Raw genomic sequence first — 137972 nt, 5'->3', positions numbered from 1 at the left:
GCTGATTGCATCTGGCAGACGGATCAGAGGCTACAAATGTTCATATGATGCCATTCCTGGAGTTTCTGCTGTAAACAGATATGGATGAAACCCATGCCAATCTGCTGTGCACTGTTAGGACAAGACCTACAATGGGGTGCTAAAGTGGGTGCTGTGATGAAGTTACTGCTGCAGGTATCTGCATTCCACAGAGGATTTTCTACATGAGGGCAACACAAGTGTCTTGTTTTTCAATCAGTTGCTCAGTTCACAGCCGTCGAGGCCCATAAAAATGGAGTGATTAAACTGACTGTGATTGTTCTGCAAGTAACTGCAGAGAAAGATACAGGCTCTTTGGGTGACAGCTCCAACTGCCAAATGAAGAAAACAGCTCTAAAACCCGAGTCAAACACAGTGACTGCTGATGTCTGATGATCGTCTGCTGGCTCATCGTGCTGCAAAGGAGATGTATGTTCATGCTTCATGTGCTCAAGAGCCCTGTTTTGATGCCTTCTCTCCTACCTCTCCAGCTGAGTTTCAGTGTGTTTCACTCTGTTTCTCTACCCACTTGAGTCGAGCTCGGGTGACTCCAACTGTCCAGTGGCAGCAGAGGGAGCAGTTAGTACACGGTCTGGCGGTGCCCTCACAGAAAGCCGGAGGCGGCCTCCTGGCACTGCAAAATGCTCTTGTGCTGCCAGGCTTGCAGCGGACTTGCTGAGAGGCAACACTTGCTAAGGTGCATCAATACCTTTTTCTGCTCTTGGTAGGGTTCAAATTGGGCAAGGGCAGGAATAAGCAGGTTGGAAGCAACAGCCTGTCACCTCCTTTCCCTGGCCACTACCACAAGGTCCCTGCTTGACAGTGGGAGCATGAGTGTTCTGGTACTGATGCTAGGGCTTGGAATACTTATTTGTCCCACCAAAATAATCAATCAGCAATGCTTTGCTCACAGGGAGAGACATGAACTGGAAGAAGATTATCCTGAATGCTTAGAACTTTAGGAAAACAACAAAACAACCACTGTAACTCAGTCTTTGTAAGGGAATGTTACTTAATCCTAGTTTTGTGTAGCATTCTGTCCTACAACAAGATGTACCTTTATGCAGCAAAGCTGAGCACGAACTAAATATAACTGACTTAACAATATTGGAGTGGAACTGCTCCGCTGTAGCTCTGCTCCCCACCATTCTAACTGAAGGCTGGTGTTGAAGGAAAACAAAGGGGTCTTGCCACAGGAACTGTATGGGGAGAGTATCACTGCATCTTTTAAGACAGGTTTACCTGCACAGAGTTTTATTTAGGGGGTCCACACATCCACTTAAGAGTTTCTATAGGGGAAAAACAGTGGAAAGTGAAGGAAGGGGGGAACTGCGCAGTGGCCAGCCAAGAAGTGAAGCAATAAGGTACCCAGAAGAGTGTTTTTCCAGCATCAGCAAGCAGTGAGGATGAGGAAGATTACTATAACTATCCTTGTTGGGCTTTTCCCCCTCTTAATTAACTCTGTGCCTGGCATTGGAACCCAGCTAAGCTTCCTCCTGGCTGCTCACAGAATTATAGAATTGTCAGAAGGAACCTCAAGGATCATCTAACTCCAACCCCCATGGGCAGGAGCACTTCTCACTAGATCAAGTTGCCCAGAGCCACATCCAGCCTGGCCTTAAAAACACCCAGGGATGGGACTTCCACCTGTTCCAGTGTCTCACCACCCTTATGCTGAACAACTTCTTCCAAACAGCTAGTCTAAATCTACCCTTGTCTATCTTAGATCCATTCTCCCTAGTTCTATCACTACTCAACACCCTAAAAGTCCCTCCCCAGCTTTCTTGCAGGCCCCTTTCAGATATTGGGAGGCCACAATAAGATCTCAGAGCCTTCTCCAAACTGAACAACCCCAACTCTCTCAGCCTGTCCTCACAGGAGAGGTACTCTCCACTCTGACCATCCTCATGGCCCTTCTCTGGACACATTCCAGCATGTCCATATCCTTCTTGTAATAATGGCTCCAGAACTGAACACAGTGGAGCCCCATGAGAGTGGTAGGGCCTCCCTCAACCTGCTGGCCTGCTTCTCTTGATGCAGTCCAGGATCTGGTTGACTTTCCAGGCTGCAAGTGAACACTGACAGCTCATATTGAGCTTCTCATCCATCAGCAGCCCCAAGTTCTTTTCTTCAGGGCTGCTCTCACTGCCAGCCTCTACTAGTGCCTTGTTCCTGCCTATGGTGCTGCTGGTGCTGACAGAAGCACATTAAGCAGTCACAGGTGGTGCAAGCTGTTCCCTTTGTGCATGCCTGTGGCTAGTAATGTTTATGAGATATTTGCATGAATATTACCTACCTTTCTGTTTGCTAGCTCTTGGTTTTCCCCTAATATAAACTGAAGCTACAAAACTGGTAGGAGATGCAGGGGGGGAAACAGAGGATTTTCAGACTTAGCAATTGCTTTCCATGAGAACTTACAATAACACTGACATTTGCAGATGGAAGACCATGAGGGTAGCAGCATACAGGAAACAGCATAGGAAGGAAAAAAGACTGATGCAGAAGCTCAGGTAGAAGGCTGCAGAGCACAGGTGAAAGCTAGACACATAAAAATACATAGAAGGCCCTTGTACACATATATGGGCAGCAATTGATGTGTCTGGCATTTGGCATATAGAGTTAAAAGAGAGTTCACAAAATCAAATCATGATTGTAAAACTGGACTTGGAAGCCTACACATTAGACCTTTGTAACCAGTGTGCCTGAAAAGTGCACACACTGTTAAGCTTAAGCTGTATGGTTAAGCTGTGTCTCTGTGCATGGAAGAAAAAGTGGGTTCTGTTACTTTTTTTTTTTTTTTTAATGTGAGCTGTAATTTTAAGCTTGCTTCTTTATTATGCTCTCACATTGACAGGAGCCACGTGGCATGAACATCAACTCTCAAAACATACCTTTTAATTAATGGTTAAAATTTTAGCAGGGTAGGGGATAACTACTATATCGTTAACTTCAGTTGCAATTTTTATCCAAATCATATGTATTGGGAGAATAAATAGCATAAAGCCAGTGTACAGAGTTCTAGGGGTTTTTTTCTCTAGAAATGTAATTCATTGTCCATAAAAAATACCTTGTCCAGAAGCATGTTGTCAGTTATTTCTTTATAAGCTCAGCGCTTGCTTTCTGCTAAACAATTAAACATGATACAGGGGAATTTTGTGATCCAGATTTTACTATAAAAGCAGAGTGCCTGAGGTCACATCTATATATATATTCACTGAAAGTTAGGCCTCCCAAACTCCTTAGTTTACAAGGCCAAAAATGGAGGGAATGAAAGAGTCATGTGGTTGCCTCACCCAAAAACAGGAGGAAACAAGCCCAGCTGGCTCACTTAGCTGTTTTCTTTGCCAGAAGAATAAATACTCCTGTTACAGTGACACAGTAAATAATGCCCCATCCTCCGTCATGTTTACCACCCTGACTGCTGTTATTTTATTTTCTGTGAAGAAAAGGAGAGCACCCAAAGTCATGACACACAAGACATTGTTTTCAGCCTGTTACAGATGGGCAAATGAACCAAGGGCTGGAAATGGTCCCAAGATTTCACGGCAGAACTGAAAAATCAGTCCCTGCAGCAGCCCAGCTGTTGTGGCAAATCTTTTTCTCCCCGTATTTCACTTTTTTTTGGGTGTGTGTGTGGCTGCAGTGTGAGCTCTGTTGAGACATCCTGAAAAAAAAAAACGCAGGTCAGCCCTCACAGATCAGTGCTAAGAGAGAAATGAGAATGAAAGTTCCTTGTGTCTGCTACAGCCTTCACACGTCCCTTGCAGAAAGCTACCCATTTTCTGAACCTAGGAGCTCACAGTGCAAGGGGGTGGAGAGCACGACTCAGTTACGTTGTAAAGCCACTTTCTGTGTTGTGAAGCACTTCAGGGACTAACAGGAGGCCACAGGCTATAGACCGAAGTGTTATGGTTTCTTAGACATAGAAACAGCCCATTGTCCTTATCCTGTATACAGAAATTACACACTGCAAGTTCTTACTAATGTCAGCCAAATCCCCATCCTATAATTAGCACATACTTAGGCTGCCAAGTCCCTTGCTTTCTTTCAAGTGGGTTTCTTGTTAAGCTGTTATTATGCATTTTTACCATACTCATTATTCAGCCTTTTGTTTAAACTGCTCTGTGTATTTCTGTCACACAACAGCTGACGCTCACCTGATGTTGCCACAGACACATCCTGTACCACCAAAAGCCAAGCTGTCTCCTCGATCATTATGGGTCTTATATGGGGAGCAGGTATGAAGTTCAAGAGGAAATACACAACTCTAGTCCTGTTCCTTTCTGCCTCAATTCTTTATGGCAGATAGCTGCTCTGGGGAAGCTGTACAATGTATGCAGTTCATCAAGGCTTTCTCTGACTCTTGTTTCTTATTTTCCAGATGATTTTTTTTCCCCTCCTCTGCAAGACCTTTACATTATTCATATAAAGCAGAAATAATTTTCAAGATTTTCAAGAAGCTCATTCTTTTAAGAGACATATTTACAGAAGCTCTGTCTCCCAAGCAAATACTGAAGAAGTCAGAAACTCTTCTGTACTTGCAACAGTTCTTATTCTGCCTAATTTACACACAGAGAACACCCTCAACCCAGTTTGCCCTTCCGTGAGAAAAAGCAACCTAAACTGCTTCATTTGTGTAGCAAAACTATAATGAGCACAGAAAATGAGACTTCTAGGACTCTCTGAAGCCATGTCAGACAATAGGAGCCTGGAAAGTAAAACAAATTAAAGTCCACAGATATTTCACACAGAGCAACAACTCTGAAAATGCATAGACTGCATTCTCAAGGGTATTTCAGACCCCCGGGGAAGTAGCACGAGATTTTCAAAAGCATTTCTGGAGTTTATCCTCATATGGCTTTTTCTGCGTTATTACTTATTGATAGCTGTAATGGAGTAACAAATCTAACAAAGGAAGGACCAGAAGGAAGTTATTCCTGCTCTGATACGCTTGGATGTGGATGTGAAGCAGCCTTGTGAGCCCTGTGATGACAAGATTTGTCTGCAGTGTTTCCTACAGCGTCATGCACATGTGAAGGAAAGGTGGCTGCCAAACACGACAGTGAGGTCTCAATGAGGAGGAAATTAACAGGTTGTTAGCTGCAGCAGACGGAGCAAGGAGGAAAAAAAAATGAGCTGAGCTTTGGATCTCTCTGTAGGCTTTCATAAGCCGTTGCCATTTCATTGATATACACTACTCACTTTGAGTGAAGGTAGGCATTGTTAAAATTGAGCCACCAAAAACTTCGGTTGGTTATTTGGGTGGGGTTTTTTTTTGAGTTGATGGTTAACTGCAATGCTAACAAATCCAATCACTGCATGTCAAGTGTCCTTTAGTGCTGATACTTGTTTCCACATGTTACTTCAGGATGTCCAAAGGAAAATGGGAGTGTCCACATGTACCACGGGCTGGGTTGTGATCTCTCTGGGAAGGGCATTAGTCTGCTGTTAATCAGTGATTACTGGAGAAAGACAAGACCTTTGTACTCCATTGTGATGGCTGAATCCCTGTTCCTCAGACTGTTTCCCAAATAGAAGGCATCTCCTCAGACTGTCTCCCAAGTAGAAGTCAGCGTGGGACAAGCTCAGGACACTCTCTGAATGATCATCCTTTTAAATTCAGCCTGGTTTTTCGCACAGGACAAGAAAGAGTTGTGTTTGAGTGCTTGAATAAGTGTGCCTTGCCCCACTCAGGCAGAGCAATACTTGCAATACACTGCTTGTGGCTGGAGTGGAAGGATGTTTTCCTCAAGCTTCCCTGTTCAAATTAGGCTCCTTGTGAGTTTGTGTCCTCTGTCGCTGAACCAAAGGGAGCACGCTTTAGATTTCTGTGCCCTGTTTTCTGACCTGTGGAGTAGGGACGTGGGGGCAGTGTTAACAGCAGCATTTCAGGTGCTGAATTACTGTCAAGCAGAGTGCAACCAGATGCTGTGGTGAAGGAATGGCAAGCAGAAGAACCATGATATACCAAAAGCTAATTTGTTCTGAAGTCATCTTCATAAGTGACATAAATCTTGCAGCAACATGCAGTGACCCCACAAGTAATTTTTGGACTGGCAGGTAAGTGAAGGATAAATTAACTGGCAGTGGTTTACTTTGAACTAGTGTGTGTATTTAGTTACAGATGCTCTAGGAATATGGATATGATGTTTCACAGACTCTGCTTTTAAGAGCTTTCACAACATAAAGAGAAGGTATGAGGGTGTGAGGGATAAGTTGCCTGGTTGCTTTTCTTCTTTAAGGATCACTCTCAAGCAAAGCAATCATGTTGTGATTCTGCTCTGCCCATGCCTTGCTCAATTAACCTTTCAAGCACAAAATTTCCATTTATTCTCCTGTAGGCAGCCTAAAACAAACCAACAAACCAAACAAACAAAAAATCCAAGCAACAAACAACCAAACTCAACAGATGAACATCTTTCTCAGAGCTATATTCTGTTTCCTTTATTAGCAGTTTCCCAAGGAAATTCCCAACAGCAGCATCCCTATTCTGTGCTTTCCTCTCTGACAGTGCCAGATAGCTGGTGTCCACACTGGTGCTCTCAGCCCTCTTGATGGTTTTCATTCCAGTTCTGCATATGCCAGTGCAGCTCTGCTAAACCAGCACTGAAAGCATAGGGACACAAAGCCCTCTGCACAGGTCATGAAGGAAGGACTCTACTTTCTTAAACCCCAGCACTGCAGGGCAGTATCACAAAACCTCACCTCCACCCTTCACAACCGTTGTCTGCAAGTCAGACAACCAGTTCTATAGTTAGGGAGGACACTGCCACCCACTGTGCTGTGCTTGATATCCAGTCATCATGGCTGGATGTCTGGAAGCTGCGCCTGCCCCACTTCTCACTCTACCCTTCCACAGCCTTGATATCACACCAAAGAACCTAGCCCTTGTCCAAACCATTAATGCTGACTTACAGGCACCTGTCTCTCATCAAGCTCTTTTATCTAGAGATGTGTCTGATCAGAGACTGAATGGGTCACCTTGTGTTTAGTGCTCTGAGAGGGGGCTGTAGGAGGGGTCCAGACTGACACATGGATGTTTGAGCCATGGCTACATGGCTCCCCAGATTTTCTGTGCTCATGTATGTGAGCTGGAAGCAGTCTCTGTGAAGATCCACCTGTCTGCCTCCATGCTGGAAGGCTGCCTAAAACAGAGTTGCCTCACAGTGGTACAGACAAGGCAGTGTGGGACACCACAAAGTTCTGACAGGCATTGCAGTTCATATTGGACCTTCTGAGACTTCCCAAATATTACTCTCTCCATACTCCAGCTGACTGGTGGGATTGAATCTTGCTTGAGTCACAGCAAATGGAATCAGTGGTTGGACTTTGTCTTGGTCTTGGACTTGGTCTTTATCAACCAAACTGATTCTCTGAAAGGAAGTCTAAAAAGGAAGACTTCTCTTCTAACTCACACTGCTGTCTCAAGGGGCTGCACTTTCCAGCAAGGAATTTTTCCTGACTCCAAAGTGGTTCTAGGTTAATGTCTTGCACTGCAGGAGCTCATTAGATGAGCACATGTTCCTCTGAGGAGCAGAGCACTGAAAGACAGCAAAGTCCTGTTGTGATGAGATGTTGATTCGTGGTCTCATTTGGCTGGTGCTAGCCGTGATCAGCAGGCCTTGGAGAAGACACGCCAATGGAAACCCATGATGAAGTGATCCAAAAGCCTGGTATGGCAGTGGCCTGATTCTGTCCCTCTTCCTGTGATGTAGCCACATGTGGTCAAAAGCATAACTCTTGGCAGTTCCTGTCTTTCAGTCTCATTCCAGCTGCTCTTGTAATAGGTCCTTAGCATAGGGCAAATATTCTGCTAAAACCTGAAGTATTTTCTGATGGCCTTTGTCTCCCTCTAGACTGTATAGCACCTGCAAGAGCATCTTCCTGCTGGAAGAACTGAGAGAATTCTCAGAGGTAATGTTTGCCTTTGTGTCTCATCTGGCAAAGCTTCTAGCACACGATCAGGCTCACCTTGATGGGGACTGACTGAGAGTCTATGTATGTGCTGGCACACCTTGTTCAACTGAGCAGGAGCAAACAAGCCTGGCTGGGGCACAGACTGTAGGGATGTGACTCATTCGTTGCTTCCTTACTGCCTGGGTCAAATGCAGGGCAGAGCTGGGCATCAGAAACAAACCTTTCAGTGTGATTCCCAGCTCACCCACCTGCACAAATGGGAAACAGGCCCTCGTCCATGTCACTGATGTAAGTTGGTATCCACCTCTTCTCACAGAGGACCTTTCTGGGAAGAGCCAAGCTCTGTTCCACTACTGCTTGAATGCTGTAGGGATACTGGGGAAGTTGAGCAGGTTTATGATGAAACCATGGGGTCACTGGGTGCCCGTGTTCTCCATGAGGTGGTATCACCTGTGCTTTGATGTAGCTGTAACTTGCCATGACTGCTGGGACTCTTTTCAAGCACATAGGCAGGTGTTTCTAAAGAGGAGGGCAGCAAGTCCCTTTGCTCCTGTTTGGCAGATGGTGTATCCTTTTTCACAACCTACTGGCCCACTGTGGAAGACCAGGTTCTTGTAGACCCTGAGATGCTTCTGCCTTTACCCATTCTTTTTAGCCTACTGGTGGCACTGGAATAGCAGGTAATCCATCAGGCTGCCCTGTAGTTCAGGAGAGGAGAGCATGAGTTTCCACTGAGCACCATGAGCAGCAGTTTTCCTGGCACTGGCACCTGGAGTAAACAAATTCCTCCTTGTCTCACAGCCTGTCAGGGCTGATCAATGGTCATAACACAGACAGGTAAACAGAAGTTAGTGACCAAGGTCACAGAAGAAAGTCTGTGTCAGGTGTGGGATGAGGATGTAACACATATTCTTCTTCAGCCTGCTGCATTAATGACGGGACCCTACTGCCTCATTGGAGCATGAAGACCATCTATGAAGAGGTGCTTAGCACCTCTGGCAGATGTGCATGCCAACAGTCAGAGCTCTGTCTTGAAGCATTTTGTGCTAGGTGAGGAATAGGAAGAAAAATGACCTGGAATAACACCATCTCACCATGGCAGTTCCTCAACTGCACAGAGGCCAGCACAGTCCCATCAAGTCAGCATTAGCATTTCTCTGTCCCAGAAAAACCCTTGCTTTCACAGGAACACCAGTGCACACTGCTTGCTGCCTCTCCAGTGCAGGTCCTAATACAGACAGTGAGCTAATATGAGTTCACTTGAAATTGCAGTTCCGTGCTAAAGTGCTAATAACATTGCTGGACTAGCTAAGCTGGCAGTGTGTATGATAGGAACCAGAAGCCTCTGATGCAATTACAGCCCTGCATACAAGGCTGTGACACTAATAGAGTGCAACAGCCAAGCAACCACCTCAGAGGTCAGAGAAGCATTTTGAAACCCTCTTTGTAATTAGTGTCCTGGGGATGCTCCTAACAATGAAGAAGTGAAGAAAGAGTAGAAGAGGTGGAGGGAGAAGGTGAGAAGAGAGCAGGTTTTGAGGGTTGTTGTATTGCCACAGATGAGCGTGGGGGAAAAAGAGAACAGCAAACAAAATGCATAGCAGAGATGGGAGAAAAGGAGGAGGGATCAGAAACAAGAATGAAGAAGCCATGTAAGTAAGACAGGTAAAGTCTTTCAGACTGTTGTTTGTGGGCTGCTTCCAAGTACTCTGCAGAGTTGGCTGCAGAAGCAAGGGCATGTTTGATTCAGTAGCCAACACAGAAGTTACGGCCAACAGAGTCTATTCCTCTGCTGCAGAAAGGAGGCAAACAATTTGAAGACAAGCAGTGAAGAGTGAGCCTCTTACGTTGTCTGCCTGCACATGATGCACCTGGTTTTAAGGTCCCCAGAGATGCAGACTGTCTAGAAAGCATATCTCGTCTCCGGGAGTTCCTTGTGGACATCACTGTCAAAATGTAACTATTTGATGCGGAGAAAATAGCTCAGCAGCCCCACCTTGGAGGCAAACAGACCACTGATTTGAGCCGTACAACCCATGCAGCCTCTGCATGGGACGTGCGCTTGGAGGCTCCGGTTCTGCTGCAGGGGCATATATCTGACAAGCAACACATCTGTTAAAGCCTAACAGGACTCAGCAGAGTCCAGGAAGGTGGTGGTCTTGTCCTTGATTGTGCTAGTGCTTTGACTTCAGATCCTCAAGTCAAAAGCAAGATGTGGAAGCAGTGTGCCACATGTTCAATCATTATGGATGGAGGCAGTCTCTCTATTTACTCCCCGGAGTAATTACTTCTTCTGTTTAGAGTTCTCCATCTTTAGGAGTCTAACACTGTTCCCTTAAATATCTCTGCTGAGTTGCAGTAATGTGACAGTGACGTGACAGTGACATCTTACTGAAAACAAACAAGAGCACAAGAGATGGCAGTCTTCCCCAGGCGAGGTTAATGCTGCTACCAAATCCCCCTGCTGCATTAAGAGGCAAACCCAGAAAGAGCATTACTGCTGGCACAAACATGCTTCCAGATTGCCTCCATTATACTCTTGCATAAGCATTGTTGCCATCGTAGCTAGCAGCATGTGTTAGCCCATTCAAGTTTTGCAAATGTTGGCAGAAGGAAGATGAGGAAAGGAAACCTCTGGGGCATGAAGCAGCCGGTTTGGAAGACTGATATTCTCCCAGCAGCAGCCAGGCCTGTTTCCTTCTAGCAGTGATGCAACAAGGTGGAGAAAGAAAGAAAAAGCCCATCCATGGGATGCAGAGATATGCAGAGTTTGCTTTGGCACGTGTCTCACTTGCTGGGGGGAGAACCAGCACCCAGAGATAAATGCTTACAAGCATATGGTAAGCCTTTCTGCAAAAGAACCCCTCCGATATGAGTAATGTTCTGCTGAGATCTGTAGCTGCAGACAAATCAAGGAAGTTGCCGTTTTCACGACAGGCAAATTGCAGGTTTTATTGCCCTATATGCAAACGTGGGAAGGGTGCATATGCATATATCCCGCATGAAATTAATAAACACCTGGTGCTGTGTATCTGTGATCTCATGCAGAAAAGTAAAGTTAACAGTTAAGTGGTGCCTCTGTGCCTGCACCAAATAACTGAGCCTCAGTCGTGGGGACGCAGCCTTTCTAATTCACGTGGCGTAAGTCAACAGATCTCCATCAGAACTCCTACAATGACACTACCTTGTGTCAGCAGAGAGCGGGGTCCTCAGCAGCAGTGCGACAAGGACGGGTTTGGGAATATTTGTGCCCTTGGCTCTCCCGAACTGAGTTCTCAAGGTACGCCTTCCTACCGGTTGCAGAGCAGGCACGGCGGCTCCATTTGCCTGTTTTCACGCAGCGCTGCGTGGCCATTACCAACCCTCGCAAGGCTTTTTAGCTGCCTTGTGCCCAACGAGCCTGCGCTGACGCCCCGCGCTCGGCTAGCTCTCGATGGCACCCGCGCTTCCCGCGGCTCTGCACCCCAGGTCCCCAAGACTGGCGTCCTGCGGGGGGCGGCGGGGCCGATGCGGGGGGCGGCGAGTGTGCCATTGCACACTTCCTGCGGTCTGTGCGACCGGCGCCGGTTTCCGGTGGCTGACAGGAGCCGGAGCCCGCCGCTGCCTCCCCCGGCGCGGAGCAGCGTCGCGCAGGGCAGCGCACACACACACTGCGGGGGGGGCGGAGGAGGAGGAGGGACCTGTGCAGCCCCCCCGCTCCCCAGCCCCCGAGCACTATCACAGTACACCCACCCCCCCCCTCCCCCCCCCCCCCCCCCCCGTGCGATACAGGCGATATCGCACAGCCTCCCTCCCCGCGCTCCTACCGACAGGCACCTGCAGGTACGTGACCCGCCGGGATGCACCGTGGGGGTGCGTGTGTGAGGGTGCGCCTTCGCGAGTGTCCGTGTGTGTGCCTGTGTATGTGTGCGTGTGCTGGTGCGTGCTCGTGTGCGTGTGTGTGTTTGCGTGTGCATCCAGCGCTGCCCGCCGCGGGGGCGGCCGATATTCCCCGTATCTCTTTGTGCGCAGCGAAGGGCTCCGGGAGACTTGCTCCCCCCCCCCCCCCCCGCCCCGACCTTTCCGAGGAACAGTGTGCGGGGGCAGGGGTACGTGTGCCTCCACCGTGCTGCTCGGGAGATGTCGGTGCAGCGTGAGATGTAGGGGGAGGGCAGAAGTGTCTGACGGGTGTCGGGGTTAAGCATAACACAGGGAGAGGAGTGATCCCCCTTTTCCCCCCTGTCCCTCCCCACCCCCCCCACCCCCCTCCGGCGTTGCATCCTCGTAGAGGAAAGCAACCCAGCGACCCTTATTGCACTCTCCTCGCCCACCCGAAGCGGTTTGGGGACACCGGTGGTCTGACGGCTGCACCGAGCTCGGGGTGGCGACGGAGGGACAGTACCTGGCAGTGTGGTTTGGGCCCTCGAGGGGTTCTGGTGTCCCCTGCCCCCGGCGTCTCCCAGAGGAGGGCAAGGAAGCGTCAGGGAAGCTCTTGCCGCCCGCCCGAGCAGACGGTGGGGTGCACGCTGGGGACGGCAGCCTGCCTCGCAAACTTGGCTTGTCACCGAGACGAGGCAAGGGCAATAAGGGAAGCCAGAAAACTGAAACAAGCTCGGAGTAGATGGTTAAGTGTACAGGAAAAGAGTGAAAGCGGTGGGGAGATGTTTAGAAAATCCACGATTTAATTCTGGCTGTCAGAAACAAAGCCATGCCAGCCAGAGGAGTAACTGTGACACATACATTAATACTCACCTTCCACCTACCGTGTTAATGGTTATAAATATATCTCTTGAACACAGCTGGTTATTCAGTAGTACTGGCTGTAGAGTACGGCTGTTTCCATGCCAGTGAATGAAGGTCTGTCGTAGAGACAAAGCAGTATACACCGGGTAAAAATGAAATCCTCCGTATATGGCTGGCTTTCAACATTTGAATTGTTAATCAGTGAAGTTTGCTTCTGCCTGCCTGCTCCACCATTCCCTCACTGTCCTTTATGAGAAATGCAGCCTCTGCAAGTGGTGCTAAAACAGAGACAGATGCTGTGAACTGCCTGGGATAGTAATGGTTTTCCTCTGAAATTGTAGATTTGAAGTGAAATGGGACTGGGCCTTTAGTGTGCTTGTTAACACCGAGTGAGAATTTGCATAAATTAAATTATTACATTCCTGTGCTGTGTTCTGGACAGTAGATTTTCAGGTCAGGAGCTAGGCTTGTTTTTCTTTGCTGGTGGTTTTCCCCCCCACACACCTCTTCAAACGGCGTAACCCTAAAAGGTCTTTTCAGGTCAGGAGTGGCCAGTTCCTGTTTCCCCTCCCCTGCTGATGCTTCTATTCCTCTCCATATAATTTGGAGCTCAGACCCGACAGGGCTTACTCATGTGGTGCTGTAATTAACCTAATAACCCTGACCAGCGCCATGCTGGGGCTGCGTGCATGCTCCACAGCACATGTGCGTCGGTTCAGGCTGCTTCCAACTGACTGGCATTACCAGCATTACCAGAAGGTGGGTAAAAACACCTTGTCAGTCGGATCTGCCAGTTGTCCCAGGCTAATTTTTTCAAACTTCATTTCAGCCGTGGCTAAACCTGCCTACTTCTTGAGCCATGCAAAAGTCGAAGTCAGCAGTGCTGAGCCTGTGCTGAGCCTGGCATTCGACCTGGCTAAGTGATACCCATAGTGCCTCCTCCCACTCCTCTGCCTGTGGCTTTCAGCAAAAAGCTTTTTTCCAACCTTCTGCTCAAGTTTATCAGCTTTTTGAAATCCATTTAAGGTAAACTAACAAACCAACTTGATAATTTTAAAACCTTGCACCCAAGAGAGTAACAGAGAAGTAGGAACTGGCAAAAAGGACACCGTGTAATAGTAAATGTTCACAGTAGATGGACTTACATGCAGGGTAAAGCTTGATGTGCGTTAAAGAGATAGGCAGTGAGTTGCTCCTGGTGTTGCCAGTAACTCATCTCTGGAGTGTAACACAGTTTTTCTTAATATTCCACTAAAATAACTATTTCCAGGAGGCAACTTAAAAGTTGTGGGAAACCTCTAGCAGCTGAGATACTTCTCTAAGCCATTGTTAGCAAGCTGGCATTTTGGTGTGCTCTTTAAGCAAGTCCATATTGGATCTGCTCCAGTGGTGATGCATCTGTTCACTGGTAGCCTGTATGACACCAGGAAGCTTCCTGATGCTGAACTTATGAAGGTTTCAAGATGCACATGTATGCAATGATAATGGGTTTATAGTCACTGAGTTCCCAAAGCAGTAGCAGTTTTCTGTGTTAGCAATTCACAGCTGGCAGTCACCAAGTCTACCCTTGTTACATGGCCACAAAACCTTGCCTTGGTGCCACTTTGGCATGTCCACAAACTCCAGATCAATAAAGACTTTCAGAAGTTTCAGAAGAGACATCTTTTGGTATTTTCAGTCTCCTCTGTGCTTCCCTCACTTGTCAGTTATAAAACAAAGGGCCAGAAGGGGTCTGAAGGTCTTTAATATGGGCAGACCTGTGATCTCGGCCTTGGCTCTTGCTTCTGTGTTGCTTCTACTTTACCACATCTGCACTCTGAGAGCAGTAGCCCAGCCATGCACATCTCACAGAGGTGGTGTGAAAATCGACTACTGTTTTGTAAGGCACCTCACAGAGGCTTATATGGCAGTTAGTCTCCAGGATTGTTACACATCTGGTAATTCAAGTGTAACTAGCTGAGCATAAGGCTCTGCTGTCAAAGGCTACTGCTACACACACCTTTCTGGGAAGTAAAATGGGATGAGATGAAGGTTGGTGACTTAAAGTGGTGCAAAACTTTTTTGCAGCTTTTCTGGCTCCCTTTCTGTGAAAAATGTTCAAAGTGGAGTGTTAGTTTGAGTCAAATGTTTCCATGATGGATCTGCATAGTAGCTTGAAGGTGCTCAAAAGATTTAACTTACTATTGGCAATGAAGAAGCTCGTAGAGCACAACTGCTTCATCTTTGGTTACTTGACCTTACCTCTGATTTGCTGATTTATGAACTTTATTTCCTGGTGGGGTTAGTGAATTATTTTGCAAGAACAGAAATTATAGCATGCCAGCCCTCTCTGGTATCTATGGTAACACTGTTTAGATTTTCTAATGAGACCCTTGGTTGGCCACTGATTGTCTGCATTTTTCTAGTCTGGTAATTCTGGACACTGAAGTAAAGAAAAGATCTTGTTTATACGACTGTGCAAACTCAATCAGTCAAAATGGAAACAGAAGTAAAACCATAAATGCCTTCAGCGTGGTGAGAATGTAATTTAACCTCAGTTGGCTGAGGATGGTATATAAACAGGTAACTCTCAGTCTTGTGTTTTCTTTTGAGTGCAGTGAAAGGTATCCATCCAGCCTAGTTTGGGCTTTCTGTACCTGTTTTATGTCTGACCAATATAAGTTGGGGGGAGGGGAAGTAAGTTACTTGCATTATCTGGAGGCTGTTTTCAATTACAGGTGTTTTGCACATTTTCTGGGCTGCCAGAAATCACACTACTGGAGAGTTCCTTCATGTTGCTGCTTTCCCTATTCTTTATCTCCTCGTTAGCAATAGGCAGGATCTGCAAACTTTGTTCACTTAACTCATGTTAGCTCAGAGCCATCACATGAATCCCGTTAGACCCAGGCATCTTAGGGTTTTAGTCTTGTGAAAAGTTGCAGGAACAAAAGTTTTCCTGTAAGTGCAAAATCACAGGATTAGATTCACAATATTCACAGAGTGGTCACTGCGACCTTCTGCAAGTTTTTATTTCCACTGCAAGAGCCCAAAGTAATTATTTCCTAAACACAGTCACTGTAGTGAAAATCTTTGAAATATGCAGTTTATAAGGAGTACCTGAGATAACTGAAAGATATAAGGACAGGAAAGAGATGCTTCTCCCTTTTCCCCCTCCAACTTCACTTATTAGTTTTCCCATGCTTTCTTGCATGGTCTGCCCTATTATTTTAATCTGTGATCTTAAGTCTTTGGTTAGTGTGGACTTTAAGACAAAAACCTTCCAAAAGGTTTTTATTAAAACAGGGACATGAACATAGAGCAGGGGGCAAACATCCAAGTACATGTGTTGCTTAGCTTTGGCAATTGGACTAGATGAGAAGTAGTTTTGTTTTCTTGAATCATCAGTGCTGTAGTGTATTCAGTCCCTTCACCTATGAACAGCTGCATCTTAATGAAAGAAATAAGCAAGAAAGGAATCTGTTACATAGTTACCTTCTTTTTATTCGAAATACGTCTCAAGCTGGCTGCAACTGAATTTAGTAACTTCAGATTTCAGAGGTTGTCCTGTCACAAGTTCAGGCTGGAGAAAAGAAAAACCACTCACAGCCTAGTAGTTTACATTGAAATTCTCTCTGTGCCCTGCCAGAAGCAGCGTCCTAATGGCCTGTGGTACTTAACTGCGCATCATCTCATCCTGCCTTAGCGACTGCTGATGGGTGTGACAAACAGAATCAAACTAAGGGGGACAAGTGGCGGAGTAGCAATCCATCTTAAAGGGAGAGCTCCGGTGGAGAGCTGTGAAATGGCTAACAGCCAGACTTCAGGTTGCATCCAGGCTCCTGATGGCTGTCACCTTTGGATTTAGAGGCAGCAGCGTTTTGAAGCAATGTTTTATCCTGTGTGGAGGTGCAGTTAGATGCTGGCTCTGCTGCCACTGTCAAGTGCTGTCTCCGAATTCCTGCATACCCACCCCCTACAACTCCCCTTCCCTGTTAGTTTCTGGTATGTTTCTGCTTCTGATGGACCTAGTCGTTTATTCTGTGGGTGTAAATTTCCACACGGTCAAGGGCCGTGGTTTACAAGCTGTTTTGGGGGTTTACTTACTCAGTTTTCCCAGTAGTGACCCAAAATAACTGTAAAGATGTATTGCATGTAATTATGGCTCCTACACAAATCATAGTAAATGTATGCTGTTTATATATGTATATATATGCACACACACATTTAATACTTGTCCTACATATAGATACTTAATTTTGAAATTTTATTGTATATTCTGGATTATTCTTATGTTAATGTGGTATTATGCATTACTATTTCTTCTTAGTCTATTTTTACTCCTATTCTACTGTACTCTACTGTCAGGTGAGAGTAGGTACATAGGTTCCACAAAGAAGGTATCTGATGTATGGGAGCCGTGGTTCAGGTGGGATCTATTCTCCTCTCAGTCCTACCCAAGTATTATAGTGGAAGGAGTGATGAGGCTCCCTCCATATTGCTCCAGAGCAGAACTCGAGGCTGGAAGGAGTCACAAAGATGTACAAGAACAAAATTTGGCTTCAAAATCATCTCAGCAGGTCTGAGATCTGGGCAGGAGATGACAACGTATGACATGTAAAATGTAGGGTTCATCACTCCATGGCAGAGCAATCATAGAATCAATCAGATTGGAAGAGACCTCCAAGATCATCCAGTCCAACCTAGCACCCAGCCCTAGCCAATCAACTAGACCATGGCACTAAGTGCCTCATCCAGTCTTTTCTTGAAGACCCCCAGGGATGATGCCTCCACCACCTTCCTGGGCAGCCCATTCCAATGGGAAATCACTCTCTCTGTGAAGAACTTCCTCCTAATATCCAGCCTATACCTACCCTGGCACAACTTGAGACTGTGTCCCCTTGTTCTATTGCTGGTTGTCTGGGAGAAGAGGCCACCCCCCACCTGGCTGCAATGCCCCTTCAGGTAGTTGTAGACAGTAATAAGATCACCCCTGAGCCTCCTCTTCTCCAGGCTAAACACCCCCAGCTCCCTCAACCTCTCCTCATAGGGTTTGTGCTCCAGGCCCCTCACCAGCTTTGTTGCCCTTCTCTGGACACGTTTCAGCACCTCAACATCCTTCTTGAATTGAGGGGCCCAGAACTGGACACAGGACTCAAGGTGTGGTCTGACCAGTGCTGAGTACAGGGGAAGAATAACCTCCCTTGTCCTACTGGCCACACTGTTCCTGATGCAGGCCAGGATGCCATTGGCTCTCTTGGCCACCTGGGCACACTGCTGCCTCATCTTCAGCTTACTATCTATCAGTACCCCCAGGTCCCTTTCCTCCTGACTGCGCTCCAGCCACTCAGTCCCCAGCCTATAGCGCTGCCTGGGGTTGTTGTGGCCAAAGTGCAGAACCCTGCACTTGGCCTTAAATCACTGTGGTAGGATTGGGGAAATGCTGAAATTAGAAACTCACATTCTTCTTTTTTTGGTCAAAATTGTCTTAGGAGGAAAGATAAAAAAAAAGTGATTAAAAAATCTCTGCAAAGGGGATGGAAATAACTTTGCACCATGGCCAAGGCAGATGAGACAGGAAACAGTAATTTTCAACAGGAGGGAAGGGCAAGGCTAGGCATCAAACCATGCTCTCCAAGAAAGAGGCTGACGAAGCTCCAGGATAACCTGCAAGGATGATGCCGTGGGAATTCCTCACAACAAGGTTAAATTAATTTGTGACAGCAGGAAGAGAAGAACTGTGAGTCTGCTTAATGAGGAGCCCTGATTTTTAGTGATGTGTCTTTCATGGTTAAACCCATTTGTAGCAAGTTTTTCTCTAGTGGACGTTTCACAACAGCGCTGAAGAAAGACAATCAGAAACTTTTTGTTTGGTTGTTCATGTTTTTTTGTTTGTTTGTTTGTTTGTTTGTTTTTTGTTAGGAAGCAGGGATGAAGAGAAAAGGCAGCTGTCTGAAGTTATAAATGACTGCAGAGCACATCCTTCCAACACAGAGCAGCATGACCTGGTGTGGTGTGTTAATAGATACATGGAGGGATGTTGATTACAGAATCACGGAATGTTAGGGACCTTGAATGTTAGGGACCAGAATGGAAGGGACCTCCAAAGATCATGCAGTCCAGCCCCCCCTGCCAGAGCAGGATCACCTATCCCAGGTCAAACAGAAATGCATCCAGGTGGGTCTTAAATATCTCCAGGGAGGGAGACTCCACAGCCCCCATGAGAAGTCTGGTCCAGTGTTCTGTCTCTCTCACGGTGAAAAGATTTTTCCTAATGTTTACATGAAACTTCCTATAGCTCAACTTCCACCCATTGCCCCTTGTCCTGTCATTTGGCATCACTGAGCAGAGCCTGGCTCCATCCTCCTGGCACTCACCTTTTACGTATTTATTAACGCTAATGAGGTCACCCTTCTGCCTCTGCTCCAAGCTAAAGAGCTCCAGATCCCTCTTCCTCTCCTTGTGGATGAAGAGGAAAATGCCATCTTGAAACAAAAACACTTTTCAGTTGGAATATATCTTCATCTTTGCTCTTATCAGGGTACTGGTATCTCTCTAGAGCTAATCCTGGTGCAGGAAAGCGCTTGAAGTTAGAAACCTCCTTCCTTTTTTGAACAGCACCCCAGTATAGTACTTACATCTTCAGGCCACAGTCAAGTGCTTCTGTGCAGTTGTGCATAGCAAGTTTCCAGAATGATGGCCTAAATTATGGAGATATTAGCTTTTGGTATGTGCTTGGTGTTTACTTTCCTGTTTGTCTCTTCTCCTTATACCTGAAGCCACAGTCCATAGCTTTGGCACTTTGGTGTCTCTGCAGTCTGAGTGTGGAAGGAAGAGCATGGAACATAAACCCTACGAGGAGAGGCTGGGGGAGCTGGGGGTGTTTAGCCTGGAGAAGAGAAGGCTCAGGGATGACCTCATTGCTGTCTACAACTACCTGAAGGGACATTGTAGCCAGGTGGGAGTTGGCCTCTTCTCCCAGACAACCAGCAACAGAACAAGGGGACACAGTCTCAAGTTGTGCCGGCGAAAGTCTAGGCTGGATGTTAGGACGAAGTTGTTGGCAGAGAGAGTGATTGGCATTGGAATGGGCTGCCCAGGGAGGTGGTGGAGGCACTGTCCCTGGAGGTGTTCAAGAAAAGCCTGGCTGAGGCACTTGGTGCCATGATCTAGTTGACTGTCTAGGACAGGGTGCTAGGTTGGACTGGATGATCTTGGAGGTCTCTTCCAACCTGGTCAATTCTATGATTCTATGATTCTATGTTCTCTGCTGAGTATTCTTCTGAAGCTGTAGAGAAAACCCTCACTGCCCTGTGGTAGTTTGCAAAATCCACTGCAACACACCGTAAGGAGACAGAATGTTTTAGCTGGTAATTCTCCAAATGTCACAGCTTGGAATTTGCAAAATATTGCAAGGTGGAAAAAAAATTAATAAGCTATTCTCAAAACGTGGAAGCTGACAACGTTTTCCTAATCTGTGCAGTTTTCATCCTTGTTAAGACAGTTTTGCACAGAAGGTAACAATATACTCGTTCAGTAGAACATCTTCTATCCTTCATCCATGTGGATTGATCTCTTAGAGCAGTCCATAGTCATGCGAGATCATTCTGTCTACACTGTGAGCTTAGAGAACTGCTCAGAATTTTGTTGTAACTGGAAACTTTATATAGAGGCTTGTTTTCTTGTGTTTCACCAGGAAAGTGAGTATTTCCTGTCTGACATTTACATTTCATACTGTCTTATTTTTAGCTCTGTTAGGAGCAAAAATAATTTCTGGCCTTTTTTTTTTCCTTCCCCCTCCTCCCTTTTTTTTTAATAGTTTTCTTTCCTTTATTTTTTTCTTCCTTTCCTACTCCTATTTATTTTCTTTTCTAGTTCAAGCATACTTTAACCTCATCTGTGGCTGCAAAGTCAAGGGTGCCTTTTGAAAACCTGAGCCCTTACTCACAGTCTCAGCATTACAGTTTTTTGGCCCAAGAGGCAAACTTATTGTGCAACTGGTAAATTACAATTGAAGCTGTTCCATAAAGTGCTCTCTGTAGCCTGTGCCAGATGTGTGAATCCTAGCAGAGTTAGCAGACTTGATGAGTGATGATGACTTAATTTTAAACCAATTAGGTTTAACATTTCCTTCTCTGATTTCCAGAAATACAGAGAACTGGTGCAGAACTACACATAACTGGTGTGGAACGAAACCAGTTAAAAAGAAGTATTCTCTTTGTAACAAATGAATGACCATTACATAGAGTCATAGAATCATCTGGATTGGAAAGGACCTCCAAAATTCATCTATCACAGTATCACAGTATTATCAGGGTTGGAAGAGACCTCACAGATCATCAAGTCCAACCCTTTACCACAATTCTCAAGGCTAGACCATGGCACCAAGTGCCACGTCCAACCTTGCCTTGAACTGCCCCAGGGATGGCGACTCCACCACCTCCCCAGGCAGCCCATTCCAGTGTCCAATGACTCTCTCAGTGAAGAGCTTTCTCCTCACCTCCAGCCTAAATTTCCCCTGGTGTAGTTTGAGGCTGTGTCCTCCTGTTCTGGTGCTGGCCACCTGAGAGAAGAGAGCAACCTCCTCCTGGCCACAACCACCCCTCAGGTAGTTGTAGACAGCAATAAGGTCTCCCCTGAGCCTCCTCTTCTCCAGGCTAAACAATCCCAGCTCCCTCAGCCTCTCCTCCTAGGGCTTGTGCTCAAGGCCTCTCACCAGCCTCGTCACCCTTCTCTGGACACGCTCAAGCATCTCAATGTCCTTCTTAAATTGAGGGGCCCAGAACTGAACACAGTACTCAAGGTGTGGTCTAACCAGTGCAGAGTACAGGGGCAGAATGACCTCCCTGCTCCTGCTGACCACACCATTCCTGATGCAGGCCAGGATGCCACTGGCTCTCTTGGCCACCTGGGCACACTGCTGGCTCATGTTCAGGCAGGTTTCAATCAGCACCCCCAGATCCCTCTCTGTTTGGCTGCTCTCCAGCCCCTCCAACCCCAGCCTGTATCTCTGCATGGGGTTGTTGTGGCCAAAGTGCAGCACCCTGCACTTGGAGCTATTGAACCCCATCCCATTGGACTCTGACTCCATGCCCTCATCCAGATCATCTATGAAGATGTTAAAGAGGATGGGGCCCAGCACAGATCCCTGAGGGACACCACTAGTGACAGCTGCCAGCTGGATGTGGCACCATTCACCACCACTCTCTGGGTCCGGCCTTCCAGCCAGTTCCTAACCCAGCACAGAGTGCTGCCATCCAAGCCATGGGCTGACAGCTTAGCCAGCAGTTTGCTGTGGGGGACAGTGTCAAAGGCCTTGCTGAAGTCCAGATAGACCACATCCACAGGCCTCCCCACATCCACCAAGCGGGTCACCTGATCATAGAAGGAGATCAGGTTGGAGAGACAGGATCTGCCCTTCCTAAACCCATGTTGGCTGGACCTGAGCCCTTCGCCATCCCTCAGGTGTGCTCTTATCACCCCCATGATAACCTGCTCCATCAGTTTCCCTGGCACTGAGGTCAGGCTGATGGGTCTGTAGTTCCCAGGTTCCTCCATCCGACCCTTCTTGTGGATGAGGATCACGTTGGCCATTTTCCTGTCTCCTGGGACCTCTCCGGTGAGCCAGGACTGCTGGAAAATGATGGAGAGCAGCTTGGCCAGCTCATCTGCCAGCTCTCTCAGCACCCTGGGATGGATCCCATCTGGTCCCATGGACTTGTGGGTGTCCAGGTGGCTCAGCAGGTCCTGAACTAATTCCTCATGAATTTCCAGGGGAACACACCACTCCCCGACCCCATCCACCAGTTCAAGAGGCCACTTGCCTCCTCCTCCTTCCTTACTGTTGAAAACTGAGGTGAAGAAGGCATTCAGGACCTCAGCCTTTTCCTTGTCATCAGTTATAGTGTTCCCCTCCTGGTCCAGTAAGCAGTGGAGGCTCTTCTTGCCCTTCTTTTTAGCACTGATAAATTTATAAAAGTGCTTTTTGTTATCTTTCACGGAAGTGGCAGCCTAAGTTCTAGCTGGGCCTTAGCCTCTCTAATTTTTCTCCTACATAATCTGGCTACCTCCTTAAACACGTCTAGTCCAACCCCTTTTGAAATAAGCAGAGGCATCCTCAACTGGAGCAGGTTGCCCAGAACCCCCTTCAAGCCTCACCGTGAATATCTCCAGGGATGGGCTGCCAACCACCAAACTGTTCCAGTTTTACCTTCATGGTAAAGAGCCTGTTCCTAACGTCCAACATAAATCTGTAATTTGAAGCCATTGCCCCTCGTCCTATCACTGCAGGCCTTTGTAAACAGTTTCTCTCTATCCTTCTTGCAGGCCCCCCCATTCGGGTACTGGAAGGTTGTTATTAGGTCTCCTTAGAGCCTTCTCCAGGCTGAACAACACCAGCTGCCTTAGCCTGTCTTTGTAGCAAAGGTGTTCCAACTCCCTGATAATTTTCGTGGCCCTCCTCTGTATGCACTCCATCAGGTCCACCAGTAGGCTGATAATTTCCAAATCTTCTAGACTTCAAGTTAAATTTCAATGTAGACTCTTCTTACAAGTTTAAAACCTGTGCCCCCAAGTCAAGACATGCAAAAACCTCTCATCTAAGTTGCTCACATTCAAGACCTCTTTCAGTTGAATCCTGTTTTCTGCACACAGCTTCGCTTCCTAGCAGAGTGTAGCTATGAACCCCATGAATGGCATATTTTTGCTGAACTCAGTGTTATGAATTAAACAAGCAATGTAGGACTCCATCCAGTTTTTCTGACCTGGTGCCTGGCATCAGCCTAAAAATCAGCCTGAGGGCTGGATGTTTGCTCAAGAGACAGTGTGATTTGATTGAAATACAGGTGACTGATGAAGATATTTCACTCAAGGAGGACTGGGTCAGGTATTTCAATTTTACAAATTTGTTTTAATTTAAGAGAGAGAAGGTCTTTATTATGGTGATGAGTAAAGAAAGGTAGAAAATTATGTATGCAAGATATATATATCCACAACATGTAGAATTGTTTTTCACCTTTGTCGTCTTACCCTAAATAGTCCAAGGGCGTAGTCCTATCCAATATTAGCCATTGTGGTGCTATCCATCAAAACACACCCTGGAAGCAGAAGCACTAGTGAATTAATACTTTGAAAGTTTAGTTGATAATTAAGTTCTGTGCATTTTTTCCTGTTTGTTTTTTTTTTCCTTTTCCCTCAAATTGTCTCTGAATTTGTTTCCCCTTCAGCTAGCTTTTTTTTGTCTGAGATAATCTATTCCAAAATAATGAGTCTGATTTCAGTATGGAAATGCACAGCAGCTCTTCTTAATAATGCATTCACGTGTATAATTTATTTTTTAAGGCTGTCTGGCAGAGGAAAAAACTGTAATTTTGAATTTACAGTTTATTTTGGACTGCAGGAGAATACATTATACTGAGCATCACAAAATAAGTCATGTTTTGGAATACTGGAATACTACTGGAATACAGCTTCAGGCAATTTATGTGGAGGGTGGTTATTTACTCGTCCCTTTATGTGCAAGAAACATTCCATGCTTTGATTGAGCTCTCTTCAATATGATGCATCTGCTTTAATGCACTATGTTTGCTGTATGCATTTGAACAGTCTCGTAATGATGGTCAAAATTTGTTTTGGTCTAGCCAGGAGTGGAGGAGAAAAAAGCAGTTGGAGCTGTATAGCAAAGATTAGCACTATTAAACATTGCAGTTTAGTTGTGTGTGTGTGTTTGTGAATGTGTGTGTGTGACATTCAATACCTTCCTGTTGGACAGCTAACTATGTAAAGCTTAAGTGACCTCTTTCGGGTTGGGCATTGTGATGGTTTGGGTGTTCCCCCCCCTCCATCCCCCCCTTTTAGAAATCACCCAGACTAGACTCAGCTGGCTCTGGAAATATGAATGAAGCTTATTATTTACAGCTAGCACAATATACAAGCAGTTATTTACAGTATATACAGTTATAGACAGAAATATACAAGGTAAAAGGTAATACAGAAACACAACTCCCCTCCCACAAACCTGAGTCCCCGGGAGGGGCTCTCAACCACCCCTGCACCTTCCCCCCCCTACCCCTCTCAACCTTACCCCAGACCCAAGGAAGAATGGAAGTTTGGCCAGGGGGTTAGGAAGCAAAGTGGGTTAGCCCAAAATGGAGGGTGAGGTTAGAGAGTAAGATGCAGCTCAGCCATCAGCCCCAGTGAGAGTGGTTATCTATGTTTTTATTTCTTGTTCCTATACATCTCAGCAAGCCTGTGAGTGAAGTAGACATCACCACTGTTTTCCTTTCACAGCCTGTAATCTAATTCCTCTCACCAAAACATTCTAGCCTGCTTCAAACTAGCACAGACATCTCTAAAACTATCTTCACCTCTGCTGACCTAGATACTGATTAAACTGTTCATCTGTGTTTGATTAGCTTAGTTTGCAGACCATTTAACTGGTGCAGAAGTATTTGCGTGGGATAACTCTGTGACGATTAAGATGGGGGAAGTAAAAGCCCAGAATCCCTTCAGCAAGTTTTATGAAGCAAAGAGGAGTGACTCCAGCATATGTATGTATTTTGGAATCTTAGGGCTCAATGTCTTCTCTTGTGAAGAAGCCCCTCTTGCTCCTTTGGTGGAAAGGGGTGATTTCCCTCAATGTACCAGTTCCCCTCGTGGCAGAACCCTGCCAGTGGTGCCCTGTCCCTGGCTGTAAGATTAACATAGGGCATGAGGAGTTTGATTTTTAACAAGGTAAGAGCAGAGCCAATTGTTCCGTGTTGTACTTCATTAGTACTAGAGCCACTGATAGTAGGGCACTAGGTCACTACCACTGTCCTGGCACGATCAGAAAGCAGGAAGTCTAATCATCTAGACATCAGCTGCTCGGTATGTCTCCTTGGCTGCTTCCACCTGTGAATTTCACTATGTTGTGTGGTGTTGGAAGGCGAGTTTTGCTGTTTCCACTGGCATAGCTGGTGTAAATTCATGTTACTACCTTCATAATGCTACCCAGCCTTTCCATCAAATGCCCGTTTTTCCAGCACTGCCACTGAGGAGCGATCTTCATTGGCATGTCCCATGCCAGCCTCTCTCTTTTTTTACTTTTTCTCCCCCCCCCCTCCCCCCCCTCCCCCTCTCCCCCTTATGTCTTTTTCTGGCTTTCTGGGGAAATTGGGATGATCTGTGCCAATTCCTTTCCTACCCATCACGAGGGACTTAATTGTGCCTCTCAGTGAGAATCATAGAATCATAGAATCAACCAGGTTGGAAGAGACCTCCAAGATCATCCAGTCCAACCTATCACCCTGCCCTATCCAATCAACTAGACCATGGCACTAAGTGCCTCATCCAGTCTTTTCTTGAAGACCCCCAGGGATGGTGCCTCCACCACCTCCCTGGGCAGCCCATTCCAATGGGAAATCACTCTCTCTGTGAAGAACTTCTTCCTAATATCCAGCCTATACCTACCCTGGCACAACTTGAGACTGTGTCCCCTTGTTCTATTGCTGGTTACCTGGGAGAAGAGGCCACCCCCCACCTGGCTACAATGCCCTTTCGAAAAGCATCTGCATGTTGTTTCTGAGACTCCTATGCAGCTTTGCCCTGGTCCCCACAGGTGTTATTATCAGGGTTTTGAGACTGGGTTGGCAAGTCAGTAGGAAGGCATGAAGGATGCACCTGGTTGCCTTGGCAGTAGCATACAAATCTCCCTATCAGCCTTTCTATGCCATCTTCCTATGGCAGCCTTTGGTAGCTTTGGGGAGGGCATTCAGTGAGGACATCCTGGCTGTGCAGAGGTACCAGGGATTTTGCGTGGGTTAATCTACCATTCCTCTGGATTTTCTGTGGGTCGTTCATTCTGCACAGTTAGAAGCTTCAGTGAGTTGCTTGCAGTCTTGCTTGGGAATTTTGTCCCAGTGTGCTAGTTTGAAGCAGGCTAGAATGTTTTGGTGAGAAGAACTAGATCATAGGCTGTGAAAGGAAAACAATGGTGATGTCTACTCCCCTCAGAGTCTTGCTGAACAAGAAGAAAGAAAACATTAGGTAACACTCTTGCCATTTTGTCTCCCACTCTGCCTTGGGCTTCGGACTGAACTGCATCTCTCTAACACACCCTCCACTCACCTTTGCTTCTTAGCCTCTTGGCCGAACCTCTATTCTTCCTTGGGACTGGGGTAAGGTTGAGAGGGGCAGGGGGAAGGTGCAGGGGTGGTTGAGAGCCCCTCCTGGGGACTCAGGTTTCTGGGAGGGGAGTTGTGGTTTTTGTATTACTTTTACCTTGTATATTTCTGTCTATAACTGTATATATATTGTAAATATCTGCTTGTACATTGTGCTAGCTGTAAATAAATAGCTTCATTTATATTCCCAGAGCTGGCTGAGTCTAGTTGGGTATTTCTAAAGTGTGGGGGGGCGGGGTACACCCAAACCATCACACCCAGGAAGTGTCCTTCAGGGTCTGGGTTAAGCAGAGGTTTGCAGCACTGTCAGGTGTAAAAGCCTCCTGCCAGCTGGAGAGCTGGACTCAAACCTTCGTGACAAAGGCTAGAACCCTCTGTCAGAAAGGTCTTCAACACGTGGTGACAAGGTTCACTGTTCCCATAGTGTACTGCTTTTATGTGAATTAAAACCTATTCTCTAAGGCACGAGGGACCTTTTTGGAGCTTTATTGAAGGTCAAGTAAATTAAATTGTATAGGTAATTTTCATCCTAATCCACCTTTCCTCTTTAGTTAATGTCTACGTTGAAAGACTCTCACAACCATCAGGAGGTAAAGCAGTTTTCCCCTCAGTGCAAGTGTGATCCTTTCTTGTTGTGTTTAAGTGCTACAGAACTTTTGGTTATGCTGTGCTTGTGCAACATAACTTTCTCCAAAATAATATAAGGCATTTAGAAGGTTGTTAAGGTAAAAAATCTGCTGATAGAATGTGCTGTTTGAGAAACAATGTTTTTGTTGTGTGAGTTGGATTGGATTTACTGTTCGATTGGGTTTTATTTCTGGTTTCAGAGGACTGACAAAAGAAAATGGCATTACCATTTTTCACATGGTTTGACCCATTAGATTGTTTGGCAAAAAGTATTTGAGTAGGCAGCAAATTGAATTGGTTTTAAATTTTCAAGACACTTAAGATAGAAAACAGAGAAGACAGCACTAGATAAACATGCTGCATGTATAATAATATTACTGCCAAGGAAATTTAATTCAGTCTTCAGTGATGGGTTTGGGCAGATGTGTTGCACTCAGCTAGAGATAAGGTAATGCCTGCAGTGCAGTCTCAAGGAAGCAGAAAGAGAATGAAACTGATATTTTGCCTTAGTTGTGTATTATTTATTGTATCTGATACGAGCCTAGAGCTGACACCTGAACCTAACTGCCATCTGCCTGGTATCAGATACCATGTCTGCATATGGAAAGAGGCAGGGAGGTGCTGTCTGGACTTTCTGTGCAAGAGTTACCTCAGAAGAGCTTTCCTTTTGTAAACAATTACTTTTCTAGTCATTTTCCTGGTCATATTTTTCTTCACCAAGTCTGATTTGGATTAGTTGTTGTCTGTACTTGTGTGCAATGGTCATGGTATTTTTGTCTCAAGTCAGTGAGAAACAGCAGTTACTATCAGCTGTTTTAAGAAATCAGCTCTGGCTGAGGGAACTGGAGTTTAACCTGGAGAGAGGGAGGTTGAGGTGAGATGTCCTCACTTTCTAAAACACCTTGAAAGGATATTGGAGCCAGGTGAGGATCAGTCTCTTCTGAGGAGCAAGTCACAGGACAACAGTAAGAGGCCTCAAGTTGCATCAGGGGAGGTTTGGTTTGGACATGAGGAAAAATTTCTTCTCAAGTAGGGTTGTTGAAGCCTGGAGCAGGATGCTCAGGGCAGTATTGGGAGTCCCCATCCCAGTCCCTGGAGGGATTTTAAAGCTTTGTAGATGTGGTGCCGAGGAACTTAGTTTAGTGGTGACGTGACAGTGCTGGGTTAACAGTTGGACTTGATCATGGAGGTGTTTTCCAACCATAACTCTTCTGTGAGGGTAGGAGACTGCAGAAAGAAAGTTTTGGAATAGTTCAGCGTCAGAGTGTACCATGAAAGAGAACAGTTTTAGGTTTTCTAAATATTTTTGAGTGCTCTGAAGAGATAGATGTTGGTGATCTCCTTAGACAGCTAAGGAGAGAAGGAAGAAAACAATGCAAAACATGCAAGGATGTTTCCAGCCATTCAAGTAGGAAATAAACTGATCGAAGGAAACCTCCTGGTGCACCATGTAACCTGGTGATTATGCACCTTGGTGCTGTTTAGGTGGGAGATGAGGTGAGACTGTTAATCTTGAGTTTGCCTCTAAAGCTGCACAACTCAGGACCGGTGCTTCCAGAAGGAGCTTGCCATGTTTTAGTACAAATCTCTCAAGGGAAAACCGAGTTTTGAATCCACAGTTCCCTCCAAAATGACATGGTCAGCAGTGGTCTGCTCTCCATCCATCTGCCCCTGAAGACGGGAAGCAGGACCACACAGGCTGTCTGCAGTGCACTACCATGTGCAGTACAGAAATATGCCTCCCAATTTACAGGAGAAACCGAGTCAGAGAGACGTCTTGCTTCTAAAGGGTGTTATGTGCAGAGACCACGGGGTTCCTAACTGCACTCCAAGAGGAGAATCACTTCTGTGGTGAAGAGCTGAGACTGCCTTGCTCTTCCTAGAAGTACTGGCAGCATTCAGGAAGTTGTTTTCCTTCCTGTGTGCAAAGGGATAAGCTCCAGAGTGTGGAAGAGGAATGTTGTGGTGTTGAGCTCAAGTTGTGCGATCCTGCTCTGTGGGTCAGCCCCAGAGTTTGGAAAGGTTTGTATTTGAGCAGACCACCTTTCCCCAGGAGGAATGCAAAGACAAAAGATCTGTATCTGTATTTTTTTTGTCCCAGATAGCTGGGTTTTCAGCTATCCCGGTAGTGTCATGTTTATAATTAAGGGAATACAGAGGAATGGAGACCACAGGTCTGGCAGTCTAACAGAGTGACACAAAATGGGGAGAATAATCTTTATCCTCCCACCTGTACCACTGAGAACACCTGTGTCCTTCTCTGAAGTCATGTGAAAATTACTTCTTTTGATAGCAAAATGTGTGCAAGAGGCTTGCTCAGCTACAGAGGTGGGCAAAAATAGTGAGCAATGGGTTTTGGTCAATGCATTCCACAGCTGTAGAGTGTCATTTACTGCAGTTCTGATGAAATCTCCACTTCTCCAGGTGGAAGGGTGCAGAAAGAAAGGTGGTGCAGGATTTGTGATATTAATGAATGCCTGAGCCACCACAATTGGCTTCCAGGCTATGCCTAAGGTCAGGGTTCATGCTCTTAAGCTGTGTTGTGAAGGACATATGCAGTAAGAGGAATAAAAGAGAGGGAACATTAGTGAACAGTTGCAAAAGAACCTGCACCTGGATAGCACCAGGTCCTGGCATTTGATCAGCCTTGGCTCTCTGTTCAGCAAGATCTGAAGTGCAGTAGAATCACAGAACATTATGGCTTGGAGGGGACCTTGAAAGATCATTTACTCCAACCCCTCTCCCAGAGCAGGATCACCTAGAGTAGGTCACACAAGAATGCACCCAGGTGGGTTTTGGAGTTTCCAGAGGAGACTCTGCAATAGATTGGACTGGATGATCTTGGAGGTCTCTTCCAACCTGGTTGATTCTATGATTCTCTCTGGGCACCCTGTTCCAGTAAAATACCCTTTGCACCCAGAAAGGGCTGATGTGACAGGTTTTTTTTGGTAAGAGGTGGGAACAATATTCAGCACTGTCTTCTAGGAGCTGATACCTTAGCCAGTGATACCTTGAGGGAAAGGGGAATACAACTAGGCAGCAAAAACAAACAATCAAAAACATACGGGCAATGGCAGGGGTATTTGATGCTGCCTGCTCCTCATCATAGAATCATAGAATCAACCAGGTTGGAAGAGACCTCCAAGATCATCCAGTCCAACCTAGCACCCAGCCCTATCCAGTCAACTAGACCATGGCACCAAGTGCCTCATCCAGGCTTTTCTTGAGCACCTCCAGGGACAGTGACACCAGCACCTCCCTGGGCAGCCCATTCCAATGCCAATCACTCTCTCTGGCAAGAACTCCCTCCTAACATCCAACCTATACTTCCCCCAGCACAGCTTTTCATAACTTTAACTGCTGGTATCACAGATATTGTACATTGCTGGCATCAAAATTATTCCATAGGTATCAGAAGTGGGTTGCTGGTTTCTCAAAGTGTGAAGGGAATGACACCAAAACAGGGAGCTGTGAATGATAGCACTCTAGCTGAGCCTAGCATTAGATGTTTCCTGGCTGTGGCTGTGGTTTGGCTTTGCACCGTGTTCCAGTGATAAGCAGGCACTGCCAGCTTAGCAGGGAGGTAGCCTCTGGTGATTGGCTGAACCGTCTCCGTGCACTGGGGGGGCAGTGGGAGAAGGGGTTTCTTCTCCATGTCTAGTATCTTCAAAGGCTTGGCTCATGTATGAATCCTAGTCACTGGCACAGAACCACTGCTGCCTGCCGAATGATGTGTTTGTCTCACTTACTGCTCTCTTTTATTCTGTTCTGCCTTTCTTGCACTCTCCACTGGTTTGGACTCCAAATCTGAACAAGCAGGAGCTCTACCTTTTATTTTTGAAAATGGCTAGCTACCAAATACAGTGTGCTTAGTGATGAAATGTTTGCCTTGCACAGCTGTGCTGCAGAGAGAGAGAAATCCTTGACTTCACTTTCTTCATTATCTTTCAGAGTTTTACAGCCAGGAGTTTTAATTTCTTGTCTTTTTGCTTTTGGCAGATTTATTCTTGTGCTGTGCAGCTATTCTAAACACAAACCTTTCAAAATGCTCCATGTGGGTTTATTTTTGTTCATAGCTGTTTTAGAAGTATTCCTAGGCCCTTTTGTTCCAGTCTGGCATAGAGTAAGTAGGTTAAATTTCCCCTGTCATCCCTGAATGTTTTCTTTGGTTTGCTTCATTAAACATCACTGTAGTGTAATGTTGGAGGAGCTCAAAATGAAACCTGATTTCAGCAAAGGTGGCACCACCTCCAAGGGCCAAACTGAAGACCATACTTGATGTTTTTAACTGATTTATAAGCACTGACATGAAAGGTGTTTGAAGGGGAAACAGAAATGTCAGGTTTATCTCCTGCAGCTGCTGGGGTTTGTGATGCTGGCAATGAGCAGCTTGCCCTTTGCAAATATAAATTGGGATGCTCATACTTCTTAGATGTCCTGTCGTGTTTCCTAAAGCCTTTGAGTGCTGTTGAGAGCAGTTGTTTTCATGGAGCTTGGCTGCTGTAGCTTGGTTACAAAGGGGCATGGTTACAGAAGTAACACTCGTGCAACATTTCTGCACTGGTGTTTTCACCATATCAAAACTTAGGTTTGGAAAGATGATTGCAGAGAGATCAGTTTGTCTATGTTGTAGATGACGAAAAAAAAAGTACATCTGTTCTGCAAGACTAAGTTGTGTTCATTTGCTGGGTGCAGCAACATGTATTTTTCTAATCACCACAGGGAAGTGTGGGCCAGAAACTGCTTCCAGCCTTTTGTTCAGCCAGGGGACAGGGGCATGTTGTACCCACTCAGGACAGAGAGTGAAATGTGCCCTTCCACCTGGCACACCTGCAAACTCCCCATAAATGGAGATGCTTTGCTAAGGGCTGCTTAGCAGCATTGTTTTCAGCTTTGTGCATGCAATGAAGCTCTGTCTGGAGGTGCCAGATTGTTCTGACCATTCAACATAATCTCAGTAGACAGATGCTGGTGAAACCTTAGACTGAACTGGCAGCATCAGTGGGGTTAGGAAACTGAATGTAGCAGGGACACTTACTTTTTCCTTCACTTCAGTGGTAATATTCCCTGTGCACTCCCACCTCTTTTGGTGCCAGTGTGTGGCTTTTGCTTGCAGTTAGGAAGTGGGATGGGGAGATGATACAGTCTTCTCTGCCCTTTGGATTTGGTAGATGTTTTTTCCCACTTTCATGCAGCACTGGTTCTTGAGATGTTTGCAGCTAAGTTGAAATGCTGTTAGTGCACAGCAGAGGTGAAAATCACCTCAGCACTGAGATCTGAGTGATTTCCCATTGGAATGGGCTGCCCAGGGAGGTGGTGGAGGCACCATCCCTGGGGGTCTTCAAGAAAAGACTGGATGAGGCACTTAGTGCCATGGTCTAGTTGATTGGCTAGGGCTGGGTGCTAGGTTGGACTGGATGATCTTGGAGGTCTCTCCCAACCTGGTTGATTCTATGATTCTATGATGTAAGTCAGGGAGGAATTGTCCCTTTGGCTTATTTCTCATTTTTCTCCAGTGCTGAGGATGGACATTGTAATTCACAGCAGGGAGAAAGGACATCTTACCTTGTCAAAGTCAGAGCAAGAGCTGAGAGAGTTACCAACAATATCACTGCTGAGTTTGGTGGTAATAATTTTCACTGCTTCCCTCACCATCCATCTCTCATTGGTTATGGTTTACAGCAGGAAGAAGCCAGCCATGTTTGCAGATACCTAAAGAGTGGTGTGAGGCATTAGCACCAGACAATACAGAATTTTTTTCTTTCTTTTGGACTCACCATAATAGTAAGTAAACAGCATCTCTGACTGGAGCAGCTGGGATTGTTTAGCCTGGAGAGGAGGAGGCTCAGGGGAGACCTTACTGCTGTCTACAACTACCTGAAGGGTGGTTGTGGCCAGGAGGAGGTTGCTCTCTTCTCTCAGGTGGCCAGCACCAGAACGAGAGGACACAGCCTCAGGCTGCGCCAGGGGAAATTTAGGCTCGAGGTGAGGAGAAAGTTCTTCACTGACAGAGTCATTGGACACTGGAATGGGCTGCCCGGGGAGGTGGTGGAGTCGCCATCCCTGGGGCTGTTCAAGGCAGGATTGGACGTGGCACTTGGTGCCATGGTCTAGCCTTGAGAATTGTGGTAAAGGGTTGGACTTGATGATCTGTGAGGTCTCTTCCAACCTTGGTGATACTGTGATACTGTGAAGCTGTCCAAGCACATTGCCAAAGAAGTCCTTCTGGAAAAATGTCAACAGAAATTCAAGAAAGCTGCTCAGGGCAGTTCAGTACACATAGCCCTTCGATTAATGTCAGCATGTTCCTTTTCACCTTTTCCCCTTTTTTGTTTGGTTGTTGTTTGTTTGTCTTTTAAAAATTATTTTTAAAGGAGAGTTTGCATTGTTCCTCAGTGTAATTCCAAAACAGCCCTTCTGGGTTCTGTGTTAAACCCCCAAACAGCTCATCTGTTGAGTCTCCACAAACAGGTTCTGTGTGAGAGACCCACCTGGCTTTAAGTTCAAATACACTCCATCACACAGCTGGATGAATGGGTCTTTAATGTATGTGTGTCCTCAAAGAAAATGTTTACCAAAATTACATTAGTAACTGCATGTTAGATTCTAGCTCTGTGTTGCTTATATTGTGATCCTTAGTTGTTCTTGGTGTGTTTGCCAGCATTTGTTATTAATTGCTGGTAGAGTCATAGAGTCATTTAGGCTAGGGAAGACTTCTAATATCATTGAGTCCAACCATTAGCCCAACGCTACTAAGTCTACTGCTAAATCATGTCCCATAGTACCATACCTACATGTCTTGTAAATATTTCCAGGGATGATGATTCCACTACATCCCTGGGCAACTTGTTTGTCCAGTGCTTGACAACCCTTTCAGTGAAGAATTTTTTTTTTGTGTCCAGGATAAACCTCCCCTGGTACAACTTAAGGCTATTTCCTGTAGCTCTGTCGCTTGCTACTTGGGAGAAGAGACCAACGTCTACCTCACTACAGCCTCCTCTCAAAGAGTTGTAGAAAATTATAAAGTCTTCCCTCAGACCCCTTTTCTTCAGACTAAACAACCCTCAGGCATTCCTTGTAGGACTTGTCCTCTAGACCTTCCGTAAGCTCTGTCACCCTTCTCTGAATCAGCTGCAGCACCTCAGTGTCTTTCTTGTAAGGAGTCCAAAACTGAACATGCTATTTGAAGTGTGGTCTTACCAATGCTGAATACAGGGAGACTGTCACCTCTTAAATCTGATTGTAGTCTGGCACTATTTCTAATACAGGCCAGGATGCTGTTGGCCTTTTTGATCACCTGAGCTCACTGCTGGCTCATGTTCAGCTGGCTGTCAGCCAGCATCTCCAGGTTCTTTTCTACCGTGCTGATTTCCAGCCACTCAGATCCTAGCCTGCAGTGTTGCATGGGGTTGTCATGACCCAAGTGCAGAACCTGGCACTTGGCCTTGTTGAAGCTCACACAATGGGCTTTGACCCATCAATCCAGCCTGCCCAAGTCCCTCTGGAGGGCCTTTCTTCCCTGAATCAGTTCAGCACTTCCACCCAACTTGCTGTCATCAACAAGCTAACTGAGATTGCATTCGATCCCTTCATCCAGACGATAGGTTATCCAGATCTGGAGAGGATTAAATCAAATTAGATTTTGATATTAATGTCCTTGGAGCAACGAGGCCAGTCCCAGTCGCAGCTTGAGGCCATTCTCTCTTCTTGTATCACTAATTACCTCTGGGAAGAGACCAGCACCAACCTCGGCACAACATCCTTTCAAGTACCTGTAGACAGCAATGAGATCTGCAGCTACTGGAGTAGGGATGCACCCACTTCCAATTTATGTGTGCCATGATGAACTATTTTTATTTGTTCTGCCAAACTTTTGTCAGTGTAAGCAGCATGTTGTTCTGAACTCCAGTTCTCCAAGGGCCACATTTCTGGTTTTGAATCTCCAAGAGGAAGTGTGAGAGTTCTTGAGACTCTTGAGAGTCCTTCGTGGTAGATGGAGCTCTTCATCCAAAGTCTTCTTTTGTGTGACAGCCAACAGTGGCTCTTTATGTAAAACATTAATACTCTGAGCTTTCTCTCTGCTTCTTAGTCATGCACCATCCCTAAATCTCCGTATTGTGCATGCAAAATCTTGCAATGATGCTAACAAGAACCGTTTGAGAACTTAAATTTAGCTCTTCTGGACAAAGCTGTGGAACATTTTATTTAGTTTGGAAATGTGTCACAGAGTCGTAGGGGTTGAAAAGGACCTCTGGCAGCTCCCCCTGCTAGAGCAGCCTCACCTAAAGAAGGTTGCACAGGAACACATCCAGGTGGGTTTGGAATCTCTTCAGGGATGGAGACTCCACCGCTTTTCTGGGCAGCCTTCAATCCTTCAATTAAAGAAGTTCCTCCTCACCTTTAGATGGAATTTATGTTCAGCTTGCAGTCTAAAGCTTTGACAGTTTGGGGTTTTTTTAGGCATTAAGCTCAGATTTTATAGCTGTTTACATGACTGCAGAAACCTCTGAAAATCCTGCTCAGTACTTGTGCATCCTTTTGATCACTTAAATACCTCTAAGAACTGAGGCTTAGTTTGAATGAGCCAGCCAAGGGCAAAGGAACCTTTTCCATATACATACATTTAAGCCTTTGCAGCTTGGGTCCTGCTGAGCTCAGACCTGCAGGCTTTGTCCCTGAGATCTGAATGTTGTGCTGTGGCTTGCTCCTTGCTTTCTTCATCGAGAACTACAGCAGGTCAGGCTGCTTATGTGCTTGCCACCGACTCCTCACCTCTATGTAGGTACAGCACTGTGAGGCTTTGATCTCTTTGGATACTTTCAGTGAACCCATCTCAGCAATCTCAAAATGTAATCTGTTATAAACCTTGGTTTAAATTTCACAGACTAATAGAATGACAGACTTAGAGTAATCTGAATTGATCAGTTATATTATTTTGAGAGAGACAGATAAAAATCGGTGAGACCAGGGACAAGTGGAGTTCCTTAGGGATCTGTACTGGGTCCAGTGCTGCTTAACGTGTTTGTCAGTGATGAGAACAATGGCATTGAGTGCTCCTGCAACAAGAAATTATGAACTTATCTTTAACAGCTTAATGACTTGATGTCCAGGTGACAGGTGGAGTTCCTTGGGGCTCTCTTCCATTTCCAGTGCTGTTTAACATCTTTGTCAGCAATGTGAGCAGTGGCATTGAGTGCATGCTCAGCAAATCTGCCAACAACACCAATCTGTGTGATACACTGGACTCACTTGAGGGCAGGGATGTCATCCAGAAGCATCTTGACAGGCTTGAGAAATGGGCCACTACCAGTTCATGAGGTTCAACAAGTCCAAATGCAAGATCCTGCATCTGGGTTGGGCCATTCCCAGGCACAAATACAGGATGAGTGCAGACTGGCTTGACAGTAGCTCTGATGAAACTTGGGGGTGTATTGACTGATGAGAAGCTCAACATGAGGGAGCACGGCCCTCATGCAGCCCAGAAGGTAAATCATACCTTGGTCTGCATCAAGAGGTATGTAGCCAGCAGGTCAAAAGAGGCAACTCTTTCCCTTTACTCTGCTTTTGTGGGACCCAACCTTGAATACTGTTTTGGTGTCCCAATCCTAAGAAAGACACAGAGCTGTTGAAGTGAGTCCAGAGGACCACAAAGATGATCCAAGGACTGGAACACCTCTTCTGTGAGGACAGGCTGAGAGATCTGCAGGTATTCAGCCTAAAGAAGAGAAGACTCCAGGGAGACTTTATAGCTGCATTCCAATACCTGAAGGAATCCTATAGAAAGGCTGGAGAAGGACTTTTCATAAGGGCGTCTTGTGACAGGACAAGAGGAAATGGTTTTAACCTGAGAGAGTCTAGGTTTACACTGGATCTTAGAAAGAAATTCTTCAGGATTAGGGTGGTGGGATCCTGGAATAGACTGCCCAGGGATGTTGTGGCTGACTCCTCTCTGGGGTTATTCAACACCAGATTGGATGAGGTCTTGAGCAACTGTGTCTGATTGAGAGGTGTTCCTGCCCATGGCAGGGAGATTGGAGTAGATGAGCTCTGAGGTCCCTTCCAACCTAAGCCATTCTATGAAATGTTTCCAGAGATCACAGTATCACAGTATCACCAAGGTTGGAAAACACCTCATAGATCATCAAGTCCCACCCTTTACCACAGAGCTCAAGGCTAGACCATGGCACCAAGTGCCACGTCCAATCCTGCCTTGAACAGCTCCAGGGACGGCGACTCCACCACCTCCCCGGGCAGCCCATTCCAGTGCCCAATGACTCTCTCAGTGAAGAACTTTCTCCTCACCTCGAGCCTAAATTTCCCCTGGTGCAGCCTGAGGCTGTGTCCTCTCGTTCTGGTGCTGGCCACCTGAGAGAAGAGAGCAACCTCCCCCTGGCCACAACCACCCCTCAGGTAGTTGTAGACAGCAATAAGGTCACCCCTGAGCCTCCTCTTCTCCAGGCTAAACAATCCCAGCTCCCTCAGCCTCTCCTTGTAGGGCTGTGCTCAAGGCCTCTCACCAGCCTCGTCGCCCTTCTCTGGACACACTCAAGCATCTCAATGTCCTTCCTAAACTGGGGGGCCCAGAACTGAACACAGTACTCAAGGTGTGGTCTAACCAGTGCAGAGTACAGGGGCAGAATGACCTCCCTGCTCCTGCTGACCACACCATTCCTGATGCAGGCCAGGATGCCACTGGCTCTCTTGGCCACCTGGGCACACTGCTGGCTCATGTTCAGGCGGGTATCAATCAGCACCCCCAGATCCCTCTCTGTCTGGCTGCTCTCCAGCCACTCCGACCCCAGCCTGTATCTCTGCTTGGGGTTGTTGTGGCCAAAGTGCAGCACCCTTCACTTGGAGCTATTGAACCCCATCCCATTGGACTCTGCCCATCTGTCCAGGCGGTCAAGGTCCCGCTGCAGAGCCCTTCTGCCCTCCAACCCAGCCACATCTGCCCCCAGCTTAGTGTCATCTGCAAACTTGCTGATGACTGACTCGATGCCCTCATCCAGATCATCTATGAAGATGTTAAAGAGGATGGGGCCCAGCACAGATCCGTGAGAGACACCACTAGTGACTGGCCGCCAGCTGGATGTGGCACCATTCACCACCACTCTCTGGGTCCAGCCCTCCAGCCTGTTCCTAACCCAGCACAGAGTGTTGCCATCCAAGCCATGGGCTGACAGCTTAGCCAGCAGTTTGCTGTGGGGGACAGTGTCAAAGGCCTTGCTGAAGTCCAGATAGACCACATCCACAGGCCTCCCCACATCCACCAAGTGGGTCACCTGATCATAGAAGGAGATCAGGTTGGAGAGGCAGGATCTGCCCTTCCTAAATCCATGTTGGCTTGACCTGAGCCCTTGGCCATCCCTCAGGTGCGCAGTTATTGCCCCCAAGATAACCTGCTCCATCAGTTTCCCTGGCACTGAGGTCAGGCTGACAGGTCTGTAGTTCCCAGGTTCCTCCATCCGACCCTTCTTGTGGATGGGGACCACGTTGGCCATTTTCCAGTCTCCTGGGACCTCTCTGCTGATCCAGAACTGCTGGAAAATGATGGAGAGCAGCTTGGCCAGCTCAGCTGCCAATGAGATGATTTAAAAAAAAAAAAAAAAAAAAAAAAAAGGCACATAGGTGGGTGGAGCATTTCTAATCTTTTGCTCTAAGGGGTGTTGACTTCAGTATGTTGTTGCTCAGTATTTCTGACTAGGTTACATTTGAGTGCAAATCCTTACTGGCGCATCTCTGGAGCAGTTTTCATATTACTGTTTTTCCTACACCACTTAGGAGGAAGTTCTTCACAGAGAGAGTGATTGGCATTGGAATGGGCTGCCCAGGGAGGTGATGGAGTCTCTATCCCTGGAGGTGTTCAAGAAAAGACTGGATGAGGGACTTAGTGCCATGGTCCAGTTGACTGGCTAGGGCTGGGTGGTAGTTTGGACTGGATGATCTTGGAGGTCTCTTCCAACCAGGTTGATTCTATAATTCTATGATAGTGCACCGTAGCAGTAAAACACTGCTGAAGTGATAAAGTCAAAATTGAGGCAATAGTAGGCCAAAATATATAAAACAAATTCATTTTCCCCTGACATCCTTATTCTGATTATCAATTAAAAAAAAAAAAAACAAAACAAACAAAAAAAAACACCCACAAAAAAAAACCAAACCCAAACCACCGAGATCATGCCCCACATTTGGAAAAGCACCAAAATTAATGTCCTGGGTTAGGGTGGATCCCTCCCCTGGGAGAATAAACTCACCACAACACAGATTTTTTTTTTTTTGGAAAGTCAGGGAAAGCTGAAATTGTATTTTCCTATAGTGTAATTATAACAGTATAAAGAGAGATAAACTACTAGAGAAGAAAAAAAAATGTAGTAACCTTAAAGGAGATAGGGGAGGGGTCAAGTGGCAGCGAAGCAGCAAAAGCAGCAGCAGGCAAAACAGCAGCCAGGAAGATAGCAGGCAGGCACTGCTCAAGCAGCAGAAGCCAGCAAAGGGGGAGAACAAGCTGTGCTTCTAGGCATAAAGCTCTTGAGCAGCCAGGCAGAGAGGGACCTGGCGGTACTGGTAGAGAGTAGCTGAAGATGAGGCAGCAGTGTGCCCAGGTGGGCAGGAGAGCCAATGGCATCTTGGCCGGCATCAAGGAACAGTGTGGCCAGTAGGACAAGGGAGGTTCTTCTGCCCCTGTACTCAGCTCTGTTCAGGCCACACCTTGAGTACTGTGTCCGGTGAAGGGCCTGGAACACAAAACCTATGAGGAGAGGCTGAGGGAGCTGGGGTTGTTTAGCCTGGAGAAGAGGAGGCTCAGGGCTGACCTCATTGCTGTCTACAACTACCAGAAGGGAGGCTGTAGCCAGGTGGGGGTTGGGCTCTTCTCCCAGGCAAGCAGCACCAGAACAAGGGGACACAGTCTCAAGTTGTGCTGTGGGAGGTATAGGCTGGATGTTAGGAGGAAGTTGTTGGCAGAGAGAGTGATTGGCATTGGAATGGGCTGCCCAGGGAGGTGGTGGAGTGGCCGTGCCTGGAGGTGTTGAAGAAAAGCCTGGCTGAGGCACTTGGTGCCATGGTCTAGTTGAGTGGATAGGGCTGGGTGCTAGTTTGGATTGAATGATCTTGGAGGTCTCATCCAACCTGATTGATTCTACGTTGAAGTTTTGCCTTGGAACTTTATTAGGGACTCAGCTGCTTGGGATGTTGTGAACAATTGGATACAAGCTTGTTAGTCTTCGTGTTTCTTGTATTTTTCTTCCATCTCTCTTTTTCTTCAAACTCTCTTTTTTCTTCTAACTCTTTCCTTCACATTTTGGGTTTTTTTTTTTTTTTGTTGTTGTTTGGTTGGTTTTGGTAGTTTTTAAAAAGTAATTGCAGGGCAAAATTTCAACCTGACACCAATGGCTTAGTGATAAGGATAATGGTTAATACTAAGAAAAGCACACAACAACAGTTTCAGAATGCTTTCCTTGCTAAGAATTAAGTCTTTGGGAAATCATTCAACATGGAAAACCATCTCTGTGGTTAACAAAAAATAAAAGAAAAAAAAAGAAACAGGAAGAAAAAAGAAAGAAATGAAAACTGAAATTATTACATCCTAGTATGGAAAGTGAAGGGCTGAGTTGCTGTGATTGTTCTAATTTTCCACAGGAGAAAAAACAACCTCTGTTTTGTGTAGGTGGTCGATGGTGTAGTTTCATTTGCACTATTTAGTCAAGTAACATGTGTTTTCAGTAGTGCCATAGATGCATTTTTACCATTTCCTTTAGTTTAGGAAAGCCCTGAAGTGAGAGAACTCCTACAAATGAAAATACCAACTGAACCTGGTGCAGTAAAGCCTTCCGCTGGCATAACCTGCTTGAATTAGCTTGTGAGGAATAGCATGGAACAGTTTATCTGGGCTGGGATTGAAGGCTTTGATTTTCCACTGAGAAGATGGAAGGGTTTGGTCTTCATAATTTGTGTCCAAGTCAGCGTTGATATTCCTGTTTTCGTTTTAGTAAATTATGTGCAGGCTTTCTCTTAATACAATTTCTAGGAAGACAAAAAACCAAGGAAAGCATCTTGCCTTCAGGCTGTGTGTGCTTCATTCTTCACATTGTAATTCTAAAATTAGAGAGGGTACACACACACACTGCTGTAAACTCAGGAAATCATATATTTTAAAGGTTTTATGAACATGTGTTGCCATTTCTCCTTTAAATAATGTGAACTGCAAGCTGAAGCAAATGCTGGCATCTTTGCTATGGTGTGGTTTTATCACAGTATCACAGTATCATCAGGGTTGGAAGAGACCTCACAGATCATCGAGTCCAACCCTTTACCACAGAGCTCAAGGCTAGACCATGGCACCAAGTGCCACGTCCAACCTTGCCTTGAACAGCCCCAGGGACGGCGACTCCACCACCTCCCCGGGCAGCCCATTCCAGTGCCCAATGACTCTCTCAGTGAAGAACTTTCTCCTCACCTCAAGTCTAAATTTCCCCTGGCACAGCCTGAGGCTGTGTCCTCTCGTTCTGGTGCTGGCCACCTGAGAGAAGAGAGCAACCTCTCCCTGGCCACAACCACCCCTCAGGTAGTTGTAGACAGCAATAAGGTCACCCCTGAGCCTCCTCTTCTCCAGGCTAAACAATCCCAGCTCCCTCAGCCTTTCCTCGTAGGGCTGTGCTCAAGGCCTCTCACCAGCCTTGTTGCCCTTCTCTGGACACACTCAAGCATCTCAATGTCCCTCCTAAACTGGGGGGCCCAGAACTGAACACAGTACTCAAGGTGTGGTCTAACCAGTGCAGAGTACAGGGGCAGAATGACCTCCCTGCTCCTGCTGACCACACCATTCCTGATGCAGGCCAGGATGCCACTGGCTCTCTTGGCCACCTGGGCACACTGCTGGCTCATGTTCAGATATTCAGATCATCCTGAGAAAGGATGGGAAGAAAGATATGGTTTTGAAACAGATTTGAATAAACAACACAAAATAACCAAGCCATGATGCTTAAACTTTGTGGTACCTAAGTAAGAGCTGGACTTTTTCCCAAACACTCCTCACTTTAAAATCTTATTGCTGATTTACCTTTCAGAAATGATATATCAGAAAATGTAGGTCCTTCTTTTACAATACCCTTTGCTGAATGCAGAGTGAGTGAAATATGTGAGATGGCCAAGACTGACTTGAGGCTACAATAAGACTCCCTTCAATGTTTTACTAATCGTAAAGCACAGACATCTTCTCCATACTTCACTCTCCATAATGTGACTGAGCTGTCACATTGTTTGCATGGGATAGGGGTATACATAGGTGTTACCATCATAGAATCAACCAGGTTGGAAGAGACCTCCAAGATCATCCAGTCCAACCTATCCCCCAGCCCTAGCTAATCAACTAGACCATGGCACTAAGTGCCTCATCCAGGCTTTTCTTGAACACCTCCAGGAACAGTGCCTCCACCACCTCCCTGGGCAGCCCATTCCAATGCCAATCACTCTCACTGGCAACAACTTCCTCCTAACATCCAGCCTAGACTTTCCCCCGGCACAACTTGAGACTGTGTCCCCTTGTTCTATTGGTGGTTGCCTGGAAGAAGAGGCCAACCCCCACCTGGCTACAATGTCCCTTCAGGTAGTTGTAGACAGCAATGAGGTCACCCCCTGAGCCTTCTCTTCTCCAGGCTAAACAACCCCAGCTCCCTCAGCCTCTCCTCAGAGGGTTTGTGTTCATGTTTATGCTGACCTTGTTATTGACAATTGCAGTGACAAGGCTCATGAAGGCACTGTTTCAGCAGAGCTTCTTTACAGAGAGAGCGGTGAGACACTAGAACAGACTGCCCAGGGAGGTTATGTATGCTCCTTCCCTTGAAATGTTCAAGACCCGGTTGGATGCAGCCTTGAGCAGCCTGGTCTAGTGGAAGATGTCCCTGCTCACAGCAGGGTCTTTGAACTTGCTGGTCTTTAAGGTAGCTTCTTACCCCAACCATTCTGTGATTCTATGCTTCTGCCAAGATGTTGGCTGGAAGCAGAGTTTCCTGACACTCTCATTTCTGCCTCCTTACCTGAGCAGCTTTTATGTCAGAGGCTCTGCATCAAGTGCTAGGGGTGTCTGAGAGTTCCTGTTTGGTTACTGCAAGACCCAATTCTGATAAAAACAGGGATATGTTGTATTTGCTCTGGAAAGCTGTATTGCTCTTGTCACACACTCCACCCCACTTCATTCCACCCTCCCCCCATAGTTTGCTCTCAAGTTGCCAGCTCCTGTGTGAAGCACAGCTTGCAGTCATTAAAAGATGCTTCTAAGAGATCATGAATTGACAGAAATGGAGCAAGAGATATTATTCTTGTTTCCTGGAGGCGTGACTCCCTTACTACCCCTGTTCTGAGAGCTACAGAGGTGGCTTTGGGCTCTCATGAGCAGTTGGAAATTCCTGTGTAAAATCTAAGTCTGGGCTAGAAACCAAAGAGCTCCAAAAAGGCTGTCTTACAGAGCTGTAACACATCTCTTCAGCTGCTGGAGCACAGCCTGTGTATTTGCACATGACCTGCAAATCTCTGGGAAGAGCAGGTACTGCTATATGTGGGATTACCCACTCATGCTGAATTCCTCAGAAAATGTTTATTGGAACCAGAGCATGGTGAATCACTTGTCCTGCTGGTTTTTCTTCTGACTTGTTTGTTTGTTTGAAGGGGGGGGGTTCTAGTTTTTTTTTTTTAATTAAATTTTGCTAGGCAAAATTTGAGCTCAAAGCAAGAGAGTCTGGTTTACTATAGGCTTCAAAGCACTGGTGGCTTAGTTTAAAATGTCATCTCTCAAGTAATACAATAATTACATGAGTGTAGAGGCATATTTGAATCAGTTCTAGCTCTCCAAAGAAGAAAGATCAAAATTCTTCCATCCAGGGAAGTGGCAGCATCAACATTATTCCTTAGTAAAATAGGATTTCTCCATATTTCTTACAAAAGAAATCTTTGGGCTGGGTTCATTGACCACTGATCTCAGTGGAGTCTTCATGTCACTGGATTAAGCTCTCATAGGTGAATCTGATGGTGAATGGTTTGGCTGCTTCACAACACCTCTCTGTTTCTGTGCAGCAGTGATCCCCTACCTATATTCATGGAATGAGCGACAATGCAGTGATAAAAATGTCAGAAACATTAATTTTGACTTTGCTGTAGGAAGATAGTTCATGAAAATGACATAGGATGTTCAAAGGTGTGAAAAAGTTAATTGTCAGACCCATTACAACCTCCAAGACAAGTAAGTAGAGCTAACTGAAAAGAAGTGGTAGTTGCACAGCTTTCCATGGGCATATATCCATCATGGATTTTGCCCTAATCCTTCTTCTTGATACATCTCTACTACTGCTGCTAGTGGAGAAAACCATGAGTGCAACTGAAAATGCTTACCCTCTCTGCACTTTTGCTCTGGGGAATTTTCCATGACAGTAGAAACAAATGCTGGATTGAACAGTGAATAAATCATTGCTTGTTGTAGGATGATTAGACCATTTATGTTTTTAAAAAGCAAAGTTTGAGCTGGTCCAATGGGTGTATTTTTATTTTTAAAGTTCTAGTTTGTATAGTAGCATTCTTAACACGTATAGGTATTGGATCATACATGTATTTGGTCATTTTTGGCCACTGCAGCAGACAGCATTCTGAAATGTAAATCTGGTAGTAGTCTGAATAAAGCTGAGGCTGCAGTGGGTTCCTCCTAGCTGCAGGAGAAGTCTGATGCTTTAGCAGTTCAGCAATGAAGGATTTGGTTTGTGGATTCAGTTCAAGGACATTTAAAACTGTTTGTGTCTTCCCTCTGTCAAACCTCTGCCACTTCTGCAAGCATATCTAAAATCGTTATGTGGGAGTAATCACCTGAAAACTGGTTGGTGGCGTGGTGAGACTTCAAAGTTTGTTCATTTCCACTGCTTTTCCCTCTCAGACATGGAACTTAAGGTGCAGCTAAAAATAAATCCACATATGCACACTGAGCATGCACACAGCTGTGTGCTTCTGGTGTTACATATGCACGTAAAAAACCAAGCCCCAAACATTTTTGCAAGGAGGTGCTTACCCATTTAATTCTGACAGTGAGCTGCAACTTGAACTAGAGTGCTGAGGCAGAAGTATTTAGTGTGAAGAGATGAGACGGGCAAGCTAGATTTCACTGATGATGCAAGCAGCTACAAATACTGCCCAGCATTGCATATTGGTAAGGTGAAACATCAAATCTGAAAGCACCTCACAGAGTGTAAGTAGAGGGGGAAATTATATCCGTGTTAGGTGGCAGTTAGCTTCAGCCTATGTCACTAATGTGGGGGCACACAACAGTCGTCAGATAGATTGTCTAACAGTCTGTAAGTCTTAGAAGTGGCAGTGCTAAATCTTGTTTTCATTCGTTCAGCCTGAAGACACGGTTTCAAAACAGGGCAGAGAGTCCATCTTGTCTCTCAGGTCTTCACAGCAGACCACAGTGGGAAGTGTCTGCGTTAAGCAGAGGGAATGTTTGAAAGTTTCAGCACTTGCTAGATACTGAACTAAACAAGCAGGATTTCTCCATCTTCTGTGTTTACACTGTTCAAGCGCTGTCAACTGCGTTTACATGATACAGTGCTTTCAAAATCCTAAAATCTTTCCTGGGTTCAGATGTATACTGTTAGTTTCTCAGCAGTGTGTGTGAGCATTTTACAGGATTGCCTTAGTCCTACAAAGCTTCTGGGAAGAACATGGCAGGACATGTCCCTCATGGGATATGCAGGGGAGATGCAAGGTTAAAAAAAGGAAGTGTGGCATTGTCGAGTGCTTTGATTTCTGTAGAGCTAGAGCTGCTCAGAAACTTTGCAGATAGCATTCATTAACTGTATAAAGCTTACTTTCCTTTTAATGTATTCCCTGGAAAGAAGTCCTGTGTGTTTATGTACTGTTCCCTGATGATCCTGCTTCCTGCAAATGAGGACAGCCAAGTCAGACCTGTATTCCTGCGAATGGAAGCCCAGTGATGGGAAACACCAGCACAGGGAATGGCTTAGTAGAGGAATCATGATAAGGAATTAACTTGTCTGAGCAGTTATCAAGACTCACAGTGAGCTGGGGAGGAATGGAATGAGATACAGGTCAGTCTGAGGAAGCTTAAATTGAGACTTTGACATCTGTATGAGAAGAGACGTTCTTGAGTGACAAGGTCCTACTCAGATGTCACAGATTTTCAGCACCATCTGTTCTCCCTTTTCAGCTGTTTCTCCTTGATGCTCTTTTGGTCCCACTATGACCCTTCAGCCATGCTGTGCAGGGGCAAGGCTCACACACCTCCTTTTTTAGTGGGTGCTGAGGGAAAACTACAAAAATAGAAGCAGTGGTGCTTGCAGCATTACATTTGGATTGAGTCCCCAAAGCGTTCCTCAGTCCAATATTCTGTCAGTGGATTTGGGAAGCTCTTCATTTTGTGGTATTTTTTCTGAGTGAGAAGTCAGGGAAACCCCCAAACAGTTGCCCAGCCAAATCGTTTTTCTTTTCCCAGCCAGCTGAGTGAGTTTCACCAGCAATCAGGTTTTGCTGCTTTCCTCAGGCTTGCCGTGATGACGGCTGTAGTTGAAGGCATGCCACACTTGGCAAGGAGAGAGCATCTTTTCTGACAACTAACCATCAGCTGAGGAGGAGCTGTGGTCTCACAGAGCAAGTGTGACAGCCAACTGTGAGGTTTTTATGGATGGAGAACAGCACCACTTTCCCAGAAAGATATGAGACTTTTTTTTTCTTCCTACTTCCTCCTGCTCTCTCATTTTGGGAAAGAATTTTTAGTGTTGCTCATTGGTGACAGAAATAATGTGGAAGAAACTCTGTCCTGCTTATTCAATAGTAGAGCTTCTACTGTCTTTGGGAGGCCCAGGACAAAAGTATAGAAACTCTGAGACACAAAATGGTTTGAGATAAGTGACCAAATCATAAAAACTTGGGATGAGCCTAAAATTGTGGAAGTGGAAAAATAGCATGAAGGCTGTGTTTTGTTCCTGATGTGAATCTTGGTTTATTTCTAAATCAATTCTTCTTACAGAGCTGAAGACATGAACAAATAGTGTAAGCTCACATAATTTGGAAATAGTACATGATTTTGTTAGGGTGAGAGGTTTATTTTTCCCTTGAAGATACCAGCTGGAGACTGTACAAAAGTCAGAAGAAAACAGTGACAGAGAAGCATAGCCACAGGAATTATTCTCTAATTTAAGGATACATGACATTGCCAAACTGTCTCACAGGCTTGCAGAACTTGCCAGAATTTGTGAGCCTTTCCTCTGTAATTTATACCCTTTTGTTTCCTGGAGAGATATTCAATTAAAAACACTTTTTTCTATCTAAAAGGAACCATGTGCAGTTTCTGTCCGGGATGGAGATCTGCCCCTTTGCCCCATGTTAATGTTTTAGATCTAGCTGATTCATACTCTGCCTATAAAATGTCATTATTTCCTATGCCTTCTTCCTATCTTTCTCCTGTTGTTTCATTGTTTTTCTTTCAAGCAAAAAGTAAATAAAATAATATTTGACTTGGCATATCAGTTTTGTACTCCTTGAGTCTAAAATTAGAGAAAATGCACTGATGTATTGCCAACCCTTCCAGTTTCTGGTCTGTTTGGAATGAGTGGCAGGCCTTTGGCAAATTGATGAAAACCTTAGCAATATCAGTGAAGAAATCAAGATCCTGGGGGCAAAGAGGCTGACTGTGAACCCCACTGTTAGCTGCAGTCCCCATGTAGGAGATAGAGAAGGTAGTTTAACAGTAGCATTATTTGGGGTGCTCTCTGGAATGGATGGAGCCTCTTGCATTTGGAGGGTGCTGTCTGAAGGAGGCAGTAGCTCCTGCTGTATCTGCTTCAGGCTCTTACTTTGAGAAGGAGAAATAATGCTTTCAGTCTCAAACTAATGGCTAGCAGGGTCTCTGAGACCACAGCAGGACTTTGTGGGACCTCAGTACTTCTCTGCATTCTCTGACAAATGGGCACTTGGATTCCTCCAGCTGCTGACTTCAGTCCTTTGCAACGTTGAGCATTTGGCTTAAGAACTGCTAGTGAGAAAAGAAGCTCTTTGGCTAAAAAGTTGCATGAGATAGACATAGAATCATAGAATCAACCAGGTTGGAAGAGACCTCCAAGATCATCCAGTCCAAACTATCACCCAGCTCTATCCAGTCAACTGGACCATGGCACCAAGTGCCTTATCCAGTCTTTTCTTGAACACCTCCAGGGACAGTGACTCCACCACCTCCCTGGGCAGCCCATTCCAATGCCAATCACTCTCTCTGGCAAGAACTTCCTCCTAACATCCAGCCTAGACTTCCCTCCGGCACAACTTGAGACTGTGTCCCCTTGTTCTATTGGTGGTTGCCTGGAAGAAGAGACCAACCCCCACCTGGCTACAGCCTCCCTTCAGGTAGTTGTAGACAGCAATGAGGTCACCCCTGAGCCTCCTCTTCTCCAGACTAAACACTCCCAGCTCCCTCAGCCTCTCCTCATAGGGTTTGTGTTCCAGGCCCTTCACCAGCCTTGTTGTCCTTCTCTGGACATGTTCCAGCACCTCAACATCTCTCTAGAATTGAGGAGCCCAGAACTGGACACAGGACTCAAGGTGTGGCCTGACCAGTGCTGAGTACAGGGGAAGAATAACCTCCCTTGTCCTACTGGCCACACTGTTCCTGATGCAGGCCAGGATGCCACTGGCTCTCTTGTCCACCTGGACACACTGCTGGCTCATCTTCAGCCTACTATCTATCAGGTCCCTTTCCTCCTGGCTGCTTTCCAGCCACTCAGTCCCCAGCCTGTAGTGCTGCTTGGGGTTGTTGTGACCAAAGTGCAGAACCCTGCACTTGGCCTTGTTCAGTCTCATCCCATTGGCCTCTGCCCACCTATCCAGCCTGTCCAGGTCCCTCTGCAGGGACTTAACACCATGATGACCAAACTTCAATTCACAGTGCTCTCAGTAGGAACACAAAAGTCCTTCGAAATGAAGCAATGCCCTCCTTCAGATGTAACAGCTCAGCGAGTTCCAGGGAAGAGAGGCTGGAAACAAACAGGAGTTGAAACCTTCTGAGCATCTTTTGTTATGTGAGAAAGCAGAGCCCAACACAAAAAGATGTTGAACCTACGAATCTAGAAGCTAGTAAAACATTGCTTCTCCTTAAAGACACCTAAAGGTCAGATTTCAGCTGTTGTAAGATTGGTTCGAAATCTGTGCTGTGTAAAATGATTCAGTTTAGATTGTTGTACGCCTCCCTTTTAGTGTTTTAGGATTCCAATTTTAGTGTTTTATACAGCTATGAGATAAGAAGATTACTTTTTATTACTAACACAAGTAATTTTTTGCAGAGTAGTCTTACTTTAGAATCTTTGGCTTCTAGGAAAATTGTCGTGAGATTATGTCCCAAGAGTTGTTCTGGGTAGCCAAGGCTGTGCTGTTCCTTTGAACAAAAATCAGCATGGGAGTCCCTGGAATGCTAATAAACACTAGTGGTAATTGAATTTCAAACATACACATGTGTGATGCAAGTTAGTCTACACTGACTTGTCTGACCTTACCCTGAGAGGGAAATCCGTTGTTAACTGCCTGTGAGAGGGCAGAATCCTGAGTTTCCTTCATTATAACAAAATTCACCCATTACTCTCTCTGAGCTTTAAGTTTACCCAGTGCATGTTCCAGTGTGCAGAGACACTGCTGTGGACACTCAATTCGCACTGCACACCTCTGCTTCATTACATTTTGTTGTATTCACTGCACGCTCACCTACACTACCTCCTTTCTGGGTGAGCTGTATCACAGATTTGTTCTCAAGAATTTCCCATGGGGTCCTAACAGAGATTCTTCTGCAACACTCTCATGTGCAAGAAAACAAAGGAAGGAAGGTATATGAAGTACCTAAGTACCACTGCCATCTGTTCATTCAGGTCATGATGGCCACAGCACCCAGCTACTCTTGATCTTGAAACTTTCCTGTCAGGTCTTCTTGTCTGGGTCATAATGAAGGACCTGTTCCTACTGCTATGTATAAAATTAGTGACAATTTTGTATGTGTGAAACCAGCTAAGCCAAGTCACATGCTACACTATGGAAGAGGGATGCTATCTAGAGATTGCTGTTTTTCATTACCCTTTGTTTGCCAAGTAGATCTCCTATGGCAAAACCCTGGTTCTGGATACAGAAAATATTCTGCTTTACCAAATTAAGTGGTGTTCCAGTTAGTGCATCAAAGGATCTGGAGGAGTGGTTTTGCAGCAGTAATGCCCTCTGGCATAAGCATGTGCTCTGTACACAGAACACGTTAGGCACCACAGCAACATGTTGTAAATGAGATCATAAAACCTAAACAAGCCATAAAAATCAGATTCTTAATTTAAAGTCCAGATAGCTCAGTGAATTTCCAACACCCAGATGTGCTTCATCCTGAATTAGATATTGCTGGGCTCTGAACCACAGAAAAGTGTTAAGGCTTCACTATATGTAAAGCAGCTGAGCCACTAGTGATATTCACACTGAAGCTATAGTGTGTTCCTGTGTTTCTGCCAGCCACTGTATGATTTCAGAGTATACATGTTAGCAGGTTATTATTAAGCATGAGTCACCTTATCAAATCCTGGTAGTCTGAATGAAGGACTTCTGCAATCTTTAAAATGTGATTTAGCAAGTAAGACCAGATTGTCAGCTAGCAGAGTACTGTCTGACTGAGCAGACAAGGTGCCTCTTCAGGAAACTGAGTAGGTAATGATGATTTACTGCGTTTTCTACAGGATGAGTCCCTCCTTGCCAACATGCTATTGTCAACTTCTGCTGCAGCTGGCAAACTGAAGGCATATTGCTTCTGCACAGCTGATGTCTCGCACAATCTGGACTGTGGCAGCTGACCCGATCTCATTTCCCTATAAGGAAAATGGTTCTTCAGCCAAACTCAGCTTTCTGGTTTTTTTTTTCAAGATACATCTCAGGTCGTGCAGCAACTGAGCAGCTCCATGCTTTCCGCTGGGTTTGGGCTGATGTAGCTCTGACTATAGCCCTGACTAAAACTCTCCTTTCTCCTGTTCATTTTGCAGATTGTCCTCTTTGTCTCATGTGAGTATGGTTTTACTCTTCTCATCTTTCTTCTGAGGCAGAGTGCACTGTAAGTCACAGAAGTGTCAGGGTTGGAAAAGACTTAAAAGATCATCCACTTCCAACCCCCCTGCCATGGACAGGGTAACATCACATTAGACCACATTGCTCAGAGCCTGGCCTTAAAAACTTCCAGGGATGGGGCTTCCTCCACCTCCCTGAGCAACTTGTTCCAGTATCCCACCACTCTGACAGGGAAGACCTTCTACTTAACTTCCAATCACAATCTACCCACTTCTAGTTTTCCTCCATTCACCCTAGTCCTATCACTATCTGACATCTTAAGAAATCCCTCACCAGCTTTCTTGTATGCCCCCTTCAGATACTGGAAGGCCTTCTTGGTCTTTTGGGAGCCTTCTATTCTCCAGACTGAATAACCCCAGCTCTCTCAGTCTATCTCCATATCTTAGAATATAGTGGTCAGCAGAGATGTGGATGTCATGGGGGTTTCATCCTCTGTCAGGACTGACAGTTTGTCTTTGAAGGATTTAGAACAAATAACTAAGTACAACAAGGTTTTAGATGTTCAAAGGCTGTATATGGAAAGGGGAGCCTTCTCCAGTGCTTAAAAGCTCACAAGGTGGGAACTTAGTGCACTTGCTACACTGCACAGAGGCAGAGGTCATGCAAAGAACTTTATGTTGCTGGTGATGCTGTGAGATCTGTATGGTTGCTGGGGTTTCATGTGGGCAGTAATAGAAGCTGGAATTTGAGTTATTGTTCTAGTTGTTCTCTGTGCATGCGCTCTGGCTGGAGCTACTGTGAAAACAGGCTTGAATCTTACACTAGTTTAGCTCTTGTTTCCTAACGATCTGCATCTTCCTGTTCATCCTTTGTCCAGGACTTCTCTCGACATCATGCTTAATTTTTAAGATCACAGAATCACAGGGTATTAGGGGTTGGAAGGGACCCGAGGAGGTCATCTAGTCCAGAGCAGGACAATAATATCTAACACAGACCACAGAGAAACACATCCAGACAGGCCTTGAAAGCCTCCAGAGAAGGAAAAGATGTTGAAATATAGTTAGAAGTTTGTTGAGTGTCTAGAAATTCCTATGCTGACTCCATTCCTGACCACACCAGTGAGGCACAGCGCCTGGCTGGGGAGGAGGGACTCATAATGAGGCTCAGGGCAGTAGTTGTCCGTTCAGCTCCTGACAAGTACTGCCCTGGGCACTGGACAATTTTGGTTTGCACAGGCCACCTGGTGAACAAGGCTGGTGAGCCGGGGTACTCAGCCTGCAAAACCAGTGAAACACAGCCTCCTCTCCTCCCTTGGCGCAGACCAAGTGGTGGTGATCTGCAGCTAACTGGCAGGTGGTTTTGAAGAGTGTAGTGAGTTGAAATAACTCCCCAGATAAAAATACCAGACCAGCTCAGATGGCTTGGAAGCAAAAGAAGCTATATATTTACAGCAAGCTAAAATTTACAAGTATATAATACAATGCATATATACAGAAGTATATTTACAAATATCACAGAATCATAGAGTGTCAGGGGCTGGAAGGGACCTTGAAAGATCATCTGGTCCAATCTCCCTGCCAGAGCAGGATCACCTATACCACATCACACAGGAACGTGTCCAGACAGGTTTTTAGTATCTCCAGAGAGTGAGACTCCACAACCCGCCCTGGGCAGCCTGTTACAATTTAGAAATAACACAAGAACCCTCACAGGGATCCCCCTGAATTGTTCCTCAGCCTCCCTGGATGAAACCCAGAAGGGACTAACAGCCACCTTCTGCTGCTCCCCGCAAGGGAGAAAACTGAGAAGGCTGCAACTGTTACTTACTCAGCCAAGGTTAGTGCAGAAATCAGCCAGTGCAGAAGAGTTAAGGAGCAGTTGAAGCAGGAGACAGAAAGGTAAAGCAGGAGAATAGTTTATACAGCAGATTATATACTAGTCCAGCAAACAAATAATGCAGGTTCATCTTATTGTTGTTCTGCATCCAATGAAATTCTTCATTTAAAAATTCGAATGAAACTAGAGTGTTAACTCTAAAACTGCCACAAAGAGTGAGTGAGTGGGCAGGTAATAACTTGTGTTGATTTTAGGGAAAGCATTCTCCAGAGGCAGTTAGCCACCTCGTAGCACACGACACCGTTCGTTCATCTTCTCAAAATGCTTGTGTAGGAGAGAGCAGTGAGTAAAATGAATGCTGCATTTCAGCTGGGAAAAATGTAAAGGGCTGTTCTGCCTTTGTGAAAATGTGAGTAAGATGAGAATGTCAGGAGCTACAAGCACTGCAAGCCACTTTTACAAAGCACGGGAGGGAGAAGGTTAGGGAGAGCCTCCAAACTGTCCTGAAGAAAGTAGCTGAAGTCTACTTCTACTTGTCTGAGAAAGTCACCAAAGGTCGACTGACAGTGCTGAAGTTTCTTTAATGAGAAAGTTCCATTTAGGTGATTCGTAATTTAAAATATGTGTTTCCCAAATCGAAATTCTATGGAGATGTGATCCCCTGTTTGAAAAAGTGACCTCTGGCAGATAACAGCTGGTGAGGCAGCAGATGTGGGTATTGTTAGAGGAATATAAATGCATGCTTAATCTCTGTTAGTTTAACTGTGCAGTAACCTCAAAACATTCTCAGCCCAGCCTGTGCCCCACAACCATGATTTATTTTTTTAAGTTGTTTGAGCTGTTTTCTTACTGATCTTCTCCAGCACCTCGACCTGTATTTTCAATGGTAAGACAACAGCCTGAAGAAAGAGACACTGTAGAGTTCTGTATTAATAATAATGACCCTGGCTGAGGGCTTTGTGTTGGGGTCCGCTTTTGAAGTGCTGACTTTCTTCCAGCCCCCTAGAGTCTATGTTACCTGGACCTGTTGAAGTCAAATAAAGCTCCACAGTTGAGTCTGATCTATTTCAGCCATGGTCTTTGAGGATCTTTACAGCAGAGGTTAATCATTTCCCACCTCAGAAACAGACTACTGAGGGTTTTGGTAGCTTAATAGTGGGATCTATGTGAAAACTTAATCTCAGTGAGTTCATTGCTCTGGGATATTTGATTATCTCATTTAATTGTGAAAGCCCAAAATCTTGTATTTACCATAGTTAAGTAATAAAATGCCTACATAACAGCAAAATGAGTGTTGTCTGCAGCTTAAATCTGGACGTGCATGAAATACAGAACATTGTAAGCAAAAGAAAAGTTAAAATGTAATTATTATCAGCAAATCCTCCTGTGAACAACTTACAACAGTAGCAGGTGATCTAGAGCCAGTATGAGAGGCACCCGTAAACCTCAACAGCACTGCTCAGACTGCTCTGAAACCTGCACCCATGCTGACAATGGCCCAGGAGCCCCATTTTGGCTCAGGCTGGGTGTCTTAATTTGGTGCCCAACGCCTGGGTCTGGGACTGCCCCAGCTGCCTTGGCACCCAGCCCTAGCAGTGTCTTGATATTCATAAAACAGTGACCAAGCCCCATGCCATTAATTCTAGACATACCTTATAGGTATACTTATATACCATCAGAAGCTTGCTATATTTGGATACCAGATACATTGGTAAATGACTCAGGTAAAAGAGAGCTACAGTCTAAGGAGTTACCTGTGAGCAATTTCAGTATTTTACTTTGAGTTCTAGTGCAGTTTCTTGCTCTTGTTTACTGCATAGTTAATCACGTTAATTTTTTTCTTCCTTCTTTTTCTCTCTATCACTTAAACTGGTGAAGCATCTTCTGCGTCACGTTTCATTGTCTTTGATGGTTCTTACTGTAAGCTACTTCATTGCCTGTCTAGAAAAATGACTTTTTTAAATTCAAAAATTATTTATAAAATCTGAGTTCAAAAACAGAAATCATGGATAGCTCCAAATACCTTTTTCCTCCAAACAAACAAACAAAAAAAAAAAAACATGTTCTGGTTTTAGATTTGATCTTTCTCATTGACAGTGACTCCAAACACTTATGGAAATTGAAAAAAAAAATTAAAAAATTGAAATGTACTTGCAATATACCAAGTTTTAATGCATGTCTTTTGATTTTTAGTATTGAACAGGATCAGATTTGATTAAACAAAAAAAACCCACAACACTAAATTTGCATGTTTGTGTTGCAAACTAGAGCATGGATGAGGCACTTAGTGCCATGATCTAGTTGACTGGATAGGGCTGGGTGCTAGGTTGGACTGGATGATCTTGGAGGTCTCTTCCAACCTGGTTGATTCTATGATTTCTATGATAAAAGAAATGCAGATCAGAGAAACAACTGCAAAATCTCCTAGAAAGTCCTGAGACTGAAGCTCTGAGGAGTTGAGGGCTTGCAGTCTTGTGTGAGATGAGACATTTCCTGGAAAGTAGCTGTGCAATGTGAGCAGGAAGCAGGAAAAGATTAACATGTTCAAGTTTTGTACTTTTTATGTGTGACCTGAGATACCGTAGAATTCATAGCTTTGGCCCAGGGGTTTGTACTCTATGCTGCAAATTTCTGACAAGTTCTGATGAAAGTGGCAAGTGTTTTGTCTTGGTTTACGTCTGGCAAAATAGACAATATGATTAGAATCATAGAATCATAGAATCAACCAGGCTGGAAGAGACCTCCAAGATCATCCAGTCCAACCTAGCACCCAGCCCTAGCCAATCAACTAGACCATGGCACTAAGTGCCTCATCCAGTCTTTTCTTGAAGACCCCCAGGGACGGTGCCTCCACCACCTCCCTGGGCAGCCCATTCCAATGGGAAATCACTCTCTCTGTGAAGAACTTCTTCCTAATATCCAGCCTATACCTACCCTGGCACAACTTGAGACTGTGTCCCCTTGTTCTATTGCTGGTTGCCTGGGAGAAGAGGCCACCCCCCACCTGGCTACAATGCCCCTTCAGGTAGTTGTAGACAGTAATAAGATCACCCCTGAGCCTCCTCTTCTCCAGGCTAAACAGGCCCAGCTCCCTCAACCTCTCCTCATAGAATTTGTGCTCCAGGCCCCTCACCAGCTTTGTTGCCCTTCTCTGGACATGTTCCAGCACCTCAACATCTTTCTTGAATTGAGGGGCGAAAGGGTAACTCTCAGAGTTTGACAAAGGGTATGACTTAAAACCTGCAAGTCTTTTAAGCTTCTCATAAGCCTTTGGAATGCTGATGACAGTCAGTATAGTTCAGGAAAGGATGAACTTCTGTGTTTGGGTTTTTTAATCTGGAAAACTAAAGGTTCATAGGGTGTTAGGGGTTGGAAGGGACCCAAAGAGATCATCAAGTCTAACCCATCCTGCCAGTGCAGGACCATATCATCTATCTTAGGTCACAGAGGAGCACATCCAGACAGGCCATGAAAGTCTCCAGAGAAGGAGACTCCACAACCTTCCTGGGGAGCCCATTCCAGTACTCTGTGACCCATACAATAAAGAAGTTCCCTCTTTTGTTGAGGTGGAACGTCCTGTGCTACAGCTTGCCTCTGTTGCTCTGTTGCTGAGGGGGATTCTCAGTACCTACGCCTATTTGGCAGAGGAGAGAAATTAATTGGGGCGATGTAATTTTATATAAAAATATATATTTATTAAATTCAATATTCTGAACTCTTGCCACCCCCAACCATTGTATATTAAAATTCAGCTCAGTACATGGTTATGAAAACAATTTAAGATAAAATATGTACAGGGAATTTGTTAATCAACTAGCAAACATTCAAACTATAAACAGAGAGAGGAGTTTTCCCCGTGGCTTAATGCCACTTGGGGTCATATGCTGTTTGCCCAGCAGAGCGGGCTGAAACTCTGCTCTATGGCAGAGACAACAGATATTTACAGAGGTATCAAAGCTTTTACTCACAACTCTTATCAATTATTAATCACCCTCTGGGGCTGCGTCACAGCCTATGTCTAATGTCCAGACTTCAGGGGATCTCTACCCGTGGACTCTGAGGCTGGAATCCTCCTGGCTTGAGGGGAAAGGATAAATCTTCCCAGCTTCTGAGGAAATAGGTTTCTGACCGTTTCTCCTGGCAAAGAGGCGATCTCTGCCTTTGGTGCTGCTGGCTTCTTCTGGATGCTGTGTCCAGGGATTCTCAGCTGGCAGGATTTCAGGAGGAGAAAATCGTGCTGTCTCTGCACAGTTGTCGTGGCTTGCAGGCCGTGTGTGTGTGCAGACAATCTGGAATCTGCTTCCTGGGCATCTCAGCAGCAGTGGCTTTTACCAGGCAATGATAGGCAGCTGGCATGCAAAGTGTGCGCGGCTGCTGGGAGTCTGAGCTCCGTAGGTAAAGGCAATGCAGGATCTGATCCTGATAGCACCGTGGTGTGCAGATGTGCACAGCTGGCTGGAGGCTATAGGCTCCTTATGTGTATATATATATATATATATATATATATATGTACAGGCTTATATGAGCTCTGCAAGAAAGGTACACAGGCAGGTAAGCTGCAGTTTGGTCAAAGCATGAGGGTCTGAGCCTCTGAGCATCAGAGCTATACAATGGCACCCAAGTGGCTGAGCTATGCAAGCGAGTCTGAGCAGCAGGGAGCTGCAGTGGGGTCCGAGCTGAGCAAGGTCTGAGCCGTGCAGGTGAGTCAGAGCTGAGCTGAGTGCTGCAATGGGGTCCAAGCTGAGCAAGGTCTGAGCACGTTGTTTACCTGTGCACCCCTATTTATTGAATGTGGGCCGAGATTAATGGTCCCTTTGGCCCCTAGAATGACCAATCAGGTTGGCAGTCTGCCAAACCTTACCATAATAGGCAGAAGGCTCTTGCCTGGACTTTCCCCAAATATGGGGATCACACGGGTTTACCCCAGGGAGACACGAGCTGGCTGTGTGGGGGCTTACACCACCTGTTTACAACCAGGGGTCCTGGCAGATAAACATGTCCAGGCAAGGCATAAACAAGCCTCTTTTCGGACCTACAGGCCCTCCACGACATGCTCATTGTCCTATGACAAGTGAGAAGAGCCTGTGCCCCCCCTTCTGACACCCAGCCCTCAGATGCTTGTAAACATTGTGGCCTTTTGATGCTCGTCACAGCCAGTTGTAAAGGAGATACCTGCTGCAATGGGGAACGTGGATAAGTGATGTACAGTGTCACAAAGTTTCATCAGTTGCAGTGGGAGTGTCTTGAGTTGATCCGTAGCTGCTGCCCTGTCTGTTCCAGGTGAGTTGTAAGCTTTAAGATCTATTTAATTTTAGTTTCCTGTGTGTGGTGACACAACCACCGTATTTTAGGCCACGTTTTGTCAGAGATTTAAGCATCAAGTTCTACTGCTGCTGGCACTGAACTAGCCTGTTCAGAAAGGTGTTTTATTTCAGTTGTGTACGGTGGGAAGATTCCTTCCTTTGGGTTTAAAGGAAGGTGTTTGGCATGCAGGTTGAGGAATGAGAGTGCTTAAAAGCGGGCACTGTTTTGAGAAATGTCATTGGAGCACATAAGATGAGGGTGAAATGGGTTTAGCTGAGCATATGAATGTTTCACTTGCCCGTGCAAACGAGGTCTTGGTTTGGGAGTGATGAAGAGCAGGGTTCTGCTCTCTGTTTGCAGGTGAGCAGCAAGCATGAGCTCAGCAACGCGCAGCTGTGAGTGCCAGGACCCTGCCATCTGAACAGCGTCTTCAGCTGACTTCCCAGTGGTGAGGCACCCTTGATTGATCCTGTACCATGGAGGACTGCCTTCACACCTCCTCTGAGAACCTCTCCAAGCTGGTGAGCTGGGCCCACAGCCACGGGACCATCTGCAGCCTCATTCCTAACCTCAAGCACCTACTCTCAGAGGGGACCCACGGCAACCTGACAGCCATGTGGGGCTGTAGTGCCGGCCATGCTTACCACTGGCCCCTGGCTGCCACTTGCCGGGCTGGCTCCCAGGAGCGCGTCTGCTTCCAGGACAGCCGCAGCTTCAACTCGGACAGCCCCAGCATGCTGGGGGTGCCCTCAGAGGCGCAGGCCAGCCCACTGGAACGCTACCCAAACAGGACAGGGAAGGCCAAGCTGGATTGCACCCGCACTCGTGACTCCTGTGACTTCTCCTACTGCAGTGAGCCATCTGAGCTGGGTGAACCCGTGGAGGAGTATGAGGATGAGGCCACCCTCTTTGACATGGTCTGTGAGTCCTCTGTCACTGATGAGGACAGTGACTTTGAGCCACATCTGCACCGGGCCCCCCCTGGCCCCCGCAAGCGTCCGACTGCTGGCCTGCCCAACACTGCCCAGGCTCAGCCCGCTGACGAGGGTGGTGGTGAGGTGCTCCTCAAGAAGATCAAGCAGGAGCTCCCTGAGGACTACTATATAGTGGCCAATGCTGAGCTGACGGCTGGCGCTGATGGGCCAGCCCTGGCCCTGACACAGATGTCCAAGCCCAAACCGCAGGTGCAGGCAGGGCCCTCCTCCCTGGGACCTGCCAGAGCCCTGCCCCAGCCCACCGTGGGCCCTGACCCTGATCCACAACACCTCTCTGCCTCCCCCCCGGGCCCTCTCCGTCTAGCCACGCAGAGGCCACCCCGGGGTCCCTTGGCATCCCCAGCACGGGGGCCAGGCGGGGCTCCGGTGGCTGCCCTGCAGGTGCCGGCCACTAGTTCCAACACCACTGCCCCCACTGGGAAACCCATCAGCATTCCCCTGTCAGCCCTGCAGCTGCCTGGCCAGGAGGAGCCACCGAACACTGAGGAGACCCTCCCACCCACCCCACAGTTGGCACCGGGTGGCGAGGTGGCCAGCTCACCCTCAGTGAGCACCGAGCCTGAGGTCAGCTCCAGCCAGCAGCAGCCCCATGCTGCACCTGCCACCACCCCTGAAGCAGCGGCGCAGTTGATGCCAGGTAGGATGCTGGGAGGGAGCTTTTTGGGGGTGGCCCCCCAGGCATGGCACAGTTAGAGGGTGGCCGAGAAGGGGTGCCACTTTGCACAAGGGCGCGTTGATTCTACAGGCTTTTATGTTGGTACATAGAGAAACTGTCCCTGCTTGGAATGGGGTTTGAAAAAGCTCAACTGAGCAATGCCAGGCACAACACCTGTGAGAAAATGTACTGCTGCCACAGGGACAGCACTCGTTTAAAGCAGGCTTATAGCTTATTTTGGGTACAGTTGTGTCATGGGAGAAGGTATGAAGCCACGTTGCTGTGTGCAGAGGGTGGGGAGGACATGAAACTTGGCTATGCACTCTTTTGACGAAACGTAAAGTTGATCTGATCCAGGGGAGCCTAGACTTGGGGGCTGGGTGTTGCCTTCATCCTGTCAGAAGAGCAGTGCTTGATTTGGGGAAGCAAAGGAGGACACAAGGAAAATATTTAAGTTGGAGCAGCCTGCAGAGACAAGAAGGTTGGCCACAGCCTTAACCATGAAACTGATAACACTTAACCTTTAATCTAGGAGAAAAAAAATCCCTATTGTCAGTGGAAATTCTCATAGTCCTTGTTCTTCATCGTTTTCATCTCTTGCCAGTGTCAAAGTGTCAGGAATTGACACAAACAGATCAGTGTTACAGGATAAAGCTCATGTTAAAACAGCGTATATCTGCTGAATAATTATCCCTTGTGCAGAATAACTCCCTGTTGGCTGTAGATCTTCTAGAAGGGAAGAAATTTGTTTCTTGAATAGTTGCCAGCTCCCACTGGACCTGAGTCCAGACAGTGCTGGTTTTACTCTTCCAGCTATCAAGAGGTGCCATCATGGTGGAATGTGAAGGCAGGAGCAAGTTCTCCATCCCTTACTGGATCAGCCCAAGAGTCAGAGCAGAGACTAACAGTGGAGAGGAGAAAAACCTGCCTGGGTGAAATCCCTGTGGCAGCTACACTAAAAACAGTGATTTTAACAGTCTGGGTGATACTTTAACCTGAGCACTCTAAAATCTGATTGAATGGTAGTCAGTCTATTAACTGGGAAGAGTTTGCAGATCTTACCAAATAAGACAATGGCCAAAGTTCAATACCCAGTTTTGCTAAGTAATACCCCAATAAGCATTAGGAATAAAGAAAGGCAAGGTAGTATAGCATTGCAAATTCTTCTTTGCTACCCGTTTCTGTGTGCCTGCATCAAAGGTGTTACTTTTCCATGGTCCTGTCTGTAACGTCCCTCATGAAAATTCCATTACAAAACTCTCTCTACTTTAGAACTGACTGATCAGCTAAATGTGAGAGATAGAGGATGACTGATATCAATCTGAATTGGGTGGTGAAGATATTTTGCATTCCTGTTTATAGCATATCATGGCTGTATATGCTGGAGCCAGTTTTGACCAACATCCCTCTGCACCTTGCCCAACCCCAAGCTTGCAAGGTGGGACAGTGGAATTCAAATGTAGGCAGAATATGTGTGTTCTCTTGGAGAGTACAGTGCAGAGGCACAAAAATTATTAAGGAAGTTGAACATCTTACAAGGAGAGACTGAGGGAGCTGGGAGTCTTCAGCTTTGAGAAGAGGAGACTGAGAGGTGCCCTCATTAATGTAAATATGCAAAGGGTGAGTGCCAGGAGGATGGAACCAGGCTCTCCTCAGTGATGCCCAGTGACAGGACAAAGGGCAGTGGGTGGAACTTGAGGCATAGGAGGTTCCATGTGAACCTGAGGAGGAATTTTTTCACTGAGAGGGTGACAGAGCACTGGAACAGGCTGCCCATAGAGGTTGTGGAGTCTCCTTCTCTGGAGATATTAAAGAACTGTCTGAATGTGTTCCAGTGTGATCTGCTCTAGGTGATCCTGCTCTGTTAGAGGGGCTGGGCCAGATGATCTTTTCTACCTTGTCTCCTACAAAATGTTGCTTAATTTTAAAATAATGTGTGAAACCTTGCTACTGATCCCTCTGGGCCCCTCAACTCAAGAGAGATGTTGCAGTGCTGGAGCGTGTCCAGAGAAGGGCAACAAGGCTGGTGAAGGGCCTGGAACACAAACCCTGTGAGGAGTGACTGAGGGAGCTGGGGTTGTTTAGCCTGGAGAAGAGGAGGCTCAGGGGTGACCTCATTGCTGTCTACAACTACCTGAACGGAGGCTGTAGCCAGGAAGGGTTGGTCTCTTCTTCCAGGCAATCATCAATAGAACAAGGGGACACAGTCTCAAGTTGTGCCAGGGGAGGTCTAGGCTGGATGTTAGGAGGAAGTTCTTCACAGAGAGAGTAATTTGCCATTGGAATGGGCTGCCCAGGGAGGTGCTGGTGTCACCATCCCTGGAGGTGCTCAAGAAAAGCCTGGATGAGGCACTTGGTGCCATGATCTAGTTGACTGGCTAGGGCTGGATGATCTTGGAGGCCTCTTCCAACCTGGTTGATTCTAAGTGAACTGGTTGCATGTTTAAAAGGTCTTTGCAGGACTAAGGCCCAAAATTATAAAGTTATCATTAAAGGATGCTATGTGCAAGAAATACTACTTGAGTGTTAAGTCACTTATCTTTGCATTTATATCAGTCACAGCTGATAGTTTCCATGCATAGTAATCTAGCAGGTCACAAAAGATTGGGTGAGATTCTCCAGGTCCAACATGTTGATGATAATATGTTAGGTTAGGCCAGTTTAAGGTGCCTAAACTGCTTTTGGACTAATTTCCCTTTCAAGCTTCCACACCTCCCCTCCCTTTTTTACTTAATTAACCTGCGGCAACTGAATGTGCAAGCAGGGGCATTACAAAGGTATTTTTATCTTAGAAATCAAATGGTACCTCAATGAAGACTCAACAAGATCAGATTCTGGTTTCTGCTGGATTTGGGTCTCTAGTGATCAGCTTAGCCTGGTGACTTGGGCAAGGATCTCTTTCTAGTCCTGTGTTCCCATGATAGGAAGGTGCAAGCAGGGTTACAGCCTTTCACGACTGGCACCTAATGTGGGTTGACTCTCAATCTGCTCTCAAGTGTGGATGTCCATGTTGGCTTCAGATGTTCCTATAATGTCTCTATCAGAACATGACCATTATAAAATGGCAATGCATCTGGAGGTTTTCTGATCATAGAATTGTCAGGGCTGTGAGGGACCTCAAAGACCATGTAATTCCAATCCCCTTGCCATGGGCAGGGAAACCTCACACTAGATCAGGCTACTTAAAGTCCTGTCCAGCCTGGCCTTAAAGACCTCCAGGGATGGGGCTTCAACCATCTCCCTGGGCAATCTATTCCAATGTCTTACCACCCTCATGGTTGAAGAACGTCTTCCTAACATTCAATCCAAATCTACCCACTTCTAGTTTTGCTCCATTCTCTCTAGTCCTATCACTACCTGACATCCTAGAAAGTCCCTCACCAGCTTTTCTGTAGGTTCCCTTCAGATACTGGAAGGCCACAATAAGGTCTTCTTGGAGCCTTCACTTCTCCAGACTGAACAGCCCCAACTCTTTCAGGATGTCCTCATAGGAGAGGTGCTCCAGCCCTTTGATCATCCTTAGGGTCCTTCTCTGGAAACATTCCAGCACATCCATATCTTTCTTGTAGTAGGGTTCCAGAACTGGACACAGCACTCATACTGATGTTGATGTACAACGTTTAGGTAGACTCTTTTGAAGTGTTACTCTGCAATCAAAAGAATTAGGTCCTCTCCCTTCCTAACTACCCCTCTCTCTGCAGTTGTGTGCCTTTAAATTCAATGGAATCTGACATCCTTGTATGACCATGGATTAGGAGCTGTTAGATGCACATCAAAATGTTACAACACTTAACCCCTTGTGAACTGCAGCTTTGGCTAGTTTTAGCACAAACTCTGTAATCGCAGTTTGAGATACAGAGGAAAAAGGGCTCAGCTAGCACATTCCAAAGAAGTGAAGTACAAACACAAAAAAAATTGTACCTTGTTAGTTTGTTTTGGGTTTTTCTTTCTGTTTGTTTGTTTGCTTGTTTGTTTTTTTTTAATATGTAAAGCATCAGCCATGCATACACAAAGGACAAATTAATCCCTGCTGCTATTCTTTCAAGTCCAGTGGGACTGTGCCAAGAATAAATGTAAGGCAAATAATCCTGGAAAAAGAAAATCACAAAGCTTTATTTAAGTTTTTCCAAGAACACTGTAATAGTTCCTGGTTGGTGTCTGTAATTTATGTACAAAAATAGATGAATTTTGGCTAAAGTGACCGTTGAAGCATGCTTCCAGAGGGATGCTGACTGTGGTCAAGCAAACAGTTAAACATATGTAGGGTCAGCCAACCTCTTCCTCTTTGTGTTGGACCACAGGCTTCTGAGTCCACTGGTGACTCTCCAGATCCCATAATTCTTGATATAGTAGTTGAATTAAAAATAGTAAGTGGTGAAATATGTGATTTTAAAAAGTACTTTTTTTCTTAAATAAGTTGCAAGGGACTGGCTTGTTTAGAACAGTGAAATTAGATCATTATCGTTTTAATTATCAGAAAAAGGAAGCTGCTTAGTTGATTAGCCACCTCCTGCACTGCCACTGCCTTCTGATCTTAAGGCATGGATTTCTGAGCCTGCCTCTTCCCCTCTTAATTTTCTGTGTCCAAATGCTGTTAAGTAATAAACTAATGTTTTGAGGCCTATGTCCTATTAATTCTACCAGTGAGACTAGTATCTTTACGGCATTGTAAGACAGTTTTTTTTTACCAGCAGGACAGCATTATGAACAGGACAAACTCAGCTGTGGCAGAGTAGTCATCTGTTTGCTTTTTTCATCTGGATGTGCAGCATGGCAATCACATTTTTTTTTTGAGTAATGAAACTGTAGTACTAATAGTTCTAATGCAAGGGTAGGTGTTAGAAGAAGCATTTGTCAAGTTCTTACGTCTTGCAGGAGAATGTTGAAATGAAGACTCATCGATTATTACAACTTCTTTGAGATTTTCACTGTACTTAAGAACTGTATTTATCATAATTTCAGGATTCTGCATGTATTTTCTTCAGTGGAAATTCCTTCCAGACAAGAAGGCCTGTGCCAGCCTCTTTGCAGCCTTGAAGACCAGCAGTGGGCTTGTCATGTAGAAGGAGATCTTCTTGCTGTTGTAAATATTAATTATCAAAGCAGCTGTGCACCAGGCTGCTGAATTTTTTTATGCCAGCACTTGTCTCACCTGTTTACCATGGACCTCCTGGTCCATGGAACTACCTGCAGCACGAAGAGATATCCTGGCAGCAACATTATTGGATATATTTACCTCCATTTTGAAGGAAGGTAGTCATGAGTATTCATGCTGAAAGTAGGTTGCTGTATGAGATTTTTGAAGATGGGCTTTGAGTTATATCCCAGTTGTGCAGGCCTATCAGTGCTCTGTAGCAGTTAACAACTGGTAGGTGCCATGAAGTTTGTGGAAGCAGTTTGCAGCTAGAAGGGAGTTAAATCCAAACCTTAGAAAGATTTGTTGTTGCCAGGCCCCACCAGATTTTAAGGATTAAGTCTGTAAAGCATGCCAAGTTCAGGTGGCAAACAGTTGGGAATATTTTCTGGACTTCAGAATAGAGAAACTGCATCACTGAGAGTTACTAATTAAAATATATGTTTTCTGTTCAAAGTATCAGGAATTTACGTAATGCAAACATTGTTAAGTAAGGTGATGTATCTTACTGAAAGAGAAATAGCCCACTTTAGTAAGCAGTTGTGTTCTGAAGTGTCACTGGAGTGTCATTTCAGACCCCGTTACCCAGACAGAACAGAAATCATTTTGCAAGGCCAGCATGATCTGGGAGCTGTGTTCTCCCTTTCACTGAAGGTGTCTTAAACAGACTGCTGCTCTGTGCACAGTTCTGTGATTTTTGATACTGGCACATAAAGCAAGAAAGTAAGGCCTCTGCTAGTACCAGCTGTCCTGTAGATATGTGGAAACATCAAAGGAAACTGGATGAATCTGTGCTGATCTGTGCTGTTTTTACCAAGTAGAAGATTATTTAACACGGTGGTTTTGATCAGAGATGAGTTTAGTTTGTGTATTTTGTCCAGAGGGGGGACACCAGTGTGATGGTTTGGGTGTTCCCCACCCCCCCACACTTTAGAAATCACCCAGACTAGACCCAGCCAGCTCTGGGAATATAAATGAAGCTATTTATTTACAGCTAGCACAAAATACAAGCAGATATTTACAATATATACAGTTATATACAGAAATATACAAGGTAAAAGGTAATACAGAAACACAACTCCCCTCCCAGAAACCTGAGTCCCCAGGAGGGGCTCTCAGCTACCCCTGCACCTTCCCCCTGCCCCTCTCAACCTTACCCCAGTCCCAAGGAAGAATGGAGGTTCGGCCAAGAGGCTAAGAAGCGAAGGTGAGTGGAGGGTGTGTTAGAGAGATGCAGTTCGGTCCGAAGCCCAAGGCAGAGTGGGAGACAAAATGGCGAGAGTGATATCTGATGTTTTCCTTTCTTCTTCAGCACGCCTGTGAGGGGAGTAGACATCACCATGGTTTTCCTTTCACAGCCTATGATCTAGTTCTTCTCACCAAAACATTCTAGCCTGCTTCAAACTAGCACAACCAGAATGCTCAGAAGGCTGGAAGAGCTGCCAATAGAGTGGCTATGAGAACTGGGTTTGTTCAGCTTTGAGAAGAGAAGGTTTAGGTGAGATCTTATTACAACATACCAGTACATAATGGGTGGCTACCAGGATGATGAAGACTCCTCTTTTATGAGAGGGCATATGGAAAAGATAAGGGGTTAACAGATACAATTTAATCCTGGGGAGATTCCAACTGGTATCCAAAAGAATATTTTTCACAATGAGAACAGTTAGACATTGGAATCACCTTGCAAGAGAAGTATTGGATTCCTCTACATTGGTCACTTTTAAGACTCAGCCTGACAGGCTGCTGGCCCATCTCATTTAAAATGCACTATCACCTAGAGAGGTTGGACCAGATGATCCTTAGTCTCCCTGACTTAGTTGTGGCAATTAATGAGACAGGAATTATAAAATATGTAGTTATTTTATTTCCAAAAAGCCCCACCCACAAACTACTTACAAACTAGCTAAATTTGGTTTCTACTTTGGTTGGGAATGTCTTCACAGGGATGCTTATGGGCTATTAAGCAATTTAGGAGAATCAGAAATTAGGGAATGTTTAGCCACAAACAAGCTTTGCCCCATGTAGGCAAATAGGCAGCCTGGAGCCCTGGGGAAAGTCTGTTCTACTCATGGTGGTGGAGTAGAATTCAGAGGTAGTCCCTAGCTCCTTCACAGCAGTGTTGGAACTGCTCAGTGTCTTGATAGCTGTTGAGAGGCTTCTAGATCAATCCAGGCTCTAGCAGGGTGCTGGGAAAGAGGCAGACGATCTCTGACCTGATCCGGGTTCCTCTTGGCATGGACGTTTGCATAGGTGCAGGCAGGATCTCTTGCAGATGTGCAGAGAGCACCATGTCAGTGGCAGTTCTCACCATGTCATGAGGCACTTAATGCCTTCTCCTGGTAAACTTGAGACACTTTAGTTTCCAGATAGTTCAAGCCCAAAACATCAGGGCTAAGCTGGTCTGAAGCATGAGGCAGTGCAGAGCATGTCCAAGCCGAGAGCAGCGAGGCCGAGTACATTGTCTGAGCAGAGCAGAATGTAGAGCAGAGGTGCACGCACTGAGGCAGAGCAGTGAGGCAGAGGCAGCACAGCTGCTTGCTACTTAGCTCAATTTAGATTATTTGCCCGAATGGTTTCTTTGGTCAGAGAGATTCACCAATCAGAATGGCATTTGCAAAACTGACCATACTGGGTGAAACCAGGGCTTGCTCACCCTTATTAGGGCAAGACACTAACAGGTACCTAAACACCTGTGGGTACCTGTTTATCACTTTGTGAGGGGACATAATGGCCCAAGCCTTTGTTTCCTCCCACCCTCACTTCCTCCATCAGCAGAAGGGTGGCACAAGCCAGGATATATTATAGGCCTATTAGCCTTCCACAACAGTCCCTTCCAACCCAGCATTCTGTGAATTTTGGAGCTACTTTCATCTTATGATTTGTGAGTCTCTACGTAATTAGGGACAGAGAGGCAGGGCAGGATCAGGTTGGGATCTGCACAGGAATTACAGCACAGCGGCCAAGAGAGGCCCTGTTACGGAGGGGGGTTCTCAGTACCTACGCCTATTTGGTGAAGGGGAGAAATTAATTGAGGCAATAGAATTTTATATAAAAGTATAGATTTATTAAATTCAATATTCGGAACTCTTGCCACCCCCAACCACTGTATATTAATATTAAAGGTCGGTACATGGTTATGAAAACAATCTAGGATAAAATATGTACAGGGATTTGTCAATTAAGTAGCAAACATTCAAACTATAAACAGAGAGAGGAGTTTTCCCCATGGCTTAATGCTGCTTGGGGTCATATGCTGTTTGCCCAGTAGAGCAGGCTGAAACTCTTTCTGCTCTATGGCAGAGACAACAGATATTTACAGAGGTATCAAAGCTTTTACTCACAACTCTTATTAATTATTAATCACCCTCTGGGGCTGCGTCGCAGCCTATGTCTAATGTCCAGACTTCAGAGGATCTCTACCCGTGGACTTGGAGGCTGGAATCCTCCTGGCTTGAGGGGAAAGGATAAATCTTCCCAGCTTCTGGGGAAATAGGTTTCTGACCTTTTCTCCTGGTGAAGAGGCGATCTCTGCCTGTGGTGCTGCTGGCTTCTTCTGGATGCTATGTCCAGGGATTCTCAGCTGGCAGGATTTCAGGAGGAGAAAATCGTGCTGTCTCTGCACAGTTGTCGTGGCTTGCAGGCCGTGTGTGTGTGCAGACAATCCGGAATCTGCTTCCTGGGCATCTCAGCAGCAGTGGCTTTTGCCAGGCAATGATAGGCAGCAGGCATGCAAAGTGTGCGCGGCTGCTGGGAGTCTGAGCTCCGTAGGTAAAGGCAGTGCAGGATCTGATCCTGATAGCATCGTGGTGTGCAGATGTGCACAGCTGGCTGGAGGCTATAGGCTCCTCATATATATATATATATATGTACAGGCTTAAATGAGCTCTGCAAGAAAGGTATGCAGGCATCAAAGCATGAGGGTCTGAGCCTCTGAGCATCGGAGCTATGCAATGGCATCTGAGTGTGGGGGTCTGAGCAGCTGAGTGCTGCATGTGAGTCAGAGCTGTGCAAGCGAGTCTGAGCTGAGCACGTTGTTTACCTGTGCACCCCTATTTATTGAATGTGGGCTGAGATTAATGGCTCCTTTGGCCACTAGAATGACCAATCAGGTTGGCAGTCTGCCAAACCTTACCATAATAGGCAGAAGCTGCTTGCCTGGACTTTCCCAAATATGGGGATCACATGGACTTACCCCCAGGGAGATATGAGCTGGCTGTTGGGGGCTTACACAACCTGTTTATAACCAGGGGTCCTGGCAGAAAAACATGTCCAGGCAAGGCAAGGTGCAAATAAGCCTCTCTTTGGGCCTACAGGCCCTCCACGACAGGCACTGACCCTGAAAAGTCGTCATGCATGCACTTTACTTTTCCCTGTTGGATACGGTGCTGGAACAGAAAGGCAATACAGGACTTGGCATTTTTGCTTTTGGGATGAGACTGGTACTGAAGTTAGTATCTACAGAAGAAATATTTCACATGTGTGTTCAAGGTCTAAGCTTTGAGTAGCAGCAGTAAAGCTTTTCACCTGCCTGTACAATGAGTACATGTCATTTTTGCATAAGCTGTTCTGTGAAGCCTGCAGACTTTTCACTTTCCCCATTTTTCTCACACCTAAATTATTTCTCTCTCAGTGAGTCTTGCTCTCTCATATCGTCTTCTTTTTGTGCTTTCAGTGAACCTAAAATCTAGAACGTCATCCATGAAGCAGCTAAGTTAAAAAATCTGAGCATTATTTTTTGATCTAAGCAAATAACAGTTTTGAGTATAGATATTCTTGTTTGAATTTGTCCAGGGGAAAAAAAAAAAGAGAAAAATATTTTTTATGCCTGGCACAGCACAGATCAGTGTTTGCTAAAACATCCAGATCCTGGAAGCACTGAAACATGCTGGAATCCCTACCTCTTCAGTAAAGTATGCTTAAATGAAGCACATGCCCATGCTGTTTGTAGGAAGAAGGCTATTAAGTAAGACCTTTGAGAGACATTGAAATGCCTACTTTCTCTGATGAACCTTCTTGGTGGGGCACTCCACAGACTTGATCACACAAAAGCTGCCATAAATAATATGGATAGTGGCCTCTGTGGCAGAGCTGTATTTACATTTCCCAGATGAGTCTGCCTTTGTCTGAAGCCAAGCAGTGCTGCCCTGAACTGGTAGGGTACTGCTGGTCACACAAGCATTGTGCTAGAGGCATTAGTTCCCAGGTTCTGGCTGCCACTGAATCCTGTCCCTGGCAGGAGGCAGCAGTAAATCTTCCTGTGTGCACGCTTGTAAGAAGTGGTGCTGTGGACTTTGCTGAGTCTGATTAAAGATTTACATTATGTGTTTAATTATACATTGCAATTATACAATGCAGCAAGTGTATTGGCTGCATCTTGCTTCTGAGATATACCCATCAATTCCATTAATTGTAATTAAACAGTAAGTGTACCTGCAGACAGTGAACACTGAATGTGTTTGTGGTGGTTTAACACCAGCCAGCAGTGAGGCAGCACTCACTCCCCCTAACAGCCCAGCTGGGGTAGGAATGAGAAACAGGAGAAAAATGCAACCCCCTGTGGACTGAGATAAGGAGAGCTTAATAAAACACACAAAGATAGAAAAAAACCAGCAGTAGCAACAACAAAACTAATGGATTAATATGTAAAATGAGTGATGTGCAACACAACTGCCCCCCACTTGGAACCAGACACTCGTTGGTGACCCAGCTGAGCTCTGCATACTTCACCCAACAAACTCTTCTATCAGGCGTGATACCACTGTGGTGTCAGATATCTCACTGGCTGGTTTAGTTGGCTATCCTGGCTGTGGGCCCTCCCAGCTTCTTGGGAAAATTAACCCTATCCTACACAAACCCAAACTGTTCCCCTTAAACTCAGAATATCTCTGTACTGGCAGTGACACTGTGGTCTGTTACTCCCTTTCATTAACTAGGTCTTCATCATGAAAACATTACTTGAAACCATACAACTATGAATAATACTCAATTACTTGCTTGCTGATTTGTCCTTGGGGGAACAACAACTTCACTAACAACAAAAAAAACAGAACTAAAAAAGCTGACCTTCTGTTTTGTGCGGAGAAGGAAAAAAACTTACTCTGTGGTATTCTGACCTGAGTCTCATCGCTCCAGTGCAAAAGGTGAATATGCTATGTTAATGAATTGTATCAAGCGTGGCATTGCAGTACCCTAAGACTGAGCTTGTGAGAGATAAGTACATTCATCTCCAATCTTTGAATAGCTTGCATCAATTTTCTATTTACACTCACCTTCCTCTTAACTGGGCCGAGTGTGTGTGCAGACAATCCAGAATTGGCTGGATGGCAGAGCCCAGAGAGTGGTGGTGAATGGTGCCACATCCAGTTGGCAGCCAGTCACTAGTGGTGCTCCCCAAGGATCAGTGCTGGGCCCAGTCTTGTTCAATATCTTTATTGATGATCTGGACGAGGGGATTGAGTCCAGCATCTCTAAGTCTGCAGATGACACCAAGCTAGGAGCAGATGTTGACCTTTTGGAAGGTAGGAGAGCCCTGCAGAGGGACCTGGACAGGCTGGATGGGTGGGCAGAGGCCAATGGGATGAGATTGAACAAGGCCAAGTGCAGGGTTCTGCACTTTGGTCACAACAACCCCAAGCAGCACTACAGGCTGGGGACTGAGTGGCTGGAAAGCAGCCAGGAGGAAAGGGATGGGGGTACTGATAGATAGTAGCTGAAGATGAGCCAGCAGTGTGCCCAGGTGGGCAGCAGAGCCAATGGCATCCTGGCCTGCATCAGGAACAGTGTGGCCAGTAGGACAAGGGAGGTTATTCTTCCCCTGTACTCAGCACTGGTGAGGCCACACCTTGAGCCCTGTGTCCAGTTCTGAGCCCCTCAATTCAAGAGAGATGTTGAGGTGCTGGAACGTGTCCAGAGAAGGGCAACAGAGCTGGTGAAAGGCCTGGAACACAAATCCTATGAGGAGAGGCTGAGGGAGCTGGGGTTGTTTAGCCTGGAGAAGAGGAGGCTCAGGGCTGACCTCATTGCTGTCTACAACTACCCGAAGGGAGGCTGTAGCCAGGTGGGGGTTGGTCTCTTCTCACAGCCAACCAGCAACAGAACAAGGGGACACAGTCTCAAGTTGTGCCGGGGAAAGCATAGGCTGGCTGTTAGGAGGAAGTTCTTGCCAGAGAGAGTGATTGACATTGGAATGGGCTGCCCAGGGAGGTGGTGGAGGCACCGTCCCTGAAGGTGTTCAAGCAAAGCCTGGCTGAGACACTTAGTGCCATGGTCTAGTTGACTGGCTAGGGCTGGGTGCTAGGTTGGACTGGATGATCTTGGAGGTCTCTTCCAACCTGGTTGATTCTGTGATTCTATGATTCTATGATTCTATTTGCCTAATCTCTGCTTTACTTCTGTGACTGGTCAAGGATAGCAGTGTAAGCAAGCTACAGATGCATGGATGGTTTGGTATGAGAATCATGTAATTTTGTCCAAAACTTGGACCACTTTTCCCATTGTGATGAGCTCTGCCCTTCAGGCGTGTGGATGTGCTGTGTAACAGGGATGTTTTTTCTGTCACTGACTTACAAAATATACAGCACTAGCTGTTTCTTGGGACTTGCACTCTCTCATTGTCTGTACATCAGAGCAAACTTAGTGCCATGGTCTAGTTGACTGGCTAGGGCTGGGGGATAGGTTGGACTGGATGATCTTGGAGGTCTTTTCTATGATTCTGTGATTCTAACAGGCAGGAAATCTTGGTGTTGCGGCACAGCTTTCACGCTTGTATATATATACTTTTTCCCCCTTCTCTGTATAAAGAAGGGTCTTTTTGCTGTGCTTTCACTCAATTTCAGATAGCCCTCAGAAAACTTAAGAGTCTGACAAATAACTTGCCTCATTTACCATTCACTTGTGCAGTTGTTACATTAATCACAGTTTATTGTGCTAGAGCATAATAAAATAGCCTTATATGTGTATCATCCATCCATAATTATATCCATTAAACTACACTCCATGTCATCCCTTACATATATCAGTTGATGTCAGATTTGTTGTGTACTCATTTAGTAGCAGAGGACATAATTGTTCGTATCTAGTATAGAAAACCAAGTTATTTTTATGGAAATAACAATACAATCTTGACAGGAAAATTTTGACATCATAATTACAGAAGAGAAGCAATGAATATTCTGAGCAGTGAGGAGATGTGTGTGTCTGTGTCTGTGTCTGTGTCTGTGTATGCATAGCTAGAAAAAAATTCTAAGTCTTCCATTTATTTTGAGACTTCACTTATAAGCAGATCTGCAAAACCACAGAATCACAGAATTAACCAGGTTGGAAAAGACTTTCAAAATCATGAATTCCAACCTATCACCTAACACCATCTAATCAACTAAACCATGGCACTAATTGTCACATCCAGTCTCCTCTTAAACACCTCCAGGGATGGTGACTCCACCACCTTCCCAGGCAGGGCATTCCAAGTTGCAGCACAAAAGGTTGCACCTCAACATAAGAGGGAACTTCTTTACTGTAAGGGTCACAGAGTGGGCTTCCCAAGGAGGTTGTAGAGTCTCCTTCTCTGGAGACTTTCAAGGCCTGTCTGGATGTGTTCCTGATTAGGTTGTGTGGTCCTCTTCTGGCAGGGGGGGTGTGCTCGTTAGAGACTAGCTAGAATGTTTTGGTGAGAAGAACTAGATTACAGGCTGTGAAAGGAAAACAAGGCTGATGTCTACCTCGCTCATAGGCTTGCTGAGATGTATAGGAACAAGAATCAAAACATAGATAGGGCACTACTTCTGCTGGGGAGCTCCAAGCTGCATTTCTCTCTCTAGCCTCTCTGCCATTTCTGTGACTAGTCCACTTTGCTTCCTAACCCCCTGGCCGAACCTCTATTCTTCCTTGGGACTGGGGCAAGGTTGAGGCGGGGACTGGGCAGGTGGAGAAGGTGAAAGGGTGGTTATGAGCTCCTCCTGGGGACTCAGGTTTCTGGGAGGGTGTTGATGTATATACTGTGAATAATGTCTGCTTGCATATTCTGCTAAGCTGTAAATAATAAGCTTCATTCAATTTCCAGAGCTGGCTGAGTGTCTAGGCTGGGTGATTGTTGGGGGCAGGTAACAACCAAACCACTACAGGGGGTTAGACTTGATGATCTCTTTGGGTGCCTTCCTTCCAACCCCTAACATCCTGTGATCCTATGATCCTCTTTTCCAGGCTGAACAGTCACAGCTCCCTAAGCCTCTTCTCGTAGGGCTGTGCTCTAAGCCACAACAACCCCATGCAGTGCTACAGCTGGGGACAGAGTGGATGGAGAGCAGCTAGGCAGAGAGGGACCTGGAGGTACTAGTTCATGCCTCACCAGCCTTGTTGCCCTTGTCTGGACACATTCAAACATCTCAACATTTTTCTTAAATTGAGAGGCCCAGAACTGGACACAGTACTCAAGGTGTGACCTGACCAGTGCTAAGTACAGAGGAAGAATGACTTCCCTGATCCTGCTGGTCACACCATTGCTGATACTGGCCAGGATACCATTGGCCTTCTTGACCACCTGGGCACACTACTGGCTCACTTGCAGTCAGCGTGAACAAGTACACCCAAGTCCTTCTCTGCCTGGCTGCTCTCCAGCCACTCTGTCCACAGCCTGTAGCACTGCATGGGGTTGTTGTGACCAAAGTGCGGAACCTGGCACTTGGACTTGTTAAAACTCATGGCATTGGCCTGTGCCCGTCTATCCAGCCTGTCCAGGTCCATCTGCAGAGCCCTTCTGCCCTCTGACAGATTGACACATGCTTCCAGATTGGTGTCATCTGCAAACTTACTCATGATAGACTCAATCCCCTCATCTATATCACCAATGAAGATATTAAACAGGACTGGACTCATCACTGATCCCTGAGGCACACCACTAGTGACTGGCTGCCAACTGGATGTGGCTTCATTCACCACCACTCTCTGGGCCCAGCCCTCCAGCCACTTCTGACCCAGCATGGAGTGCCCCTGTCCAAGCCAAGGGCTGCCAGCTTGGCCAGGAGTTTGCTGTGGCAGACAGTGTCAAAGGCCTTGCTGAAGTCCAGGTAGACTACATCTACAGCCTCCCCCACATCCACCAGGTGGGTCACCTGGTCATAAAAAGAGATCAGGTTGGTCAGGCAGGACCTGCCCCTCCTAAATCTGTGCTGGCTGGGCCTGATCCCTTGGTCATCCTATAAGTGCCCTGTGATTGCACTCAGGATGATCTGCTCCATAACCTTGCCTGGCACTGAGGTCAGGCTGACTGGCCTGTCATTTCCCGGGTCCTCTTTCAAACCCTTCTTGTGGATGGGCATGACATTGGCCAGTTTCCAGTCTTCAGGGACCTATCCAGTGAGCCAGGACTGTTCATAGGATGTTAGGGGTTGGAAGGGACCCAAAGAGTTTGTCGAGTCCAACCGCCCTGTTGATAAATAATGGAGAGCAGCTTGGCCAGCTCATCTGCTAGCACTCTCATCACCCTAGAGTGGATCCCATCTTGTCTATGGACTTTTGAGGATCCAAGAGGGTCAACAGGTCCCTAACTGCTTCCTCCTGGATTACAGGGGAGGGTGTCTTCTGTTCCCTGACTCCATCTACCAGCTCAGGAAGCCAGTTGTCCTGAGGACAACCTGTCTTACTATTGAAAATTGAGTCAAAGAAGGTGTAATGTGGCTAAATATCTATTCAAGTAAACTCTGATAAAGTAAGTTTAAACATCTGTCTGTTCAAGGACAGAAATAAATGAGTTATGCCATCACCAACAACCTATGTTGTGATGGATGTATTTTTCTCATCTCTTCATCTCCTCCTCTCTGTGCAGAATTTCCAGCTGCTTCTGTGCCTCCTGGGACTTCTTGTCCTGGTAAATGCCTGGACATGCTGGAACAAAATGCATTCTCTTCGGTCAGGCAGAGTATGGGAGCAGCTTGCCCAGCAGAGTATCTAAACACCTTAGGTTTGTTGCCTTTCAGAAAGTTAGGATGTGTTCATGTCTCTGCCTTCTGCCCAGCTGTTGAATGTTCTCCACCCTTGTAAGACCTTTTAATCTTTGAACTTCCAGTTCTTCCTAAGATGGTGAGAGTTGTTTGCAAAAGTTAAAATGAAGTTCAAAACCATCATTTTTTCTGGAGTGTTAGGAAGTGATGGCTCTCAGCATGGGTTCAAAACAGAAAAGCAGGCTAAAAAGTCCACTTTAAGGCTTGCACTTCATCTTCTCTGGAGAATTGTGTCAAGAGCTGTTCCTTAAATTCTGCCCTCTGACACAGAGAAGACAGAGGAAATATGTATGATAAAAGTGCACACTGAAACTACTTAGGCAAGGTTGTAAACTGTTTGTGCCCTTCACAGCTTGGCTCACTCATACTGGAGAATATCACAGTATCACAGTATCATCAGGGTTGGAAGAGACCTCACAGATCATCAAGTCCAACCCTTTACCACAGAGCTCAAGGCTAGACCATGGCACCAATAAAGCGCTTTGAAAGGTAAAAGCAGATTGATCTGGTTGGGCAAAATCACGAACAGAGAATTTCAGAAATAAAACTACAGGGTCCCCAACAAAACAGAGTACTTTGCTAAATTAAAGATGGAGATGAGACAAAAAGTACCAAAATGAATTTCTTTGGGACACATGTGCTACAATCTGTGTTATCAGAAGTCAATGGCAGAAGCTCCCAGCATTGTTACACCTGCAGCAGATAGTTCAGCCAAAACAGAAAGGGGCACCTTTTAATTCACTGCCACTGGCACTGTAATAAAACAGAGGGAGAAATGTCTGCAGTCAGTATATCAGCTAAGTGCTGTCAGCCCATGCAGAGAGCTCCATAGCATGATTTATTATGTTAATTACAGTCATGTGGGCCTCATGCTCTTAAGCCTGAAACTGCTCACATTCTCAGCATGATTTAAGAATATGCTTTGGCCGAGACTTAAAGTGCAGCTTATTATGATTAATGTAATAAAATCTTTGTTACATACTCCTCTTCTTTGTTTCAGTGCTTGTTGACCCAGTTAGACTGTCTCATTCTGAAATGGTGATATAAATTAGATTTCAGATGATGAGGATCCTCATCTGTTTTTAATTTCACTCCAGAGCTGATTTTTTTTTCTCACATCCCTTTGTTCTGATTCTCCCGTCTCTCCCCCTCATCTTCTGTTTCACTCTCATGTTTTCCAACTCTGTTCCTTGGCTGCTGTCTGAAGTGAATAAAAAGCAGGCAAACTTCATAGCCCTGGCTCATCCCTTCAAGACCTCTTGCATTGTTTTCTCAACTGTGCTTATTAAAGTGAGTTCTTAAATTCAGTGACATTAAAACTGGTGATAGGCCATAGCTGGGAACATGATAAGCCTCTGATGATGTGTGGTGGCATGTAAAGAGAAGACTAGGCTGTAAGGGGATACATAATTGTGGCCTGTTTCTCATTCTACACAGAGATTGCAACTGCAGGCAGGCACCAGATTTTCCAAGATGCCATATATGTTTGTACCTATGATATTGTGCAAACCAGCCCACTAGTTAAATTGCTGGCTGGGAAATCAATGCTTACACATGTTTACACATGTAACTCTACCTTTCTCTGTATGACTAAGAAGAAAAACTGCAGAAAAATGTGGTTTGTTTGTTTTCTTACATAAGAAATGGGGAGTTGCCGTGAGAATTAGTATTTTCCCCTATTGCTTCATTAATTTTTAAATGATAAGCTTAATTCAACAAAAAAGTATTTCTCTTTACTGGTTTTTTCTCTCCTCATTCATCGAGACTTAGGCTGGAGAGTTGGACAGGGAGGAAAGGAATGAAGTTCAAGATGGCTAAGTGTAGAGTCTTGCACCAGGGAAGGAACAACTCCAGGGATCAGCATAGGCTGGGGACTGACCTACTGGAGACCAGTGAAGGCAAAAAGGACATGGGGGTCCTGGTGGATGGAAGGTTGACCATGGGCAAGCAATGTGCTCTTGTGGCCAAGAAGGCCAATGCCATTATGGGGTGTATTAGAAGGGCTACGTAACAATAGGTTACCATAGACTACCACAGATTACCAGAGGTTGAGAGAGATTCTTCTTCCCCTCTACTCTGCTCTGGTGAGGCCACATCTGGAATATTGTCTACAGTTCTGGACCTCTCAATTCAAGAAGAACAGGGAACTGCTTGAAAGAATAAAGTGCAGAGCCACAAAAATGGCAAAGAGGGTGGAACATACTCCTTATGAGGAGAGATTGGGGGAGCTGGGGGTCTTTAGGTTTGAGAAGAGGAGACTGAGAGGTGACCTCATTAATGTTTATAAATATGCAAAGAGTGAGTGCCAAAGGGATGGCAGAGTCCAATGGGATGACGTTCAGTAGCTCCAAGTGCAGGGTGCTGCACTTTGGCCACAACAACCCCATGCAGAAATACAAGCTGGAGTCGGAGTGGCTGGAGAGCAGCCAAACAGAGAGGGATCTGGGGGTGCTGATTGATACCCGCCTGAACATGAGCCAGCAGTGTGCCCAGGTGGCCAAGAGAGCCAGTGGCATCCTGGCCTGCATCAGGAATGGTGTGGTCAGCAGGAGCAGGAAGGTCATTCTGCCCCTGTACTCTGCACTGGTTAGACCACACCTTGAGTACTGTGTTCAGTTCTGGGCCCCCCAGTTTAGGAAGGACATTGAGATGCTTGAGCGTGTCCAGAGAAGGGCGACGAGGCTGGTGAGAGGCCTTGAGCACAGCCCTACGAGGAAAGGCTGAGGGAGCTGGGGTTGTTTAGCCTGGAGAAGAGGAGGCTCAGGGGTGACCTTATTGCTGTCTACAACTACCTGAGGGGTGGTTGTGGCCAGGAGGAGGTTGCTCTCTTCTCTCAGGTGGCCAGCACCAGAACAAGAGGACACAGCCTCAGGCTACGCCAGGAGAGATTTAGGCTCTAGGTGAGGAGAAAGTTCTTCCCTGAGAGAGTCATTGGACACTGGAATGGGCTGCCCGGGGAGGTGGTGGAGTCGCCGTCCCTGGGACTGTTCAAGGCAAGGTTGGATGTGGCACTTGGTGCCATGGTCTAGCCTTGAGCTCTGTGGTAAAGGGTTGGACTTGATGATCTGTGAGGTCTCTTCCAACCCTGATGATACTGTGATACTGTGATGGAGTCAGGCTCTGGCCAGTGATGTCCAATGAGAGAACAAGGGGCAATGGGTGGAAGCTGAGGCATAGGAAGTTCCATGTAAGCATGAGGAAGAACTTTTTTTCACTGTGTGAATGACAGAACACTGGAACAGGCTGCCCGGGGGGGGCTTGCGGAGTCTTCCTGTCTGGATGCATTTCAGTTTGGTCTGGTAGAGGTGACCCTGCTCTGGCAGGGCATTGGACTGGATGGTTTTTTGAGGTCCCTTTCAGCCCCTGACAATGTGTGGTTCTGTGGTTTTATTTTTGTTTCTTGTTTGTTTGTTTTTTTCTTAGAAGTTTATATGAGTAATCGTACACATGTTACCCATTTGTGCCCTTCTTCCACCTTCTAAATATATAATTACTTAGACAGTTTGATGTCTACATTTCTATATAAACACATACTTCCATACAAGCACCTCAATCCAGAATGCACTTAAAGTGAATTTTGATGAATTGGAAACTTATCTGGGAGAGAAACAGTCTGCTGAAGTTATGTCTGTGCCACTTTCTGGAGTGGTGCCAAGTCAGCCAAGTCCTCTTGGAAAATGAGGGCACCGTTTCTCCCATGGATCATCCAGCTTCCACTTCTCAGAGTAGGTTACAGAATTCCTAATACAGTCCTTTAATTCCTTCTGCCACAGGTCATGAGGTAAATAACATTCTTTGAGAGGGCAACATTTCACTGAATTGCTAAGAAGTCCTGGTTAAAAGATAATTCCATTTTCACGAGTAAGATATTTAACTTGAGGAAAATCATTAGCAAAAGATGTCTCTTGCCTTTAAACTGTCAAGCCTTAATCTGTGGACGGCACAAGTCTCTTGTCTTTAGCATCAAACTTTGATTTTTCTAAGTCATAAATTGCTTGGAAATTAATATATGTCTGAATAAACAGATGGATGTGCAACATAAAGCTGATAGTTGCTTCACATTCTGGGTGGTGCTTTGCCACTTACTAATTCCAACAGCACTCTGGTTTCACCAGTCTGCCTGAGTCTTTTAACCTGATCTCTGAAAGAGGAGCGATTGTGTATTAGAAGTGAACATATTTAAAGGAGGTTTAGCCAGATATTTTGAAGGGAAAGGATTTCCCCATTTTAAGAAAAAGAAGCTTTCTGATGTTTTTAATTTTGCAGTTGTGCTAGGTTGAAGCTAGCTAGAATGTTTTGGTGAGAAGAACTAGACTACAGGCTGTGAAAGGAAAACAGTGATGATGTCTACTTCGCTCATAGGCTTGCTGAGATGTGTAGGAACAGGAAATAAAAACATAGATAACCACTCTCACTGGGGCTGCTGACTGAGCTGCATCTTGCTCTCTAACTTCACCCTCCATTTTGGACTAACCCACTTTGCTTCCTAACCCCCTGGCCAAACCTCCATTCTTCCTTGGGACTGGGGTGAAGTTGAGAGGGGCAGGGGGAAGGTGCAGGGGTGGTTGAGAGCACCTCCTGGGGACTCAGGGTTCTGGTAGGGGAGTTGTGTTTCTGTGTTACCTTTTTACCTTGTGTATTGCTGTATATAACTGTATATACTGTAAATATCTGCTTGTATCACAGTATCATCAGGGTTGGAAGAGACCTCACAGATCATCAAGTCCAACCCTTTACCACAGAGCTCAAGGCTAGACCATGGCACCAAGTGCCACGTCCAGCCCCAGGGACAGCGACTCCACCACCTCCCCGGGCAGCCCATTCCAGTGTCCATATATTGTGCCAGCTGTAAATACAAGCTTCATTCATATTCCCAGAGTCAGCTGAGTCTAGTCTGGGTGATTTCTAGAAGTGTGTGTGTGTGGGGGGGTAACACCCAAACCATCACAGCAGTATAGAAATTTCCAATCATGGCTTTTATATCCTCCATCCTTGTGAAGAGTTGGGTCCCTGAACCTCAGCCAATTATATCAGTGTCCAAAAAAGTTGCTTTCATAGATCTTCTGTAAAGGTAACAGCTTGTATGGAAATGAGAGATGAGACAGGGGAGATAGACCTGGAGCTGGCTCCAAGCTTGGGTGGAATCCAGGTGACTGATTAGGAGAGTGCATCTAAACTGGAGACTCCTGTTCACCTGTGGGCTGAGTGCATGTTGTCTGGGCAACACCAAAGCACCAGATACATGTCTTTCTCCAGTGATCTTGCAAGATACCTAGTGCTTCTGCTGTTCTCTATGCATGTGCCTTGGGGTACAGCTGTGATGTGCTGCAGTGCTGAGCAAGCCTAGAAGAGCTGGGATTGGTATATTTGTTCCTCTGCTGGTTTGAGGCTAATTGGAATATTTTAATGAGAGAAATGAGATCAGTGGCTGTGAAAAAAAAATAGTGATGATGTCTGCATCATTCATTGGTTTGCTGAGAGGGATAAAAAGCCAAAATACAAACCATTTTCCCTACTCATTTCTCCTTTGGTCTGATCTTCTATCTCTCCTCTAATTTTGGCTAACAACTAACACTTAAGCTTTGCTTTTTTTTTGTATTCATGTCTGAGATAGAGAGGGAGAAAGAGCAGGGGGTAGCTTCGTGCCCTTCAGGGCAGTTTCCTTTGTCCAGAAGGGAGTTTGGACTTCTATATGATTTCTAACTTGTAAATAATAGTAAATAATTGAATTGTAAATAATTTCCAATTTATATATAATTGTAAATACTTTAAAATGTATTGTGTATATATGCCTGTAAAGTTTGCCATGCTGTAAATATACCAAGCTATCTGAGCTGGTCTGGTAAATTTCAAATAAGGTGTGTGGGGAAAGTTCCAAACCCACGTCAGTTCTTAACAAATGAAGGGGGATCTGGGTAAACATGAACTGAGTAACCCTACCCTTACAGGGTACAGAGGAGATGCATCCTGTTTTGTAGTTCACACCAGTGCATCACAGAACTCATCTCCAAAAGGAGATGAGAAGCTTTGCAGTCTCATATCCGAGAAGTAACCACTGCAAGTGTTCACTGGAAGAAGTGAAATGTGAGGTAAAAACTAGCGTGCAACCTTTCTCTTCCACTAGACCTGGCAAAACCAAAACTGGACAAATAGATGAAATGGAGAGCATACTTTTTTGTTTGATAAAACTCATTTTTAGAATCTTCTTGTTGAAATAATCTCAGATGTTACATACATTCAGGTGAAGGAGGAAGGGAGCCTTGTACAAATGGAAGTCCCTAGAGCACTGCTGTAAAGTGATTGCTCATATCCACTGTGTCAAAGGTTGATCCAGTCAATCATAACAGGACATGAATTCTTAATCCTTGGTCATAGCTACACATTTTCTGTCACCTGAGGATCACATAGTAGTCCCATTAATATAGATGTGAATTTTATTGTTGGCATTGCCAGCAGCCAAATTGCACCTTGTATCTTTTCAGGCTGCTGTGAGAAAGTAGTGAAAGTGAGCACAGACTGGTGCTAGCACTAGTGCCTGAGTAAGCATCTATTTAGCAGACCATTCCATACCTTGCAAAAGATGTACGGGTTAATAAAGTATATTTTAGTGACTCTCACTTCACTGAAGTGAGATAGCAATACATAAATATTCCTGTGCTCATTTGCTTGCAACCTTTGTCCTTCCTTCTGTGACAGAATCTGAAGTGTTTTAATTTTAGAACTATAAAATATTTCACTTACTGTTGTGGAGGCAGGGAATTAATGTGGCCGAGTCAGGAATTTTTATACAAAATTAGAGTTGTTTTATTTTCCCAAAACCCACCCCCAAAACTATATATACAAAGATTAATTTAGTTTGATTAACAGATTCAGTTGCTTGAGAATATCTACAGGGATGCCATCGATAATCTGACTATTTTGGAAATCAGAAGTTGGAGAAGGCTTTAGCTATTAATTAATAGTTACAAAGGGTGTCAATGGGTGAAGCAGTCCTTGAAGCTCTTTCTGTATCCGGGCCAGGCGAGAAAGGGGGGAGAACTCTCAGGCAGGCATGAAGGTTCAGGCAGTAATGAACTCCAAGGTGGGAACCCCCAAAGGCAGGAAGCCCCCAATATTTATACCCTCTTGAGACAAAGAGCAAAGTTACCACTTCCTTAGGTGCAAAAAGGCACAGCCAATCCTAGCCCGATTCCAGCGTGGGCACTGCATGGGACACTCCTTGTGCGGGCAGGACCCCTTTGCTCACCCCCTTCACACCTGCAGGGCAGGCGAGGGTGGGGGGGGAACCAGGCGGCTTTCCCTCTCCCATTTCAAGCGACTGAGGGAGAGCAATTTAGGGGTATACAGGACTCCAGGACACTGACAAGTTTGTTGGAGGAGGTTAACTGAATGGAAGCATAATTTGGTTTTGCCAGAAAACAGAAAGTCTTTCATAACTGGATTTTAATTCACAAATTTTCATCATACTACAGATTTTACACGCTAATGAGAATCTTCCCTGAAGATGTTAAACTACATAGAGTTTGACTGAATGTAGTGAAGCAGGAAACTTTTAACTTTTAATCAGTGACATCAGATAGATATGGCAGGAATTCAAGAAGAAGTGCAGGAGCATTTTCTTCTACTTTAGTATTCTGCAGCTAACAAGTTAATTCTTTGATCTTGCAGAGCTCAGAAGCTGTTAGATGTCAAAACCTGATGGAAGTCCCCAGGCTGTCAGTGGGTTTTTCCCTCTCTTTTATGCTTGACTCACTGGGCCCAAGCTTAGATAAGTATGATTATTATGGCACAGAAAGTGCAGTTAATTTGGCCTTAGGACTTCCTAAATAAATTGTTGTTGTTGGATATGAAATAATTACATTTAGAACTATGCATTTCTGGCTTAAGGCTTTGACTGCTGCATGTGTGTAGGATTTGCCTCAAGGAAGTTGGTCTGTACCGGAATAAGTGCCAAAAATATAATTCTCTGAGTGTTTTGCTCTGCCTGTCTCTTAATCTCAGGGTGTTTCTGCAAATGCTTAGAGACATGTCTGCCAGGAAGACATTCTGCTCTATCTCTCACCCCCTGTCTTCGATTATTCCTGTGACAGCAATCAAAACTGGCTGTCAGCTTTCTAAGTTTTGCGTGCAGAAAGCAGACTGATGGGGATGCCATGGTACTTTGCTGGCGTTCACCTGCTCCTGACAGGGAAGCTGTAGCACTGCTTCCAGGAGGGCATTTTTATCAGAGGGTCTTCCAGCCTTTGATCTCGTAACTTGAGTATACCACTCTTGTGCAACAGCATCGGCGCTGCCTGGTGCAGTTGTTGACTTGAGGATGGAATTTGTCTGCCATGAACTGTTAGTGGGCTGCCTTGTTGCTTTTCCATAAACACAGAGCAGGAGGAAGAGCCAGCCTGCAAAGTGCTGGAGGGAGAGCACTTAAGGTGTGCAGGTCCATGGTGCCTCATGTGTGGTTAAATAGGCTTTCTCACTCAATGAAAGCATTTTGGTGCAGGCAGGTTTGTACAGAAGTGCTATCCCAGTCAGTGCACAAACTGGGCACAGAAGGCTTTGGCCAGTGATGTGATTACCACCAACCCCCCAGCACCTTTTAATGCACTTCTGACATCTCACAGCCTACCTTAAGCAGACCTTAAGACCTTTTGCACTAATAGCTCAGGTACACAACTCCCACTAATAATACATTAACAATTTACATCTGTCTGTCATGAAAGCAAGTACCTTTTCCCCCCACCATACATAATTACAGAGGTTGTGTCCCTTCCAGGGAGTCTGAGCATATGCATGAGTGTGAGCTGAAATGAAACCAACCCTGAGCTTGATAACTCCACTGATAATGTAGTCTTGGCTGCATTAAGATCAAATAATTAAAAGATCAAAAGACAGCTGTTGCTCTGTGGGAGGGATCAACTCATGGTTGCAGGCTAGCTTGGGATGTGCAGCTCCCACTAGGTTGTCTGTTTAATCTCTGTAGGTCCCTTTATCTGTGACTACATTTGAACTGGAACATCTAAAAGGTTTGGCACTTTTCCAGACTCTTAATTGGCAGTTTACCCTGGATCCCACTGGAGGGTGGGTTTGCTGGGCCTTGCTGCCATGACCTGGCTTTTTTATTTTTGGAAATGGAACTCTAGTAAGGGATCAGATAGGAAACAGAAGGACTCCAACCAGTTCTTTTGTGCAGTGATGCATCTAAGGGGGCAGGACCTCAGGAAATGCATCTTTGAGTCTTTGGATTTTATGTTTCTGCTCCTAGTCTGTAAAAGAGGTATAGTGGCAGTACCGACTCTGAAGTTTGTGTTATGGCAGGGGAAGGGCATTATAGATAACTTGGCTTGGTCAGTCAGTGACAACAGCTCTTGATTGGGTGTCTCTAACAGTTTTACCAGCAGGCAGAAATTAGACTGTAATATGAGATCATATGACTTCTTAGAACCTAACATACGCCTGCAGAGGACTACAAGACAGGTTCAAACTTATGTTTCCCACTTCTCCACTCACCTGTCCTTCAGAAATTTACAGTTATGGGCCTTCCTGGTAACAAAGATGTTCTTTTGTATTGATGAGTGCTTCTTGATTTTTTTTCCCATTTCTGTGCTTTTACCCAGTTTTAGAACCCCATGTACACTGAAGAGCTGATGGTATTTGGGGCAATGGAGGCACAAGAGTAAACAGGTTTGGGTTTGCAGTAGTCAAGGAACTAATGTACATCCCTACCTGTGTTTTTTGAGTAGTTTTCAGTAGAACCACAGAAAATCTAAAAAAAAAAAAAAAAAAAAAAAAACAACTAAAACAACCAAACTTTGACCTGAAGAACTTTTAGTCTCCACTCAGCAAGATACAGTGCAATGAAACCAAGCAAACGTCTGGGAACTGTTAGATTGAGAACACTTCAGTCTGAGGCCACAGTGTTCACTTTCAGTACACATGCCCAGAGATGAAGTCTTGTTCTTCAATAGTTCTCCCAGCTTGACAGATCTTTACTATGACATGTACATTTTCAGAAATTGGTTGTGATGACACTTGAGGTGCCTTTTAGTCATAGTGATTGAATTACTTTCATGTAGCCTCTCTTTATCTGCCATTGTGAGTCAATTTTTAAGGAATAAAATGATGTGACATCAGCCTAATCTTCTCCAGCAAGGTCACAAGGCCATATGGCTAAAGCAGAAGCAATCAGTGCCAGATACCCAGACTGTTGAGATCTTGGATTCTGTTTCTGCTTAGTGCCTGCAGGTAAAGTAGAGATGTGTAGAGTAGAGAGGCTTGTTTTAAGTATTTCACAAAGGCCATTTTCAGGCTGCACACAGTGAAAAATATTTATGGTCTCCTTGCTCTGACAAAGATTATATGGAAAGGATGCAAGGTGCATCTGGTCTTGGGTACTGTTTCACTGGTGATCCAAATGGCATAATTGTACTGAGTCTGGCTGCCATGGAGTCAACTTTCTTCATAGCCACCCATTCCCATCTGTATGTGGGGTATGTGGGGTATGTGGGATATGTGTCTAACACAGTGTTAAATAGACACCAGTGTTTTGCCTGTTGACAAGCCAGGCTTGCTCAGTGTCAAGGTTTTCTCTTTTTCCCACTGTGTCCCACCAGCAGCTAGGTCTAGGATAGGCTAGAGGCTAGGAGGAGACACTATACAAGGAGCTAATTCAGACTGTGACATAAAGCTCAGCAATAAAATCAAAGGGACTGCTTTTCTGGGGAAGTGGGCATTGCTTAGAGACTAACTGGGCTGTTTATGAGAGGTGCTGAGTAAATGCATGTGTATCACTTGTTGGCTGAGTTTCTTTTTGCTCTTTCCTTCAGTTATTAAACAGTCTTTTTCCTGACTTGTAGCTTTTCTCACGTTTGCTCTTCCTATTATCGTCACTATCCTTTGGGAATGGGGAGTAAGCGAATGTGTGTGAGGTGCTTAGGTGCTGGCCTCTGTCAGCCACCACAAAAATAGAGAGGAAGATTACAGAATTAGGGGAGAGCACAAAGTTTGGCAGTATTGAAGGCATGCGTGGATACAGTTTATTTCAACTTGGTAGCTGGAAATGGGCGATTGGATTTGATGATGGGAGGTTGGACTTGATGATCTCTGGCGGTCCCTTCCAACCTCTAAAGTTTTGTGATTCTGTGATATGGCTTCTTTCAGCACTATGAAATCTCCTTAGTTAAAAGTAAGATTTTAATGACAAGGAATTTTGTCTCTCTCCTCAGCTATCCTAGGCTATAAAGAGGTGTCTTGATTAAGTTAGGCCCAGCTGCATTTTCTGCTTTTGCTGTGGGCGAAGAGCAGTGGCATAGCTGTCATCTGATGACTTTGGCTCTCTTGGACTCTGTTCATTTGGTCTCACTGCTTCCCTGCATTTTGTCCCATGCTATCAGATACCCCTGATGCTTGAGCCGTCTTGTAGGAAGAGAGTAATACACTACTACTGCAGGCTGGATTCACAGTCTGGACTGACATAGCTGTTCTGATGTGGTTGGATGAGAAGCTGGTCCATTATAGAATCATAGAATCATAGAATCAACCAGGTTGGAAGAGACCTCCAAGATCATCCACTCCAACCTATCACCCAGCCCTAACCAATCAACTAGACCATGGCACTAAGTGCCTCATCCAGTCTTTTCTTGAAGACCCCCAGGGACGGTGCCTCCACCACCTCCCTGGGCAGCCCATTCCAATGCCAATCACTCTCTCTGCCAACAACTTCCTCCTAACATCCAGCCTAGACTTCCCTCCAGCACAACTTGAGACTGTGTCCCCTTGTTCTGATGCTGGTTGTCTGGGAGAAGAGACCAACCCCCACCTGGCTACAACCTCCTTTCAGGTAGTTGTAGACAGCAATGAGGTCAGCCCTGAGCCTCCTCTTCCCCAGGCTAAACAACCCCAGCTCCCTCAGCCTCTCCTCATAGGGTTTGTGTTCCAGGCCCCTCACCAGCTTTCTTGCCCTTCTCTGGACATGTTCCAGCACCTCAACATCTCTCTTGAATTGAGGGGCCCAGAACTGGACACAGGAGTCAAGGTGTGGCCTGACCAGTGCTGAGTACAGGGGCAGAATAACCTCCCTTGTCCCACTGGCCACACTGTTGCTGATACAGGCCAGGATGCCATTGGCTCTCTTGGCCACCTGGGCACACTGCTGCCTCATCTTCAGCCTACTATCTACCAGTACCCCCAGGTCCCTTTCCTCCTGACTGCTCTCCAGCCGCTCAGTCCCCATCCTATAGCGCTGCTTGGGGTTGTTGTGGCCAAAGTGCAGAACCCTGCACTTGGCCTTGTTAAATCTCATCCCATTGGCCTCTGCCCACCCATGCAGCCTGTCCAGGTCCCTCTGCAGGGCTCTCCTACCTTCCAACAGATCAACACCTTCTCCTAGCTTGGTGTCATCTGCAAACTTACTGATGCTGGACTCAATCCCCTCATCCAGATCATCAATAAAGATATTGAACAGGACTGGGCCCAGCACTGATCCTTGGGGCACACCACTAGTGACTGGCTGCCAATTGGATGTGGCACCATTCACCACCACTCTCTGAGCTCTGCCATCCAGCCAGTTCTTGACCCAGCACAGAGTGAATCTGTCCAAACCATGAGCTGCCAGCTTGGCTAGGAGGTTCTTGTGGCAGACAGTGTCAAAGGCTTTGCTGAAGTCCAAGTAGACTACATCCACAGCCTGCCCCACATTCACCAGGCGGGTAACCTGATCATAAAAGGAGATCAGGTTGGTGAGACAGGACCTGCCCTTCCTAAACCCATGCTGGCTGGGCCTGATCCCTTGGCCATCCTGTAGGTGCTTTGTGATGGCACCCAAGATGACCTGTTGCATGACCTTGCCTGGCACTGAGGTCAGGCTCACAGGTCTGTAGTTTTCTGGCTCCTCCTTACGACCCTTCTTGTGAATGGGTATCACATTGGCCAGCTTCCACTCTTCAGGGACCTCTCCAGTGAGCCAGGACTGCTGATAAATGATGGATTTCCCACCTGCTCTGTGGAGTAACACACCACAGCAGTGCAGGAATGCAGTATTTCTAGGGTACAGTTTCAGAAACTCTTGCAACTTCAGGGTATCTTTAATTCATCATGGGTTTTATAGCTGCTAGCTGAAGATATAGCAGTTTCCTTTCCAGATTAAGGAAAGATGCCATAATGTAAATGACTGACTGGGTGCCACTGCTGTATTGTGACAGGCTGTCCTCTAGGAGGTAGTGATTGATGACGTGTATAAAACCAAACCATTATATGTGCTGTTTATATTGAAACAGTACTTAAAATGTGGGCTGTCTGTCAAAGCACTGATTACTTGCACAGTGCTATCATAAGAGGTGATAGGTATAGTGAACAAAGTACCAGAATAAATGTTTATTTCAGGGCCTCGAACAGCATTATGTCTTTATTGCAGCCTATGCCTAGCTGTATAACAGGATCTGTCCTGTACGTTCTCTAAAGCATGGAACTTCACTACAGGTGACCTTTTCTTTTTCCCCTTGAGCATAGTTCAATCAAACTTCAGTGCTCGGTGGCAGCACTTTTCAATGATGTGGAAGTCTCCAAAGGCCTGTAGACCCTTCCACTTCTCTGTGCTTTGCAGAGAGTTTGAGGACTCCTCTCAGCAGGTTTCATGGAGTGCTGTGACTGTAGTAGATGCCTCACAGAGAAGACATGAGCCCTGGTGCAGTGGGATATGAGATTTAATAAGGCCAAGTGCAGGGTTCTGCACTTTGGTCACAACAACCCCAAGCAGCCCTACAGGCTGGGGACCGAGTGGCTGGAAAGCAGCCAGGAAGAAAGGGTCCTGGGGGTACTGATAGATAGTAGGATAAAGATGAGGCAGCAGTGTGCCCAGGTGGCCAAGAGAGCCAATGGCATCCTGGCCTGTATCAGGAACAGTGTGGCCAGTAGGACAAGGGAGGTTATTCTGCCCCTGTACTCAGCACTGGTGAGGCCACACCTTGAGTGCTGTGTCCAGTTCTGGGCCACTCAATTCCAGAGAGATGTTGAGGTGCTGGAACATGTCCAGAGAAGGGCAACAAAGCTGGTGAGGGGCCTGGAGCACAAACACTATGAGGAGAGGCTGAGGGAGCTGTGGGTGTTTAGCCTGGAGAAGAGGAGGCTCAGGGCTGACCTCATTGCTGTCTACAACTACCTGAAAGGAGGTTGTAGCCAGGTGGGGGTTGGTCTCTTCTCCCAGGCAACCAACCACAGAACAAGGGGACACAGTCTCAAGTTGTGCCGAGGGGAAGTCTAGGCTGGATGTTAGGAGGAAGTTGTTGGCAGAGAGAGTGATTGGCATTGGAATGGGCTGCTCAGGGAGGTGGTGGAGGCACCGTCCCTGGAGGTGTTCAAGAAAAGCCTGGCTGAGGCACTTAGTGCCATGGTCTAGTTGACTGGCTAGAGCTGGGTGCTAGGTTGGACTGGATGATCTTGGAGGTCTCTTCCAACCTGCTTGATTCTATGATTCTATGATTCTAGCCTGCTGGCAAGACCTGCAGCCAATTGCTTGCCATGCCTCTGTCTGCAGCTGTGGTGTGGAGGTGGTGGGATGAACACTTTGGAGTTACTTTGTAGGTAGGTAGAATGGGAAGCTGCCCAGCTGCGAACTGATGTTTCTGCACGGCTTGAAACACTACAGGTGGGCTTGTGGGACAGAGCGGGCATGAGGGGCAAGTGTCTGAGCACTGCTGCAAAACATGAGTGTGCTACTTGGCCTGACAGTGAGTTTGGCCTAGATAACAGAGAGGCAGTGGGAACTTTACCTGATCTAGTACCCATTTGTGGTGTTTATGTTGGATGGGAAATACCTGGTGAGTGCTACTCTGGCACTACTGAAAGGACACTGAGACTTAGGGGGTTTGCAATGAGACAGAACAAAAAAGAGCTCATGTTTTTCATATCTTCTGGTTGTTATTCAGTTGCAGAGAATAGTCAAATTCTTGAACTTCTCCTTTGGATTTGCTGCTCATTTTCATAAAGCCTTTTAAGGTTTGTCACATTCAAAATGACAGTTCCACCTATGTGCTTGTAAGCTGCTTTCTTGTACATACAGATCATCTGCATATGCCAAGAAAACAGTCCTTAAGCACACACATCACTTAGGAGTAAAAGCTTTTCCATTTTATGCTTACCTAACTGAAATCTCCTGGGATTGTTTAGCCTGGAGAAGAGGAGGCTCAGGGGAGACCTTATTGCTGTCTACAACTACCTGAGGGGTGGTTGTAGCCAGGAGGAGGTTGCTCTCTTCTCTCAGGTGGCCAGCACCAGAACAAGAGGACACAGCCTCAGGCCAGGGGAAATTTAGGCTGGAGGTGAGGAGAAAGTTCTTCACTGAGAGAGTCATTGGACACTGGAATGGGCTGCCCGGGGAGGTGGTGGAGTCGCCGTCCCTGGGGCTGTTGAAGGCAAGGTTGGACGTGGCACTTGGTGCCATGGTCTAGCCTTGAGCTCTGTGGTGAAGGGTTGGACTTGATCTGTGAGGTCTCTTCCAACCTTGGTGATACTGTGATACTGTGAAATCAGTTGTCAGTAACAGCAGTAACAGTTGTACCATCTGAATCTGTAGTTTGCTATGTCACTGCTTGTGAGAACCTTTGAGTATAACCTTACAAAGCAACAAAGCAACACAAGTTTGTTCACAGAATTTGATTTTTCTGCAAAACTAAAAGAAATGGGCATGATTGTACTGTCAAGGCACAGCCTGGTGATGTAGAGAGAGACTGTATGATCATGGTTTTCTTCCATATCTTCTCATACTTCTTATTCTTACACATTTGTAAATTGACCATTGTTTTGTCCTCTCCTTTGGTAGGATGTGCTACATTGTATTGCACAGTCTTGCCTTTTCTTACTTAGCACTTTAAATATGTGTGTGATTAAAGATAACTTTTACTCTCACAAACCTGATTTAGGTATTATTTTAGTTTCTTTAGGTTAGTTACCTTTTTTGTAAGAAAAAAAAAAAAAAAGAACCAGGACAACCTCTGGTTTCACAAATGGAGCAATTCAGAATGGGTTTATTACTGCAACTGGACCCTGCACACAGCATTGAGATCCACAGAAAATCCTTCTACCTTGTTTAGCTTATCTCTAAACCCTGTTGTCACACTGCCTTCCACAAATTTCTATGCCCTAAACTACACCCCCAGTATCTTGAGAAGCTGATTTTGGGTTTGTGCCATGTTTCAGTAGACCATTTGTGAAACTCAAGTAAGTTGGCTTTCCAGTCATGTGGCAGGTATGCAATGATGTTTTCCAGTGCTCTTTGTAAAACTGATTTTTATTTTCTTTCCCCTTTTATTTTTTTAAGGATATTTGTTTTGCACAAATTCTCTGCTTATGCTCTCTTTTGTCTTTCCCTTTTCTCCTCCTTCCAGACCAGGATGAGAGAGCAGCAGAGCTTAGCAGGGAGCAGAATGAGAAGACCATTCGCAGCACACAGACAGCTCTCCGCAATTTTAGAGAGTTCCTCATCTCCAAGTACCCCTCTGAGACCCGGGAGATCTATGTCATCCCTTGCAAAGAGCTTGATGCCTACCTTGCTTCCTTCTTTGTGGATGCCAGACAAAAAGATGGCTCTGAATATGAGCCAAACAGTCTGGCCAACTATCAGTGCGGGCTGGAGCGGTATCTGAAAGAGCACAGGTACGGATACAGTATTACAAGGGATAAGGAGTTCAAGAGGTCCCAGGAAGCTCTAAAGCAAAAGCAGATCGAGCTGAGGTGTAAAGGAAAAGGAAACAAGCCACACAAATCCATGAAGCTCACCTTTGCTGACGAGCTTATCCTGCGCAAAAGAGGCTTACTGAGCCGGTACAATCCTGAAGGACTGCTGAACCTTGTCTGGCTGAACAACACGAAGGCGTTTGGACACTGCACAGGTTTCCATGGGTCCACCCTCAAGTGGGGAGACATTCGGCTGCGCATGACAGAGACTGGTCTGGAGTACCTGGAATGGATGGGGCCGGACAACGGAGACGTCAACGCCAAGAGCAAGCGAGGCGGGACGGATTCGCGGGTGTACGCCACCCAGCACTCCCCACAGACCTGCCCTGTGCAGGACTACAAGGAGTACGCACAGCGGCGGCCTCCTGCCATGCGCTACGAGGACGCGCCCTTTTACCTCTCCATCAAACCTGTCGTCAACTTGGCCGCACTGCACTGGTACAACTGCCAAGCCCTGGGGAAAAACAAGCTTGCCAAGATGGTAAAGACCATGTGCGAGAAGGGCAACATCCCCGGACGGAAGACCAACTTCAGCGTCTACCAGAGCTGCAGCACCCTCTCAGAAGCGCAGAGCAACCAGCTGGTGCTGATCTGCAATAACTTGAGCCAGCAGGCGGCTCAGTCCATGGCAAGCCACTCCAATACTGGAAACTTCATTGTGTCAGCATCCTATGACTCTTCCTCTGACACAGCTTGAAGGAGAGATACCACCTGAAAACTTCCTTTCTTTTCTGTTTTGTTTTTTTTTTTCTGTCTCAAGCGTTGAATTTGTGCCCAATAATACACGTCAGCTGTGATTGTACACTATTCCCCCTCAGCCCTCTCTTCAGTGTTAATTCACTTTATAAAAATATATAAATATATAATATATTTTTCTTTTTACAAATAAGTCAATAGAAATAGTTTAGTATTACTTACAATAGTATTTATAGTGCTAATACAAAAAAAAAAAAAAAGAAAGGTACTTACTTATGGGTTATAATATAAATGCAGACTTTAAAAGGACAGAAATGGTTCTCAGGCAGCTCAAGATGGACTGAAAATACCATTATTTTTTTTTAACGTGCACACATCAGTGAGTGTAAATCCCCAGGGAGGCTTACATAGCAATTCTGTTTTAAGGCATTTTTTCAGCTTCCTTGTGACCTCCTAGAATGGGGGAGACAAAATTATCACTGGCTGCTGCTTCTTACCTACTGGCTCATTCTTGATCAGCAAGAAATAAGAGACACATCAATGTAAGTTCATGTAACCATTTGCATTTTTTGTCTGTCTTGTGTTTGGTTTGGGTTTTTGTTTTGTTTTAGTTGTTTGTTTTTTTTAATTTGCTTTGGTTTTGTGGGGCTTTTTTTTTTGTTTGTTTTTTGTTTCCTGAGGCTCATTTCTGCTAAATTGGAAAAATATCCTGAAGTCAGCTAAAGGCTATTTTTAGCTTTTGAGTTTTGTTGATTATTTTCTGTGATCAAAATTATATGAGTCCTTAGGCTGAAAAGTATTGTTTTCAATAATATGCAAAAGTATAATGCAAAAGCACTGTCACACACATGATTTTAACTCCTTAAGCACAGGTTGTTAGTATTTTGTCACTGTGTATACCTAATGTAAAGTTTACTGATTTAGAGCCACTCTTTAGTATTCTGGAGGATGCAACAGTGCAGAAAACTCTACAATCTTATCTCAGAGTGTGCAAAGGGAAAAAAAAGAAGCATAGAATCATAGAATCAACCAGATTGGAAGAGACCTCCAAGATCATCCAGTCCAACCTAGCACCCAGCCCTAGCCAGTCAACTAGACCATGGCACCAAGTGCCTCAGCCAGGCTTTTCTTGAACACCCCCAGGGATAGTGACTCCACCACTGCTGTAGGCAGCCTATAGTAGCATCAGTTATAAATTAAGCCATAATTTGAAATCCACAAAAAAATAGCACAGAGAGTGTGATGTTAATTCATATTTACTACAGAAAATGAAAAGCTGGGTAGTTTTAAATGCTGGAAAACAAATTTTAGTCAGCTGCACATAATCTGTTCCTATCTCAGGCAGCAGAAAATGTGCACGTGAATGAATGAATGAAGGCAGAACTTGGTCCCTAAAGCCTTGAAATTAATACTGTGTGCTACTGTTTCATCTTTTGACTTTGCAGTGTGGTTGTTCTTCTCTAAGTACAGGGAACACATGAACAAATTCAGTATTTCAGTGCATGATTGCAATTCTTGACCTTTAAAATTACATATGGTACTTATTAAGTAATTCAGCTTAGTTTATGTTCCGTGAAGATAATCTGAAGGCCACGATGAGGCTTTAGACAAGTCTGCTTGTGTGACCTAATGCCCGCTGAAGTCTATGAAAGAGCAAGCCTTAGCTGACTTTCTATGAGTGTTGGATCAAACTATTACTGGGGGAGCTTTTTTTGTTTTGTTTTAGCTGGTTTGGGATTTTTTTTTTTATTGTTGTGTTTCTTTATGCTTGTTTGTGGTTTATTCCTTCACATTCCTGCATTATCCTTTTTTCTTTTTTTTTTTTAGATCTGCGACTGTGCAGTGACTTTTATCATCACTAATTTCAAAGAAAGGGTGAAACAAAGGTAGCAGACAGAAATAAAAATAACCCACTTGGTGCCATTTAAAACATGTTTTCTATGTTGCTAGGATGGAATGTTCCTGTATGGGAGGGAGGTGGCAGAATGCCTGCACCTCATTTAAGCCTTATTGAAGGTCTATTTTGGGGATAGGTAGGTAGCAGGTGTGCCACTGGAAGGTCTAAGAGCAGAGATTTCCACCTTAATAAACATCTACCCTCCCACAAACCTTCCTGTGGGTGATACCAACTGGCTCTGATCATTTGTGTTCCACATATAGCAAGGCTGGTACAAAGGGTCTTACAGGCTGTGGCACTGTAACTACCAAATCTGCAGCCTCTGAGTTACTAACTGCTGTCTCTTAGGGCTGTAAGGTAGGCAGCGGATTGATGAGCACTGGTGGTCATTCCTACTGCAGAGCTGTGCCCCTAGAACTTCATTGTGCAGCTTGAGACCAATGCATGACAATGCTGAGGTGATCATGAGCTATGTCCATGACTTTCATTTGCACTACGCAAACACAACTTTTGGGTAAAGGAGGAAGAAGTACAAAAAGACTTTGGGTGGTGTCAGCAGGGCAGCTGTCCTGCTTCTGGAGGCCATCCATCTGGTTACTGTTTGCCCAGCCCTGCCCTTTCATGGCAGCCATTTTACTGTAATACAGTTTAAAGCAGTCTTTCAAAGCCCATGCTGCTTTCTATGGGATTCCTTTGCCGTGGTGTTAGCATGTGCTGCAGTGCAGGGAGTCCTATGACAAGTAATTGCCTAGGAGTGCTCAGTCGTGGAGCTTTCCTTGGGGGGAAGTCTTTTGTCTCTGTTTCTCCCCAACTGGCATTCATCTCAGTGCTTCCCAGTAGCAGCTATTGCAGGATCTGACCTGCTTCCCCACCTTGCCTTTCCTGTGCTGCAACACAAGGCTGGGTATGAGCTGGCTTTTTTGGGGCAGCATATCTCTGCTTCCTGCCTCTCCTTCCGTGCCCAACCACCTCCCTTTAATGGGAAGAGCTGCCTTCAGCTTGTAGGGGATGGAAACCACCACAAGTTGTAGTTGCTTTGTGTCTCTGCTCAAGCCCACAAAGCAGAAAAACAGACCTTATAAGCAGGTTGGTTCTGACACTACTATCAGGTTCAGAGTATGGCAATGGTTCACATCTTCTGTGGGCATGCCCTAGGCACGCTGCTTCAGAGTTGACTGGTTTGTGTGGCCTATTTAGTGTGGTAATTCCACAATTATTCTTCTCTCTAGATGTGGACGTGCTGTGCTGCAAACAGCTCTTGAAAGTGCTGCTTCGTATTAGTGCTCTAATTCAGTCCCTATGCAGACCTTGGCTCCACTGGCAGGAGACAAAATGCACAGAAGAAAGAAGATAGGCATTCTTGGGTTTTGAGCTGAGAGGTCATAAAAAAACATTTCCCATGACATACTGAGCTGTCATTTGCCACAGTATTAGCATGCCAGTGTCAAGCCATTGCACTTGATGAGTCAATATTTCTAATACCCTTGGCTTAGCAGGGCATATCTACCCCTTTTGCTTGCCTGCTTTGGAGATAAACCGTGGAGGATGTGTGCCTGCTTTCATAGCCTTTGCGCTACAAGGGTGAGTTTCTTTTCTTTATAACATCTCTAGTAGCTCCATCTTCCAGTTGGTGTCATGGAGGCTGCTTGGCCAGAATATGAAATAATTGAACACATATGGCCAGAATATGATACCCAAGTGGTATCATAACCCCAAAATAAATTTATTGCCTTTGAGAACACATTTAGCACAACATGTTACCCAGTCTTCATTTGCAAACAGTTGCAAGGAGTCAAATGACCTGAGTTTAGTGGATGAAAGCCCTGGGAGGGTTGTTATCTCAATGGTAGGAAGACGCCTGATTGTAACCACTCTCATGGTTTGACCTCATGCTAGTGGGAAAGTAGATGTCACAGCTGCTGTGGCTCAGTTTGCAAGTGGCAACTCAGTTGCTTGTCGTTGTCTACTGGTGCTCCAAATGAGGGCGTCAAACCTGCTTCACCAGCAAATTCCAGTCTCACCATCGTGACGGGCAGCTTTCTTGGTTCTAAAACACAGCAGTGTAACCTCAAACTAGTGACACCAACGCTTACAAACCATTCTCTCTGCCTAGGCGAAGCATCGAGATGTGCCCGTAGCTCTCGGTACTGAATACTCTCATGCAAGCAGAAGCGCAGCTGGCAAAGCCCTATGCTGCTGCCGGCCAGTGTAGGCTATGAGTTGGTTGGGGTGGCTTACGGTGAAGCGCTGCATGCAGCTGGCTGCACTCCTGACTACACTGTGCTCCCACCTAAAAGCTGAGCTATTGGCCCACACTAAAGGTTGTGATTTCTATAAGATGAGGGTAGCAGGCTCCAAAGTGGGGCTCCCTTCTCTCAGTTTTTTGGTTGGTTTTTTTTTTCTTCTCTGCCACTCCTTTTTCTTTGTTCTGCTGTTGGACCTCTTTAGTGAGTCATTTCAGCTCACTAGCCCAGTAGAAAAAGGAAGAAGTCAGATAATGTTTGAATCTGATTTCACAGATTCGAATCTGCTTACAAACTGAGGTGCAGAGCCAGTGGGAGAGACAGAAGAAGGTATTCCTTTACCAGTGTCACACAGTCATCAAACTGGCAGCCTTGGAAACCCATTAAAAAGGTGATACAGACTGAGGCCCTTCTGAATCATTTGCAGACATATCGTTTGCCTTCAGAACCGTCTGCCAGCTTTTAAGAGATCTGCTTAGTGCTACCAAGAGCAAAATTTGGTCTTGAACTCAAGAAAGAGGCAGAGTGCCAAAGCACAGGCCTGCACACAGCGTGGAGGAGTCTGCAGCAGTGTGCACAGGCTTTCCCACATGGCCTTCTCATGACACCAAACCAGGAGTCAGACATGGGGATTACACATGAGTGCCACTGGACCAACCTGGGTGCAGCTGTGTGCAGCACATGTGCTTGGACCTATTAATGTGATTTGACATGAAACTGTTTACTGTAACAGCTGGGTGGAGCCATGGGCACTTGGGTGGCTTAAAACCTGGGTTAGTAGTCGCTTGTGCATGTGTTTATGGTATTGTGGGTTTGCACAATGTATATGAGTTCATACAGGTAGTTGGAACTGCAGTTACAGAACCAATAGAGTTACGGAATTTAAGGGGTTGGAAGGGACCTCCAGAGGTCACCGAGTCTGCCTCCCCCTGCCAAAGCAGGATCACCTAGGGCAGGCCATGCAGGAATGCATCCAAGCAGGTTTTGAAAGTCTCCAGAGAAGGAGACTCCACAACCTACCTTGGTCATCTTGTTCCCGTGCTCCGTCACCCTCACTGCAAAGAAGAGTTGAGGTGGAACCCACTGTGTTCTAGCTCATACCTGTTGTTTCTTGTCCTGCCATAAGGCACCACCAAAAAGAGACTGACACCTTCATCTTGACACCCACCCCTGAGACATCTATAATTGATCAGATCCCCTTGCAGCCTTCTCAAGGCTAAACAATCCCAGGTCTTTCAGTCTTTCTTCACAGGAGACATGTTCAAATCCCACAGTCATCCTCATAGCTCATCCGGACTCTCTGCATCAGATCCCCTGTGTCTCTTGAATTGGAGAGCCCAAAACTGGGCACAGTCTTCCAGCTGTGATCTCACCAAGGCAGAGCAGAGGGGCAGGAGAACCTCCCTAGATGTGCTCTTTTCTTAATGCACCCCAGGATGCCAGGAAGTCTTTGATATGTGGGTGTTCAAGCTGCCTGTCTAGTTTTCAGGTATTTATGCAACTAAATGTATTTTTAAGTGCAGGAGAGTGTGATACTGTTACGAACTACTTTGTAGACTACACTACAAGGAATATCTGAAATAACAGCACATCCCTTACTCATTTGCATAGTGCAATAATTCTGTGATGGCAACATCCAGGCTGTTGACATGTAGGTCAATCTAGCAACATCCCTCCCTGAAGAATATCGGCACTTTTGAGCTGTTGTGATTTTGGTTTAGAAGCTGCTGTGCAGTGGTATTCAGTCTACACCATGGCTGCCCTCTTAGAAAGCTGTGTAGAGAATGAGACGCGAGCAAGATGCTGTAGCACTGTGTGTGCTTGTCTCAGAAGTTTGTGACCACATCATGTTCTGCTGCTTGTGCAAGCAATGTGAGATGTGAAGATGGGGATTAGGAAGAGCAGGTGTGTGTCATTCTAGAGCAGGGGTCCTCAAACTACGGCCCCCCAGGGTCCTCGATCCAGCCCGCCGGTATTTACAGAACCCCCCAGCCCCACCTCCGCCGGGGACTCGGGGAGGGGGGGGACCAAGCAGCCGCTTCCTGCCCCTGAATCGGCTCCCTGGCCTCCCAGGCACCCGCCGGGGCTGGGCTGGAACCAAACTATAGTCCCCTACAGTGTCTGAGGGACAGTGACCGGCCCCCTGGTTAAAAAGGTTGAGGACCCCTGCTCTAGAGCCTTGGCCCTAAGGACTGAAACAGCCTTAACAGAAACCGAGATTCCTGTTGCACTAGGTTCCCTCCCTGCCCAGCTCATATTTACCCTTCCTTGTCATTGTGTCTGAGTACATCCCATAAGTGCATTGACTGACCTGACCAGCACATGTGATGCATGGCCTGATCATCCCTTCTGACAATTAGCTGCAAGTGACTGTGATGAACTGATTGATCTTCCCGATCCTCAGTATCCCTACGCCTCTCACGGTCTGTGGTTCTTAAAATACTCCCCTCTCCTGGCATCTGCACCGTGGGGCAAGGGGACCATTCTGTGCAGGGCAGCTCTTGGCCGAGAGCTCCCTCTCTGCTTACCAAGTGACCTTTAGCTTTGGGGATAACGCACTCAGGGCAGACTGCCTTGCGCTGGGTACGCGGGGCTCGTGGGATACTGTGCGCAAGCGATCAGGAGGCTCGCATCGCTCCTGTACAAGCACTCTTCCTTTCTCTTCTCTCCTGCTTTTTGTGAGAGCTTTCAGATCGTGAAATGAGACAGAAGTCACTCCTGAGTAGCAGACCAGGAATGCATCTGTATGCTGTTTGTCCTTCCACTGACATCTTTGAAACTGAAAGGACTCCTCCTCAACAGTACACAACTCATGGACTCACTCCATCTTCTCCTGTCATGTAGGCAACAGGGCATTGGGACCCCCTGACTGAACTCCCAGAGGCAGTGGGAATGCATAGGAAGAGCTTACAAGGCACAGAAATGTGATTTTATTTGCCTGAGATGAGCAAATTCATGCCTCTGGGTTAGAGTGGAGAAGGACTCAGCTCTTCACCATGGAACATGGAGGGAAGTGCATCTGCGCTTCTTAATGAGAGTTCCTTATTTCACGTTAGTGTGACGAGGTGGCTGCTCTGCTGTCTTTGAGAGAGGATGTATTTTCTTTTTTTTTTTTTGTTCTCTCTGCTTTTGTGTATGTGCTGAATCTGTGCTCTCAGAGCTGAGGAGAAGTGTGGAGAGAAGGCAGTCCAGCATAAAGGATGGCTATGTTACTAGCCGAAAAGAACTTGGACTTTACTTTCTGGTGACAGTCCCCATGTGCCGAGCTCTGCTTTGGGGTCAGGGTCATTACCACATCAGCTGGTGTCTCCTGGCAGATCCGGTGTTTCATTGCATAGTCAGCATGGTTGTTGCTGCACCACATTAAAAGAATCAAAACCCCTGGGGCAGCTTGCCAAGGACACCCCTATCAGCCAAGCTTCTGCAGACCAAGAAACGGGGGAGGCCTTAAGCACAAATAATGACCGTGTTTTCCCCGTGGACAGCATATGATGGATACATGGGGCCACTCCCCATCTCCCCGAGGGTTTTGGAAAGCTAAGGGCCACCAGGGACACCACTGTTACACCTCTTTCACAGCAGCATAATTTCAGATGGTGATGGAGTGCCCCTTCTGAGGACAAGCTGGGTTTCTCTGCGCCCCTGGTCCCAGGGTCCGTCTGAGTTAGCTGGGGCAAATTCAAAAGTGTGGGGGGGCGGGGTAACCCCCAAACCATCACAACTGTTTTGAGCTTCATTTGTGTGAACCAGGTGCTAGCTTGTTCCTCCCCACTGTACCATCTCTGGCTGAGGCCCTGCAAAGCTCTGCTGAAGGTGTCCTCCAGCACCTCAACCCTTCCTGGAAGTTAGCAGAGAGACATTTGCAGAGGTGACACCTGTGAGCTTATTGAAAAGTTTCATACTAGCCATTTGCTGGAACGAGTTCAAAGCAGTGGTGATGTCTAAAGCTTTAATTCCTAATCTGATAGCGAAAAAAAAAAATCAGTTTGGCACAAAATTTGCTCGTTACATGAACTAATGTTTTTTTAACATAGTCTTTGGAGCCTGTCCTCAGCAAGGATGTTTTTTTTCCCCCTCTGTTTTTCACTGGCTTGTTGAACATCAGTTGGTAATGCGGAGAAAATTCTATTTGTTTTGTTATACAGAATGCCATTAAATGAGTTGTCTGTGCATTGGGAAAGGGCTTAAACGTTCCACAGGGATTAGGGTGCTTTTGGCTGATGTTTTATTCTTACACTCAGCAGTCTCTGGGAAAAAAAAAAATCAGTACTTCTCAGATTTTAATTTGATCTTTCTTAATGAATAGAAATTTGTTGCACAGTGTTTAAGAGGCTGGTGAGGTAGGTGCTTGCTGTCATTGACATTCATTGGGGTGTAGTTTCAGTGTGGATGAGAAGAAATGTTTAGCACTCTCACAATGCCTTGGGAATCTACCTTTCTGGGGTTTGTTTACTACTGTTTTATACAGTCTGTAAGTGAGAAACAAGCAAATCAAATCAAAACAAAACAAACAACACTCTGAAAACGGCCAAGTGAAGGGGAAATAATGAAGAAAATGCAAAGGAAAGCTTTTGGACAAAAGTGCTGTATTATTTTTACACTAGAAAAATAAAATCTTGATATTACAGATACTAGCCCTGCCACTTCATCTGTTTTTTTTGTCAACAAAGATTACTCCAACACTTGTTATGCCTAGAATTTGGTCTGCTTTCTGAAGGCTGCATTTTGCTGGGACTGTTCTCCTTATTACTATGGCATGTTCTCATCTGACATACATCACAGCCTTAAGTAGTCCCTGGCCTGCACCACATTACTCCTGCCAGGAATCTTCTACTATTATGCATTTAATACACTTGCTATATACCAAATTTCCATCCTGAAAACAAGCCAATGCAGGAGGAACGTTTCAGCCTCTTTCTTCAGCAGTGGGTGCAAGCCATAGATGCAGAAGGCAAGACAGTAGTAACTGGCTTCAGACTGATTTTGATAACACTCCTGTAGGAGGACAAATCTCTTGGTGGCTTTGACTCTGAACCTGCACCAAACAATGCCCAGGTATAAATTACCTTTGTTTTTTTCATGATGCATTTGGCTCAGGTCTAGCAAGCTTTGTCTTCTGCAGGAGCTTTCTCACTGAGAATTGTAGGTGCAGAAATACCCACAGCATTCAGCAATACACAGAGAAAAAGTAACATGAAACTTCTTAATGGAGTCTGAAAGCTGTCAGAGGAAGAAGTGGTGAGACCTTGATTTTGCTCCCATTTGTGGCAGTGCTGGCAAGCAGTGTGGTGCTGCTGCCAGCGACGATATGGTGTTGGTTGTGCAGAGAACTCTGAGAAATGCATGCCCATGGTGCCTGCTTCCACTGAGTCGGCCTATAAACTGCATTTAGCTGTAAGCCTATGACTAGCCCCACTGGAGGAAATGGATCTGAAGTCTACAGGGAAGGATATCATTTGGCCATAGTTGAGTTGTCAGTGTTTTTTGTCTGTGTGTCCCATCTCTCAGGATCATCTTGAGACCTGTCAGGGTAGACCAAACGTTCAAGACGGGAAGAAAAAGAAGTGGCAGAGTATCTGAGTATGGTGAAGATAGGAGTGAAAGGCAGAGGGCAAGCCTGGCAAAAATGGAAATACTTGTGTTTTTTTTTTCTTAAGGAAGGCTAGCATAATCCTTATCCTTTAATATCCTGCTTTGTTTTTACACTGGAATTAGAAAATCTTTTGCATTTGTTTTAATTATCTTCTGGCTTAAGTCTGCCTTTGAAAAGCATTTTTGCTATGACAACCCTTGGTCTCATGGTGAGCAGTGCTAGGGAGAAACAGCTACAGTAAGTCTTTTATCTTTCCCTGCATGCAATGTTTAATCTTTCTAATCTTTTAATGTGAATGTTTTCTCCCATTTTGTAGACTGACAAGATTAATCCTGCTTCTCCCAAACCAGCAGCTGAAAAATATATCTTGCTTAAATAGAACCAAATTTCCACCTAACAATGCGAATTCTCCTAAGTGAACAATTTATTCTCCAAGTTAAACCTCTCTCTAAGGCTAACTTCTGCTCAGTGACTTTAAGGACAACTCAGCTTTTTAAATAAAAGTTTGTTAAAAAAATTAAATTTAAAAAAAAAGAGTAGATTCTGTTAATTCCCTTTTTGTTTTATGAGAAAAAGTCTCACTGTCTTGCCATATTATTATTATTATTAATAGTAATAATAATAATGATTCTATGCATTGTCTGATTCAGTGATGTTGCTGTTGAAACTTTGCATGTTTTCCAGGTGTTCTGACATTTGTACGTGTACGTGGTACTTGTAAAAATGCTAACCATTGCTGCTATGATCACCACTGTTGTAGGTAACTGAGAACTGTGCTATGAAGCTGTGCCAGTTAGCAGGGCTTTATTTTGTGTGTCATGGTAAGACTTTCTTTCTGCTGTTCCTTTCCTGTTTTAAGCCAGTAATTAGTGCCTTCTGTAGAAGGAATCAATATGTCGTGGTAGATGGGGGGGGTGCCAAACTTATATTATCTTGTTCTGCACAGATGATCACTTACCAGCTTGAAAATTTTAAAAAAAGAAATAAATAATAAAAAACCCACAAACTCTCCATCTTTCTTTATAGTGTCTCTTCATTAATCTTCATTTAGGGAAAAAATAACAACCAGCCTTTAATACCGAACTAAAAAGAATCCACCTTTCCCAGCAGCGCCTCCTGCAGAAGCAGTCTGCCAACTGTGAATGTGAGTGATACCCAAATGAATATGCAGTACCCAAATGCTCCCAAAGGATCCAGTGATTAGCTCAGCCTGTTGAAGTCTCTGCAGAGCATTCAAAGATGCTCTTTAATGAAAGCAGCTCCTCTTTGATTACCATCAGAAACTGTTAGCTGTAGTAACAGTTGTGAGCTTGCCCCTGTAAACAAATATCAGCCTGATCAAGTGATGGATTCCAGTCCTTGTTCCATACCCACTGCAGCCATAATTGCTGCCAAATGAAACTTGGATGTAATTCAAGCCCAAGATTCTTGGTTTTGTGCTTTCACAGTGCACAAACCTTGTTTATCAAAATTCTGACATTGCATTTGCAGTTCCTTCTCCACCCTCTGCTTAGAATCTGTCAGCATAGCAAATAGACAGTCACATACACATTCATTTTGGTTTTGATAAGATTGTGACAGGTGGAAATTGTAGCATACTGCAGTCGTGTGACAGAGACAGGCAGGAGAGAATTGCAAGATGTTTGTGTCTCGTGCATTTCCCAGCCGCCTGGCATGGTCAGCTGTACCTGGGCAAGTCTTAAAACACCAACCATCAGTTTTCCATCTATACTGCATCAGTTTTCCATCTCCACTGAGAGCTGAAAGCCTGTTACAGGTCTTTAAAAGGTTCCAAATCAGAACACCAAGCTGTCAGAAAACAAACAAACACAGAATTACAGAACTTTAGAGATTGGAAGGGACTTCCAGAGATCATCGAGTCCAACCCCCCTGTCAAGGCAGGATCCCCTAGGGTAGTTCACACGGGAACGCATCCAGGCAGGTCTTGAAAGTCTCCAGAGGAGGAGACTCCACAACAGTTCTGGGCAGCCTGTTCCAGTGCTCTGACACCCTCACTGTAAAGAAGTTTCTCCTCTGGCTGAGGTGAAACCTTCTGTATCCCGATTTGTAGCCATTGCTCCTGGTCATAGAATCATAGAATCATAGAATCACTTCTGATCACCAAAAAGAGATTGGCCCTGTCCACTTGACACCCACTCCTCAGATATTTGTATAAATTGATCAGATCTCCTCTCAGTCTACTCTTTCCCAGACTACAAGCCCCAGGGCTCTCAGTCTCTTTGTAGAGGAGATGCTCAAGTTTCCCAGTCATTCTTGTGGCTCCCTGCTGGACTCTCTCCGGCAGGTCCCTGTCTTTCTTGAAATGGGGAGCCCAAAACTGGACACAGTATTGCAGGTGTTGTCTCACCAAGGCAAAGTAGAGGGGGAGAAGAACCTCCCTAGACCTGCTGGACACACTTCCTGCTGCACCCCAGGATGCCATTTGCTCTCTTGGCCACAAGGGCACATTGCTGGATTCCAAGGTCTTTCTTCACGGAACTGCTTTCCAGCAGGGCAGCCCCCAGCCTGTGCTGGTGCCTATGACACTGGGAAAATCAGAGTGCCTTGACTCCATCCTTCAGGTGCTGGTCTAAAGTCTAAAGTCATCTCTTTTCTCCAGCAAGGCAGTTTACAGCCCATGTGGTGTAATACACTTTCAAACAAGAAGTTTATGTCTAAATTTTCAATGTAGCTGCTCCTTCTTGTGATACCAAAGACTTTTGCAAAAAAAGCAATATTAAAGGGATGCAGCCTGGAAATTGCTGCATGTAGTAGATCGCAAGCCAGCCCCCCACAAACTGATGAATTTGAAAACTCCAGCTGAAGATATAAACCTTGTTATTAGGGTGTTCAGGAGCCTTTTACAGAACCTCATTTCTCATGCCTTGGAGTGAGTAGGGATCTTTTCAGAAATGCTAGGCCCTTTCGTTGTGCCTCAAAAGTAACTTCTGAAGCTCCTTCTGCTAGATCAGAAATCATCTGAGGCCGCTTGTAATGTGTTTCTCCAGTGTTTTGCTTGTCTGGTGTCAATTTACATATCAGTGCATGCTTCCACTAGTAGGAGGTTTTGATTTTGCAGAACACCTACCTATGTGGCCCTAATAGTACCTATGCAAGGCAGTGGTATACTGTCTTGTTTCCTGCATATCTTCTGTTTGTAGCTATATCTGAGTCTCCATGGCCCCACCAGTTGCACTAATTGTTTTCCTGGTTGGTCTTCCTAACTTCTTCTGTGAGTTGGCCCAAATGCCAAAAAAAAGAAAACAGACAAAAAAGAGAGAAAAGCATAGATTTCTGCAGCACAGCAGCTGATTTCCACCACCCCACCCCCCCACCACCACCCCCACCCCTCCATTCTCTTCCATTGTGAACTAGATGGATCTGCATTGTCTTCAGCTTAGTTCTGAGTCAGAAGAGAGCTCAATATCCTTTATTTAGAACTTTGCATGCTGGCAACCCATTTACAGTTCTGCAGGTGGAGACCTGCCAGTAGGATTTAGCTTGCTGCCTAAGGCATGCCAGTCTCTAGAGGCTTTTGTTTGCTTTCCACCATGGGTCACTGGTTTCAAGACAGAATCTGGCTGATACTAATGGCGTGCTGGTGTAGGCACCACCTTCCAGTCACTGTGATGCCTTCAGTGTACACATTGTCAGTCCTGTAATTGCTCCTGTAATTGAATTATGTCTGAAGAGCAGTATGTTGCAGGACAAACTGTTTTATTTTTTCCCTTTCTTTCTCCCCTCCCTACCCCCACCTTTTTTTTTTTTTTTCAATCTCAAAATAAAAACCCAAAATAAAACCAAACAACAAACCAAACCCACACCAACTACATCAACAGAAAAATACCTCATCTGAGGATGCTGAAAGGAGCCGTGGGGAATCATCCATCCAAACTGACCCAGTGGAATTTGGAGACTTCAACATCTTTATTGGTGATCTGGACAAGGGGATTGAGTCCAGCATCAGTAAGTTTGCAGATGACACCAAGCTAGGAGCAGGTGTTGATCTGTTGGAAGGTAGGAGAGCCCTGAAGAAGGACCTGGACAGGCTGGGTGGGTGGACAGAGGCCAATGGGATGAGATTGAACAAGGCCAAGTGCAGGGTTCTGCACTTTGGCCACAACAACCCCAAGCTGCACTACAGGCTGGGGACAGAGTGGCAGGAGAGCAGCCAGAAAGAAAGGGATCTGGGGGTGCTGGTAGATAGTAGGCTGAAGATGAGCCAGCAGTGTGCCCAGGTAGCCAAGAGACCCAATGCCGCTTCCCCTGTACTCAACACTGGTCAGGCCACACCTCGAGTCCTGTGTCCAGTTCTGGGCCCCTCAATTCAAGAGAGATGTTGAGGTGCTGGAACATATCCAGAGAAGGGCAACAAAGCTGGTGAGGGGCCTGGAACACAAACCCTGTGAGGAGAGGCTGAGGGAGCTGGGGTTGTTTAGCCTGGAGAAGAGGAGGCTCAGGGCTGATCTCATTGCTGCTTACAACTACCTGAAGGGAGGCTGTAGCCAGGTGGGGGTTGGCCTCTTCTCCCAGACAACCAGCAACAGAACAAGGGGACACAGTCTCAAGTTGTGCTGGAGGGAAGTCTAGGCTGGATGTTAGGAGGAAATTGTTGGCAGAGAGAGTGATTGGCATTGGAATGGGCTGCCCAGGGAGGTGGTGGAGGCACAGTCCCTGGAGGTGTTCAGGAAAAGCCTGGATGAGGCACTCATTGCCATGGTCTGGTTCACTGGCTAGGGCTGGGTGCTAGGTTGGACTGGATGATCTTGGAGGTCTCTTCCAACCTGGTTGATTCTATGGTTCTATAATTCTATGACTTAGCCCCAGTCATAGTCAGCTATTTAAGGCAGAGACCTTAGCATGAGCAGCACTGTGTAATTTCCACTCTAAACGCAGTTTTTGGTACTCAGGGTCCCTTATTACATTGATCTCCTGCCCCTGCACTTGAGAGATTATATACACAACAATTTATTGGGGATGCATTTTAATCCCTCGAACTTTGCAAATTGAGAATATCTGAGGAGGAGGGAGAGGTAACTAAATCATTTCTTGAAAGTGTGAGCAAATTTGGCAGTTACCTTCCATTTCCAGAGCTACCTGTACAATCATTACCCTCAGATTGCTCTCTTTTTTGGGAGTTGCACAGCGACCTGAGAAAAACGAGCAAAAAGGCTTTACTGCTGTAAGTGAGGAAAGATTCCACAACTTGCTTTGCTCCCCAGATCCCCAGATGTGTTTCCAGAGCTATAATCCTTTCATCCATCAGCTGGATAAGTTTTGACCCATGTGGGTGCCATTTCTGCAGTGTAGTTTTAGGAAGAAAACTTCATGCAGGGTAAGGACCTTCTCAGGTGAAGCCTGATATGGTCAACAAAGTGGTCTGTCAGGTGTGCCAGCTGAGAACTGATTTTCAGTTGTGGCTTTTTTTTGTTTGGTTGTTTGCTTTTATCCTGCTGCACTCCACTCTTCATTAATTGAGACTGGGTAAACAAATGTATGTTGTACTACTGTCTGCCACACTTCAGCCAGATGTCTGCCTGAAAAAGGTCCTTTCAGTGTTGCAGTACAAAAGTGCACTCAGTATGAAGGAAATAAAATTAAGAGGGTTGGGTTTTTTTCCTCTTTAATGGTATTTGAGTTTCATCCCTTCCTCAGCTGACAGATAATTAGGCTTTTGAAAAGAATGGGTTCAGTCATGTGCCAATTAGAGTATGACATTCACTTTTACTGATCCAACCACTCCAAAGATGTTCTGATCTTTACTGCACTTCAGCTCTGTTTTTTATTCCCTTATGATAATCATTAAGAAGTCTGGTTCTGCTGCATTAGAGATTGATTTCATTGTCTGCACATACAGCATTTGCTGCTGTTGCAGTGTGGCATGTCATTCTTGGGTTTCTTTTGTTTTGTTTTGGTTTAAATTTGTATTGGTATGGCCTTAAAGAATTAAAGGTGATTTAAAACATTATCAAGATAGTCTTTGATGTCTGTGCAAAGTGCATGCCTTATTCACAGTATTTTGTCTGTAATTAGGTGCAGCAAACAATTCTCATGTATTTAATAAACTGTTTTCTGCAAAGCTGACTGCTTGCTGTAATCAAGTGAAAACAATTTACTTGGCACTTTGAAGAACATTGTATGAAAAGAGCATAGCTTTCTCTCACACTTTTCAAGCATCAGCAATAGCTGGGAAGTTCCCATGGACCTGTGATGCTTTTCATTTATCAGGGCACTGATAGGCTCACCAAGAAATAGTTGCTGTCATGCACTCTCTAACTTATGAGGTCGTGCTTCAGAAAAGCATTTAAACAATTGTTTAAGACCTTCCCTGCTCAGGAATGTACTTAGAAGCAAGCATGACTTGAGCCGTTGAGGTGCTGGAACGTCTCCAGAGAAGGGCAACAAGGCTGGTGAGGGGTCTGGAACACAAACCCTATGAGGAGAGGCTGAGGGAGCTGGGGTTGTTTAGCCTGGAGAAGAGGAGGCTCAGGGGTGACCTCATTGCTGTCTACAACTGCCTGAGGGGAGGCTGTAGCCAGGTGGGGGTTGGTCTCTTCTCCCAGCCAACCAGCAACAGAACAAGGGGACACAGTCTAAAGTTGTGCCGGAGGGAAGTCTAGGCTGGATGTTAGGAGGAAGTTGTTGACAGAGAGAGTGATTTGTATTGGAATGGTCTACCCAGGGAGGTGGTGGAGTCATCATCCCTGGAGGTGTTGAAGAAAAGCCTGGATGAGGCACTTAGTGCCATGGTCTAGTTGATTGGCTAGGGCTGGGTGCTAGGTTGGACTGGATGATCTTGGAGGTCTCTTCCAACCTGGTTGATTCTATGATTCTATGATTCACACATAATCTCACCTCAGTAGGACTGAAAGCCTACATCCTGAGAGCCTTTTGGAATTAACTTTCCTGAACCTCAGCTGGCTACATTAATGCCAAGGCCCAGTTTGTCTTGAAATTATTCATTTTGCATTTAGAGTTTCAGCAGTAAGGCCTGCTATCCATATAGGTGTTCTTTTTTTAGTGTTCATCTAGCGTGGTACTAAATAGGCATCCAAGGATATTTATGCATCTTTTAAGAGAATTGCTTGTCAGGCCTGAGGTGTTCTTCATTCAAGAGGTTTATAAAATTAAAGGACCAAAAAAATGAAGTGAATAAATCCCCTATGTTGTGAGAGATGAACAGTCCAGGTGGAAAAATCTCTCCAGAGCTCCAGCTATATCCTACTGAGTTGCTATTCGTGGGATGACAATCGTGTTGGAGAAGGTCAGAGTATCTCAGGTTCTGCCAAAGGAACACGAGAAACAGGAAAAAGTGAAATGCCTCAGCTAAGTGGCATCACAGATGAGGGACACAAGAGCATGTGTGCTAGTTTGAAGCAAGTTAGAATGTTTTGGTGAGAAGAACTAGATTACAGGCTGTGGAAAGAAAACGGTGGTGATGTCTACTTCACTCACAGGCTTGCTGAGAAACATAGGAACAAGAAATAAAAGCATTAGATAACCACTCTCACTGGGGCTGCTGGTTGGGTTGCATCCCTCTAACCTCACCCTCCATTTTGGACTAATCCACTTTGCTTCCTGAGCCTCTGACTGAACCTCTATTCTTCCTTGGGACTGGGGTAAGATTGAGAGGGGCAGGGGGAAGGTGCAGGGGTGGTTGAGAGTCCCCTTCTGAGGACTCAGGTTTCTGGGAGGGGAGTTGTGCTTCTGTATTACCTTTTACCTTGTATATTTCTGTATGTAACTATATATACTGTAAATATCTGCTTGTATATTGATCCAGCTGTAAATAAATAGCTTCATTCATATTTCCAGAGCTGGCTGAGTCTAGTCTGGGGGATTTCTAAAGGGGGGAGGGCAGGGAACACCCAAACCATCACAGCATGACTTCATCCAGATATTCTGGGTCTGCATTTCCATCACCTGGAAAATTCTGCTAGATAAATCCCTTTCGAGCTGCTTGGTGCTAGAAGTGGGATTTTGTCTTGTTGCTCACCACATCAGCATGTAAAAGGGGCTGTGCCAGCCCTGGTTCCATCTGAGACATAGCAGAATTTTCTTTCTTAGTAGCTATAATAGTGCTGTGGGTTTTATTCAATATGAGAAAAATGTTGATAACAGGTTTTAAGTTGTTGCTAGGAAATCAGTGATGTTTCAGCTTCCCATATTTTGCTAGTGGGCAGAAGCACAAGAAGCTAGGAAGGAGCAAGTCCAGGGCAACTACCCAGGCTTGCCTAAAGAGTATTCCATACCATCATGCTCAGAGGGGAAGTTGGCCAGTGAGGACAGGCTGCTGCTTGGGTATCAGTCAGCAGGTGGTGAGCAATAGTATTGTGTATCACTTGTCTTTTATTTCTCCCTCTTTTAGTTTATTGTTAGCATATTTTATTGTTACCCTTATTATTATATTTTACTTTAATTATTAAACTGTTCTTAACCCAAGAGTTTGGAGGGATTTTTTTCCAGTTCCCTTCCCCATCCTACTGGGAGGAGTGAGCAAGCAGCTACGTGGTGTTCAGCTGCTGGCTGCAATTAAACCATGACAATGTCAAAGCACCTGCTTTGCTTTCTACCCTGTAGAAAGAAAAAGAAATGCCTTTGAATGAAGAGACAGGGAAGTGATGTATGGAGAGGTGATGGTCAGGGGTTACCAGGTGCTTTTGCTGTCTGTTGCAAATGCACAGTAAACCTGTTCATTTAAACTCCATATCTTGGATTAAGTTGTCTTCACAGAGGTTGAGGATTATGTTTTCCTTTGGTCTGAAAGAGTGTATGCAGATGATTGAGGGTTAAAGTGGTTTGTTCAACTGAACAAACTAGTGAAGTCCTGGTAATCCTGCTGCTTCCACTTTTCCCTGTGTACTCTGATTTCACCCAGATAGTCACTTTCAGAACTGCTGTGGTTCCATGGCCCATCAGATGGCTGCATATCCTCTCCTCCTCCTCTCATAGCCAAGGGTAACCAGCAGCAGTGCACACAGGTTATAGGCAGCCTTGCAGGTTCATGCCTTACTAGCAAACAGGTAGGCAAACAGCACTGAGGAATTTGGCTCAAGCAACCTGGAGTGCTTCCTCAGCATGATCTCACAAATATGATGAAGTTTCCTGGTTTCAGCTGAATATATCTGAACATTGTGCTTGAGAGACTCCTTAGGGATGTCTCTTCAGAAAATCATGAGTTCAACTGCAGGACTATCATGACGTGGAAATGACTCTGAGATATTATGGCATATTGCTTCTTCAGACAGGCTTTAGAGGTGGCAAAGTGGGGTCTGTAACTCACTGGTGGTTTTGCTCTCCCAAATGCACCAAAGACAAATGGGTATCAGCAGCTATCCCTGGAAAGGTCTGCAAGATTTCTCTTTAGAGTAGACCAATGGCTTACAATCGTAGCACACTTAAGACAAAGTCCTGCATGTAGAATTATTTTTCATCTCAGAGCTCCTTGTGTATATACAACTGCAGCTCTTTTAGTTATGGTCCCCATGCAAAATGGGAAACAGAACAAGAGTGTAGAAAAATCTGCTTCTAAGGTATACCCAGGGAAGGGCAGGCAGAAGCGTTGAGTGCTGAGAAGACAGGATGAAGCCATTAGCCCTGTAATACAAGACTACACCATTCACTCATCTGCATTTGGGAGGAGATTCCTGTCTGAACCTTGGTGAGGGACACTCTGAAACGTTGTTTGGGCCTCATAGTGGACAGATGTTTTCATGTGCAGAGGGTTGCCTAAAGGAATTGTTGAGCAGACAAGCATTGCCCATCCTACCAATGGAGCTAAGCTGCATCCTTTGCAATGCTGTCTGCTGCTGGGGGTATTTTCTCTCCACAACATCTGTGCCCTACAGGCTCCTGGGTCTGGAACCTCTTCCAGAAGAGAGGCTGATTACATGGTTGTAAAATGTTGTCATCAAGCTGTTCAGAAGATCAACAGTTAGTCAGGCCACACTTGTGCTGTGTCAAATGTGCCTGAAAGCCATCAAAGAGTAGAGGAGGGTCTATGTGCTAGCCTGGTGAGAACCAGGTGGCCCCTAAACATCATCTGAAATCTCTGCTGTTTCTGGACAACAGTGGTATCTGCCAGGAGGCTTCAACACATGCCAGTGTCTTTGCAGCCTGGGCTAGCACAAAAATTAGTAAAGGCCAGTTCAAGAAGAGTAGAATCTGGAGATTTTAGGAATGTCCAGATATGGCAGAGATATTTATTGTTATGTAGCATAGATGAATGGGGGAGTAACATGCTTGTTTCCACTGAGAGAGGATGAAAAGTCCCCTGGCTTTTCTGATGTAGTGCCACAGAGATGGTGACTGCTAATTTGCATCCTGAACAGCAATAGGCATTGAGTGAAGAACTGCCTTTGCTCTAGGGGAAGTAATGCAGAGATGCAAAAGGAAATCAGATCTGAGACCTCGCCGGTTCTGATAGCAACTTTCTAGGTGATCTGGCAGTCCTCCCTTTCTTCCCTCACCAAACACAGCTCCAGTCCTCAGCGTGGAGAAGAGCATTAGGTTTCTAGACATTTACCATGTGCATTTCAACTTAAAAGGTCTGGCATGGAGCACCTCCAAATCATCAGATAACAGCGTGATTGCCTGCACAGAGGTAGGGTGTGTGCATGTTCTGGCAAGCAGTGGCACACATAACTGTTTCTTTCCTGTATGATGCATCATCTCAGTGACAGGAATTTGGCAAGAGAATTTGCCTACACAGATGGCTGTGCAGTGTGATTTTGCAGGATTTCTACCACGAGTGTGACACCAGAGGATCCAAACACATAGAGGACGTTCTCAAAGGAACCAAGGCGCTCAAGTGTTGCACATTCACAGAGCAGCCCACATGCCTGAGGTGATTTTGAAAATAGGCTCTCAAGTAAGCCCCAGGAAGAGTGAGGGTGGGGGAAAATATCAGGGGTGAGGAAGCAGGACTCAGATTCAGGTATAAGATCTCCTCTGTGTTTCTTAGTCACTCATGCCATACCTACAGTGGTGCAGAGTCAGGACTTGCTTTCTCAAGGCTGCCTGTGAATTAAGCACGCAAAAATGTGGCCTTGTGGGACTTCATCCAGAGCCTGCAAGTGTTGATGTGTTTACAGCCCAGAGTACCACTGTCTGCAAGGCCTCTCTGGGCATGAGAAGTGTGTTTCTGGCTGCTTAATGCTTTTCTTAATTCTGTTCAGCAGGTCCCAGTGGGAGCTCCTGTCCATGCTTAGTAAGGCTGTCAGTTTTGTTAGCATCTTCTGGTGTTTCCCAGCACCTCAACTGAGCACTCCATGAAGCGTTCAGGCGTCACTCAAAACCCTTAGAACATCATCCAGCTGCTGACAGGCAATGTTGGGCAAAGAACTTTGTGGTTTGGTGTGCAGCTGCTAAAGTCAGCAAAGAAAGCAGCATGGGAGTATTCCTATCTTCGAGCAGAGCCTGTGCACTGGTGCACTTTGGAACCAAGACGTCAGCCTTCTCCAGGACTCCTCCACTCTACACAATAATAAAAGGGACAAACTGTTTTTTTTCCTGGACAAATTAAAGAAAACACTTACTATGCTGATCAGAAAAAAAAGAGAGAGAAGCAAGGATGATCTATTTCCTGCAAGAGTGCCTTCTGATGATGCAGCACCCTTACAGATGGTAGCTGATAACAACACTGCCACCACTGCATCATCAGTTTATGTCGTTTCTATTTTTGCTAAGCTAAGACTGGCTTTCTGCAACTATTAGAGCTGCACACTGCTCACAGAAGCCATCGATTCATGATCTGGCCACACATTTCAAGCCTTCAAGCAACTCATTCCAACTTTTGCAGTTTGAGTTCATGAGGGCAAGGTGTCTAGTGGTAAGAAAATGAAAAAGGTGATCCAGACTTTAGCAAGCATCACTGTACATAAGGTATGAATTATCCCTGAATGGTTATCTCTCTATCCTGTTCCAGTGTAGCACTTTGCTCACTGTTCCAGGGCTGAAGTAGCACTAATACCAAGCTGTTATTAGCTGAAGTTGTTCAGCCTGGAGAAGATAAAGCTCTAGAGAGACTTAATAATGGCCTTCCAGTACCTAAAGAGGGGCCTACGAGAAGGATGGAGAGAGACTGTTCACAAAGGCCTGTACTGATAGGATGAAGGGCTTCAAACAGCTTCAAATTAGAGAAGAGAAAATTTAGGTTGGATGTTGGGAACAAATTCTTAACTGTGAGGGTAGTGGAACACTGAAACAGGTTTCCCAGGGAGGTAGCTGAGGCTCCATCCCTGGAAACACTCAAGGTGAGGCTCAACAGGGCTCTAGGAAACCTGATCTAATTGAGCATCCCCCTGCTTACTGCAGAAGGGGTCGGACCAGATGACCTTTGGAAGTCTCTTTCAATCCAGACCATGCTATGATTCTGTATGGCTCCATGTTGCTATTAAGACTATCAACTATCAGAGCTCAGCTCAAACCAGATGCCCCAGTTTTGAAAACCTGTAGAAATGAGGATCTGTAACTTCATTTTCTAGTACACAGGGCTTCCCTTGCCTTGGGAAGCCAGAAGCAATCCAAGTCTCTGTCTTCAGCTGTGGTTCAATAAATTGCTTGAATGATAAAGCGATTCAATAAATGGCCACCATAATTTTCAAACTAAGTACTGTCAGAAATTAATTAATCCCTGTGGGATTAATTGCAGTGTGAGAACTTCCGTGAGGCTGGTGCTGTTATATCACCCAGGGCAACTGGCATTACATAGTCTGGCAGTTTGAGCCAATGTACCTTTAAGAAAACAGCAATTACCAACCTCCAGAAGCTGAAGAGTTCCAGGAGGTGTATCAGTGTCCTGGTTTACAGTATCACAGTATCACCAAGGTTGGAAGAGACCTCATAGATCATCAAGTCCAACCCTTTACCACAGAGCTCAAGGCTAGACCATGGCACCAAGTGCCACATCCAATCCTGCCTTGAACAGCTCCAGGGACGGCGACTCCACCACCTCCCCGGGCAGCCCATTCCAGCGTGCAATGACTGGACTGCCATGAGCCACAAGCCACTCAAGACCAGAGGACAGGAATGATATTGGCTCCTTTTGGGGAGCAAAATGAAAAAATGCTGCACACTGGTTGGAAGTTTAAATGGAGATTCTGTTGACAAGCATATATATATATATATATATATATATATATATATATATATACAGAAGATACTCAGATAGAATTAATGCATTCACAAACCAGGCCAAGCCTACCAGACCCAAACCTTCTAGAATTCTCCACCCTTTCCAACCTCAGCAGGCCTGAGAGTAGGCCAGAACTGCCCAAGAACTGGACACAATATTCCAGATATGACCACACTAGGACAGAATAGAAGTGGAGGAGAACCACTCTTCACCTGCTAGCAACAACCAGGACCCTCAGGTCCCTCTCCTCTGCATTGTTCTCCTGTAGGTCAGCCTATGCTGATACATGAGGTTGTTCTTTCCCAGAAGCAAAATTCTACACTTGCCCTTGTTGTAGTTTGTGAGACCTCTCCCCCTTGACAGGCTTGCACCATGATGTGTGTTTTTCACATGTGTTCTCAGCATAACGTGTATTTTTCCAGCCATCTTTCTTGCATGCTTCAGGAGGAGGACCTGAGCTGTCAGTGTTCCACAGACTACAGACCAAGGACTGCTGTTTCAGAAGTGTCCAGAGCTCAGAGGATCAGACAACATACTTATATTGTTAGCCTCTGCATGGTGCACCTACTCAGCTTTCAAGCTTGTTTTGCATGCCGTGGACTCCTCAGTTGGTTTTATGCTGCTCCTTTATCTTTCATATACTATACTAAGAGCAAAAGCTGCAACAATGAAAATCTCTTTTTAAAACCACTTCTCTGTGCAGAGTTACACCTCTGCATCTGCATGAATAGGCAGGTATGGCTGCAGAATTGAGGGTTAGAAGGAGAAATCCAGCATCTCTCTTCTCTTGGGTGTACCACACTTGCACTTACCCTGCCACACTAAGACGGTCACCAGGGGGATAATGAGCTCAGTGCACAGATGCTCAGAGCAACCTTTCACAGCTAACATGCACTGAGCTGCAAAGTCTATTAGCTTCAGCTCTGTAAAAAGTAGAGTTAAAATATAGTGGTTATAATAAAATTATAGTGGTACCATAAAAATGTATTACTCTTTCATAAAGGGTATTAAGTGCCTACACATCTATAAAAAGGTTCCACATCAACCCTCTGCTTTCAGTTCCTGCCTGTGGGGCTGAACCTCTCCTTTTTGGAATGAACACTCCATGTCTTCACTTAGATCATGGTCCACTGAAGCAATGGGTTCTGACTCTCTTCTGCCTACCAAGGAGCAGAAAGGGGATACGAGTGGAAAAGCCTACATGCTTATCATTGCCTGTCCAGCTTGCAGACACCCTTGGAGGAGTGACGCACTGGAAGCACAGAGTTAGGCTGTGTGTGAATAGGATAAGTTTTTATCCTGCTTCATGAGTTGACTAAAGGAGCAAACCTTGCCTTTGTTGCCTTCCTACTGTTTCTACCACAAGGTAAAGTATGTTGTGTTACTATCTCTGTTGCTGCCTCTATGTGAAAGTACATTTTTGGTTTGCAGCAGCTTTAGGGTGACCTTATGTTGGTGCTACTCATGCTCTATCTGAGTTTTCAGTACACAAACTCATGAGATTCATTATGGAAGTGCTGTGGTTTGCCTTTCTTAAATTCCTCCCATTGTGAAAGCCATCAGGTTGCTCTTAGCCAGAACTGGTGACAGCATCTCACTAGGACAAGTGAGTTTGATCTTCTTTCTTTTTTTCCTCTAGCCTATTTGACTAAGCTCAACAAGTTTCCTGTCTCTAATTTCGTTGACCTCCTCAAATACCTGTGCTTTAGTGCTGTGAGCCACAACACCACCAAGGCTACAATCTGTGCTCTCAACCTGTGGACACACTGACCAAAGGGCTCTGAGATGACACAGACATCAGTAAGCTTAGAAAGCTGTGTAAAATACTGTGGGGTTTTGTTTGCTTGTTGTTTGTTTGTTTGTTTTGGTTTTCAATGTGATGGGAGACAGCCCTTCTGGTCAAATGAAGTTACCATGAAGTTTGAAAGGAGATGGGGTTTCAGCATCATTTAGCATCTCTGTGGTCTTGGAGACCTTCTAAGCGTCTCTTACTAAAGGTGTAACCTTTTCTAATTCACACTCTGTTGCTTTCATGGATGAACTTGGGAACCCAGGGTGATACTAAAGATCTCCATATTCATAAAACTTGCGCACAGCCTTGGCCTCATGCTGCCACTTGACAAGATTCCCTGCTGTCACCCTAAGGATGTATTACTTGCATGATATCTGCTCCCATAGAATCATAGAACCATAGAATCAACCAGGTTGGAAGAGACCTCCAAGATCATCCAGTCCAAACTAGCACCTAGCCCTAGCCAGTCAACCAAGCCATGGCACTAAGTGCCTCATCCAAGCTTTTCTTGAACACACCCAGGACAGTGCCTCCACCACCTCCCTGGGCAGCCCATTCCAATGCCAATCACTCTCTCTGCCAACAACTTCCTCCTAACATCCAGCCTAGACTTCCCCTAGCACAACTTGAGACTGTGTCCCCTTGTTCTGTTGCTGGTTCTCTGAGAAAAGAGACCAACCCCCACCTGGCTACAGCCTCCCTTCAGGTAGTTGTAGACAGCAATGAGGTCAGCCCTGAGCCTCCTCTTCTCCAGGCTAAACAACCCCAGCTCCCTCAGCCTCTCCTCATAGGGTTTGTGTTCCAGGCCCCTCACCAGCTTTCTTGCCCTTCTCTGGACACGTTCCAGCACCTCTCTTGAATTGAGGAGCCCAGAACTGGACACAGCACTCAAGGTGTGGCCTGACCAGTGCTGAGTACAGGAGAAGAATAACCTCCCTTGTCCTACTGGCAACACTGTTCCTGATGCAGGCCAGGATGCCATTGGCTCTCTTGGCCACCTGGGCACACTGCTGCCTCATGTTCAGCTACTATCTATCAGTACCCCCAGGTCCCTTTCCTCCTGGCTGCTCTCCAGACACTCGGTCCCCAGCCTGTAGTGCTGCTTGGAGTTGTTGTGGCCAAAGTGCAGAACCCTGCACTTGGCCTTGTTAAATCTCATCCCATTGGCCTCTGCCCACCCATCCAGCCTGTCCAGGTCCCTCTGCAGGGCTCTTCTACCTTCCAACAGATCAACACCTGCTCCTAGCTTGGTGTCATCTGCAGACTTACAGATGCTGGACTCAATCCCCTCGTCCAGATCATCAATAAAGATAGAGCTAACCAATGCATTTCAGAGCCCTGGAGGGCTTTTCTCCAAAAATGAATTCCCAGAAAAAATTCGGGGCACACATGAAAAGTAAGGACTGTGGATAAGTGCCACAGCATGAAAAGCCCCACTCACAACGTTAGAACTCTGTTAGGTCAGTCTCAGTCCCTGGCAGGCTAAAGCAGCCTGGCTGCAATACTGACATCTCATGGCCAAAATAAGATGATGATGATGATGATGATGATGATGATGATGATGATGATGATGATGATGATGATTTTCTTTCCTCCTCATCCTCATTATTGTCCTTCTCTTTCTCCTCCTCCTTTTTTCAAATGAAAAAAAGAAAAATCCAGGTTACAGATCTTCAAGTGATCTTCAAGTGGTAGATCACACATGTACATGCAGTCACACTTCTGTGTGACCAAAACCTTCTTTACAGATGTTGGACAAGCAGTGCCAGCCAGTGTGTGAAATGGATCTGGTCTGTCTGCACCATGAGTTTTCATTGCATCTCTTTTGGTTAGATAAACACCTCTTCCCAAGGCTCTAAGGTCACCAAGAAACACAATTCTGGGGAACCATGGAAGATGAAACAGATTTCTTCAGACAGAGTGTGGAGAAGTCCCAAGTGTGTCTTACCCACCTGCGCTGCATTTCCTTCTCATAAGGACCTTAACATCTTTCCCCTTCCTCTTGCTCCAGTTCTCATCAGTGAAGCTCCATGAACTCCTGGAGGACTTTTACACTAACATGAAAAAAACAGATGGGTCTATCTTTCTAGCCACATCCCACCATGCTACCCAGTGAGACCTGGACCCAGCCCTCAAGAAGCCTGGTGCTAGTTTCTCCATCACTAGCAGCACTTTCAGCTCTTCTATGACAAATCTCAAGGAGAAGCTTAAGGTCCTGAGCCAGGCTGAAATGCCTCCCTTCCTTACAAGGAAGAAACGTGGAGGACAGGATGCTTCAGAGATGGCAGCCCTGCAGCTTGGCTGCCTACAGTGCTGAAACACAGTAGGCAGTACCTGAACATGTGAACCTCACAGGAGCATGTGGGCTTTATGCTTAGTGGCATTGATTTGCCCAGACTCCCACGAGGGACAGGTGTTGTACAGAACAGAGAGGATTAGTGAAGGAAACAGGGTGAAGGTGAACAGAGTGTGGCTGAATCTACCACGAGTGCTCAAAGGGGAGCAAGCTCTGCCTGTACTGCTTCCCCTACAAGTCCATGTACACACACTTGTTCACAATGCAGTTGGAGGCCAAGCCTTTCTTCTACCTGATGGCCCAGAAGGAGGTCAGCAGCGTGGGGAATGCCTGGTTCAAAGAGCAGAGGATGGTGATCTGCTGCCTCAGGGGTGTTACCCCCAAGCTGGCAAAGTAGAGCTGAAGCACTGTACACATTTTACTTTTGTTTCCTTCCCCCAGGCTTCCAGGAAGTTTGTCCCTTTTAGCCTCTACAGGTAACACTGCTCTCTGCTCCCACCAACCAGCATTCCAAGAAAGTGGATGTCAACAGAATGGGCTGCTTTAAAATAAGAGCAAAAAGTGGAAGGACAGGACAATAAATTCTTCCTGATGAGAGGGCACTCCCATTCTGGGCCTGTTCTAAAAAGCAGGGCTGCAGTGGTCTCCTTCACTACTCCCAGGTCTTCTGAGCACAGAGGTGATGGAGACCATTCACCACGAGGGTGGTGAGACACTGGAACAGGTTGCCCTGGGAGGTGGTGGAAGTCCCATCCCTGAAAGTTTTTAAGGCCAGGCTGGATGGAGCTCTAAGCAACCTGGTCTAGTGTGAGGTGTCCTCCCCTGCACATGGCATGGGGGCTGGAACTGGATGATCTTTGAGATCTCTTCCAACCCTGACAATTCTGTGATTCTGTGTGTTTCTGTGATTTTCTTTATTGGAAGCAGCAGTTCATGTACTGTGGATTTTCCCCTTTGGCAAGCATAGCTAGGAGAAAGAAGACTGAATTTTAGTGACCTCCTGAAGCTGAAGGGTTTATGCTTTCTTTTCAGAGCTACTGTACAAATGTTACTGTCTCATGAACCATATTTTTGATGGCTTCCAGTTTTCTCCACTTGTTTGGTGTATTGTAAATAGGTATTTTTCAGTACCTGGTCATTTACACTGCATTTGTGGGTAGTGCTAGGAACTGTGACTGGATTTACCAAATAAACAGATCAAATTAGTTACAGCATCCCCAAAAGACAGCATTTTCAGTTAGTCATTTATAACTGGTGAACACTTAACTCAAAAATCATCAGCTTAGGGCTGTCCGGGTTCTGACACATCTTAGAGGAGGCTTACATCAGAAGTCAAATGCTCAGCATCTCTTGAAAATGGAAACCCTCTTAAATCTGGCATCCAAATGATGTAACTTTGAAAAGTCGGTAGAAATAAGTGCCTTAAATTTCTACAGCTCCAGCTTGGTCAGCTTTCACAGGATCACAGGATGTTAGGGGTTGGAAGGGACCCAAGGAGATCATCGAGTCCAAACCCTCTGGCAGAGCAGGACAATATTATCTAACACAGATCACAGAGGAACACATCCAGACAGGCCTTGGAAGTCTCCAGAGAAGGAGACTCCACGACCTTCCTGGAGAGCCTGTTCCAGTGCTCTGTGACCCTTACAGTAAAGAAGTTCCCCCTTGTGTTGAGGTGGAACCTCTTGTGCTGAAGCTTACACCCATTGCTCCTTGTCCTACCCCAGGGAGCAAGTGAGCAGAGCCTGTCCCCCTGCTCCTGGCCAGCCCTCAGATACTTCTAAACATTTATCAAATCCCCTGTAAGTCTTCTTTTCCCCAGACTAAAACCCCCAGGTCTCTCAGCCTCTCCTCATAAGCCATGTCCTCCTGTACCCTAATCATCCTCACAGCCCTCTGCTGGACCCTCTCCAGCAGATCCCTGTCCCTCTTCAACTGGGGAGCCCAAAACTGAACACAGTATTCAAGATGAGGTCTCACCAGGGCAGAGTAGAGATCCCTTGATCTGTTGGACACAATCCTCCTTATACACTCCAGGATCCCATTGGCCTTCCTGGCCACAAGGGCACATTGCTGTTCCATGGTTAACTTGGTATCCACCAGGACCCCCAGGTCCCTCTCCACAGGGCTGCTCTCCATCAGATCACCTCCCAGCCTGTACTGGTGCAGTTTATTATTCCTCCCCAGAGGCAGGACTCTGCACTTGTCCTTGTTGAACCTCATCTGGTTCCTCTGTGCCCAGCTCTCCAGTCTGTCCCTATCTCTCTGGATGCTGCACAGCCTTCAGCTGTATCAGCCAAGCCTCCCAGCTTGGTGTCATCAGCAAACTTGCTGAGCAGACTCTGTCTGTCTGTGCTCTCATCAATGTCATTGTTGAAGATGTTGAACAGGACTGGCCCCAGCACTGATCCCTGGGGGACTTCCCTGGTTGCAGCTCTCCAGCTAGACCTGGCACCATTGATCACCACCCTCTGAACTCTATCTTGTAACCAGTTCCTAACTCACCTCACTGTCGGCTCCTCCATCCCACACTTCCTCAGCTTGCTCACTAAAATGTCATGGGAGAGGGTGTCAAAGGCCTTGCTAAGGTCAAGGTAGGCTACATCCACTGGTTTCCTTGAATCTACCCATTCAGCTATGTCATCACAGAATGCTACCAGGTTAGTTAAGCATGACTTCCCCTTGGTAAACCCATGCTGATTACTTCTGATAACTTTATTCTCTTCCAAGTGCCTTGAGATGCCCTCCAGCAGGAGCTGCTCCATCATGTTTCCAGGGATGGAGGTGAGGCTGACTGGTCTATAGTTCCCTGGAACCTCTTTCTTGCCCTTTCTGAAGACTGGAGTGACACTGGCTCTCCTCCAGTCCTCAGGCACCTCTCTGCCTGCCATGATCTGGCAAAGATGATGGAGAGTGGCAGAGCAATAACATGAGGCAGTTCTCACAGCACTCTTGGGTGCATCTCATCAGCGCCCATGGACTTGTGAATGTTCAGTTTGTGTAACTGATCCCTAACCCAGCCTGCACTGACCAGTGGGGAGCATTCCTTCCTCCAGGCTTCCTCTCCTTCATCCAGGGTCTGGAGTACACAGTGGAGTTCAGCCTTAGGTGTACAGACTGAAGCAAAGAACACATTCAGCAACTCTGCCTTCTCTGCATCCCCAGTTGTCAAGGCTGCCTCCTCATTCAGCAGTGCCCCCACACCTTTCCTGTTCTTCCTTTTTCTACTGATGCTTTTGAAGAAGCCCTTCTTGTTCTCTTTTACTTCCTTTGCCAGATTCAGTTCTGAGAGGGCTTTGCCCTTGTTGCTTTCCTACAAGCCCTAACTACTTCTCTATAGTTCTTCCAAGTGACCAATCCCTTCTTCCATGAGTTGTAAGATTCCTTCTTCCCTGAGATTTCCTTCAGGAGCTCCTTACTCAACCATGCAGGTCTCCTAGCATGTCTACCTGATTATTTTATTCAGGGGAACACACCTGGCTTGAGCTTGGAGGAAGTGGTCTTTAAACATTAACCAACTTTCTTGGGCTCCTTTACCCTCCAGAGCCTTAGCCCATGGGATTTCTGCAAGCATGTCCCTGAAGAGCACAAAGTTAGCTTCTATTAAGAAAATCATTTGTTCAATCCCCTCTCAGTCTTTTCTCCTCCTTTGTCTGATGTCCTTGAGTTTGGCAGTTTGCTGTCTCTTTTCTCATGAGCAGTGTTCTGGAATACCTGGAAAAGTTCCACCTTTGTTAACTGTGGAACCATTATGAACCAAACAGTTACAGAAGCTACTTGGATGTGGGGGAGAACAGCTGTCAATTAACTGCTGGGTTTTGTCACAAGGAATATTTGCCAATTAGTCAAACTTCTTCACTGCTTGTGTCCCTTCCTCTCCTAGACCCCCTTCCCCCTCCCCAGCAGCTCCTCAAAGCCGTGACCCTGAAATCTCTGTTTTATCTAACTATATTTAACTCATTTGACCCAGCATATTATTGTCTGTATTTCAGCAGTGGCTAATGTGCTGCAGTGAGACCAGCACCACGTCGTTTGTATGTTAGTTTGATCTAAAGGAGGCAATTTCCCTTTTGAAGCAACTTCTACCAACAGGCAAAAATACAGAACCAAAAGAGGTGTGACAGGACCTGCCAAAGGTCATAACATGGGCCAGCAGCAGGGTACAGCCATTGTCTCAGCCACATCCTTTTGTGGCACCCCTCAACTGTAAGATTGTTATTGATACATGCAGTTCATTTGGGAGTCCTGTAAGAGCTGGCACTCAGCAACCACCTAGTCAAAAAAGAAAATCAGGTTATATCAAGAGCAGCACTACCTATTTGCACAGAACCAGAGCATGGCCTAGGCTGGACTTAGAGATCATCTAATCCAACCTCCCTGCAGTGGGCAGGGACACCTCTCAACTAGGCCAGATTAATCAAGACCACACCCACCTTGGACTTGGAACATCTCTAGGGAGGCAGCATCCACAACTTCTCTGGACAATCCATTCCATGATCTTACCACTCTTATAGTGGAGAATTTCTTCCTAAGGTCCACTCCAAACCTATTCTCCTTCAATTTAAATCCCTTTCACCTTGTCCTGTTGGTGGACACTACTGTAAAAAGTCCCTCTCCAGCCTTCCTGTAGGTCCCCTTCAGGTATTGGAAAGCAGTTATAAGGTTCCCCCAGAGTCTTTTCTTCTCCAGGGTGAAAAAAACCTATTCCTTTAGCCTATGCTCATAGCAGAGGAGTTCCAGTCCCCGGGTCATCTTTCTGGCCCTTCTCTGGATTTGTTCCAATGTGTCTATGTCCCTCTTATGGTGAATGCTGCAAAGGACAAAGAGACACCTCTTTGCATGTCTGATATGGCCCCATTTCCAGACAAAGCAGGTATTGTCTGTTCTGTGTCCAAACACTCATCAAGCAGATGGGATTTATAACAGCCCTGTGCTTCTGTGCTGCACTGAAGTTTTCTGCTTCCAGCCATGTCTCTTGGGCTGGGCTGGGCTCTGTCCTTGTTGAGAAGCTAGCTCTTGCAGATGTCCAAGCCAGGCATGCACTATTTGGTGTGTTTCATAGAATCATAGAAACACAGAATCGACCAGGTTGGAAGAGACCTCCAAGATCATCCAGACCAACCTAGCACCCAGCCCTAGTAAGCCAACTAGACCATGGCACTAAGTGCCTCAGACAGGCTTTTCTTCAACACCTTCAGGCACAGCCACTCCACCACCTCCCTGGGCAGCCCATTCCAATGCCAATCACTCTCTCTGCCAACAACTTCCTCCTAACATCCAGCCTAGACTTCCCCTCGGCACAACTTGAGACTGTGTCCCCTTGTTCTGTTGCTGCTTGGCTGGGAGAAGAGACCAACCCCCACCTGGCTACAACCTCCCTTCAGGTAGTTGCAGACAGCAATGAGGTCAGCCCTGAGCCTCCTCTTCTCCAGGCTAAACAACCCCAGCTCCCTCAGCCTCTCCTCACAGGGTTTGTGTTCCAGGCCTCTCATCAGTTTTGTCTCCCTTCTCTGGGCACGTTCCAGCACCTCAACATCTCTCTTGACCCCTTTCTTTGAAATACCTCTTGTATTGCAAAAGCAGAGCATTTAGCAAATCCTGACTGCACTGATTTTTTTGGTGGGCCATGGAGATTATGCTGGCCCAGCATTATCTCTTGTTCTGTGTTCTAAGGTAGATAGGATCACAGGTCATTCAGAAGTTGCTGTTAATTGTGGGACTTTTATTTTTCATTCCCTCTCCACTCAGCCCAGACCTAATGCCTCTGTGTGGTGAGACATACACTCACCTGGCAGCCCACAGAATTATGCCCAAGATTATCAAAATACTGCCTAATTGAGAGGCTAGCACAGTAAGACATGAGGGCTTGTGGTTTTGATGCCTTCAAGGCTTTTCTGCAGCACGTCAGGTTGGGCACTCATGAAGACTTCTCAATTTGGAAGCTTGTTGTACAGCTAAGAATGGTCACCAGAGGCATGGGTGAAAGGCAAACAAGTCTTCTTTCTAGGGTGGGGGCTGTGCACATAAGCACTTAGCAGACAGATCTGATGTTTTAGTTTTAACATCCTTTCTCAATGGGAAGGATGATTAATATGATGTCCTCCTACGGCTTTGTGTAGCAGACATTCATGCTGGAGTCAGAGTGTGCATTTGTATCTTCATTTTGAAATGTGTTCTCTTCACAGTTGAACTTAAAAGGGCATGGAGCCAGCAGAGCATCTGGCATGATGCATTTGTTCCACTTGGTTTGAGTTGGAATCAAATGATGTTTCAGTTTTGCTCAAAGAATATGTTTTCCTCAAGCCTACTCTCAAGAAATAAATTTAATTCAATTAAGTAAAGAGTTCCATTCTTTGGCAGATTTTCAGCTGCTGAGAACATTGATTTCAGGCCTTATCTGCTCAGTACTATTTAGTAAGTCACGAAGCTTTCCTGAAAAACAAACCAAACCAAACCCCCAAATGCTGCATACTACAGTTCTGAGCCAGCCTAAGTAGAATTACACCCCCACACAGGCTGAGTCCAAAGAACCTTGTGTTTGTAACCCACCCACAAGTATCCTAAGGACTGAGATGAAGGAGAAGAGACAATAGTGACAGTTTAAGATATATCATTTACTTTAAATAAATTTCATGCACTGTTTGTGTTGGGGTTTTTTTTTATCCCACTCCCATTATTGTCTCTTTGCCTGTCTGATGACCTGGGTGGGAGAGGGCTCAACACAAAGGAGTTGAATGCTTTGAGTGGCAAGCCTGCAGTACCTTTTGCTGGACTACAAGTTTCCAACTGCCGTGGTGACCCAAGCATAGTAACATTGTCCACTATAGACAGGCTACACTCCTACTGAAAACAGACACTGAGCATCCACAGAGCACATCTAGCTCATCTCAAGACCTAGACTGAGCATTCTGCAAGGGGGCAAGACAAAATATGAACTAACCAGGACTGTAGATACCAGGTCAAAATTATAGAAGCAAGGGGAGACAGCTGTGAATCCTACACTCAATCTCCATGAAGGAGTCTAAGGCACAGGAAAATGTCACCTAGAAGAAGCTCTGCTTGGAAAGACACTCAGGCTTGGAAACAGAGAAATACCTCTGTAGTGGGTTGGGAACTTCCCCTCCCACTAATTAAAACCTACCAGATCAGCTCAGACAGGTTGGAAGTAAGATGAAGCTATATTTATGGTAAGGCTAAATTTAAAAGCACACCTACACAGTATATTTACATGTATTTACAATTATATATCATTTAGAAATAATACATAAATCCAGATTCCCTCCCAGACAAACAAAATAATCTCAGAAGTGGCTTAATGCCAGCCTCTCTCCCAGACAGAAAACAGCCAGCAAGGCTTACTAGTTATCTGGTCAGCCAAGGTTAATGGAAGAGATTAGAGCAGAGCAAAGGAAAAATGAAAGGAGAAGCATCCTAGAGCAAAGAGGGGGAAATTGTGCTTTGGCTTTTTCTCCCTTTTAGCAGACCAGTGAATGATACAGACTTTATCATTATTATTCTTTTATAACCAGTGATGTAATTTCTCTCATTAGAATACCCCAATAAGCCTTAAACCACTACAACCTCCCAGCCTCCACCAGCAGCCCCAAGTCCAGATATCAGATCATCTGCAGAGCTACAATCAACCATGGTATGCTAATTATTTAATACTTTTCTGCTCTGAAGGAAAATGTTGCCATGAACCACCCTCAATAGTTTGTTCCCTGATAGAAACAAGAGCTCTCATTATAGGTGCTAGTGTTGGGGTAAGGAAAGCATCTGGGCAACTGTGAAATACGTAGGTGAGCAGATAGATAATCAAGAAGCACAGAGAAAAAACAGATGGCATTAAGGAAGAAATGTGGATGCAGGAAGCAGAGCAGAGAATCACAGAATGTTAAGGATTGGGAAGGACCTCTGGTCCTGCCAGAGAAGGTTCACCATGAGCAGGTTGCACAGGAGTGTGTGGAGGCAGGCTTTGGATGGACCAGCTTGTCTAGCCTGGAGAAGATGAGGCTCAGGGGGGACCTCATTGCTGTCTACAACTACCTGAAGGGACATTGTAGCCAGGTGGGGGTTGGGCTCTTCTCCCAGGCAACCAGCAACAGAACAAGAGGACATAGTCTCAAGTTGTGTCGGGGGAAGTCTAGGCTGGATGTTAGGAGGAAGTTGTTGGCAGAGAGAGTGATTGGCATTGGAATGGGCTGCCCAGGGAGGTGGTGGAGTGGCTGTGCCTGGAGGTGTTCAAGCAAAGCCTGGATGAGGCACTTAGTGCCATGGTCTAGTTGCCTGGCTAGAGCCGGGTGCTAGGTTGGACTGGATGATCTTGGAGATCTCTTCCAACCTGGTTGATTCTATGATTCTATGATTTCCAGTGGTCTCATTCCCAGAAGTTCCAGGATGGAATGGAGGGTGGTCGAAGTAGCCTCTCTCAGAGACATTAAGTGAACATGGGATGGAGAAAGTCCTGCAACTGTGGAGAAAGTCCCTTCCTGGTGGTTGAGTTCCCTAAGTCATCCTCAAGCCAGCTGCACCATGACCAGTCCCTGAGTCAGCCACTCATTCCTTAGGTTCATGCCAAGACAGTTGAAGACTTACCTGAAGTCACCTGATCTGACTTCTGTACACGAGAGGGATGAAGTTGTTTTCGTGGCCCTTGCTGATGACATTTGTTGGAGTATGGAGTCTGTTTGTGGGAAAACTGTGAAAGGAGGATGTCATCAACTCACATCAGGCTGAAGCAAGAGAAGAGAGGTTCAGCTACAATGGTTATTCATAGAATCATAGAATCAACCAGGTTGGAAGAGACCTCCAAGATCATCCAGTCCAATCTATCCAACCTATCTATCCAAGATCATCCAGTCCAGCTTCATCCAATCAACTAGACCATGGCACTAAGTGCCTCAGACAGGCTTTTCTTGAACACCTCCCGGGACGGTGCCTCCACCACCTCCCTGGGCAGCCCATTCCAATGGGAAAACACTCTTTCTGGCAAGAACTTCCTCCTAACATCCAGCCTAGACTTCCCCTGCTACATCTTGAGACTGTGTCCCCTTGTTCTGTTTCTGGTTGCCTGGGAGAAGAGACCAACCCCCACCTGGCTACATCCTCCCTTCAGGTAGTTGTAGACAGCAATGAGGTCCCCCCTGAGCCTTCTCTTCTCCAGGCTAAACAACCCCAGCTCCCTCAGCCTCTCCTCTGAGGGCTGTGCTCCAGGCTCCTCACCAGCTATTCTCAAAATAGAGCTGCTCATATATGCTTAAAACATAGTCCCAAAGGAAATCATATCAGTCATGCCTCAGGAGCTTGTAAGAATCTGTCCCAGACCTGTCAGTCGAGGTCACAGGTGTGCTGGTACTTGAAGTCCCATAGACAGTTCTGAAGTATTTTCTGTGCATTTGAGTTTCATCTGCCTTCTGCTGCTGCTGGTGTGGAAGGAAAAGTCTAGCTGGAAATAATTCCACACGATCTGGCTGGAGCTTTATAATTTGAGGCTCTTGAATAAAGCTGCTGCTTACTGACCATTTGTTGTTGTCTGTTAGAAGCAGCTTAGGGTGAACTGCACCCAGTTGGATCGGTGGGCCATATTTCTGCTCCTCATGAAATACCCTTAACCCCTGCCCCATGAGGGTCTCTCACTTACCTAAGAAAAAAACACCCAAGTCCTCCAACATCTTGCTGAGATCCTCCTTGCTCTGCATAGAGAGGAAAGGACCTCACTTTATTTTTTGTGTGCTGCTGCAAAGTAGCTGCTTTCCCACGGGTGAGAAAGTCACTGAGTTTGTTCAAAGCCTGCTGAGCATTCTCCTTAGTAACAGCAGGTTCTGTCGGCATGCTTCAGCATCTTCTGCTTTTCAGGGGTACCATTTGTATCACTGAGATGTCACTGCACCCACAAACAGGAGATTAGGTGTAGCCTGGGAAAGAGATTCTCAGAGGACGAGGGTGGGGGAAGATGCTGAGAGAGACTGATGAGAGCACTATGGCATTTCAGTGGCTTCCCTGGTGTTGTGGTTGGCTATTTTAAATGGGTGCAGACTTGAGTGACCAGCTGATGGCTGCTTTTTGAAGCAGGGGTGTGTTCTGGGGGAGCCTTACCAGTGCTATAGGAGAACACCTGTGTTTTAAACACCTTCAAGTATCATCAAAACAAAGCCGTGGTGTCAGGCATAGTAGGTCTGAGGGGCAGGACCACTGTTTGTGTGAGTGGAGGGCTCATTCTGAAGTTGAGAAATATTTTGTTGATTGTTCTGTTGTTCATGGCCAGTAGGACAAGGGAGGTTATTCTGCCCCTGTACTCAGCACTGGTGAGGTCACACCTTGAGTCCTGTGTCCAGTTGTGGGCCACTCAATTCAAGAGAGATGTTGAGGTGCTGGAACATGTCCAGAGAAGGGAGACAAAGCTGGTGAGGGGCTTGGAACACAAACCCTGTGAGGAGAGGCTGAGGGAGCTGGGGGTGTTTAGCCTGGAGGAGAGAAGGCTCAGGGCTGAACTCATTGCTGTCTACAACTACCTGAAGGGAGGCTGTAGCCAGGTGGGGGTTGGTCTCTTCTCCCAGACAACCAGCAACAGAACAAGGGGACACAGTCTCAAGTTGTGCCGAGGGGAAGTCTAGGCTGGATGTTAGGAGGAAGTTGTTGGCAGAGAGAGTGATTGGCATTGGAATGGGCTGCCCAGGGAGGTGGTGGAGTCACCGTCCCTGGAGGTGTTCAAGCAAAGCCTGGCTGAGGCACTTAGTGCCATGGTCTAGTTGCCTGGCTAGGGCTGGGTGCTAGGTTGGACTGGATGATCTTGGAGGTCTCTTCCAACCTGGTTGATTCTATGATTCTGTGATTCAGTATCTGAAGGGGTCCTACAGGAAGGCTGAGGAAGGACTGTTTAGAAGGACTGTAGTGATAGGATGAGGCACAATGGTTTTAAATTGGAGCAGTTGAAGAGAAACTGGAAACTACTGGAGATACAGTGGAGGACCACAAGATTACAAGGCAATTCTCTCTTATGAGGAGAGGCTAAGAGACCTGGGGCTCTTCAGACTGGAAGAAAGAAGGCTGAGAGGGAGTCCTATCAATGCATACAAATATTGGAAGGGTGGAGGTCAAGAGCATGGCTCTGGCCATTTTTTTTAGTGTGGCCAGTAATTTGATGAGGGGCGACAGGCACAAACTGGAACAAAAGAGGTTTCACTTGAACTTTAGGAGAAGCTTCTTCACTTTCATTGTGCCAGAGAACTGAAACAGGCTGTCCAGAGAGGTTGCAGAGTCTCCTACTCTCAAGACTTCCAAAATCTGCCTGTTCACATTCCTGTACACTGACCTAGGTGTGCCTGCTGTAGCATGAGGGGTGGACTAGATGACCTCTGGAGGCCTCTTCCAACCCCTGCCTTTCTATGATTCTAGGAGCAGTAGATAAGCCAGCTGCAGCCATGGGATGATGTCTCATACCAGCTCACTATCAGGAGCCAATTCTGACAACTCCACAGGCTTTCTCTGTTCTTGCAGGCGTTGCAACTCTTTTGCATTTTTCTCCATCTGCACAACTGAAGATGGAAGTGACTTAGTTCACATCATGTGATGATCCAGGTAACACATTGAAAAGCTTTCTGCAGATGGAAAGAGGTACATAAATCTAGCCACTGTTTTAGCAGAAAGACATCTTTTCCCACTGAAACTCACTATCAACTGGCAATGCACATATTCTCATTGTGCTGGTTTGAAGCAGGCTGGAGTGTTTTGGTGAGAAAGGGTGGATAGTTGGCTGTGAGGGGGGGAACAATTGTGGTGTCTCCTTCCCTCACAGTCTCGCTGAGAGGTATAAGAACAAGAAGGGTGGGCACTGGATAACACTCTTGCCATTTTGTTTTCAGTTTTGGGCTGGGCTTTGACTGAGCTGCATCTCCCTAACCTCATCTACCACTAACCTTGCTCCTTAACCTCTTGGCTGAACCTCTTTTCTTCCTTAGGACTGGGGTAAGGTTGAGAGGGGCAGAGGGAAGGTGCAGGGGTGGTTGAGAGCCCCTTCTGGGGACTCAGGTTTCTGGGAGGGGAGCTGTGTTTCTGTATTGTTTTTACCTTGTATATTTCTGTATATAACTGTATATACTGTAAATATCTGCTTGTGTATTGTGCTAGCTGTAAATAAATAGCTTCATTTATATTCCCAGAGTCTGGCTGAGTCTAGCTAGGTATTTCTAAGTGTGGGTGGGTGGGTGGGTAGCACCCAAACCACCACACTCATGTACAGTGCAATGCACGTGCCTGCTGAAGGTGGTGTGCAAGCTTGTGATCTACACTTTCAAATGAACAACTCTTGGGGTGAAACTTGGGCAGACTCTGAACAACGTCCAGACACAATCTACAAAACCAAAGCAGCATCCACTGAGAGTAAAGTGTCCAGGTTAGAGGTCCTCATGAGAACAGGCTCAGAACTGTGCCACCATCTCTCATAACTCAGTGCCTGAATGAAGCTGTCAGAGTAACAGAGGAGAAAAGCCATTTCCTTACAAGTAGTTCTGTTTTTCCATAGTGCTCCACCACATTAAACAAATTTTCTCCACTTAGTAAGCCTGTATTCAAGGAAGGAGTGTAAAAACTATCTCTTCAGGAAGGTATGTTACTTGATTCCTTCTATCAAGAGCAAGGAAATAAGATGCTGTCCTTTTAAAAAAAATTGGGGTAAAAAAACTTCTGTGGTTCTGACAATTGTAGAAACCCAATGGAGCAAGCTTTTAACCCCACAGCACATGAAATCCACTTTAACAACTAGTCTTCAAAGTCACCGTTCACTACAGAATGCTCTGCATTGCATAAAGTAGATTCCCTACAGCCTCTGGAAGTGTCTTAAAACACGCTGATTACTCAGCTTTCCAGAGACAAGAGCAGGCTATATGATTTTCCCTGTGTGTTAGCAAAACATAAATCAGGCACATAAAGCTCTGGGTGGGAAGGTTCTTCCAGCTGGGTGCAGACAATCCTTCCCTCTCTTCCCTCCTCCTCCAGAGGCACCTGTGAACACTGACCATCCAGCAGAAAGCTGCCTTGTCTTAGCTTTCCCCTTATGATTCACATCTTTTAGGTTACCATCTGTTCCCTAGAACACTGAAATTAGCTTTGGTTTCAGCTGAAGTCCACAGCACAGTGAACTAGACTGGTCCTTCAGAAAAAAAACATGCTTTTTCAGCTGGACTGATAAGAGGAATCATCATTGCTGTAATTCTGACCAACTGGAGTCACATAGCTCTTTCTCAGGCATCCGAAGTATCCAGCTTAGGCAAGACTCCTCAGTGTGGACAGTGGTAACCAGTTGTAGTCACAGGACTTCTAAATCACAACTGGCTTGCCCTGTGCTGACTGCACATGAAGACAGAAGTAGCATTCAGCTATTTTAACTGACTGAACACATCAAAGCAGGTATGATAGAGCTTCCAGCAAGTGGTATCAGGAGGTGCAAGTTATTTCCAACAATTAGTTTCACAGGGTAGTCTGTGTTCTGACAAGAAGTGCAAATGTAACATTAGCAACTACTGATGAGCTTGGTATCAGTGTTCAGAGAAACCAGAACAATGAAAACACTCCTCAACAGTGTAGATGAAAACTTTATAGTGTTAGGAAAGCATAGGTGGCTGTACATGTCAGGCTTGGACTAGATGACACTGAAAGCTCCCTTTTGAGCCAAAAACATTCTAGGATTCTGTTATTTTCCAGGTCTTACATTGGTGGAGAGATGGCTAAGTTTGGAAAACAAGTATGTGGAGAGAAACTTTGTCTAGGGGAAGTAAAGCAGCACAGAACTAAGAAAGAAATTGTGCTTCAGCTCTTTCAGCGACAGTTTGGGATCTCTGACTTGTCTCATCTGTTTCTTGACAGATTATGCTGCCATTGCTTACAAAGTCTGACCTCACTGTGTGTTAGCCCACCTCACATTTATCTGATCTGCTCAGTGTCAGACCTACCCAGTACCATGAGCTGCCTTCACCACACAGCTCTCATACAGACTCTAAACCTGTGTAGAGAGGCTGATTACTACTGTAGCAAAGGAAGTAAAATGATCTCGAGCAATTATGCATGTTAAGATACTTTTTGGCTCACAAGGTCAGCACTAGATTACAAGCATTCTGCTTTTATGTGATAGATTTAATTGTTACTGCCAGAAGCAAGACATCCCAGACACATCCTAGTTCAGGTATAGTCTAACTAGTAATGACTGGAATTTGAACATGTAATTCCAACAGAAGATTTTGCTGACATTACTGTACAGAGATAGATTAATGGCTTTAATACTGATTCATAGCAGAAAAGAGTGGAGAAAGTGGCAAGAAAAATTGATGCATCTAACACTAATTACTAGAGTCTGTGGTTTCTAAGATAGGGGTTTCCATGATTAATTATATCTACACTTATCACCAAGTTCCTCTTGACTGCACAGTATAATTCAAGGTTTTGTAACTTAAAGACATTACAACAGCAGTGAGAATACTTCCCTCTCTTCTGAGTATCCCAACTCTGAACCCAAGCCTTGGATTTCCAAAAGCAGGTCTTTCAGTAGGGAAGATGAAGTTTAACTCCTTCTGTGGAGCAACTATAGCTTTCCAAAGAAGAATCTTTACTGCTTCACTGCCTAGATCATATGCAGAGTCTGCATCAACACTGAGATTCTATAGTTCAGTTTCATAGAATCATAGAATCAACCAGGTTGGAAAAGACCTCCAAGATCATCCAGTCCAACCTAGCACCCAGCCCTATCCAATCAACTAGACCATGGCACTAAGTGCCTCATCCAGGCTTTTCTTGAAGACCCCCAGGGACGGTGCCTCCACCACCTCCCTGGGCAGCCCATTCCAATGGGAAATCACTCTCTCTGTGAAGAACTTCCTCCTAATTTGTTAGGATAGAGGGTCTGTTTCTAGAGAAAGTAGACATTCTTTTGCCACTTTCCTCTAAGTAAAAACAACAAAAGCATACTGTTAAAATGTCCAGCCTACTTTTTAAATCCAACTAGAACCTAAGATCCAAACTTCTTCCTCCCCTATCTGGTTTATCCTCCTTGCCATTACGTGTTTCCTAGTGTGAACTGATTAGCAGATGCCTCTTCTAAACAGAGACTTGAAGACCTTTTTTAAGGTAGTCAACTCACACTACAGTGTCAGGACAGATTCATATTCAAGTTACTCTTGGTACTACACACATTCAACCAACAGAAACAGAAATGACAGCACTCCTTTCCCATTGTGTCCCCCAACCCATCGTTGTTCCCATGACTCTCACCACAACAGACTCCCAAGAAAGCATACAGTATGAATAGTTCATGTTAAGAGCTGCACATCTTTAAGCTCTATTATGCCTCTTTCACAGGATTCTCCTTGAAAATGTCTCAGTATGCTATGCTATGGCTTTTGAAAGGGTCTGTGCTCATCTGAGATACATGGAAGTGGTAGCATTTTCCCCATATCTGCACACGTTTCTTGCCCTTCGCACTGTACTCAACAGAAAGACAGCTGTTTACAGTGCTTACAGTTCTGTGGTGCTTACTAGATACAGGCACTCTGCTGCAGATAGCAACAAGACATAATGAATGTCACTAAAGAAATCTGTAGATTACAATCCTGGAAAGTTCGTGGGACAGATAAGCTTCTGCAAAGGACACTGATGCTTCAGATGGACATTGGTTTAACTGATGCTTTCTGAAGTTGGGTCCTCAGTTCTCTTGTTCATTTTGTTCTCTAAAACTTGCCTCCATAGGTAGAACAATCAGTGTAGTACAATTAGACTAGTAAAGCTCTGGGAGATGTAAGAACATCTATGGAAGGAGTATTTTTCACCCTAAGTCACATTATCCTAGTAGTATGACAACATTCCTTAAGATCAACAGATTTTCTTTCAGCATGGTGCTGGAAGTGGTTATCATAAATTGAACAGAACTCCTCTTAGCATGGAGCTGGAATTACATTACCACAAATAAAAAAGAACAAGGGAAAAAAACAAAAATGAAACATCAATACTCAAAAAGGCTTAATTAGATAGCATGACCTTTTAAACTAAATTGTCCTTGCAGGCAACACTTTCCATCTGAGTTCTTTTGTCTCTTAATCTGTTTGAAACAACTGTTTTCCCCCCACTTTAATTCAGTGTCGTGTTTCACAAAAGCAGGCACACTTTATGTAAGGGCTTGAGAGAGATGATACTACAACGGCAGACAAAGCAATGAGCCTGCATGCATCAGGGAGGAGGAAGACTAGTCAGTTTGATAAATTCTTACCAGTTTTGATGGATAAAAACAACCTCTTTCATTACAGCACCTATACACAACAGAAATAAATACAAATGCTGATAGAGTGTGGACTTCTTGATGAATCCTGCATGGACATTTATTTAAAGGAAGCACAGAAACACGGAAGAGCAAGCTCTATGCACCCCACACACCAGGAAGTCTTATGCCTGACTTTTGACCTGACAGAGAAACAGAAACGGGGGCTGAAAACTGATCTTTAACAGCATTACTTCTTCATTGTTTAGAGTCCACACCCCCATTAAAGCGAGCATAAAAAATCCAGAAATAAAGTAGGTTTTAGGATAAGTAAAGAAATTAAATTGCCAGGCAGTTCCTGCGATGGACGAAAAATCAGTCCTTGCAGTTCTGAGAAACAGCATTTCTTATTCTGCCTCAAGTCGAGGCAAGACAGGAAGAATAAGATTTCCAAATGCAGAGTCTTGAGTTATGAAGTATCCTGAGGAATGTGCATGTGCATGCTGTGAAGAGTAAAAAACATTTGTTAAAGCATAATTCCTGGAAGCACTCATAATAATTTAAGACTTTATAGCTTCTGTAATATTAATTACTTATTTGTCCCAGTCTGCTCCTGAACTGATATAGACAATTTCAAAACCAGGATTTCAGATCAGAATAGGGCACATCAAAGGAATCAACTTGGCCATTCTCTGCTATTTCTTTTTCAGCAGATCCCATGGTGGTAGGGAGAGCATCAAATGAACTCCTGAAAACTCTCCTCTGCCCAGACCCTATGCTTCCACTTCCTTCTAGAACCAACCTACAGGTCTTGATTTGTGACAGCTGCTACATACAGCAGCCACAAGTGTGCATCAACAGTGTCACAGAACCTGAAGCTGTGTGACAGGTGACATGGCGTGCATGTTCCTCCCTTCCACCACCAGGGAAAATCCTTGGTGGTTACCAGATTTAG

At 45.6% G+C, this 137972-nt stretch overlaps 2 protein-coding genes across 4 annotated transcripts in view; one reads left to right on the top strand and one right to left on the bottom strand.

Annotated features, from left to right (window-relative positions):
- Nucleotides 1-59049: 59049 nt before the first annotated feature.
- KIAA1958 (KIAA1958 ortholog) lies at nucleotides 59050-118462 on the top strand. Its single transcript, XM_064139911.1, has 2 exons — nucleotides 59050-60257; nucleotides 118332-118462. The coding sequence occupies exons 1-2, from the start codon at nucleotides 59102-59104 to the stop codon at nucleotides 118460-118462; spliced, it is 1287 nt and encodes a 428-aa protein (XP_063995981.1). The 5' UTR covers nucleotides 59050-59101.
- Nucleotides 118463-137113: 18651 nt separating this feature from the next.
- The window catches only part of INIP (INTS3 and NABP interacting protein), an 18518-nt gene continuing 17659 nt past the window's right edge, over nucleotides 137114-137972 (bottom strand). For all 3 annotated transcript variants that reach the window (XM_064140256.1, XM_064140254.1, XM_064140255.1), the window contains exon 6: nucleotides 137114-137520. In XM_064140256.1, the coding sequence (XP_063996326.1) occupies nucleotides 137425-137520 (96 nt within the window). In that variant the 3' untranslated portion in view covers nucleotides 137114-137424. The remainder of the gene's footprint in view (nucleotides 137521-137972) is intronic.

This window comes from Pogoniulus pusillus, chromosome Z, assembly GCF_015220805.1.
Source record: "Pogoniulus pusillus isolate bPogPus1 chromosome Z, bPogPus1.pri, whole genome shotgun sequence".
Taxonomy (NCBI): domain Eukaryota; kingdom Metazoa; phylum Chordata; class Aves; order Piciformes; family Lybiidae; genus Pogoniulus; species Pogoniulus pusillus.
The sequence above is the reverse complement of the archived record's forward strand: the minus strand, read 5'-3'. Positions and strand labels throughout refer to the sequence as shown.

Excerpts from the sequence above, each read along its gene's own strand:
- KIAA1958 (XM_064139911.1), top strand. The coding sequence starts at position 59,102 with ATGGAGGACTGCCTTCACACCTCCTCTGAGAACCTCTCCAAGCTGGTG. Across the intron at positions 60,258-118,331 it reads AGCGGCGCAGTTGATGCCAG|CCTATTTGACTAAGCTCAAC; the intron begins GTAGGATGCTGG and ends TTTTTCCTCTAG.